At 46.3% G+C, this 107,655-nt stretch overlaps 1 protein-coding gene across 1 annotated transcript; it reads right to left on the bottom strand.

Annotated features, from left to right (window-relative positions):
- Positions 1-26,388: 26,388 nt before the first annotated feature.
- CFI (complement factor I) lies at positions 26,389-99,860 on the bottom strand. Its single transcript, XM_075340398.1, has 13 exons — positions 99,843-99,860; positions 88,653-88,905; positions 83,237-83,399; positions 81,620-81,795; positions 79,056-79,166; positions 78,831-78,938; positions 63,950-64,006; positions 61,561-61,596; positions 56,584-56,687; positions 55,558-55,661; positions 32,363-32,646; positions 28,412-28,513; positions 26,389-26,674 (listed from the first exon to the last, which is right to left on the bottom strand). The coding sequence occupies exons 1-13, from the start codon at positions 99,858-99,860 to the stop codon at positions 26,460-26,462; spliced, it is 1,731 nt and encodes a 576-aa protein (XP_075196513.1). The 3' UTR covers positions 26,389-26,459.
- Positions 99,861-107,655: the final 7,795 nt, after the last annotated feature.

Raw genomic sequence — 107,655 nt, 5'->3', positions numbered from 1 at the left:
TGGTGGTACTCCTTCCGCACTGACCACATGACCTAGGTATTGGACCTTCGGCTTCACCAAATGTCACTTAGATGGCTTCAGCTTCATCCCATATCGGGATAGTGCTTCAAAGACTTCAGCCAGGTGTTTCAGGTGGTCCTCATAGGTCATGGAGTACACGATGATGTCATCCAGGTAGAGCAGGACGGTTTCAAAGATGAGGTGCCCCGGGCAGCACTCCATCAAGCTCTGGAAGGTCCCGGGGCGTTGCAAAGTCCAAATGGCATGCTGTTGAACTCACAGAGGCCCTTGGGGATGGTGAAGGCCGTCTTCTTCCGATCTTCCTCTGCTACAGATACTTGCCAGTAGCCACTAGTGAGATCTAGGGTAGAAAAGTAGTTAGAAGCTTTTAAGACAGCGAGGAATTCCTCTATCCAATGCAACGGGTAGGCATCCTTGTGTGTTATCTGATTTATCCGTCTGTAGTCTACACACATCCTTATTGTGCCATCCTTCTTTTTCACCAGAACCAGGGGAGCTGCCCAAGGGCTGCAACTGTCCCTAATGACTCCTGCCTCTTTCATGTCCTTTGTGCGCTGGTAATAGGCCTATACCACCAGCCCATGTCTTTCCTTAATGGGAGGATGACTGCCTGTGGGTATGTGATGTTGCACCCCTTTGATCCTACCAAAGTCCAGTGGGTTCTTACTAAAAACCTGCTCGTATTCCTGCACGACCCGGTGAACCCCGTGTTTCTGGTAGGTGGGTGTAGAGTCAGTCCCCACATGGAGTTTTTGGCACCAGTCCTCCAACTGCTTTTGGGAGTTCTCGTCCCCTTTTGAGTCAGCTTGTGTCAGGGGACCTACAGGTGTTAGGCTATGTGCGCACGTAGCGTTCTGTCCCTGCAGAAATTTCTGCAGCGATTTGAACAGCACACGTGCGCTTCAAATCACTGCAGAAAGAGTCCGTACTGAAAAAAAAAAAAGCCGATTTCATGCGCTCTGAGTGCAGCCCCTCCCATAGACAGAGCGGGGGCTGCAGGCAGAGCGCACGGAATAAGTGACATGTCACTTCTTAGAACGCGCACTTCGGGCAGCAGCCGAAGCGCTGCACTCCAATACGCCACGTGCGCACGTCTCCTGCATAATCTTCATAGATTATGTTGGGGACGCAGGACGCATGCAGTTACGCTGTGGTGCAGATCGCAGCGTAACTGCATGCAAATACGCAACGTGCGCACATAGCCTTATAGCGTCATTTGGGCAAGTAAACAGTTTGGCTATGGTAGCGTATCTTGGTAGTCTGGCTTCCTCCTCCCCACAGTTCAGCACTCGTACAGGTACTTGTCCCTTGTGTACGTCAACTACCCCTCTGGTTGTCAGAATCATGGGCTAGTGTTCTGAATGAGTGGGCTCTACTACAGCCTGGTAATCCTGTCCTCTGAGACCTACCGCTGCTCTACACCACATCATCATTTCACTCCGTGGGGGTATCACAATGGGGTTAGCATCCATCACCCGTACATTACCAATTTCACCGCCAATCTAGTTTACCTGTTGCTTCCTCAGATTGACTTGGATCTCTTTTTCCAAGGCTCTCCGTTGTCCGCCCTCAACACCTTCAGCAATCTGGTGAAGCAACAACAACACTTCCCCTTGGCAATTTTCTATGACATTAGTGCCTAAAATCATTTGTGGATTCCTTTCCCTTGCATCATTTTCTACAACAATCAGTCCTTGCCCCTTCATTTCCTGCCTTCCCACCTTTATGGTTACCTCTTTGACCCCAATCTGGTCTATAGGTTGTCTATTGGCTGCATAGATGTTGAGGTCAGGGTCCGGTTGTCCGATCAAAACCTGCGATAAAAGACATACGGGATTGTCGTTACCTGGGAACTGGTGTTCAATAATGCCGGGGTTGGGATCCCATCCAGGATGATGGACAGGACTGGTCGTCCGCCCACATACTAATCACGGCAGTCAGCTGGACCTGGTTTCCTTAATCCTGGTGACTGGCCCTTGGCCCCAGGTTTGACCCGTTTAAAGGACAGGCCCTTGCATAGTGGCCTGCCTCCTGGCAATGGCGGCAGATGGGTTGTCCAGACGAGTCATAGCGATCACTGCTCTTCCCTCGGGATGTGGGACTTCTTCTCCCTCGCATCCAGGGGACGTCCTGATCACCGACAGGGTCCACAAGCTTGAGAGCCCGCAGTGCGGCTTGCAACCTGAGGGCATAGTCTCTTATGCTATCTTGGGGCTTCTGGCGGCAGTTATAGAAGCCCATTCTCAGCTTTGCCTCGGTGCAGTTTTCAAAAGCAGCATTTAGTTTGGCAAAAATGGTAGCTATAGAGCCCCGGTCATCACTGGTAATTCTGCTGCTCCAGTCAATTGCCCCAGCACCACTTCGGCCCTCTACTTACCGGTCATGGCGTACATGTCCAGCAGGGTGCTGATCTTCTTCTTGAACCCGGTCAGGGTGACTGCTTTGCCAGCGTATTGGGGCAGTCAGGTCGCCCCGGGGACGTACGGCAAGGAGATCAGCATAATCGAGGAGACTTCGGCCGGCGCAGCTGCGACCGCCGCACCGGAACTAGGTGCTGCTGCGTTGACTGCAGTTGCCCTGGCCGGGGGCATTAGCTCTCACGGCGTCCGTCATCCTCAGAGTCCCGCTTGTTTTCTTGAATCAGGGCGCTTCCTGTCTTCTTTTCCAGGTTACTTCCTCCTCTTTCGGGGTCAGAGCGCTCCGGGGATATTGGGACAACCCCACCCCTTCGTGGGCGGTTACTTCTTTTTGCGCGGGCTGCTGTTGTTTCTTTGGCGCGCTTTCTGCGGTGGCAATATGGTGTCGTTTCAAACTTTTCAATCGGACCTCCAAAGGCGCACGGTCACCTATCTTAACAGGTCTAGTCCTTATCCTGTTCGTGACGCCAGAAATGAGTCGCCCACCACAGCGCTGCAGCGGTCGCCTGCAGGACACTGCAGGGACTTCTCTGTGGGGACCCTTCTGGCCACAGGTATGTCAGGTTCACTTGTATAGGAGTCGTGACGCCACTCTCGGTTTTGCGGTCAGGGCGATGGGGGACCGCCACTGCAGTTTAACGAGCGTCTGGGGCTGATGGTGTCTGCAGTCTGGTGTTATGGCCTCCCGAGAGTGAGGCTGGCCCCAGGGGCTTGGGTATATGTGTGTGGAACCACAGGTCGCAGAATAAATCAGTCGCAGTCCAGAAAAGTCTTTTAACTTAGTTACTCACTTTTAGTTGGTTGGTGAGATACCCGGGCGATGCTGAGATTATACCAGGTGGAACCAGGAATTCCTACCGGCCGTTCTGAGGGTAGCTATTAACTCGCCTTCCTTGCACTTCTTTTGTTTCGGATAACCCCTGACTTGCAGTATCGTGGGATTCATCCAGGGAAAATTGCTACTGCCTCTCCTTCCCTTTCTGGCCCGTCTGCCGGCAACGTGGACCAGGTGACATGGCTTATGGCCCTATCTCCTTATGGGTCCCCCTGTTCTTGCTGAGGCTCAAGCTCTGTATCTTTGGTGAGGAACCTCTAGTCACCTCACTGGCAGGTTTAGCAGATCAGTAAATCGATGTCTGGCTGTAGGGACCTGTTCCCTGTGCGTGTTCAATCACCAGTAATCCCCGTACTCGACTGCCTCTCTTCAGGTGGCTTTCAGGCTGACTTTCTGGTCACTGTACTCCCCCCGCTAACAGCTAGCACACCTGCAGGGTCTGGATAGCGTGGCTGTACCTCTGCTTCCTTCAGCAACCTCTGTACACTCTGCTGCAGACTGGCTTGCTCCTCCTCCTTTTCTGACTGCCACTGCATCTAGCTTCCAGCCCCTGCCCTCACCCCTTGCTGAGAATTGAAAGTTAACCTCTTCAGAGGCTTCCCAAGGGTCCCCTCTAAAGGTATGGGAGACCTGGTAGCTATGTGTCTGTGTGTACACACCTCATTCTGGCCTTTTGGAATTACCTGGAAGCACTGTCCTAGCATGGGTGCAGTACTCTGTGGTGCCTGACCAGGTCAGAGGTGCCACATATATACCCCCAGCTCTTCCTTTGATATATATACCCCCCAACCCTTGCTATGATATGTATGCTCTGTAGCCTCTCCTGTGACGTATATACCCCCATCCCCTCCAATAATGTTTATACCCTAGCTTCTCCTGTGATGTATATTCCCCCATACACTGCTGTGATGTATATGCCCCAAGCCCCTGCTGTGATTTACATGCCCCCAGCATCTCCTGTTATGTCTATGCCCTCAGCGTCTCCTTTGTGATTTATATACAGCAGTCCCAGCCAACACAAACCTGGAAAAGCAGTTGTGGGAAGCAACAAGATCAATAAGGCATAATATCACGGTCGCAGAAAAAAGAAAAAGCTCCAGCCGCCACAGTGAGTTAATTGTTTGAAGAAATATAGTAGGGTAATTTTCAAGTTGATAATTTTGTGCGGCCCCCGAATAATGGTAGAAATTTCAAAATGGCCCTCCGACAGGAAAAAGATTCCCCACCTCTGATCTATACAATTATATGCAAATACAAACAATATGGGAATGTCCAGCCATCATACAGCTTTGGTCAGACATGTGCATATCAATCAAAGAACAAAAGCAAAAGACCTTGTGAAGGTGCTGGTGGAAGCTGGTAAGATTGTGTCATTACCCACAGTGAAACAAGTACTGTATCAACATGGGCTGAAAGGCCACTCTGCCAGGAAGAAGCCGTTACTCTAAAAGAAACATAAAAAAGCCAGATTAATGTTTGCAAATGCACACAGGAACAAAGACCTTAATTTTTGGAGACGTGTCCTGTGGTCTAAAATTGAACTGTTTGGCCATAATGACCATTATTACGTTTGGAGGAAAAAGGGAGAAGCTTTGAAGCTTAAGAACACAATTCCAACTATGAAACACAGTGGTGACAGCATAATGTAGTGGGGTTGTTTTGCTGCAGGAGGGATTGGTGCACTTCACAAAATAGTGATGAGGAAAGAAGTTTATGTGGCAATACTAAAGCAATATCTCAAGACACTATTGTGAGGAGCTTGTGGAAGGGTATCCAAAACGTTTGATCCAAGTCTTAGGGGTACTTTACACGTTGTGACATCGCTAGCATTTGATAGCGATGTCCAGCGCGATAGTATCCGCCCCCGTCATTCATGCGATATGTAGTGATTGCTGCCGTAGCGAACATTATCGCTACGGCAGCTTCACACGCACATACCTGGTCGGCGACGTCGCTGTGACTGCCGAACAATCCCTCCTTCAAAGGGGAGGTGCGTTCAGCGTCTTAGCGATGTCACCGCAAAATCACTAAGCGGCCGGCCAATAGAAGCGGAGGGGCGGAGATGAGCGGGACGTAACATCCCGCCCACCTCCTTCCTTCCGCATAGCTGGTGGACACAGGTAAGGAGATGCTTGTCGTTCCTGCGGCTTCACACACAGCGATGTGTGACGCCGCAGCAGCGAAAAACAACATCGTAGCTCCTGATGGAGCGACATTATGAAAATTAACGACGTTACACAGATCAGCGATTTTTAACGCTTCTGTGCTCGTTCATCTTCGCACCTAGGATTTACACGCTGCGATGTCGCTACTGGCGCCGGATGTGCGTCACTAACAACGTGACCGCGACGATATATCGGTAGCGATGTCGCAACGTGTAAAGCCCCCCTTACAGTTTAAGGGCAGTGGTACCAAATGCTAATTAAATGTATGTAAACTTTGACTTTGCAGAAAGTAATAATAATGCCTTAAAACATTCTATCATTTATTCTAGCATTTTGCAAATATAAATATTTTATTTATATTATTTTTATATCAGATAGTGAGAAAAACATGCAGATGTGTCTTTTTAGATAGTGGATGTAAGCTTTCTGGTTTCAGCTGTAGCTGGCTGGGATAATACAGCTAGTGGTTGATAGATGCTGCCCACGGTTTGGGCAGCATGTATTAGCTGTCAGTTTACTTTTAAAGTGTATGGGTGGTCTAAAACTGGTTGAATATATCTCTTAGGCTATGTGCGCACGTTGCGTAAATTCATGCAGTTACGCTGCGCTTTGCAGCGCAGCGTAACTGCATGCGTCCTGCGTCCCCTGCACAGTCTATGGAGATTGTGCAGGGGCCGTGCGCACGTGGCGTCTCAGAGCGCAGCGCTTCGGCTACTGCCGAAGCGCTGCGCAAAAAGAAGTGACATGTCACTTCTTTCCTGCGCTTTGCCGGCAGCTCCTGCTCTGTCTATGGCAGGAGCTGCAGGCAGAGCGCATGGAATCGGCGCTCACTACGGACATTTCTGCAGCGATCTAAAGCGCACATGTGCTCTTCAGATCGCTGCAGAAATTTCTGCAGGGCTAGTACGCAACGTGCGCACATAGCCTTAATCCTGAAGAGCCTGGTGTACTTACATTGCAAATCCATGCCAGATTGTGTTCTGTGTGAGTGGGCAGTCATGTAACTGCATCTATTCCATTTACATCCTTGCGATCATGTGCTGATTAGTCTTATCCAACTTTTTTGAATGTAATTTTGAGAGAAACCGAATGAGTCTAGTCAGCACATGGCCACAAGTATGTAAATCACACAAGGAATTGTGGCTCTGCGCAGTCATATACTGTAGTTTGACTACAACATTTTCTTTGACCCAAAAAAACCCCTGTTGATGTTCACAGTTTGTAAACAGATCCTCATTAGCCACCTTACGCTGTGACAATTTAATTTTTTATTTTCTTTTGCATCTTCACAAAAATTATAACCTTTTTTTTAATTTTTCCATAGATGTAATAGTGCTACTTTGTTGTAGTTTCTATGTAACTATTTTATTTATGATATAATGTACTGAAAACAGCAAAAAAACCTCCTTAGGAGGTGGTTTAGAAGAAAACTGCAATTCCTTAATTGTTGTTAAGGTTTTGCTTATTCTGTCTGTAAAAGAATGTCATATGATTTGGATTGCCACTGCTGAAAATAATCTTTAAAAAAATAATCCTACGGTGGTGATAAAATAAATTAAAAAAATATATATACTGCTCAAAAAAATAAAGGGAACACTAAAATACCATTGTGTTGTTTAAGTGTTCTCTTTATTTTTTTGAGCAGTATATATTGACTGACTACACTGGTCTTCTGACTTCATAGGAATACACTCCCTGACAGAAGTTGTAAATAAAAGCTTATAACCTGACTTTAAATTCATCCATTGGTTTTATAAATTACTCTTTTGAAAGCTGAAACCCTCCCAAATTTGGTTTAGGTTATGAAAATAAAGTTGCTTCAAAGCTGAAATATTGATCATTTAATTAACACAGAAAGGTCAGATTTTGCCAAGACAAAAGTTTTGTCGCCCACAGAAAGTAATGTGAAATTCAAACAAATAATTAACTTCTAATACAAAGATATGTTGCATAACATTGGTGAATGAAGTTGTGGTGCTATTAGAGCCATATTTAATATTTTGTGTGACTTCCATGAGCTTGAAGGACTGCATCCATGCGGTTCAACAATGATTCATACAATTTATTGGTGACGTCATCAGGAATAACAAACAATGCAGTCTTACATGCCTCCCAGAGTTCATCTAGATTCTTTTGTTTTGTCTTCCAAGCTTCCTCTTTCATCCTACCCCAAACATGCTCAATGATGTTCTTGTCTGGTGACTGGGCTGGCCAGTCCTTGAGCACCTTGATCTTCTTTGCCAGGAGGAATTTTGTTGTAGAGATGGATGTATGAGATGGAGCACCATTCTGCTGCAGAATTTGACCCCTTTTATGATTGGGAATGTAAGAGGCAGCTAATACTTCTTGATATTTTAGGCTATTGATATCTCCTTCCACCTTGCAAATGTTTCGCACACCCCCATACTGAATGTAACCCCAGACCATGATCTTTCCACCAACAAACTTTACTGTTTTCTGGGTGTATTTTGGATCCATACGGACTCCAGTAGGTCTCCTGCAGTATTTGCGGTGACTGTGGTGTAATTTAACTGAAGATTCATCAGAGAAATCCACCTTCTGACATTTTTCCAGCATCCATCTGTTTAGCAGGCTGCGGGACTTGCCAAATGCCACATGGTTTTTTAATTGCCATTTGTTTAGTGCTGGCTTCTGGGCACTGGTTCGACCATGGAGGCCATTTCGAGACAGAATGCTACAAACTGTGCTAGTTGACACAGGCACTTGAGGTGACCAGGCCTGTTGGAGCTCTGCTGCAGTGGAAGAGGGGCTGGCTTTGGATTTTGTAACCAACAAACGTTCCTCCTGAGCAGTTGTCTTGTGGGGTCTGGGCTTGTCAAAAACATCTCCAGTTTCTTCAAATTTTTTTTAACTCTTTGCACTTGACGCTGAGACACATTGAAGGTGCCAGCCCCTTTGCAGTGGATCTGGTCTTCAGCCTGTTGTAATCAAGGCTTTGGTCGCAGGGTGGATTTTTGGCATGTTGTCAGAGGGCAAGTTGCTGTTCAAGTGAAGGTCTGGGGTTCTGAGTTTCTTTTTATACACACCCACTAATTAACCAATCATTTAGTGAGCACAGGTGAGGATGTAAACTAGGATTGGGTGCATTATATGACAAGGCGACAATACTTTTGTCTTGCCAAAATCTGACCTTTCTGTGTTAATTAAATGATCAATATTTCAGATTTGCAGCAACTTTCTTTTCATAACCTAAACCAAATTTGGGAGGGTTTCAGCTGTCAAAAGAGTAATTTATAAAACCAATGGATGAATTTAAAGTCAGGTTATAAGTTTTTATTTACATAACAGAGATATTATGGACAGAAATTCTGTCAGGGAGTGTACAAAGATGGCAGACGAGGCCACTAGCAGTTGTTGCATTGGGTGTCAGAGGGTGCCCCAATCTCTCTGACCACTTATTGGAATGTAGAGGATGGTCTTAGCCGAATAATATAGCAGACCCAGGATTGGAGGGGGGGGATGGGGACTCAATGCTGTATATAGGGAGCCATTATAATTCATGTATTGCGCTGTGTGGATATCATACTGTATATAGGGAGCTGTGGGGACATCATACTGTATATAGGAAGCTGTGGAGACATCATACTGTATATATGGAGTAAGGGAGCTGTGGGGACATCATACTATCTATAGCAGGGGTGGGGAACCTTTTTAATGCCGAGGGCCATTTGGAATTTTCTACCAACCTTCGGGGGCCGCACAAAACTATCAACTTAAAATTACCCTGCTATACTTAGTCAAACAATTAACTCATCGTGGCGGCTGAAGCTTCTTGTTTTTGGTGCGGCTATATTATTCAATATTGATCTTATTGCTTCTCACAACTGTTTTTCCACGTTTGTGTCAGCTGGGACTGCTGTAAATACATCACAGGAGATGCTGAGGGCATATACAACACAGGAGATGCTGAGGGCATATACATCACAGGAGATGCTGAGGGCATATACATCACTGGAGATGCTGAGGGCATATACATCACAGGAGATGCTGAGGGCATATACATCACAGGAGATGCTGAGGGCATATACATCACAGGAGATGCTGAGGGCATATACATCACAGGAGATGCTGAGGGCATATACATCACTGGGGAGGGCTGGAAGGAATATACATTGCTGGGAGAACTAGACATCACTGGGGAGGGCTGGGAGGACTAGACATCACTGGGGAGGGCTGGGAGGACTAGACATCACTGGGGAGGGCTGGGAGGACTAGACATCACTGGGGAGGGCTGGGAGGACTAGACATCACTGGGGAGGGCTGGGAGGACTAGACATCACTGGGGAGGGCTGGGAGGACTAGACATCACTGGGGAGGGCTGGGAGGACTAGACATCACTGGGGAGGGCTGGGAGGACTAGACATCACTGGGGAGGGCTGGGAGGACTAGACATCACTGGGGAGGGCTGGGAGAAATTTAAGGACATTGCTAGGGGTTCTGACATACCAGGGGGGCATAGGCAGCAGTGGGGAGGCCACAGGGGCACAGGCTGCCGTGGGGAGGCCACAGGGGCACAGGCTGCCGTGGGGAGGCCACAGGGGCACAGGCTGCCGTGGGGAGGCCACAGGGGCACAGGCTGCCGTGGGGAGGCCACAGGGGCACAGGCTGCCGTGGGGAGGCCACAGGGGCACAGGCTGCCGTGGGGAGGCCACAGGGGCACAGGCTGCCATGGGGAGGCCACAGGGGCACAGGCTGCCGTGGGGAGGCCACAGGGGCACAGGCTGCCGTGGGGAGGCCACAGGGGCACAGGCTGCCGTGGGGAGGCCACAGGGGCACAGGCTGCCGTGGGGGAGAGTGAGGAGCACAGGCTGCCGTGGGGGAGAGTGAGGAGCACAGGCTGCCGTGGGGGAGAGTGAGGAGCACAGGCTGCCGTGGGGGAGAGTGAGGAGCACAGGCTGCCGTGGGGGAGAGTGAGGAGCACAGGCTGCCGTGGGGGAGAGTGAGGAGCACAGGCTGCCGTGGGGGAGAGTGAGGAGCACAGGCTGCCGTGGGGGAGAGTGAGGAGCACAGGCTGCCGTGGGGGAGAGTGAGGAGCACAGGCTGCCGTGGGGGAGAGTGAGGAGCACAGGCTGCCGTGGGGGAGAGTGAGGAGCACAGGCTGCCGTGGGGGAGAGTGAGGAGCACAGGCTGCCGTGGGGGAGAGTGAGGAGCACAGGCTGCCGTGGGAATGCACGAGGAGGACGGGACACTGCACGGAGAACAGGCTGCAGTGGGAATGCGCAAGGTGGATGGGACGCTGCACGGAGCACAGGCTGCAGTGGGGATGTGCAGGGGCACACACAGGCATGGGAGCACAAACACACCTGTCGGACGCTGAGGTAGTAGCTTCTCTTCTGTGGAAAAAGAGCGAGTTGAGCGCTAACTCCACCCACAAAGTACGTCCTCACGCTAGCATGAGGACGTAAGCCATACAGGGTTTAAAGGGCCAGCAGCAAGCAAGACGCTGCTGCCTCCCGAGCTCTGTGGACTGTGCAATGTGCCCGGGGGCCGCAGAAAAGGTCATGGCGGGCCGCATACGGCCCGCGGGCCGGAGGTTCCCCACCCCTGATCTATAGGGAGGAGCTGTGGGGATGTACTGCACAGGAGGAGCGAGCGGGATTTACTCTGTTACATCCATATGGAAGACCGTCTCCCCTAAATCAGGAGTCTCAGACTCAGCCGGGTAAATGGACATATAGGAAAATATTGAATAAGACGGGCCGCATTCCTTTGCAGGACAAGATGACATTTTCAGTGACACCATTATTTTCCTATGTGACTTTTTGATTATTATTTTTTGGAGTCATGTTTTGTATTCTATTGAAGACTTCATTCATACGTCAGTATTGTGGGGAGTTTTTGCCTCAGTATTTGTAGCCGAAATCAGGAGTGGAACAATCAGAAGAAAAGTATAATGGAGACACGGGCACCACTTCTGTATTTATCACCCACTCCTGGTTTATCTACAAATACTGAGGTAAAAAACTCACTGAATACGGAATGTGAACGTGATCTAATGGTGTTTATCATATTGAATACGGACAGGTTTTCTTTTTTACTTCTTACTTATAAAACAGCATTTCTACTACTTTTTTATACTTTGATTATTTTATTGGTTTTTTTTTGTCCCCCAATCAGTCCCACAATGTTACAGTTACTCATATAGTAATTCTGGCCCTAATCCTGTAATAATGCCCCTCTGATGGGCCGGGGCTGGGATTGATATTGTGCTGCAGAGAGCTCTTCTCTGTGTTTCAGTACATTAGCATTGTATGTGCGTCCGAGGAAAGGAGATGAAAGGAAGCGCTGGTACTGGCAGCCCCCGGACTCCTTGGGCACAATGGTTTCAGGGGCCACATGTGACTCGTGGGCTGTATTTGAAACCCCTACCCTAAACAGACTTCTTTTTTAGGGGGGTATATCTAGCAGAAGTCAGCAATATCTGATCAGTGTTGGTCTGGCACTCGGTATCTCCCCAACTTTCTCTTTGTACCTCCCACTGCAGCCAAATATACACAGAGCACAGCGCAGCTCCATACACTGTATAGCATCCGTCCTTGGTTACTGCAGCTCAGATCCCATTTACTTCAGTAGGAGCTGAGCTGCAGTAGCTGATAACGGCTACCTGACACTGTGGTGCTGTGCTGTCCCAGACCTGTACGCTGTTTACCTCCTGCCACAGAGATTCAAATACAGTAGCTGATGGGTGGGGCGGTGGTAAGTCATCACTATATACTGGATGGCCCAGACAGCCCCTTAATGTTACGCAGAACAGAATGGAGCTCACTGAGGGTCATTTTTCTCCCTTTTCCTTATTCTTGTGTTTGAGGACTTCCTAGGATTTTACTCTTGGTCTGAGAAAATAAAAAAGCAAATCATTAACCTCAATTTAAAAAAAGTTTAGATGCTCTGTAAAATGTATAGAAAATAACAATACAATGATTTGGAAATCTCTTACAGACAGATTTTATACAAAAAAAAATAACATTTAAAAATTGATGGCAGCAATATCTCAAAAAGTTGGGACGCAGTTAACAAAAGGCTGTAAAAGTAAGTGCTGCTAATGAGAACAAGAGGAGGGTCAATTTTCACATGTCACATAACTGTATAAAAGGAGCCAATTATGGAGGCAGAGTCTCTCAGAAGCAAAGATGGTCAGAGGTCACCGGTCACCCTTCCGCTGTCTCACCAGCAAATAGAATGTCCGTGCCTCAGTGCTTCCAGGGCTACTTACTCCAAACCAGCAGCACCCCGCTTTCGGCGGGCACCCACCAAGAATGGAATAACGCCAGATTTAGGAAGCTGGCTGAGGACCGCAAAACCTGTAGTCAGCTAACTGGATTGTCCCAAGCTGGATTCCTTCCTTAGGTAGTCTTTGATATCTCAGCTGAATCCTTGCATTTGATGCTGAAGTCCATATAGTATTATAATCCAGGTTCGGTTATGGCTTGCCAATCGGATCCGCAGTTCCTAGATTGCTAGCATGTAGCAAGAGTCTAGCTGGGCAATGGACAGACCTCCTTCTTATACCCCTGAGCTCTCCATTCAGACCATTGGGGTCTTCACGATTGGTGGATAAGACTGGGCTCTTATTGGCTAGATTACAAGCCGTATACAAAATATCCCTAATAGTAATGGTCTCTGGCAGAGACAAGGGAGAGACAGCTAAGTTACATTGCATCAAGAAATACACATAGTAATACAATGGGAGGTTTGCATAATTGATGTGTCTGGGTATCTGACCTTCACTGGCCAAGGCAATTACATGAGTCAACAAGAACTTTAACACTATACTCCTAAGAGTCTTGTAGAAACAATGAGGGGCTTATCCCCCGTTTATAAACAAACTATCATCATGTCTGGCTGAATTTTAAGAAACTTAACCCATGCTAGGCACCGACAGAATCCATGTCATCACACTGGGCTCCATCACATTGTATGTAGCAGCAGTGTCAGAGCTGGTGGGCAGCAGCGGTACAACTAACAGTGGCAGAACCGACTGTTCTTCAGCATCGAATGCAAGGATTCAGCTGAGATATCAAAGACTACCTAAGGAAGGAATCCAGCTTGGGACAATCCAGTTACCTGACTACAGGTTTTGCAGTCCTCAGCAGTACTCTGACAGGTGTCCGCTAACTGCTTCCTCTCCTTCTGACTATCCACCTAGATGCAGAGTTTGGCATATGAGGGGTTAAGCTTCCAGGATCTCTACATAGATACTTTATTTTCTATACAAATACATGTGAGGTTCTTGGCGCACAATGTGATCAAATTGTGCGAGCCCATCTGCTAACATCAAGACAACCTCTTCAGATGGGTTCCTACACTAACTTATCACTAATATACTAACTGGGACAAATATGAGATTACTATCATTTGTATTATTACTGCACTATTACTTTTTTATATGGTCACCTATTTTCATTTTATTTTTCACAATTTTTCCTACCCTTGTTGTTCTAATTGTTGTATTAAATACTCCTAATAAATAATGCCTAATGTTTTTGCTCCAGAAGAAGGCAAAAACCCCTGGACACCTTCAGTCAATTTGTGTCACAGGGGAAAAATTCCTTCTTGACCCCGAGAAAAGGCGATCAGTCCTAGAACCCTGGATCAAAACTAATGATGCTATTACTAGTGAAGTAATTAATATTACAGAGCTAATTATACTATTCCTATAGTGTGTATAGAGTGTAGCTATTATACTATTCTTATCCTGCTCTCTTATTACAGTGTTGTTCTAAATTATGTTTTTTCTAAGTTAGTGTCTACTATAACTATTTGTACTAAACTATCCCCACACTGTTGATCCAGAAAAAGCAAAAACCACAGGACATATAAAGCCAATTTGTGTCACAGGGAAAAATTCCTTCTTGACCCCCTGAGTATAGGCGATCAGTCCTAGAACCCTGGATCAAACGTCAGTTTTACCTACTACTATCACTACCACTATTTTATTAATAATTTTACTACTTTCTTATTATTACTCATATTATTGCTATTATTATTATTATTTCTAGTTTTTTTTCAATACTCACCTCCACCATTCATTCAAGAGGTCCCAGCAGGACGGTCCATATGATGTTTCTCCTTCCTCTCATGAACAGTTCACATATCGGCGGTTGTTGTCCTGCTGGATTCTTCTTTCTGGTGTTGTCCTCCTTTCAGGGATCTGTTTGTTCAAATTCAGTTTCTTTACTGACTTCTTTTTCCCTTGTTCTTCTTCATCCAGGTCTTTGCAGACGTCTTTCATGGTGTTTTCTTCTTCTCTTTTCCTCTTCTCTCTGGTCTGGACGGTGTTGGATTGTTCTGGCTTTTCTTCTCGCGCACTTCATATCCCCTTTGAGGCTTTGGATCGGTTGGCATCAGGAGCTGGGAAGACAAGAAATTAAGTTAGAAAGATGAATATGAATATCCAAATACACAACCACCTCATAAAAGAAACAGTAATGTTGTCCTTAGTTTTCTCACTGATCTCCTTCTTGAAGAGGGGAAAAGGCAGCAGCTTGACACAATGGGCCAGTCTTTTCAGCTGCTTCTCCAGTGAAACGTAAACAGAAGGAAGCACAACCAGGTATTAGGATCAGTCCTAACCGTATACTAAAGATTGCGATATGGATGAAAAAAAAACCAATGTCAAATGTTATTATTAAAAAATACATTGAACACAAAAACCTGATATAAATAATCAGCCAATTTCTGATGACATTTTCTTTTATAGCTTTTTGTTATTTTTGGAAGTAACTGTAGCATCAAAAAAGTACCGAAGAAGTTTTGGTTGGAGAGGAGATAAGGATAATGATTTGCAAATCCCTGACCTGTCCTCCCCGTCAGTAGTGCGTGTAGGCAGGACCAGCCCCTGACCTGTCCTCCCCGTCAGTAGTACGTGTAGGCAGGACCAGCCCCTTACTTGTCCTTCCCATCAGTAGTCCGTGTAGGCAGGACCAGCCCCTGACCCATCCTCCCCGTCAGTAGTCCGTGTAGGCAGGACCAGCCCCTGACCCATCCTCCCCGTAAGTAGTCCGTGTAGGCAGGACCAGCCCCTGACCCATCCTCCTCGTCAGTAGTTCGTGTAGGCAGGACCTGTGTACTGCAAACTGTTTGGGTCAGTACTGGAATATCGTCATCCTGGGCATCTTTGCCATTTACTAGGCCTATGCAATTAATATTGATGGATCCCATTAAAGTTACACTAAATTAAAGCAGCTATCTGGGACTATTTTAGTTTTTTTACTGTGGGCCTAAGAAGTAACAGGCAGGAAGTCAGCATCTACAGGCCTGACAGGTTCTAGGCTTAAATATAACAATGAAATATTCCTGGAAATCCTAAATCTAGGGAGCAGTCGGCCCTCACAGACTGATGATACTACCTGATCCACCACTGGCAGAATATCCAGTCCACATGGCGTCCGCTGACATCGTTGCTTCTCGTAATATAATGAAATCTTGCGCTGATCGCTGGTGTCTATCTTCACACTCAGATGAGATGTAAGAAACTAAGACTAAACTGTTTTTTTGGGGGGTTTTCAATTCATTCTGAGCAATTCTATTGGCTGTTTATAAATACAGTTACCATGGTGACAGAGATATCTGCAGATTTAAATGGACAGGATGCAGTTATTGCGCTATACCGTAGTACATGTTATCATAAATGTCATATAACCCTGTATATTACATGGAGCTGCTCAGATAATGTGTGGCCATACACTGCTGTATTTCTCATATATTACATACATTTACATAGAGGAGTTGTAGAGATATCTGGGGTGAAATTACTTGTGTTGTCAATAGTTCATGTATAAAGAAGGCCTGGTAGTGTCTGAAAGGGCTGAGAATTGTGGTTTTATGTTCAGAACAAATCTTAGTATTAATCAGACATCACCAGCTGATATTGAAGGATTTTTTGCAATGTTCTTATCAACTTTCTGGTGTATTTCCATCACAGAACGCTGTTACATATAGGAGACGCCATAGCACTCAGATCATTGGGGTCCAATCAGGGGGCAATGCAGCAAGGCCACACTGTGGCGGCTTCTCTTTTGAAAATGCCGGACGCTCATTAATCCATCTTGTATTCCCTGTTTCCCCCCCCCACTGGCACCTATGACTGGTTGCAGTCAGACACGCCCCCACGCTGAGTGACAGCTGTCTCACTGCAACCAATCACAGCCACCGGTGGGCATGTCTATATCGAGCAGTAAAAAGTAAAATAAATAAATAAATAATTAAAAAAAAAACCGTGCATTCCCCCCCCCAATTTGGATACCAGCCAAGGTAAAGCCACACAGCTGAAGGCTGGTATTCTTAAGATGGGGAGCTCCACGTTATGGAGAGCCCCGCAGCCTAACAATATCAGCCAGCAGCCGCCCGGAATTGCCGCATCCATTAGATGCGAAAGTCTACCCAGCTCATCCCGAGTTGCCCTGGTGCGGTGGAAAACAGGGTAATAAGGAGTTAATGGCAGCAGCCCATAGCTGCCACTAAGTCCTAGGTTAATCATAGCAGGTGTCTCCCCAAGATACCTTCCATGATTAACCTGTAAGTTAAAGAAAATAAACACACACGTCCAAAAAATCCTTTATTTGGAATGAAATACAAAAAAACACACTCTTTCACCACTTTATTAACCCCTAAAAACACCTCCAGGTCCGATGTAATCCACGCAAGGTCCCACGACGCTTTCAGCTCTCCTACATTGGAAGCTGACAGGAGCGGCAGTAGAACATCGCCGCTCTTGTGAGCTCCATGTAGCAACTGAAGTGAGTTGCGCGATCAGCTGTGCTGTCACTGAGGTTACTCACGGCCACCGCTCTCAGGTGGAGGACTGCAGCTGTGGCCGCGAGTAACCTGAGTGAAAGCACAGCTGATTGTGCGGCTCACTGCAGTCACTCAGGTAATTTGCGATCACAGGTGAGTCCTTCACGTGTGACCGCAAATCAGACTGCGACACAGAGAGAGAGAGACGCTCGATGTCAGTGAACTCGGGTGAAGCTCTGACATCACTGCTGCGGACTCCTGTGTCCTGGCACTGATCTCGGAGGTTCATCTGAGTTCATGACAGCAAACAGAGACAGAGCCGCGGAATGACAATGAAGTCGAGTGAAATTCATCCAAGTTCATTGTCATTGTCCGGCTCTGTCTGTGTCTGCTGTCAGCGGGCATGTAGCAGAGCTGAATTGCTGGGGGACCGCACTGACAAAAGTGCATCTAAAACGCATGTAAAATGCATGCAAAATGCATCCAAAATACATGCGTTTTGGATGCATTCTTTTTGTCAACACGCAGCGTCAAGTCTGCCAGAGGGTGCATTTATTTCTGCACTGGCCAGGACGCAACGTGCGCATGAGCCCTTACACTATTGAGTTACATGACACTGAGGAGGGAAAATGGCTAATTGGGGTGTAGTCACTTTTGATGACAGTGGTTTAGACATTAATGGCTGTGTGTGGAGTTATTTAGCGGGTATAATATATAAAGGAGATGAACAGCAATACATTTCTACAAGAACGGGGTCCTCAATGCTGGTGAAGCGACCATATAGAAACCATGAGAAAAAGAATCCAGCATAAGCAAAGCACACAACAACCAATTTTGAAATGCAAAAAATCATATATTTTTTACACACACTCATATTCACTTTACACTATTTACACTACGGTTCAAAAGTTTGGGGTCACCGAGCCAATATTGTCTTTTCCATGAAAAATCGTACTTTTATTTATCAAATGAGTTGCATAATGAGTAGAAAATATAGTCCAGACATTGATGAGGTTAGAAGTAATGATTTTTACTTGAAATCATAATTTTCTCCTTCAAACTTTGCTTTCGTCACAGAATGCGCCTTTGCAGCAATTCCAGCTTTGCAGACCTTTGGCATTCTAGCTGTTAATTTGCTGAGGTAATCTGGAGATATTGCACCCCATGCTTCCAGAAGCCCCTTCCTCAAGTTGGATTGGCTTGATGGGCACTTTTTGCGTACCATACGGTCAAGCTGTTCCCACATCAGCTCTATAGGGTTGAGATCTGGTGACTGGGCTGGCCACTCCATTACAGATAGAATACCAGCTGCCTGCTTCTTCCCTAAATAGTTTATGCATAATTTGGAGGTGTGCTTTGGGTCATTGTCCTGTTGTAGAATGAAATTGTCTTCAATCAAGCGCTGTCTACAGGGTATGGCATGGCATTGCAAAATGGAGTGATAGCCTTCCTTATTCAAAATCCTTTTTACATTGTACAAATATCCCACTTTACCAGCACCAAAGCAACCCCAGACCATCACATTACCTCCACCATGCTTGACAGATGGCGTCAGGCACTCTTCCAGCATCTTTTCAGTAGTTCTATGTCTCACAATTGTTCTTCTGTGTGATCCAAACACCTCAAACTCCGATTTGTCTGTCCATAACACTTTTTTTACAATCTTCTGACCAATGACTATGTTCTTTTGCCCATATTAATCTTTTCCTTTTATTAGCTGCTCTGTCTCTGTGTGCTGTTATGAACTCAGGTGAACCTCTGAGGTCAGTGCCAGGACACAGACAGTAGTGCAGCGCCCATAGCTGTGACGTCAGAGCTTCACTCAAGTTTACTGTCATCTCGCAGCTTTATTTCTGTGTCACGAACTGAAATCACCTGAGTGTGGGCACCGCTGATTGCGTGGCTCACTTCAGTTGCTGCATGGAGCTCACAGGGAACGGTCATGCTCTATGGCCGCTCACTGTGAGCTTCCAATGTAGTAGAGCTGAAAGCGTCGTGGGACCTCATGTGGATTACGTCAGATCTGGAAGGGTGTTTGGGGATTAATAAAGTGGTGAAAGAGGGTGTTTTTTTTTTATTCCAAATAAAAGATTTTTTGGGTGTATGTGTTTATTTACTTTCACTTACAGATTAATCATGGGGGGTGTCTGATAGACGCCTACCATGATTAATCTAGGACTTAGTGGCAGCTATGTTCTTCCATTAACTCCTTATTAGCCTGATTGCCACCGCACCAGGGCTTTCGGGATGAGCCGGGTAAGGTCCCAGGATTGTTGCATCTAATTCCGGGAGCAGCCAAAAAACGATAGGCCTCCCCAGTCTGAGAACACCAGCCAGACGCTGTGAGGCTTTATCTTGGCTGTTCATCAATTGGGGGGACCGCACGTTGTTTTTTAAAATTATTTATTTATTTTACTGCATGATATGAACCCGCTCAACGGGGGCTGTGATTGGTTGCAGTCAGACAGCTGTCACTCAGCATGGGGGATCGTCAACCAATCATAGGCGCCGGTGGGCGGGAAAGCAGTGGATATGAGATGAGTGTAATGAGCGGCCGGCACTTTCAGAAGCAGGAGAGGCCGCGGGAGCAGTGTGACAGCTGTGTAGCGCCGCTCTGGTGATCGGTGAGTATGAAGGGGGAGAGAGGGAGAGACCAACCGACCGACAGAGAGACCGAGACCGACAGAGAGAGAGAGACGGACACCGACAGAGAGATATGGACACCGACAGAGAGAGGCCGACACTGACAGAGAGAGGGACCAAAAAAACCTGTGTTTTTGTTGACAAGAACGCATCCAAAATGCAACCAAAATGCAGTGCAAATGCACAGCTAAACATTTTGGTTGCGTTTTGACACACCTCATTCATTTCAATGGGTGGAAAATTCAACCAGAACGCAAGGAAGAAGTAACATGCTACTTTTTTTTAGGCAATGATTTTGACAAATATTTGACAAACAAAACGTTGCCTAAAAAAAAGCAACGTGCACATGGAATTTTCTGACTTCTCATAGACTTTGCTAGGGAAGAAAAACGCTTGCATTTTGTCAGTGACACAGCACACTTTTAGGCTATGTGCGCACTAGGCATTTTTCACGGCGTTTTTGCACGTTTTTCTGGTGCGTTTTTGTTCAGAAAACTGCATGACTTTGTTTCACCAGCAAAGTCTATGAATTTTCATTTTTGCTGTCTGAACACAGCAGTTTTTTTTTATCTGCGTTTTTGTGGTGCCCACAAAAATGCAGCATGTAAATTATTCCTGCGTTTTTCACACATTTGAGTTCAATGAGATGTTCAAAAACACAAAGAAAAATGCAAATTACAAATATAGCTGCGTTTCTATGACTAAAAACGCAGCTATAAACACAAGGGATGGGTAGTACAGTCACGTGTACAGGAAGAGGATTCCTTGTGTTGGTCAACACAGAAGAGTGAATCCTTCCGGTACCGCCACCACTGGTTCCACCTCCCGTCCGGCGCCATGTCCGGACGGGAGGTGGAAGCAGCTGCGAAATCAAAAGTGAACAGTAGAAAAAAAAATATCATACTCACCTGTCTGCAGACTCCCGGGGCACGTCCAATCGCTCCAGGACCTGCCGGTGATCAGCTGATGCAGTCTCCTGATGGCATCAGCTGACAGTATAAGTCCAGCGGTGAGGCCTGCTTTTTACCGCCTGGCCGGCTTAAGCTATCAGCTGGTGCCGTCAGGTGACCGCATCAGCTGATTACCGGCAGCTCCTGCAGACGGGAGTCTGCACAGAAGTGTGTAGTTTGTTTTTTTCTACTGATGCATCAGCTGATTGTATAAACGGCTTTTATACAATCAGCTGATGTGTCATGTGAATCACGTCCTTGAACCTGACACATCATCTGATCACTTTGCCTTCCAGTAAACCGATCAGATGATATTTGATCCAGATTGGCGGGGCGCGGGACTCTTGACCCAGGATTACTGCAGGGGCTGGGGTTGTTTAGTTCAATAAAGATGGAGTCACAAATTGTGTTGTGTTTTATTTCTAATAAAAATATTTTTCTGTGTTGTGTTTTTTTTTATCTTTACTAGAAATTCATGGTGGCCAGGTCTAATATTGCCATGGCACCATGAATTTCGGGCTTAGGGCCAGCTGATAATACACAGCTAGCCCTAACCCCATTATTACCCAGCGCGCCACCTGGCACCAGGTCAGCTGAGAGAGTTGGATACAGCGCCAGAAGATGGAGCTTATATGAAAGCGCCATTCTCTGGGGCGGCTGCAGACTGCAATTGTCAGCGGGGGTGACCAGAAAGCTTGGCACGCTGCGCTGCGGATTCCAATCCCCAGCTGCCTAGTTGTACCTTGGCTGGACACAAAAATTGGGCAAAACTCCTGTAATTTTTTTTTTAATTATTTCATGAAATTTATGAAATAATTAAAAAAAGGGCTTCCCTATATTTCTGGTTCCCAGCCGGTACAAATAGGCAGCTGGGGGTTGGGGGTAGCCCGTACCTGCCTGCTGTACCTTCCTAGCATACAAAAATATGGTGAAGCCCACGTCATTTTTTTTTGGGCAAAAAACTCCTGCATACATTCCTGGATGGAGGATGCTGAGCCTTGTAGTTCTGAAGCTGCTGTATGCTTTCCTGCATACACTAGTGGATGGAGTATGCTGAGCCTTGTAGTTATGCTCCCCCTGCCTCTCCCTCCAGCATACAGTCCTGGATGGAGGATGCTGAGCCTTGTAGTTCTGCAGCTGCTGTATGCTCTCCTGCATACACTAGTGAATGGAGTATGCTGAGCCTTGTAGTTCTGCTCCCCCTGCCTCTCCCTCCAGCATACAGTCCTGGATGGAGCATGCTGAGCCTTGTAGTTCTGCAGCTGGTGTATGCTTTCCTGCATACACTAGTGGATGGAGTATGCTGAGCCTTGTAGTTATGCTCCCCCTGCCTCTCCCTCCAGCATACAGTCCTGGATGGAGCATGCTGAGCCTTGTAGTTCTGCAGCTGTCTGCTCTCCTGCATACATTAGTGGAGAATTAAGAACATATTGAAGAAGAAAATGACATTAGACCTTTTTTTTTTCAACAATCTTTAATGGCATTATTCACTGATTAAAAAAAAAAGCGCATAAAAACGCAGTAAACAAACACGCAGCAAAACGCACCAAAACACGGTAAAATCGCATGCGTTTTTTGATGCGGTTTTTGCCGTGGGTGCGTTTTTGTGCATTTTTTGTGGCAAAAAATGCACAAAAATGCAGCGTCAAAAAAACGGAGCATGCGCACATAACCTTACTCTTCCCTCAGGTCAGCATATACAGGGAGACTCCCTTCAAAACAGGTTATGAGCTCCCCCTGCTGGCCTGGAGTAGGAGATGTTGTATGTTATGTTCCTGACAAGAAGAGGTCCCTACGCTGCCTCCAAGCATAGCATTGATCCCGGTGAGGAGAACAACGCCACTGTGACTCCCATGACCACTGGGGTGCCACAGGTGTAGTGAGGTGGGTGCTGGGTTGGGAAGCAGCAGAGGAGCACAGAACTTCCCATCTGCTGCTGCAGCCATGTTGAGGTCTTTGTGAAGGGGTGGGAGAGAGGGTAGGAGAGAACAGACGCGCAGAGTGTAGAGCAGAGAGCCGGAGGATTGTGGCAGACATCAATAGACCAGAACAAAACCTTCAGTCCTCACCGGGAGCAGACACCTGCAGCATCAGCATCCTCCTTCTCCTCCTCTGCAGCACTCACTGGACCATGAGCCCCATGAGCCCCTGCTCAGTGTCTGATTCCTACTGTGGGGATCATCAGGTATATATTTGCACCAGCCTAGAAACGTTTCATCATTGGGCATATTGGCAACAGGAGGGGCGCTATACCCACTATCTGATCCTTAGCTATGCACTGAGGAGTATTATATACAGTCATATGAAAAAGTTTGGGCACCCCTATTAATGTTAACCTTTTTTCTTTATAACAATTTGGGTTTTTGCAACAGCTATTTCAGTTTCATATATCTAATAACTGATGGACTCAGTAATATTTCTGGATTGAAATGAGGTGTATTGTACTAACAGAAAATGTGCAATCCGCATTTAAACAAAATTTGACCGCTGCAAAAGTATGGGCACCTCAACATAAATGTGACATTAACAATTTTGTAGATCCTCCTTTTGCAAAAATAACAGCCTCTAGTCGCTTCCTGTAGCTTTTAATGAGTTCCTGGATCCTGGATGAAGGTATATTTGACCATTCTTGTTTACAAAACAATTTTAGTTGAAGTAAGTTTGATGGTCGTCGAGCATGGACAGCCCGCTTCAAATCATTCCACAGATTTTCAATGATATTCAGGTCTGGGGACTGGGATGGCCATTCCAGAACATTGTAATTGTTCCTTTGCATGAATGCCTGAGTAGATTTGGAGCGGTGTTTTGGATCATTGTCTTGCTGAAATATCCATCCCCTGCGTAACTTCAACTTCGTCACTGATTCTTGCACATTATTGTCAAGAATCTGCTGATACTGAGTTGAATCCATGCGACCCTCAACTTTAACAAGATTCCCGGTGCCGGCATTAGCCACACAGCCCCAAGAAATTTTACTGTGGGTAGCAAGTGCTTTCTTGGAATGCTGTGTTTTTTTGCCTCCATGCATAGCGCCTTTTTGTATGACCAAACAACTCAATCTTTGTTTCATCAGTCCACAGGACCGTCTTCCAAAATGTAACTGGCTTGTCCAAATGTGCATTTGCATACCTCAGGCGACTCTGTTTGTGGCGTGCTTGCAGAAACGGCTTCTTTCGCATCACTCTCCCATACAGCTTCTCCTTGTGCAACGTGCGCTGTATTGTTGACCGATGCACATTGACACCATCTGCAGCAAGATGATGCTGCAGGTCTTTGGAGGTGGTCTGTGGATTGTCCTTGACTGTTCTCACCATTCTTCTTCTCTGCCTTTCTGATATTTTTCTTGGCCTGCCACTTCTGGGCTTAACAAGAACTGTACCTGTGTTCTTCCATTTCCTTACTATGTTCCTCACAGTGGAAACTGACAGTTTAAGTCTCTGAGACAACTTTTTGTATCCTTCCCCTGAACAACTATATTGAATAATCTTTGTTTTCAGATGATTTGAGAGTTGTTTTGAGGAGCCCATGATGCCACTCTTCATAGGAGATTCAAATAGGAGAACAACTTGCAAGTGGCCACCTTAAATACCTTTTCTCATGATTGGATACACCTGCCTATGAAGTTCAAAGCTCAATGAGGTTATAAAACCAATTTAGTGCTTTAATAAGTCAGTAAAAAGTAGTTAGGAGTGATCAAATCAAGAAATTGATAAGGGTGCCCATACTTTTGCACCAGTCATATTTTGTTTAAATGCGGATTGCACATTTTCTGTTAGTAAAATAAACCTCATTTCAATCCAGAAATATTACTCAGTCCATCAGTTATTAGATATATGAAACTGAAATAGCTGTTGCAAAAACCCAATTTGTTATAAAGAAAAAAGGTTAACATTAATAGGGGTGCCCAAACTTTTTCATATGACTGTATACTGCTCTGGCAATATGCTGCCTGCAGCTACTCAATTCCAGTCAACACTTAATAATTGCACGCTGTAATCAATCCCTGTCACTTTGATTGACAACCTGCTCACTCACACAATGCACATGTGACGCCCCTGAACTAATCATGGTGTCACAGTAAACTGCACTCCTTTCTCTTATGGTGCAGAATGCACCCTCCATGGTTCTGGGATCCTAACCTTTGGTATTGCTCCATCAGCATTAAAATCCTAACCACACCTCACACCACACCCTGTCAGGCACACAAGTAGGTGGTCTAGCTGGAAAAGGGCCACCTGCCAAGGGGTCTGGCAGACTGGTGGGAGGGACATAGTCAGTTGAGTGGTAGCACTCAGAGAGTGAGGAGCTGAAGGGAGTTGGAGCTCCCTGGGAGACTTTGGATAGGTCGCAGATGGTGGTCTGGTACCGGAGGAGTCGGAGACCCGGTCGCAGGGTATTGGAGAAGGGTTCCTGGACTTAGTTTTGGAGAACGGTCGGCATCGGAAAATCTAGTAACCGGACTGGTACCGAGCACGGCGGCGTACTGGACCCTAGATCAGGCAGTAGCTTCATACAACCTGATAATTAACCTGTGGAGGATAGTCTCTTTATGAACTTTCCCCAAGAGCTCAGAGATCGAAGGCACCAACACAACAAGGGGGATAGGGCTTTCCAGCTTATGCGGCCCACTGAAATCCCAAGTGTCAGCTCCTCTATTTAATCATAGGGAGCGGGACCCCAGCAGCTTCAGGCCAAGGGGTCACTCAGAAAAGTGTAAACACAGTGCATGGAGGCAGGTCCAGAACCATCACCAATACCAACGAGGACGGATTCCCGGATGAGCTCCCCTGAGTGGCAGTGGCACCCAGAGACTTGGTTTACTCCTGTGTCAAAGTCTGCTTAATGGTCGCACCAACATCCACACGGCCTGAGTGAGTACGCTGCTCTCCCCTGAGTCTGCCCGTCTGGCCTGCACCATGCTCCTCTACGCCTCCACCATCCAGAGTCCCAGGGCCTCCCCTACCCGTGGAGGGAACGTCATCTGGCTTCCCCACTTCATCTCCCCCGGGTACTCCCATCGGCAGCGGCTGTACTCCCCTTCCCACGAATCACGGGTAGCGTCACGAACACTAATCCCCTGTAAATAAATCCCCCTTTTTTATTTTTGAGTGGCCGCAAGCCCCCGGGTCTGAAGACCCTCGAGCCACAGCAACTCCGGATCCGAGCAGTTCGACTGCTGCAGGGGCGGTACACACACACTCCAGAGTGGGATGTCAATCAAAGTAGCAGGAACTAGTTACAGCCTCACTCCCTGCATAGTGACTGGCAACTGTAACTGCTCTTGCACTTGCACTGCTTAGGTGACTGGAAATGAGCGGCTACATGAAGGGATTAATCTAATTCTCTCCTTGTAGCCATTGCTCTATTAAGCCAGACAGATATGATTTTCTCAGTATCTACATGCAGATGAACCCTATTTCTGCATGTAAATCACGTTTCTGGATGTTACAGGTTCTCTTTAAGTCCTGTCATCTGATAGTATATCAATAAGCTATACTCCAATTCTGATAGAAATTTTTCTACATGTTTCTTAAAACAAACTGAAAAGATTTTAATGACTCAAATAATAGACATATTGATGAAAATTTAGAGTATGCTTTTATTACTGTTGATCATGTGTATTTCGTTAGTAAAAGACATAATTAACTTGTGGATGGTGTTGTAAAATGTATCATATATCAAGTTTTGCAATCAGTTGTCTTCCAACATGACGACTTATCCATTCAAAGTAGTGCGCAACTTTTGTGTATACTCCGGGGTAACCAGGTTCACCACAGTTCTCCCCCCAGCTTACTATCCCCCATACATATGCCACCTTCCCAGCATAACATATCAGGGGTCCTCCTGAGTCGCCTTTGCAGGAATCTATTGATCCATCATAAGTCCCTGAAAAGATAAAGCAATGACGACAGTGAATAATAAAGCTTCCTATTGTTTGGATGATTGAAAATTTCATACATAACCATTCTCGTCTATCTTCACAACCTAATTATTCGCCTACTTTTTGCCAAAAATGTATCACTTTACTTTTACTTTGTAAACTCGCCTCCCTCGACTGAATTAGGGTGGCGCAAATAGAGTCTAAAACACATAACTGTGGTGTGAGATATGTAAGGATATGTGCGCACACTGCGGATTTGTTTCTCCAGCGAAAAATGCACCTTCTCGCAGAAAAGTGTACCTACCTGCGGAAAAACCGCATGTGGTTTTGTCCCTGCGGGTTTTTTTTTAACATTGACAATGGCAAAACACAGGGAAAAATGCAGAAAAACACAGAAAAGAAGGGACATGCTAGTTCTTTTTGCTGCAGAAATTCTGCAGCAAAACCTGTAAGGAAAGATGCAACGTGCTCACAGCATTTTGGATTTCTCATAGACTTTGCTGGGGAAGGACTGCAAGAAGCTTATGAACAAAAACTGCACCAATTCTGTAGCAAAAACAGCAGCAAATCTGTGGCAAAAAACGCAGTGTGTGCACTGGGCTAAGGTTTCTTTTTGCTGCAGAATTTCTGCAGCAAAAAAGTAGCACCACCAGTAATTAACTCCTTCATCACCCGAGTTCAAGCATTGCACATTAGATGAAATGCAATGCCCTGTGGCGACTGAGCCTCAGGGGCGCCACAATTGCCAAACTAATCTGGAACGCAATCTGAATACCGGGCACTATCAAATCTTGATTGAAGCGAGTGATGTCTGAACTCACATGGTGTCATTGCTGGCTGTCATCAGTGGCTCCTGTCTGTGAACGGCGCTCAGTATTATATTGCAGACAGGACCCACCGATGAGAGCCGGCAGTGACACTAAGAGAACAAATGCTGAGTATAGGCGGTGCTTAGTTGAGCTCTCTCAATCAAAATGGGACAGTGCTCAGTATGCAAATTGAAGGGTGCACTGAGTTCTTTGTAATGGTGCACTGAGCTCTTGGCCATACCATGCATTGAACCCCTCATTCATATACAATATTGTTTTTTATGCCAACTAAACCTCTAAAATCTTGTCAAGGAGTATGTACAGATGGAACAGGGGCACTTAGACTGACCCTAAGGCTGGGGCCCTTACGCTGTCCTTTATCTCAAAGGTAGGCTTGATGGTAGCCAGGTTCGAGCCCCAAGTGTGACCCTGTCACCTGTCCAAGCCCTGATACTACTCTCCCCCACCATGGGAGCGGGCCGGAAACCAAGTAACCAATATCCCACAAAAAGGCACAGACAAGGGGAAATGAAAACTCACACACTGAACTTAAACACGAAGGGGGGACAGTATGTGAACAGGGGAGTGAAGCAAAAGGGGTAGGTAATAAATGCACAACTGGAGGCCTCACACATCACGTGAAACCGCAACTTGTAAATCACCATATCACAGGAATCATGAAGCAAAGCTATATCTGGCAAACAGCCCTAGGATCCAGAACTTCATAAAGGTTGGAAATGGTGATCAGCAGCCTGAGTTCCCTACAGCCATGACACCCAGCTAGTGCAACGCAGAACACAGCATGACAAATCTATACTTTAGGTATGATTTTTATAGGGTGTAAGACCCTTACATACCAGAATAAGAGGTTTAAATTTTGGGATTGATACACTTTCTATAAGTAAGAAGAGTAGTACAACATTCGAGTCTTACCCGCACATTCCATTTTGTCAAAAAAACGTCCCTCGTAAACAGTTGAACAGTTATTCATCAAATGAATGTTTCCCCACTTCAAATGGAACACTTTGCTGAATCCTAGGGAAATCAAACATGAAAATCAAGTCACCAATTACTATACTATAGTATATAGATGATCTAATCAATTCTTAGCTCATGGACCAACGGCCACATCAGTATTCCGTGACTGTGGGATTACAGCCCTGGGAATTGCCTCCTACATCTCTGGCGCTGCATCGGAAAGTAGGCATGGCTCGATGTCATAGTTGTGGTCTGATGTTGCCTAAGGCCTACTAATCAGATATAGAATCATAGATGCCTGTGTGAAGTAGGGAGCTCACAGAACTCCCTTTTGGTGGCCACAGACTACTGCGAACCAATTCAATTATCTTTATTTTACTGATAAAACAGTAAGTCTGTCACTGTAACTGTGTGAGTTCTTTGCTTTAGTATGAATAATATAATGTACCAGTGACCGCTAAGAAAGTTCAATTAATGCTAAGTCGCTGCTATGCAGTCCTCCAAATTGATCAGCTTTTGCTATCTTCGTCCTAAACCATTGATTAGTAGCTTACTGCCTATGCAGATTGCAGGCAGAAAGCTGTCAATCAATAGCTGAGGACTAGCAGAGGTGCAGCAGATAAAACAATGATTTTCTAAAAACTACAGGAAGAAGCCCAGTAAGGCTCCTCTCCCATCAGTGGTATTTTGCTGCAAAACCGGGTCCATCACAAATGCGTTTCAGTTCAATTAATTTCCTATGGAATCAAGGCAAGATGAGGTCACATGCGGTTGTGTATGACCGCACGCAACCGCATGTGACATCTTGCCGCGATTCCATAGGAAATTAATTGAACTGAAACGCATTTGTGAAGGATCAGGTTTTGCGGCAAAATACCGCTGATATGAGAGGAGCCGAAGGGTACCGTCACACTTAAGCAACGCTCCAGCGATCGCACCAGCGATATGGCCTGGTCAGGATCGCTGTTGCGTCACTACATGGTCGCTAGTGAGCTGTCAATCAGGCAGATCTCACCAGCGACCAGTGACCAGCCACCAGCGACTCGTGGAAACGATGCTTTGCTTGGTTACCCGATATTTCCCCTGGTTACCAGCGCACACTGCTTTGCGCTGGCTCCCAGCACTCGTAGCCAGGGTACACATCGGGTTACTAAGCGAAGTGCTTCGCTTAGTTACCCGATGTGTACTCTGGCTACGTGTGCAGGGAACCAGCGCTGGTGGACGCTAGTAACCAAGGTAAATATCGGGTAACCAAGCAAAGTGCTTCGCTTAGTTACCCGATGTGTACCTTGGTTACCAGCGTCCGCAGCTTCAAGACGCCGGCTCCCTGCTCCCTGTATATTCAGATTGTTGCTCCCTGCATATTCAGATTGTTGCTCTCTCGCTGTCAAACACAGCGATGTGTGCTTCACAACGGGAAAGCAATGAGCAAAAAATGAACCAGCACTGTGGGTAACGATCAGCGATTTCACAGCAGGGGCCAGGTCGCTGCTTAGTGTCACACACAGCGAGATCGCTGATGAGGTCACTGGTACGTCACAAAACCTGTGACTCCGCAGCGATCTCGCTAGCGATCTCGCTATGTGAGAAGTACTCCTAAGTGATACATCGCTAGAATCAGAGTGTCTCTCCATATTTTATGCTGCTTTCTTGTCAAGCATAAACTTGAAGATAGATCTTAAAGGGGCATTGCCACAACAGAACGTTGGCCCCTATCCTTTAAATAGCGGATAACTTGCAGATTGCGGGTATCACCAACAATGACACCAGTAATCTCAAGAATGTGGGCTTTACAGAGCCTCTGAATAGAGTGGAGGTGGGAAAACTCAACCTCTGCTTCATTCATTGCTTATGGGCATGCTGGAGAAAGACGGACACAACGCTCAGCTATTTCCGACAGTGCCTAAGACAATTAATGGAGCAGAGGTTGAGTACGTCCACCTCCACTCCAATCAGACAGGGGTCTGCTGACCCAGGTCTCAAATCCAGAGCCTTTGTTCTTACTACCACTAGGGAATATGAATAGGGGATAACTTTCAATTGTGGGAATACCCTTTAATGGTAGAATCCCTCCTGTGACATATTAAAGTAACATAATTTCAGTATAACATATGAGTGAATCACATTTTGTTCTCCACAGGTACAAGGAAACTCAACTTTTGTTAAGTGCTATATATAGTAGTTATCTGGTGAAAACGGGAAAGAGGAGTCACCAAAGGACTAAGGAACCGAGTGAAATAAGCTCCAAAGAGAGGAAGCCTAGTAGTGTGGCCCGGAGGAGTTTATAACTCTAAAGCGAGCTTTACACTCTACGATATCGCTCAAGCGATCTCGTTGGGGTCACGAAACTTGTGACCCACATCCGGTCGCTTTAGCGATGCCGTTGCGTGTGACACCTATGGGCGATTTTGCATCGTCACAAAAACGTGCAAAATCGCTCATCGGTGACATGGGGGTCCATTCTCAAATATCGTTACTGCAGCAGTAACGAAGTTGTTCCTCGTTCCTGCGGCAGCACACATCACTCCGTGTTACACCGCAGGAATGAGGAAGCTCTCCTTACCTGCCTCCCGGCCACAATGCGGAAGGAAGGAGGTGGGCGGGTTGTTCGTCCCGCTCATCTCCGCCCCTCCGCTTCTATTGGGCGGCGGTTCAGTGACACTGCTGTGATGATGCTGTGACGCTGAACGAACCGCCCCCTTAGAAAGGAGGCGGTTCGCCGGTCACAGCGACGTCGCAGGGCAGGTAAGTAGTGTGACGGTCCGGGCGATGTTGTGCGACACGGGCAGCGATTTGCCAGTGTCGCACAACCGATAGGGGCGGGTACACACGCTGGCGATATCGGTCACGATATTGCAGCGTGTAAAGCGGCCTTTAGACATAACGGATCAGGACAGAGCAGAATGTGAGATGAAGCAAGTGCTCTATGCAGGTGTTCCATAAGGGGTCAGCAAGCTGCAAGCTAGGTTCAAACATATTGGCAAGTTTTATATAAGAAGACGTAGAACCGCAGAAGGAAAATATGACTTTCATGTACTGTACTATGGTGCTAGGCTGGGTTGTGGTGGAACAGACAGGATTAGTGGAAGTTTTACTAGGTGAAATGAAGAGAGTGTGTATCGAGATGCTCTGCGTTAATGAAACGTATGACAAGACATGTGCTCACTATCTTATGCACACAGTTGTTACCAAATTGTTGTTAAGTAAATCACTTTTTTTTAAAGAATTGGTGGTCTCTCTCGATGAACTGGTTAACAACTGGTCCTGGCCAGCCAAAACAATCGGCGTCATGCGGCCTGCAAAGGCATACTGCTTCCTTAGCCAAAGTCCACACATCCAGCTGGGACCCCTTCTTTCATGTAGCGTTCTGGGGCACAGAAGATGCAGACCTTGCCATGACTACTGCCCCATGCCATTAGTAGCATTATAACTAAGTAGCAAACATCTAAAACAAGAGTCCCCAAACAGTGTCTCGGGAGCTACATGTGGGTCGCGGAGCAATGATGTTTGGCTCGCGACCATCTGCTATCTTGATGCATTAGCACAAAGACTTGCAAACAGCTATGAAGAGGTCTCTAGGTGGTGGTTTCCGAATGTGCATATGGCAGGTACAGTATATATAGTAAGCTGGAGATAAGATAATACTATTAGATGTTAAACCTGGATGCGATAGTTTGCTGGGATTATTTAATGTGAAAATTATGAATGGGGTTGAATTTTGGCTTTCTTTAAACCTGCTCTGTGGAGCTCTAGGTGACACTGTGGTAGGGGAAGGTGGCATGGCTGGATTTTGCTCACAACTAAAACTGAATTAGGCTTTCAAGTTAAGAAAGATTGGGGACCACTGATCTAAAAGAACAAATGCAAATAACTAACCCAGGTTTCCCATTAATTGTATGCATTTACCTTCTGCACGTCCCCATCCAGATACTGTACAAGATTCCCCTGGCATGAACTGATATGGTGACCAAGGCACACAAGCAGCTACAAGGTTATTGTCAACTTGCATACATGATGGTTCATTGTATATATTTACAACCTCCAGAAGAGCAATATCATTTTCATATGTGTTAGGATTGTAGAGTTCATGGACTTTTACACTTTTCACTGGGAAGGAATCGAGGTCTTGGTCATAAACCAGACGATCCAGGAGCTCAACCATTATACGGTATCTTTGGGCCTGGTCTGCCCTGTAAACATAAAAGATCACTGTTATCATAAATAATCACATATATTTATGAAAAACTAAACTTTTATGAGCAACTAAAAATAAATGTACTGTAGGTCATTGAATTATTCTCTTTAAAGGGTAACCCGATCAGAATCTGGCTGGATGATTTCAGCCAGACATGTTTGACTCAAACGCTGTGTATGCAAGCCGCTGGGGACGGAGTTGTATGGGAGACTAGCCAGACAGGAGGGTCCCCGATGGATTCTCCAAATGCGCTCCCTTGACAGGTTTCTACCAATAAATGATGCATTAGCCAGATCAGACACCCCCATACTTTGCACTGACGAGGGGCAAGCACCCCGAAACACCGTGTCTGCAAATTGGGATTCTGATCTGGCTTATATATCCTGAGTCATATTGCAAAGGATTGTTGAAAATCCACTTGTGACTTTTAGGATCGCTACTTCCAATAGGTGGCGCTGTGCTAGAGTTTGTCTCCTTTACTGGAGAGACAATTTGAATATTTCCCAGAGGGGCATTGCAGCTATAAGTCCCCTTACCTGGCAGCCAGACTGGCTTGCAAAGTCTCCTTAAGGAGAATAGTGTTCCCCCGTGGTCCCCACATAGCTTTCTCATGAGCCAGATCAGACACCCCCATACTTTGCACTGACGAGGGGCAAGCACCCCGAAACACCGTGTCTGCAAATTGGGATTCTGATCTGGCTTATATATCCTGAGTCATATTGCAAAGGATTGTTGAAAATCCACTTGTGACTTTTAGGATCGCTACTTCCAATAGGTGGCGCTGTGCTAGAGTTTGTCTCCTTTACTGGAGAGACAATTTGAATATTTCCCAGAGGGGCATTGCAGCTATAAGTCCCCTTACCTGGCAGCCAGACTGGCTTGCAAAGTCTCCTTAAGGAGAATAGTGTTCCCCCGTGGTCCCCACATAGCTTTCTCATGAGCCAGATCAGACACCCCCCATACTTTGCACTGACGAGGGGCAAGCACCCCGAAACACCGTGTCTGCAAATTGGGATTCTGATCTGGCTTATATATCCTGAGTCATATTGCAAAGGATTGTTGAAAATCCACTTGTGACTTTTAGGATCGCTACTTCCAATAGGTGGCGCTGTGCTAGAGTTTGTCTCCTTTACTGGAGAGACAATTTGAATATTTCCCAGAGGGGCATTGCAGCTATAAGTCCCCTTACCTGGCAGCCAGACTGGCTTGCAAAGTCTCCTTAAGGAGAATAGTGTTCCCCCGTGGTCCCCACATAGCTTTCTCATGAGCCAGATCAGACACCCCCATACTTTGCACTGACGAGGGGCAAGCACCCCGAAACACCGTGTCTGCAAATTGGGATTCTGATCTGGCTTATATATCCTGAGTCATATTGCAAAGGATTGTTGAAAATCCACTTGTGACTTTTAGGATCGCTACTTCCAATAGGTGGCGCTGTGCTAGAGTTTGTCTCCTTTACTGGAGAGACAATTTGAATATTTCCCAGAGGGGCATTGCAGCTATAAGTCCCCTTACCTGGCAGCCAGACTGGCTTGCAAAGTCTCCTTAAGGAGAATAGTGTTCCCCCGTGGTCCCCACATAGCTTTCTCATGAGCCAGATCAGACACCCCCATACTTTGCACTGACGAGGGGCAAGCACCCCGAAACACCGTGTCTGCAAATTGGGATTCTGATCTGGCTTATATATCCTGAGTCATATTGCAAAGGATTGTTGAAAATCCACTTGTGACTTTTAGGATCGCTACTTCCAATAGGTGGCGCTGTGCTAGAGTTTGTCTCCTTTACTGGAGAGACAATTTGAATATTTCCCAGAGGGGCATTGCAGCTATAAGTCCCCTTACCTGGCAGCCAGACTGGCTTGCAAAGTCTCCTTAAGGAGAATAGTGTTCCCCCGTGGTCCCCACATAGCTTTCTCATGAGCCAGATCAGACACCCCCATACTTTGCACTGACGAGGGGCAAGCACCCCGAAACACCGTGTCTGCAAATTGGGATTCTGATCTGGCTTATATATCCTGAGTCATATTGCAAAGGATTGTTGAAAATCCACTTGTGACTTTTAGGATCGCTACTTCCAATAGGTGGCGCTGTGCTAGAGTTTGTCTCCTTTACTGGAGAGACAATTTGAATATTTCCCAGAGGGGCATTGCAGCTATAAGTCCCCTTACCTGGCAGCCAGACTGGCTTGCAAAGTCTCCTTAAGGAGAATAGTGTTCCCCCGTGGTCCCCACATAGCTTTCTCATGAGCCAGATCAGACACCCCCATACTTTGCACTGACGAGGGGCAAGCACCCCGAAACACCGTGTCTGCAAATTGGGATTCTGATCTGGCTTATATATCCTGAGTCATATTGCAAAGGATTGTTGAAAATCCACTTGTGACTTTTAGGATCGCTACTTCCAATAGGTGGCGCTGTGCTAGAGTTTGTCTCCTTTACTGGAGAGACAATTTGAATATTTCCCAGAGGGGCATTGCAGCTATAAGTCCCCTTACCTGGCAGCCAGACTGGCTTGCAAAGTCTCCTTAAGGAGAATAGTGGTCCCCACATAGCTTTCTCATGAGCCAGATCAGACACCCCCATACTTTGCACTGACGAGGGGCAAGCACCCCGAAACACCGTGTCTGCAAATTGGGATTCTGATCTGGCTTATATATCCTGAGTCATATTGCAAAGGATTGTTGAAAATCCACTTGTGACTTTTAGGATCGCTACTTCCAATAGGTGGCGCTGTGCTAGAGTTTGTCTCCTTTACTGGAGAGACAATTTGAATATTTCCCAGAGGGGCATTGCAGCTATAAGTCCCCTTACCTGGCAGCCAGACTGGCTTGCAAAGTCTCCTTAAGGAGAATAGTGTTCCCCCGTGGTCCCCACATAGCTTTCTCATGAGCCAGATCAGACACCCCCATACTTTGCACTGACGAGGGGCAAGCACCCCGAAACACCGTGTCTGCAAATTGGGATTCTGATCTGGCTTATATATCCTGAGTCATATTGCAAAGGATTGTTGAAAATCCACTTGTGACTTTTAGGATCGCTACTTCCAATAGGTGGCGCTGTGCTAGAGTTTGTCTCCTTTACTGGAGAGACAATTTGAATATTTCCCAGAGGGGCATTGCAGCTATAAGTCCCCTTACCTGGCAGCCAGACTGGCTTGCAAAGTCTCCTTAAGGAGAATAGTGTTCCCCCGTGGTCCCCACATAGCTTTCTCATGAGCCAGATCAGACACCCCCATACTTTGCACTGACGAGGGGCAAGCACCCCGAAACACCGTGTCTGCAAATTGGGATTCTGATCTGGCTTATATATCCTGAGTCATATTGCAAAGGATTGGTTGAAAATCCACTTGTGACTTTTAGGATCGCTACTTCCAATAGGTGGCGCTGTGCTAGAGTTTGTCTCCTTTACTGGGAGACAATTTGAATATTTCCCCAGAGGGGCATTGCAGCTATAAGTCCCCTTACCTGGCAGCCAGACTGGCTTGCAAAGTCTCCTTAAGGAGAATAGTGTTCCCCCCGTGGTCCCCACATAGCTTTCTCATGAGCCAGATCAGACACCCCCATACTTTGCACTGACGAGGGGCAAGCAACCCCGAAACACCGTGTCTGCAAATTGGGATTCTGATCTGGCTTATATATCCTGAGTCATATTGCAAAGGATTGTTGAAAATCCACTTGTGACTTTTAGGATCGCTACTTCCAATAGGTGGCGCTGTGCTAGAGTTTGTCTCCTTTACTGGAGAGACAATTTGAATATTTCCCAGAGGGGCATTGCAGCTATAAGTCCCCTTACCTGGCAGCCAGACTGGGCTTGCAAAGTCTCCTTAAGGAGAATAGTGTTCCCCCGTGGTCCCCACATAGCTTTCTCATGAGCCAGATCAGACACCCCCATACTTTGCACTGACGAGGGGCAAGCACCCCGAAACACCGTGTCTGCAAATTGGGATTCTGATCTGGCTTATATATCCTGAGTCATATTGCAAAGGATTGTTGAAAATCCACTTGTGACTTTTAGGATCGCTACTTCCAATAGGTGGCGCTGTGCTAGAGTTTGTCTCCTTTACTGGAGAGACAATTTGAATATTTCCCAGAGGGGCATTGCAGCTATAAGTCCCCTTACCTGGCAGCCAGACTGGCTTGCAAAGTCTCCTTAAGGAGAATAGTGTTCCCCCGTGGTCCCCACATAGCTTTCTCATGAGCCAGATCAGACACCCCCCATACTTTGCACTGACGAGGGGCAAGCACCCCGAAACACCGTGTCTCAAATTGGGATTCTGATCTGGCTTATATATCCTGAGTCATATTGCAAAGGATTGTTGAAAATCCACTTGTGACTTTTAGGATCGCTACTTCCAATAGGTGGCGCTGTGCTAGAGTTTGTCTCCTTTACTGGAGAGACAATTTGAATATTTCCCAGAGGGGCATTGCAGCTATAAGTCCCCTTACCTGGCAGCCAGACTGGCTTGCAAAGTCTCCTTAAGGAGAATAGTGTTCCCCCGTGGTCCCCACATAGCTTTCTCATGAGCCAGATCAGACACCCCCATACTTTGCACTGACGAGGGGCAAGCACCCCGAAACACCGTTGTCTGCAAATTGGGATTCTGATCTGGCTTATATATCCTGAGTCATATTGCAAAGGATTGTTGAAAATCCACTTGTGACTTTTAGGATCGCTACTTCCAATAGGTGGCGCTGTGCTAGAGTTTGTCTCCTTTACTGGAGAGACAATTTGAATATTTCCCAGAGGGGCATTGCAGCTATAAGTCCCCTTACCTGGCAGCCAGACTGGCTTGCAAAGTCTCCTTAAGGAGAATAGTGTTCCCCCGTGGTCCCCACATAGCTTTCTCATGAGCCAGATCAGACACCCCATACTTTGCACTGACGAGGGGCAAGCACCCCGAAACACCGTGTCTGCAAATTGGGATTCTGATCTGGCTTATATATCCTGAGTCATATTGCAAAGGATTGTTGAAAATCCACTTGTGACTTTTAGGATCGCTACTTCCAATAGGTGGCGCTGTGCTAGAGTTTGTCTCCTTTACTGGAGAGACAATTTGAATATTTCCCAGAGGGGCATTGCAGCTATAAGTCCCCTTACCTGGCAGCCAGACTGGCTTGCAAAGTCTCCTTAAGGAGAATAGTGTTCCCCCGTGGTCCCCACATAGCTTTCTCATGAGCCAGATCAGACACCCCCATACTTTGCACTGACGAGGGGCAAGCACCCCGAAACACCGTGTCTGCAAATTGGGATTCTGATCTGGCTTATATATCCTGAGTCATATTGCAAAGGATTGTTGAAAATCCACTTGTGACTTTTAGGATCGCTTACTTCCAATAGGTGGCGCTGTGCTAGAGTTTGTCTCCTTTACTGGAGAGACAATTTGAATATTTCCCAGAGGGGCATTGCAGCTATAAGTCCCCTTACCTGGCAGCCAGACTGGCTTGCAAAGTCTCCTTAAGGAGAATAGTGTTCCCCCGTGGTCCCCACATAGCTTTCTCATGAGCCAGATCAGACACCCCCATACTTTGCACTGACGAGGGGCAAGCACCCCGAAACACCGTGTCTGCAAATTGGGATTCTGATCTGGCTTATATATCCTGAGTCATATTGCAAAGGATTGTTGAAATCCACTTGTGACTTTTAGGATCGCTACTTCCAATAGGTGGCGCTGTGCTAGAGTTTGTCTCCTTTACTGGAGAGACAATTTGAATATTTCCCAGAGGGGCATTGCAGCTATAAGTCCCCTTACCTGGCAGCCAGACTGGCTTGCAAAGTCTCCTTAAGGAGAATAGTGTTCCCCCGTGGTCCCCACATAGCTTTCTCATGAGCCAGATCAGACACCCCCATACTTTTGCACTGACGAGGGGCAAGCACCCCGAAACACCGTGTCTGCAAATTGGGATTCTGATCTGGCTTATATATCCTGAGTCATATTGCAAAGGATTGTTGAAAATCCACTTGTGACTTTTAGGATCGCTACTTCCAATAGGTGGCGCTGTGCTAGAGTTTTGTCTCCTTTACTGGAGAGACAATTTGAATATTTCCCAGAGGGCATTGCAGCTATAAGTCCCCTTACCTGGCAGCCAGACTGGCTTGCAAAGTCTCCTTAAGGAGAATAGTGTTCCCCCGTGGTCCCCACATAGCTTTCTCATGAGCCAGATCAGACACCCCCATACTTTGCATTGACGAGGGGCAAGCACCCCGAAACACCGTGTCTGCAAATTGGGATTCTGATCTGGCTTATATATCCTGAGTCATATTGCAAAGGATTGTTGAAAATCCACTTGTGACTTTTAGGATCGCTACTTCCAATAGGTGGCGCTGTGCTAGAGTTTGTCTCCTTTACTGGAGAGACAATTTGAATATTTCCCAGAGGGGCATTGCAGCTATAAGTCCCCTTACCTGGCAGCCAGACTGGCTTGCAAAGTCTCCTTAAGGAGAATAGTGTTCCCCCGTGGTCCCCACATAGCTTTCTCATGAGCCAGATCAGACACCCCCCATACTTTGCACTGACGAGGGGCAAGCACCCCGAAACACCGTGTCTGCAAATTGGGATTCTGATCTGGCTTATATATCCTGAGTCATATTGCAAAGGATTGTTGAAAATCCACTTGTGACTTTTAGGATCGCTACTTCCAATAGGTGGCGCTGTGCTAGAGTTTGTCTCCTTTACTGGAGAGACAATTTGAATATTTCCCAGAGGGGCATTGCAGCTATAAGTCCCCTTACCTGGCAGCCAGACTGCTTGCAAAGTCTCCTTAAGGAGAATAGTGTTCCCCCGTGGTCCCCACATAGCTTTCTCATGAGCCAGATCAGACACCCCCCATACTTTGCACTGACGAGGGGCAAGCACCCCGAAACACCGTGTCTGCAAATTGGGATTCTGATCTGGCTTATATATCCTGAGTCAAATTGCAAAGGATTGTTGAAAATCCACTTGTGACTTTTAGGATCGCTACTTCCAATAGGTGGCGCTGTGCTAGAGTTTGTCTCCTTTACTGGAGAGACAATTTGAATATTTCCCAGAGGGGCATTGCAGCTATAAGTCCCCTTACCTGGCAGCCAGACTGGCTTGCAAAGTCTCCTTAAGGAGAATAGTGTTCCCCCGTGGTCCCCACATAGCTTTCTCATGAGCCAGATCAGACACCCCCATACTTTGCACTGACGAGGGGCAAGCACCCCGAAACACCGTGTCTGCAAATTGGGATTCTGATCTGGCTTATATATCCTGAGTCATATTGCAAAGGATTGTTGAAAATCCACTTGTGACTTTTAGGATCGCTACTTCCAATAGGTGGCGCTGTGCTAGAGTTTGTCTCCTTTACTGGAGAGACCAATTTGAATATTTCCCAGAGGGGCATTGCAGCTATAAGTCCCCTTACCTGGCAGCCAGACTGGCTTGCAAAGTCTCCTTAAGGAGAATAGTGTTCCCCCGTGGTCCCCACATAGCTTTCTCATGAGCCAGATCAGACACCCCCATACTTTGCACTGACGAGGGGCAAGCACCCCGAAACACCGTGTCTGCAAATTGGGATTCTGATCTGGCTTATATATCCTGAGTCATATTGCAAAGGATTGTTGAAAATCCACTTGTGACTTTTAGGATCGCTACTTCCAATAGGTGGCCGCTGTGCTAGAGTTTGTCTCCTTTACTGGAGAGACAATTTGAATATTTCCCAGAGGGGCATTGCAGCTATAAGTCCCCTTACCTGGCAGCCAGACTGGCTTGCAAAGTCTCCTTAAGGAGAATAGTGTTCCCCCGTGGTCCCCACATAGCTTTCTCATGAGCCAGATCAGACACCCCCATACTTTGCACTGACGAGGGGCAAGCACCCCGAAACACGTGTCTGCAAATTGGGATTCTGATCTGGCTTATATATCCTGAGTCATATTGCAAAGGATTGTTGAAAATCCACTTGTGACTTTTAGGATCGCTACTTCCAATAGGTGGCGCTGTGCTAGAGTTTGTCTCCTTTACTGGAGAGACAATTTGAATATTTCCAGAGGGGCATTGCAGCTATAAGTCCCCTTACCTGGCAGCCAGACTGGCTTGCAAAGTCTCCTTAAGGAGAATAGTGTTCCCCCCGTGGTCCCCACATAGCTTTCTCATGAGCCAGATCAGACACCCCCATACTTTGCACTGACGAGGGGCAAGCACCCCGAAACACCGTGTCTGCAAATTGGGATTCTGATCTGGCTTATATATCCTGAGTCATATTGCAAAGGATTGTTGAAAATCCACTTGTGACTTTTAGGATCGCTACTTCCAATAGGTGGCGCTGTGCTAGAGTTTGTCTCCTTTACTGGAGAGACAATTTGAATATTTCCCAGAGGGGCATTGCAGCTATAAGTCCCCTTACCTGGCAGCCAGACTGGCTTGCAAAGTCTCCTTAAGGAGAATAGTGTTCCCCCGTGGTCCCCACATAGCTTTCTCATGAGCCAGATCAGACACCCCCATACTTTGCACTGACGAGGGGCAAGCACCCCGAAAACACCGTGTCTGCAAATTGGGATTCTGATCTGGCTTATATATCCTGAGTCATATTGCAAAGGATTGTTGAAAATCCACTTGTGACTTTTAGGATCGCTACTTCCAATAGGTGGCGCTGTGCTAGAGTTTGTCTCCTTTACTGGAGAGACAATTTGAATATTTCCCAGAGGGGCATTGCAGCTATAAGTCCCCTTACCTGGCAGCCAGACTGGCTTGCAAAGTCTCCTTAAGGAGAATAGTGTTCCCCCGTGGTCCCCACATAGCTTTCTCATGAGCCAGATCAGACACCCCCATACTTTGCACTGACGAGGGGCAAGCACCCCGAAACACCGTGTCTGCAAATTGGGATTCTGATCTGGCTTATATATCCTGAGTCATATTGCAAAGGATTGTTGAAAATCCACTTGTGACTTTTAGGATCGCTACTTCCAATAGGTGGCGCTGTGCTAGAGTTTGTCTCCTTTACTGGAGAGACAATTTGAATATTTCCCAGAGGGGCATTGCAGCTATAAGTCCCCTTACCTGGCAGCCAGACTGGCTTGCAAAGTCTCCTTAAGGAGAATAGTGTTCCCCCGTGGTCCCCACATAGCTTTCTCATGAGCCAGATCAGACACCCCCATACTTTGCACTGACGAGGGGCAAGCACCCCGAAACACCGTGTCTGCAAATTGGGATTCTGATCTGGCTTATATATCCTGAGTCATATTGCAAAGGATTGTTGAAAATCCACTTGTGACTTTTAGGATCGCTACTTCCAATAGGTGGCGCTGTGCTAGAGTTTGTCTCCTTTACTGGAGAGACAATTTGAATATTTCCCAGAGGGGCATTGCAGCTATAAGTCCCCTTACCTGGCAGCCAGACTGGCTTGCAAAGTCCTCCTTAAGGAGAATAGTGTTCCCCCGTGGTCCCCACATAGCTTTCTCATGAGCCAGATCAGACACCCCCATACTTTGCACTGACGAGGGGCAAGCACCCCGAAACACCGTGTCTGCAAATTGGGATTCTGATCTGGCTTATATATCCTGAGTCATATTGCAAAGGATTGTTGAAAAATCCACTTGTGACCTTTTAGGATCGCTACTTCCAATAGGTGGCGCTGTGCTAGAGTTTGTCTCCTTTACTGAGAGACAATTTGAATATTTCCCAGAGGGGCATTGCAGCTATAAGTCCCCTTACCTGGCAGCCAGACTGGCTTGCAAAGTCTCCTTAAGGAGAATAGTGTTCCCCCGTGGTCCCCACATAGCTTTCTCATGAGCCAGATCAGACACCCCCATACTTTGCACTGACGAGGGGCAAGCACCCCGAAACACCGTGTCTGCAAATTGGGATTCTGATCTGGCTTATATATCCTGAGTCATATTGCAAAGGATTGTTGAAAATCCACTTGTGACTTTTAGGATCGCTACTTCAATAGGTGGCGCTGTGCTAGAGTTTGTCTCCTTTACTGGAGAGACAATTTGAATATTTCCCAGAGGGGCATTGCAGCTATAAGTCCCCTTACCTGGCAGCCAGACTGGCTTGCAAAGTCTCCTTAAGGAGAATAGTCGGTCCCCACATAGCTTTCTCATGAGCCAGATCAGACACCCCCATACTTTTGCACTGACGAGGGGCAAGCACCCCGAAACACCGTGTCTGCAAATTGGGATTCTGATCTGGCTTATATATCCTGAGTCATATTGCAAAGGATTGTTGAAAATCCACTTGTGACTTTTAGGATCGCTACTTCCAATAGGTGGCGCTGTGCTAGAGTTTGTCTCCTTTACTGGAGAGACAATTTGAATATTTCCCAGAGGGGCATTGCAGCTATAAGTCCCCTTACCTGGCAGCCAGACTGGCTTGCAAAGTCTCCTTAAGGAGAATAGTGTTCCCCCGTGGTCCCCACATAGCTTTCTCATGAGCCAGATCAGACACCCCCATACTTTGCACTGACGAGGGGCAAGCACCCCGAAACACCGTGTCTGCAAATTGGGATTCTGATCTGGCTTATATATCCTGAGTCATATTGCAAAGGATTGTTGAAAATCCACTTGTGACTTTTAGGATCGCTACTTCCAATAGGTGGCGCTGTGCTAGAGTTTGTCTCCTTTACTGGAGAGACAATTTGAATATTTCCCAGAGGGGCATTGCAGCTATAAGTCCCCTTACCTGGCAGCCAGACTGGCTTGCAAAGTCTCCTTAAGGAGAATAGTGTTCCCCCCGTGGTCCCCACATAGCTTTCTCATGAGCCAGATCAGACACCCCCATACTTTGCACTGACGAGGGGCAAGCACCCCGAAACACCGTGTCTGCAAATTGGGATTCTGATCTGGCTTATATATCCTGAGTCATATTGCAAAGGATTGTTGAAAATCACTTGTGACTTTTAGGATCGCTACTTCCAATAGGTGGCGCTGTGCTAGAGTTTGTCTCCTTTACTGGAGAGACAATTTGAATATTTCCCAGAGGGGCATTGCAGCTATAAGTCCCCTTACCTGGCAGCCAGACTGGCTTGCAAAGTCTCCTTAAGGAGAATAGTGTTCCCCCGTGGTCCCCACATAGCTTTCTCATGAGCCAGATCAGACACCCCCATACTTTGCACTGACGAGGGGCAAGCACCCCAAAACACCGTGTCTGCAAATTGGGATTCTGATCTGGCTTATATATCCTGAGTCATATTGCAAAGGATTGTTGAAAATCCACTTGTGACTTTTAGGATCGCTACTTCAATAGGTGGCGCTGTGCTAGAGTTTGTCTCCTTTACTGGAGAGACAATTTGAATATTTCCCAGAGGGCATTGCAGCTATAAGTCCCCTTACCTGGCAGCCAGACTGGCTTGCAAAGTCTCCTTAAGGAGAATAGTGTTCCCCCGTGGTCCCCCACATAGCTTTCTCATGAGCCAGATCAGACACCCCCATACTTTGCACTGACGAGGGGCAAGCACCCCGAAACACCGTGTCTGCAAATTGGGATTCTGATCTGGCTTATATATCCTGAGTCATATTGCAAAGGATTGTTGAAAATCCACTTGTGACTTTTAGGATCGCTACTTCCAATAGGTGGCGCTGTGCTAGAGTTTGTCTCCTTTACTGGAGAGACAATTTGAATATTTCCCAGAGGGGCATTGCAGCTATAAGTCCCTTACCTGGCAGCCAGACTGGCTTGCAAAGTCTCCTTAAGGAGAAATAGTGTTCCCCCGTGGTCCCCCACATAGCTTTCTCATGAGCCAGATCAGACACCCCCATACTTTGCACTGACGAGGGGCAAGCACCCCGAAACACCGTGTCTGCAAATTGGGATTCTGATCTGGCTTATATATCCTGAGTCATATTGCAAAGGATTGTTGAAAATCCACTTGTGACTTTTAGGATCGCTACTTCCAATAGGTGGCGCTGGTGCTAGAGTTTGTCTCCTTTACTGGAGAGACAATTTGAATATTTCCCAGAGGGGCATTGCAGCTATAAGTCCCCTTACCTGGCAGCCAGACTGGCTTGCACCTTAAGGAGAATAGTGTTCCCCCGTGGTCCCCACATAGCTTTCTCATGAGCCAGATCAGACACCCCCATACTTTGCACTGACGAGGGGCAAGCACCCCGAAACACCGTGTCTGCAAATTGGGATTCTGATCTGGCTTATATATCCTGAGTCATATTGCAAAGGATTGTTGAAAATCCACTTGTGACTTTTAGGATCGCTACTTCCAATAGGTGGCGCTGTGCTAGAGTTTGTCTCCTTTACTGGAGAGACAATTTGAATATTTCCCAGAGGGGCATTGCAGCTATAAGTCCCCTTACCTGGCAGCCAGACTGGCTTGCAAAGTCTCCTTAAGGAGAATAGTGTTCCCCCGTGGTCCCCACATAGCTTTCTCATGAGCCAGATCAGACACCCCCATACTTTGCACTGACGAGGGGCAAGCACCCCGAAACACCGTGTCTGCAAATTGGGATTCTGATCTGGCTTATATATCCTGAGTCATATTGCAAAGGATTGTTGAAAATCCACTTGTGACTTTTAGGATCGCTACTTCCAATAGGTGGCGCTGTGCTAGAGTTTGTCTCCTTTACTGGAGAGACAATTTGAATATTTCCCAGAGGGGCATTGCAGCTATAAGTCCCCTTACCTGGCAGCCAGACTGGCTTGCAAAGTCTCCTTAAGGAGAATAGTGTTCCCCCGTGGTCCCCACATAGCTTTCTCATGAGCCAGATCAGACACCCCCATACTTTGCACTGACGAGGGGCAAGCACCCCGAAACACCGTGTCTGCAAATTGGGATTCTGATCTGGCTTATATATCCTGAGTCATATTGCAAAGGATTGTTGAAAATCCACTTGTGACTTTTAGGATCGCTACTTCCAATAGGTGGCGCTGTGCTAGAGTTTGTCTCCTTTACTGGAGAGACAATTTGAATATTTCCCAGAGGGGCATTGCAGCTATAAGTCCCCTTACCTGGCAGCCAGACTGGCTTGCAAAGTCTCCTTAAGGAGAATAGTGTTCCCCCGTGGTCCCCACATAGCTTTCTCATGAGCCAGATCAGACACCCCCATACTTTGCACTGACGAGGGGCAAGCACCCCGAAACACCGTGTCTGCAAATTGGGATTCTGATCTGGCTTATATATCCTGAGTCATATTGCAAAGGATTGTTGAAAATCCACTTGTGACTTTTAGGATCGCTACTTCCAATAGGTGGCGCTGTGCTAGAGTTTGTCTCCTTTACTGGAGAGACAATTTGAATATTTCCCAGAGGGGCATTGCAGCTATAAGTCCCCTTACCTGGCAGCCAGACTGGCTTGCAAAGTCTCCTTAAGGAGAATAGTGTTCCCCCGTGGTCCCCACATAGCTTTCTCATGAGCCAGATCAGACACCCCCATACTTTGCACTGACGAGGGGCAAGCACCCCGAAACACCGTGTCTGCAAATTGGGATTCTGATCTGGCTTATATATCCTGAGTCATATTGCAAAGGATTGTTGAAAATCCACTTGTGACTTTTAGGATCGCTACTTCCAATAGGTGGCGCTGTGCTAGAGTTTGTCTCCTTTACTGGAGAGACAATTTGAATATTTCCCAGAGGGGCATTGCAGCTATAAGTCCCCTTACCTGGCAGCCAGACTGGCTTGCAAAGTCTCCTTAAGGAGAATAGTGTTCCCCCGTGGTCCCCACATAGCTTTCTCATGAGCCAGATCAGACACCCCCATACTTTGCACTGACGAGGGGCAAGCACCCCGAAACACCGTGTCTGCAAATTGGGATTCTGATCTGGCTTATATATCCTGAGTCATATTGCAAAGGATTGTTGAAAATCCACTTGTGACTTTTAGGATCGCTACTTCCAATAGGTGGCGCTGTGCTAGAGTTTGTCTCCTTTACTGGAGAGACAATTTGAATATTTCCCAGAGGGGCATTGCAGCTATAAGTCCCCTTACCTGGCAGCCAGACTGGCTTGCAAAGTCTCCTTAAGGAGAATAGTGTTCCCCCGTGGTCCCCACATAGCTTTCTCATGAGCCAGATCAGACACCCCCATACTTTGCACTGACGAGGGGCAAGCACCCCGAAACACCGTGTCTGCAAATTGGGATTCTGATCTGGCTTATATATCCTGAGTCATATTGCAAAGGATTGTTGAAAATCCACTTGTGACTTTTAGGATCGCTACTTCCAATAGGTGGCGCTGTGCTAGAGTTTGTCTCCTTTACTGGAGAGACAATTTGAATATTTCCCAGAGGGGCATTGCAGCTATAAGTCCCCTTACCTGGCAGCCAGACTGGCTTGCAAAGTCTCCTTAAGGAGAATAGTGTTCCCCCGTGGTCCCCACATAGCTTTCTCATGAGCCAGATCAGACACCCCCATACTTTGCACTGACGAGGGGCAAGCACCCCGAAACACCGTGTCTGCAAATTGGGATTCTGATCTGGCTTATATATCCTGAGTCATATTGCAAAGGATTGTTGAAAATCCACTTGTGACTTTTAGGATCGCTACTTCCAATAGGTGGCGCTGTGCTAGAGTTTGTCTCCTTTACTGGAGAGACAATTTGAATATTTCCCAGAGGGGCATTGCAGCTATAAGTCCCCTTACCTGGCAGCCAGACTGGCTTGCAAAGTCTCCTTAAGGAGAATAGTGTTCCCCCGTGGTCCCCACATAGCTTTCTCATGAGCCAGATCAGACACCCCCATACTTTGCACTGACGAGGGGCAAGCACCCCGAAACACCGTGTCTGCAAATTGGGATTCTGATCTGGCTTATATATCCTGAGTCATATTGCAAAGGATTGTTGAAAATCCACTTGTGACTTTTAGGATCGCTACTTCCAATAGGTGGCGCTGTGCTAGAGTTTGTCTCCTTTACTGGAGAGACAATTTGAATATTTCCCAGAGGGGCATTGCAGCTATAAGTCCCCTTACCTGGCAGCCAGACTGGCTTGCAAAGTCTCCTTAAGGAGAATAGTGTTCCCCCGTGGTCCCCACATAGCTTTCTCATGAGCCAGATCAGACACCCCCATACTTTGCACTGACGAGGGGCAAGCACCCCGAAACACCGTGTCTGCAAATTGGGATTCTGATCTGGCTTATATATCCTGAGTCATATTGCAAAGGATTGTTGAAAATCCACTTGTGACTTTTAGGATCGCTACTTCCAATAGGTGGCGCTGTGCTAGAGTTTGTCTCCTTTACTGGAGAGACAATTTGAATATTTCCCAGAGGGGCATTGCAGCTATAAGTCCCCTTACCTGGCAGCCAGACTGGCTTGCAAAGTCTCCTTAAGGAGAATAGTGTTCCCCCGTGGTCCCCACATAGCTTTCTCATGAGCCAGATCAGACACCCCCATACTTTGCACTGACGAGGGGCAAGCACCCCGAAACACCGTGTCTGCAAATTGGGATTCTGATCTGGCTTATATATCCTGAGTCATATTGCAAAGGATTGTTGAAAATCCACTTGTGACTTTTAGGATCGCTACTTCCAATAGGTGGCGCTGTGCTAGAGTTTGTCTCCTTTACTGGAGAGACAATTTGAATATTTCCCAGAGGGGCATTGCAGCTATAAGTCCCCTTACCTGGCAGCCAGACTGGCTTGCAAAGTCTCCTTAAGGAGAATAGTGTTCCCCCGTGGTCCCCACATAGCTTTCTCATGAGCCAGATCAGACACCCCCATACTTTGCACTGACGAGGGGCAAGCACCCCGAAACACCGTGTCTGCAAATTGGGATTCTGATCTGGCTTATATATCCTGAGTCATATTGCAAAGGATTGTTGAAAATCCACTTGTGACTTTTAGGATCGCTACTTCCAATAGGTGGCGCTGTGCTAGAGTTTGTCTCCTTTACTGGAGAGACAATTTGAATACCAATAAATGAAGCATGTACAGGCCTGTCAGTCACTGGCAGTGGGTGAGAAGCAGCTGCCGCCCGTCCGAGTAGTATTCTGAGCGTCTCTGTCCCTGGCAGCTTTTAAAATAAGGTTTTCTCTGAAATGCCGCAGCTTTACAGATTAGGAAACATACCAGTCTGAAATCATACAGCCTTTGTCTGATACTGCCCATAGATCGGGCTGCGTGTATTAGCTATCGAGTGCCCTTAAGTCTTTCAATAGCTTTTAAGTTATGTTATTAATTTATCATTAATCATATTTATTCCAAATTGTAATTAGGCTGAAAAATCAAACAACAATTTTGCCTATATTAACCCCCTTTTGGCACAGCCAATTTTGGCGATCCTAATTAAGCCCCATTTTTCTCACCTGTCGTGTCACTTTATACAATAATTATTTTGGAATGCTTGTCCATCACAGTGATTCTGAGAAAGTCTTGTGGTCACTTAATGTATGGCCTCCTGAACATGTTGTAGGAAGCCCATGCGATAAAACAGGGAGCCCCCTCCTTCTTTCAATCACCTAGATGCCACAGTCGCTATTAACCACTAATTGTAACAGGGAGCCCCCTCCTTCTTTCAATCACCTAGATGCCACAGTGGCTATTAACCACTAATTGTAGGGAGTTAAGCAGCTTGTATTGACATTTGCTGTAGCCTCAGGAGCTCTGTGAGTGACTGGGCTGTGGCCAGAGTTTCGCCGCTCATCACAGCCCAGCATTGCTTCTGCTTGCAGCGCTCTGCAGTGAAGGAGGAGGGAGCAGGTAGATGCTACGTTATGACGCTGGGCTGTGATGAGCGGCGAAACTCTGGCCACAGCCCAGTCACTGAGGAAATGCACAGCAGTTGACGTGATATCACCGGACATCAGAGGTCACGGAGCCCGGGGGTCAGGTGATGGGGATGAGCGGACCGCAATAGGGCCGCTCACAGGCACTATTGGCAACACAAGGTATTTGAGTGAAACCTTGTTTTTCAAAATAATATCGATGTGGCCAGTAATGAAAAGGAACCACCTCATTAAGGTTTCCAGTGATTATGCTGGACACAGCTACTGCTTGATCGCCATAATGTACATATACATCATTTCTCTTTCGAGATCATGATGCATGTTAAATGTCAGGAAGGAGTTAATAAAACATTTTTTATTCTCATCTCTGTTAAGGAGATGAAGATCTGTTTTTTTCACAGAGCCCCATATTCTATGTACATTATATAAGAACCGTCTGCCTGCCTGCAACAACGTCTATGGTAGATTACTTTACAGGTGAGCTTCTAATCTCAGCCTAGTGGTGCCTACAGGTAGCCAGAATTGTATCTTTACGATATGCACTTCAGCAAAGGTTTCTTAATAAGACTATGTTCCCACGTTGAGTTTTCGATGGTGTAGAATGTTGGCACCGTTTCTGCACCTACCATGTAAATTAAGTTACTAGCGTTTTTTTGTGTGCATTTTTTTTCTACATGCGTTTTTACCACATTTTTTATGCTGCATTTTTTGTCTTTCGTGGGCATGTCATATATTAAATAAAGCTGTTTTATTTTTGATACTTCCTGGCAGTTGGGTTTGATAGAACTTTATTGATATACTCAAGAGCAGATTACATGCATTTTTTATGCGTTTCCGCAGTGAAAACACACTAAAAACACATGAGTTTTTTACCTGCAGATTTTCCGCATCTCATGCAAGTCTATGAGGAAAATGTGCACATAAAACTCAGGGTACCCACAGGCAGGGACTGGCTGGCATATTTTAGACTGGAGGTAATCATAAGGCAGTGGCCCTCAAGTTGCAACGGCCCACCTTTGGCCTGTTTATCTCTGGCGCTGCATTAAAGCTGCAGAGGTAGCAGGCTTTATGAATAGACTGGGACATATATATGGGAACAGAACCGCACTTACTGCAACAGAACCAAGATGACTACATAGATATCGGAACTGCAAGGCGCTTACTACAGAGATACAAGATCAGAACCGAGCTTACTACAGAGATACTAGAGCAGAACCGAGCTTACTACAGAGATATGAGAGCAGAACCAAGCTTACTACAGAGATAAGGGAGCAGAACTGAGCTTACTACAGAGATAAGGCAAGAGAACAGAGCTTACTACAAAGATATGGGAGCAGAACCAAGCTCACTTCAGAATACAAGATCAGAACCGAGCTTACTACAGAGATAAGGGTGCAGAACAGAGCTTGCTACAGAAATATAGGATCAGAACTAAGCTTACTACAGAGATAAGGGAGTAGAACCAAGCTTACTACAGAGATTTGAGAGCAGAACCAAGCTTTCTACAGAGATATGGGAGCAGAACTAAGCTTACTACAGAGATAGGGGAGCACAATCGATCTTACTACAGAGATAAAAGTGGCATAACTGAGCTTACTATAGAGATAAGGGAACAGAACAGAGCTTACTATAGAGGTAAGGGTGGAGAACAAAGCTTATTACAGAGACATGGGAGCAGAACAGAGCTTACTACAGAGATAAGGGTGGAGAACTGAGCTTACTACAGAGATATGGGATCACAATCGATCTTACTATAGAAATAAGGGAGCAGATCCAATCTTACTACAGAGATAAAAGGGCATAACTGAGCTTACTATAGAGATAAGGGAACAGAACAGAGCTTACTATAGAGGTAAGGGTGGAGAACAAAGCTTATTACAGAGACATGGGAGCAGAACAGAGCTTACTACAGAGATAAGGGTGGAGAACTGAGCTTACTACAGAGATATGGGATCACAATCAATCTTACTATAGAAATAAGGGAGCAGATCCAATCTTACTACAGAGATACAAGATCAGAACTTAAGCTGGGTTCACACTAAGCGACAGCGACAACGACGTTGCTGTTACGTCACCATTTTCTGTGACGTAGCAGCGACCTTGTAAGTCGCTGTTATGATCGCTGCTTAGCTGTCAAACACAGCAGCCGAAGCAGCGATCATAATGACACGCGTCGCTGTGCTGTAACATGTGCAGAGAGCAGGGAGCCGCGCACACTGAGTGCTGGCTCCCTGCTCTCCTAGCTACAGTACACATCAAGTTAATTACCCGATGTGTACTGCAGCTACATGTACAGAGAGCAGGGAGCCGCGCACACTGCTTAGCGCTGGCTCCCTGCACTCCTAGCTACAGTACACATCGGGTTAATTACCCGATGTGTACTGCAGCCACATGTGCAGAGAGCTGGGAGCCGGCACTGGCAGCCTGAGAGCGGCGGAGGCTGGTAACGAAGATAAATATCGGGTAACCACCTTGGTTACCCGATGTTTACCTTGGTTACAGCTTACCGCAGGCTGTCAGACGCTGGCTCCTGCTCCATTCACATTCAGGATTGTTGCTCTCTCGCTGTCACACACAGCGATGTGTGCTTATCAGCGGGAGAGCAACAATAAAAAAATGAACCAGGGCTGTGTGTAACGAGCAGCGATCTCACAGCAGGGGCCAGATCGCTGCTCAGTGTCACACACAGCAAGATCGCTAATGAGGTCACTGCTGCGTCACAAAAACCGTGACTCAGCAGCGATCTCGCTGTGTGTGAAGCACCCCTTAGCTTACTGCAGAGATATGGGATCATAACTGAGTATACTACAGAGATACGGGAACAGAACTGAGCTTACTACATAGCTATGGAAACAGAACAAGCTTACTGCATACACATAGTACCAGAACTAAGCTTACTGCTTAAATATGGTACTACAACTGAGCTTACTATATAGATATGGATGCAAAACCACGCTTACTACATAGGACAGTACCATAATCCAGTTAACTACATATACAACAATTAGAGAGCTTCTCCTATATTTTCAATGTTAAACACGTACAGCACACAGATGGCACATGTACTGTATACTGTGTGTGCTGTACGTGTTTTTCCCGGCCCCATAGACTTCTATTGGCCTTTGTAATCTGTGCTGCTGGAAAAAAAACAGACGTCTCCATGTGGACCACATGGACACACGGTCCTAATAAACACCCGGACATGCGAGCAGCACCATAGATTATAATGGGTACATGTGCTACCCATGAAAAAAACAGATACAACATGTACATGTGAAGGAGGCCTTATGGTGACATAGCTACGTCACAGTGCAGGAAGGGGTTAATTTCACTTTTCTTTTCATAAACATGGAAAGACAAATGAAATTCCCTAACACATGTAAACATAAACACATGTAAACTAGCCCTTAGGGCCCGTGCCAATGATCACTGTCAGCAGCGTTTTGGATGCAAAATGTTTTCAGTCTGAGTCCAAAATACTGTGTTGTACAGTACAGGCACAGTGGATGGATTTATAAAAATTTCCAGCCTCTGTGCTTCTTTTAGACACTCCATAAACTGACCTGTGGCACGGGTTTCCGAGCTGCAGCTTGTCAATTTATTCTAACAGAGATGCTAGTGCTCTGAGCGGGAGAATACAGAGAAAATTTGCTGTGTCAGTCACTCTGATCGCGTGCACAAACAGCGTGTTCTCCCACCCAGGAGACTAGTGACTCCGCCAGAGGAAATGCGCTGCATCTTGACTGTGAGGAAGCTTGATGGTAGGCACAGACAGCGCGATCTCCCACCCAGGAGAAACTAGCTTCTCCGCCAGAGAAAGTATGATGCATCCACACGATGAGGAAGCCTGATGGTGTGGGAGACATGGGGCAGGCAATGGTAGCTGTGTGCTCAGGGGTCACCAAGTCGCAGCGCGACTGCTCGTTAACCCCTTGCCTCCCTGTCACCACACCACTTAAAGGACGACTTCCAGCCTGTTCTTTCATTCTACGTTCACCCGGAAACATTTCACAAAGTCCTTTTTTAACAACTATATTTTACTTTTTGTCTTCACCCCAATTACGGGCACCGTCACTGGTCCCACTGAGCTTCCTTCCATCCTTCGACACAATATATAATTTCACGGCCAACAGCTTTCCTGGCACCTGGGCTCCATAGGACACCACTAGGCCCCTCACCCCTCTGTCTCACGCGCACGGGCAGAATCAAAAAGTCTATTAGGCTGCTCCATCCCACCCACAGGGACTGCTTTCACACCGGTTAAACCATGCATGACAGCGCTCCTCCGTTTATGCTTAGGCCAGGAACAAGCCTGAGGGCGCAACTGACCATCAGTCTTGCAGAGGGATTCGTTGGGATTTCACTTCTAGGGAAATGGATGCCTCACTGACCGACTGAATAAACCCACTTCTGGGATGCAGTTAAACAGTCCTCTACATGCAGGACTCTGGGGGTCAGTGATCCAGGGGTGACCCGTAAGATCCAAATTCAATAGTCTTTAACTAGGCTTCTTCACTCTACTCCTTTTACTGGGGGGCTCTTCTGCTCCTTCTCCTCACACTATCCTATTTATAGAGTCCTATCATCCTCCTCTTTCAACACTACACTACCTACCCAGGTGCCAGGACTGCAATCCTAGAGCCAGCCTGCCACGGTGGCGTATTACACCATACACATAGACTACACCTCAAATGCCCATGTGCTGGCTACCAATGCAGGGGTGGGCTAATCCCTGACCCCCATTACAATAGTGTGCATGGACAGCGCGTTCTCCCGCCCAGGAGAGTAGCGTCTTTACCAGAGAAAGTATGCTGCATCCACACCATGAGGAAGCCTGATGGTGGACATGGACGACATGTTCTCCCGCCCAGAAGACTAACATCTCCACCAGAGAAAGTATGCTGCATCCACACCATGAGGAAGCCTGATGGTGGGCACTCACCCTGATAGATTTAGTGTTGTGCCCTAAAAATACAAATGTTTTACACATACACCACAATACACTATAAGGGTATGTGCCCATGGTCCGAACAAGCTGCATCCTGGACACAGCATATCCTCTCCTGCAGGGCCGTGAGTGTTATTCACAGGGACCGCAGCTGCCGCATGTGCTATCCGCAGGGACCGCAGCTGCTGTGAGTACTATCTGCAGGGACCGCACGCAGCTGCTGCGAGTGCTATCCACAGGGACCGCAGCTGCCTATGCCCACGACCAGGGTTCAGGCCGTGCCATTTCTCTGTTTTCTTTGCAGAGAACACTCGCGTCTCCGCAACAATAAAGTGACATGCTGCAGCTTGGAAAGGTAAGACCCCTAGATGCAAAGGTGTGGGGGCGCAAAGCCCCCCTTTCATGATTGTAGTGGACAGGAGGAAAAATGGCCACGCCCACCAACCAAGCCTACCACCAACCATGCCTACTAACCAGGAAGGTCCTTCTAGCCACTGGGATTTAGCCTTGTCTGATGCTTCTCTTAGGCAGAACAGAGGCAGTGTGCGCTGCATGATGCCATTATAACACACATGGCCACGCACTGTGAACTGTGCGCGGTCGTGTTTCCTGTAGTATAATGCAGCCGGCCAGCACTGTCTGCACCTGTAAATGTGTCAGTGTATTGGCCCCCCAACATCACAGTACTACACAGCCAAGATAAGCGCAGGACTGGGGGCTGCAGCCTGTAGCCGTGGCCTTTATCTGTGCTGGGTATCATAATATAGGGAAACCCTACACCAATTTTTTTATTTATTTTTTTATTTTTATACCATGATAGACGCACGTAGTGTCTATGATTGGAAGCAGTCAGCCGACATGCTGACACTCAGGGTGGGGGCGCGTCTGAGTGCAACCAATTACAGACGCTGGTGAGTGGGGGAAGCAGTGCATATGCATGAAGGTTAATGAGTGGTCCCGGCAAGGAATGAGCGGCCACGGGAGCAGTTACAGCTGTGCCGGAGACTCAGTAAGTATGAAGCGCCTTCTCCTATCCTTTCTACCACAATTGTTAATCTCCAGATTCTGGTCCCCATAGACTTATGTGGGGACCAGCATTCGGCCAGATAACTGAGATCAATTCCGGGCCAGGACCAGATTTTTTTTTTAAATCTGGTTAAGTCCACCGATCCCTGTTCTCTGCGAGTCTGCCTATCACTAAATATAATGTAAGTATGGCGGATTGAAAGGAAATATCCCATTTCCTTTCAATCCGTCCCCAATAGAGATATAAAAAAAACAAGCTTTTATATAACAATTTGAGCACACTTTCATGAAATGAAAGGGAAATCCTGTACCTGACGCAGTGAGCAGCTGTCAATACCCAACAGCCACCAATATAAATTCCTCCACAGTTGATTTTTGTGCCATCTTTTATGGCCACTTGCCATGGAAACTGATTCTGAAATAGAAAAATAAAAATTAACGCCACATTTCAGTTGTGGGTTTGGACAACCCCTTTAAACCCCAAAGTCTGTAGACATGCTATGTGTCACTCTGTGACTGCAGACTTGTAAATCCTTACATTGCACCCACTGGTGTCAGAGCCACGAACAGCGGCCACGTGGCTGCGAATATGTGATAGATGGGCGCAGCCTGGCTCAGTTCACTTGTATTAAGACTGGTGAGAAATGTCGTTCATAGGATAGCCCTTTTAGTGACGCACTTGATGGCTATATAATAAAAGGCATGCAACTCATATACTTTGTAAGCCAATTCCTCACCATGTTTAATCTATGATTATTGATAAGTGTATTATTTGTACATGGATGAAATAATGTCTTGTACATACCCAATACTTCTCCCAGCTCAAATATGTCTACATTTTTTAGTCTAGGCAATGCCCTATGAATAAAATAAGCCTGTACTCCAGCCCGAGTGAATTTTAGACTATATTTGATTAGCCATTCAGCTTCAGCAGAAATATAGGGTCATCAACAGGGTCTGCAGATCTATCAGTTCTATGAATGCTGAGTATGTATAACCCCCACCTACATAAATCTTTAACAGCACTGTACACTGTGCATAGGCAGAAGGCTGTCAATCATTAGTGGGGGCAGGGTTATACAGAGCTCATGAATATGGAGGACTACATGGTAGCAAGGTTACTAGTCCATTAAAGATAAAATCAGTTTTATCATGAGGAAATTATCAAAATTACAGCAAGCAGCCCAGGAAGTTCTATATTGCTGGAAACAGGGTCTCTGTCTCAACATTATGTATTTCTCAGATTACTTAGTAAAAACATATGCCATATTTCCTCTTTTAAGGGGCTTTTGTAAGTATATTGGTTAGTTATGCAGTGAAATATTAAGCAGTTCTACCTTCTCTGCTTTTTCACCTCCGATGATTCTTTTCACTCTTATGTGCTCTGTCTTAGGAAGTCCACATTGGAGTTTTGGAATACTATCCCTTATAAGTCTTCTCTCTTTTTGGATATAAGGGAAATATTAACAATTGTAATGAATCATGTCACAGACAAGTCAGAAATCACATTCACAAACAATTGTTTGCTAATTGCTAATTGCTAAGACCCCACTTTGCGTTCTCCTACTTGCAGTTCTAAACGCACGTTTTGGGCTTAATTGATGTGACCAAAGTTGCCTTTTTCAGAAATTTAGCGCTGAAAACGCATGCGTATTTGCCGCGTTTTAGATGCGTTTTCAGCGCTTTTTACATGCTTTTTCATCTGCGTTTTGACAGATGCGTTTTGAACATCAAGACACTGCTAAATAAAGTTTAATCTGTCAAACACAATGAAAATAGAGAAAAAAAAGGAACACAGAATTTTTGAAATAATAAAGAAAATAGAAATATTGATTAAAATTATAGCGGTAATATACTATTTATTGCGAAAATAGCAATAAATTATTTTTTTTTTTAATATTATTGTCGGACTATGTGTGTGTGTAAAGGGACATATAAAATCATTATTTTAATGTCCAAAAAGCATGCGTTTTGGTTGTCCAAAACGCATGTTTTCTGCACAAAAAAAGCAGGTAAAACGCAGGAATTTGAAGGAATCTTGGTTTTTGCCATTTCTCATTGACTTCAATGATAGCAAAACGCACCCAAAATGGCAAAAAAAATTTGACATGCTGCTTCTTTGAACGCATGGTTTTTGCCACAAAATATGCAAATTAAACGCAGCGTTTAGAAACGCAAAGTGCGGTTTAGAAATCCCCATTTTCCATAGACTTTGCTGTAAAATCAAAACGAATGCCCTTTGGCATGAAAAAGTTGCTTCTCAAAACGGACCTAAAAAGCACCTAAAACGCAGGTGGAAACGCAAAGTGGGGTCTTAGCCTAAGCAATGCACCTCGATAGTATTCACCCTCCCCCAGTCCAGCACCTGCACTCCACTGCTGCTTCAGTCTCTGTTTACTAGCTGTAGCGGTGATCTCATGACTAGAGTGCTCATCCCCACTGCAACCAATGACCAAAGTAGGGGGTTTGTGCCATACACATTGGCAGAGCTGCTGAACTCAGTGATTGGCTGAAGTGGCGATGCAATCTGTAGTCGTACTGCAACCAATATATAGATACAGAAGAAGCTGGAGAGAGCAAGAGCTGGACCAGGGGAGGGTGAGTAGTGTATGTATATGTTGTTTTAGAAGTGTACAATCGTTTGAGCACAAGTTTTTTGATACTGTAAAACCCCCTTCGGCTACGTTGCCACGATTAGTGTTTTAAGTTTTTGATGCTGCAGAATTTCTGCACCTGAGTTTGCTTGCTTGTTTTTACTACGTTTTTAAGACAGGAAAGCTGCACAATAATAAGAAGTGCACCCCATGTGAGAGAAAAACATGGTTTTATTGATTTAAAAAAAAAAAAAAAAAGGTAAAACTGACAATTAAATTGAAAATAATTAAAAGAAATACCATACAGGTGAAAAGAAAAAGTGGGGAAGGATATAATAATCCTACATAGGTCCCCAATCACAGGCACACAAAATAATAGTGTTAAGTAATGAGTATTGTCCCTTAGAAGAAAAAAGCTAACATAAAATTATAAGTAACAGATTAATATAAAACATACAGCGATATGTTCAAATAGAAGAATAATATGCAATATACAGCACTATGTGCAAAAAATTGCAAAATATGTAAAAACACACCAGATGGTATATGTATGTGAAAAATTAAGCAAATAAGCACATGTTGCTACCCAGTATGTATGTAAAGGCAGCCAAGCTACAGTTAATCAGTAGGTATACCCTGAATATAAAAATCTTTAAGTATCTGGCTTTCTAGAAAGAGAAGGAACATACAAGTATAATGCACATAAGAAGTGCCTGGCGAGAAAAAACCTTTACCCAACGTGTTTCGCTACCTGATGTAACTTCACAATGAAGCTGCTGGCAAAGAAGACTGCGCATGTGCAGGAACTATGATCTGGAAGGATCCCGCATTCCACCAATATGAAGTCAAGAAGCGTTAAATATACAGGAACTGTAGCGCATTGTAGTCATGAGAACATGAAACGTTTCACTATAAAAATTAAGTATGTTTGAAAACCTTGTTTTATCTCACATTAGGGTGTCCACTTGTTATTACTGTGGAGCTCTCCTCTCCTTACAATTCAAACTTTCTGTCCCGCCCACAGCCATGACTCAGTCATGGGTACGGGATTGAAATAGACCAGGTGAGTGCTGCTAAGAGCAGTTCTACTATTTCATATGTGAGGCCGTCTGGCACATTTTATAAAAATATTTTAGCGTAGGACTGCCCCAAAGAGATTTGCCGTGACGTGGTGGGGTAGCTCAAGAAATTGCAATTTTTTGCCAAAAATCTCAAATATATAATGAGTACAGTTGGAATTTTTAGTGCTGAAGAGACATTTAGTGCTGGCTTTTTGTTTTTTCTTTTTTTAATTCAAAATTTCTGCATTGTATTTTTAGCGGCACTCATTTATTTTGTATTATTATTGTAATGCCCACTACACATTTCTCGTTTTTGACCTGCGCATTTTCCGCATCTAATGCATGTCTATGGGGATATTCTAGACAGAAAACTCTGGGTACCCACAGGAGAAACTGACATGCTGTGGATTGTAAAAACGCACCACAGAGTTTACTCAGTGTAAAAAAGAAGCACTGCGTTTTTGATGCAGCGAAAATTTGCAACGTCAAAAATGCTCGTAAAACTCATCATGGGCACATACCCTAAATGCATAAAACTGGAGCAAACATTTATTTCTCGAAAACCTGTTACAATACAAATATATAATTTATAGCAAATTACAGTATGTTATAATACTCTAAACACTTTGTGTTCAGAAATGAAAATTTACTACGGTAGCTATTTGCCAATGGGTTCTTGTTTAGAAAAGAGTTTATCCACAAGGGACAAACCCGTTGAAGAGCCTCATTAGCTATGGGGTCTTATCAAAGGTAAAAATATTTCCTGCAAATGAGATTGATATTCCAATGTTTAATAGAGGTTTGTGGGGGGACGAGGAATGCAGAGGTAGTCGTGTGAGCAGGGGTCAACAGGCCGCAGCATGACCGCTCATTAATCCCATGCCTCCCCGTCACCACACCACACAGGACGGCTTCCAAACAGTCCATGCACTTCATGTTCACTCTGAGACAATAAATGGCGTGACACGGTTCTCTCATTAAACAACAGGACTTTACTTCGTTTCTTCTCCATATTTACAACATCTCTCTTCATCACTTTTCTTCCTGTCCTCACTACACCGGCACCGTTTGTGGTCCCGTAGGGATTCCCTCCATACTCTCTCTTGTAATACAATTTAGCTGCCGACCGCTTTCCTGGCACCTGGGCTCTGTAGGACACCGCTAGGCCCCTCATCCCTCTGTCTGACGTCACGCTCACACGGGCAGAAACAAAAAGTCTTTTAGCCCGCTCTCTCTCACGCACAGGGACTGCTAACGCACTGGAAGAGCCACGCATGACAACACTCCTCCGCTCGTGCTTAGGCCAGGACCATGACATACCGTACTCCTGAGGGCGCAACTGACCTTCGGTCTCGCAGAGGGGTTCTTAGAGTATTTTGCTTCCAGGAGACGAACGCCTTCCCGACCGACCAACTAGACCCGCTTCTGTGACCAGTTCCACAGCCCTCTACATGCAGGACCCCGCGTGTCGGTGATCAAGGGGTGACCCTTAGGATCTGTAATTCAGTCTCCATGTTTGGGCTTTCTCTGTCTCTGCTTCTCCTTTTGGGGACTCTCCTACTCCTCTTCCCACACATTGACCCTTTGATAAGGTCCTCTCCTCCTCTTCCTTAACCCCTAAATGGCCAACCCAGGTGCCAGGACTGCTATCACTGAGCCAGACTGCCACCTGGTGGTGGCAACTTAACCAATACTCATATGTATTTAAAGGGAACCTGTCAGCAGAATTTTCGCAATTAAACTAAAAGATTCCCCTTCTGTAGCTCCTGGGCTGCATTCTAGAAGGGTTCCTCTTGCTACTGTGCCCCCTTTGAGACCTAAATAAACACTTTATAAATTCTTACCTTTTTGTATGCTAATGTGGTTTTATGGTCACGGGGGCAGGCTGTATTTCGTCCGTTATTCGCACCCCTGCCGCTGTACGCCGTCACCCATTGCTCAGTTACATACATGAGGACGCAGCCCTCATGTAACTGTGTCCTCCTGAGGTCTCGCACATGCCCAGTGGCACTTTCGCGGGACTGAGCACTGTGCAAAGCGTGAACGCTGGTGAAGTGATTGCGCAGGCGCGAGATTATGGGCGGCGCTGTGATTGTCATCAGCAGCGTCATCCAAGTACCCGCCCATAATCTCGTGCCCGCGCTTTTCCCTCTGCCTCCGCCGTTATGCGCAAGCGCGTCTCCTCTATTGATCGGTGGTGTGCTGCTCCTCCCATCTATTTCCTGCTCCAGGGAAAAATGGGTAATAGGTAACGTGGTTCATATGGCCAGCGCCTTTATAGAATACAGCCCAGGAGCTGCAGAAGGCGAATCTTTAGTTTAATTGCGAAAATTCTGCTGACAGGTTCCCTTTAACATTTGACATCAACCACCCGTGTGCCGGCTACTTCTGCAGGGGTAGGCATAGCCCTGACCCCCCTAAAGTTTGATAAATTCATCTAGTAACATCATCCATGTAAAGCTATTTTATTGTGAATGTAAGGGCTGATGATGACACCTCCAAATGTTTTATCGTTTTCTAAAAAGATTCCCAGTTATTTAAAAAGGCATCTGAATCTCCAGAATATTACAATCACAAGGTCAAGTTACTGCTAAACATACTTTACTATATATTAATAAATTTATACTGAAATGTCTAAGAATTCTATGTGTTTGCATACCTGCTTCAATGTCGTAGTCCACTGCATTGCTTCCTTCTGCATAATAAAAGAGATGACTTAGCGTATAAGAAGGTTGTTATATCATGATTACTGTAGCTAGCATTAGACTAAGTGACTGTACAGAAATACAAGAATGTAATCATTTATGTTCATTAACTAAATTTCCGTTTTTGCCCTTTCATTTTTTTCCTCGCCTTCTCCCCAGAGCCACAACTTTTTAATTTTTGTGCCCACATATACATATGAGAGCTTCTTTTTGCTGGACGAGATATACTTTTGAATGACACCATTCATTTTACTACATCTCCATACACTCACTTACATGAGCCGCGGATGTAGTGAAGGAGTTAAAAGGGAATCTGTCAGCAAGATTTCACCCCCCAAACTATTTATATGTACATGCAGCTCTTTCAAAGACAAGTCCAGCAATACCTTTACGTGGCGAGTCCTTTTCTCAGTTATTGAGAAATCAGCATTTAAACTGATATGCAAATGAGGCTGTAAATCTGAAGTCTGTGTCACTCCAGCTCTATTCACTGCCCAGTTCTGCCTCATTCTGCTCAACTGACTGCTCCTTTGCAATAAAGGGATGATGTTGTCCAAAAAAAAAATTACAATAACTGAAAAAATGTAAAGTATTAATGTTTTAGTGTTTCGTTTAAATAATATTATTTGTTTTTAATTGAGCAAAATATAAAAAAAAAAAGTTTGATATTTTCCACTCTTAAACAGTAGGGGAAGCAGCTGCTGAAATCCTGCTGTAGAGCTACTGTAGAACTAGCTCACATTACAACTGCAGTAAAAGTAGGTGGAATCTGCTCTCCTGTGTGTGATAGCACACCTCCTCCTCCCAATCTGGGTGTTTCCAAAAGGAAAAGGGAAGATGAAGTTTAAGATCACAGTGCAGAGCCATTTTGTTGGTGTCCGCAAAGTGATCCTAATGTCTAAAGTTTCATCGAGGACCACTGCATAGTGCTCCCCACATAGCGCTCTTCATGCACCGCACCAGCAATGCTCTGCCGTCTGCATGCATGCCCGCAATGCTCTGCATGCCCGCACGCAATGCTCAGCACGCCCGCACGCAATGCTCTGCACGCCCGCACGCAATGCTCTGCATGCACGCAATGCTCTGCACGCCTGCACACAATGCTCTGCCACATGCATGCACGCAATGCTCTGCCACATGCATGCAATGCTCTGCCACATACACGCTTGCCTGCAACACTCTGCATGCACGCCTGCATGCAATGCTCTGCATACATGCACACACACACATACACACCATGCTCTGCTGCATGCACACACACACACAATGCTCTGCTGCATGCACGCCCGCAGTGCCAGCGGCGGGAAGGGTAGCGGCAGCGGGGGAAGAGCAGGGCGGGGTAGAACAGAGGAAGGGGTGCGGTGGTGGGGGAGGGAGGGTGCCGATACTCACACATCCCGGCGGGTGACAGGGGGAAAGTGGAGCACACAGCATACGCTGTGTGCTCCAGAAAGATGGCACTGATCTCCTCCCTCTACTGTGATCTGGATAGCCCATGGGGCGCGTCCAGGTCACAGCAGGGAGCTGTCCTGTATTAAGTATAGGGTAGCAGTCCGACAACAGTCTTCTATGCCCTGGGTGCCTCCATAAAGGAGATGAGTAACTGTCGTTACTCACAGCAAATCCAAGATGGCAGTGCCCAGTGTTTCAATAAAACTAGAATTAAATAAAAACTAAATAAACAGTGAGTACTTGATTTCATAATCACTATTATTAATCACTATCACTATTATTAATGCAAAATAAAATGCAAAATGCAAAATAAAAAAATGCGACACCTTCCATTTAAATCACACAACATGGAGGCTGTTAGTCAAGAAAGATGAGGTGGCGCTTGGTGGGGAATAAAGCTGGAGTGACACAGGCTTCAGATCTACAATAGTCTTACTGTCTCATTTGCATATAAATTAAAACATTGATTTCTTAGAGAAATAGACTATCCATGTAAAGGTATTGTTGGATTTTGAAAGAGCTACACATGCATATACAGATTTTGGGGTGTGAAACTGCTGACAGATTCCCCTTAAGTTTGAGAATAATCTGTTTTAAACATTTTCTTTGCCCGCGTAGACTATATAGTCTTCATGGGTAGACTATATGTGTAAAACTAAAGAAGCCAAAAGATTGAATGAAATCAGACTATTGGAACCTTTTCTGATATCAGAAATTAAATACTGCAGGAGCTTCAGAATCCATTAATTGTAATGTTATAGTATGGGAAAGAAAAGCATGAACTATAACGATATATAATAAAGCTTAGGACATATAACTTCCCCTCTCTCACTGAACGTGGAAGTGCACACATGCCGACATTTTCACAACATAAACTGAATGTATAGTTACCATCAACAACACTGATTTCAGAATTTTCTGATTTTCCTTTTGGAACTTGTGGAATATCTAAAGGCAAATAATAGACATTAGTTTTTGTTGAACGTTAACATAGTTAAAAGTCATAATCAATATACTGAAGACAGGCGGATTATAAGGAGGGCAACCTGGGCTACCGCTTGGAGCCTGAGTCTCTGGGGGGGCCTATGGCCAGATTGCCCTAATGATAATATTTTTTGCAACACCATGGGCAGCACTTATCACCAGCAGGGAGCGTTCCTCTTACCAACAATAGAGAGACGGAGTGCAGCGCCTGTCCACTGCCTTGTCTATGAGTCAGCTGACACATCACTAAATGTATGGACATCTGTGGTTTGAATTTTTTGCCTGTGTAAATTGGAAGTGAGTACACCCCTCACATTTTTGTACATTTTTATTATACCCTTTCATGGGAGAACACTGAAGTTATGACACTTTGATCGAATGTACAGTAGTCAGTCTACAGCTTGTATAACAGGGTAAATTTTGGTGTGTCTCCTAAATAACGCAACACACAGCCATTAATGTCTAAACCGCTGGCAGCAAAAGTAACTTCACTCCTATGAGAAAATGACTAAATTGTGCCCAAAGTGTCAATATTTTGTGTGACCACCATTATTTTCAAGAACTGTCTTACATATCTTGGGCATGGAGTTCATTAGAGCTTCACAGGAGTCCCTGGAATCCTCTTCCACTAAAACATGACGACATCATGGAACTGGTGCATGTTAGAGACCTTGTGCTCCTCCACCTTCCATTTGAGGATGCCCAACAGGTGCTCAATAGGGTTTAGGGCTGGAGAAATGCTTGGCCAGTCCAGCACCTTTACCCTTAGTTTCTTTTCAAAGGCAGTGGTCATTTTGCAGATTGTTCATTGCACATAGGCTGCCATTGTTCTTCGCTGGGTGAGGCTTGTCTAAACAGGACGATGCATCAGAGAGAACTATGATCTTATGTGCTGCACACATACCTGATGAACAAGCGTTTTGCTCATCATCAGGTGATCAGCAGCTTGTTTACACTGAAAGAATATATCTTAAAGGGGTGGTTCACCCATATTTTTTATTGTCTAGATCGATATTATATTGAGAAACAATGTTTCTCTCAAATACCTTCTGTTGACAATAGTGCCTGTGAGAGACGCTATTGCGGACCGCTGTTCACCGCTGCCTGACCCCCGGCCTCCGTGACCTCAGGGATCCGGTGACGTCACATCAAGTTTCTGACACCACGGCCGGCCGCAGTGTCCGTGAGTGAAGGGCTGTGGCCAGTGTTTCACTGCTCGTCACAGCCCATCAACTCCCTTCTCCCTCCTCCCTCACAGCAAAGTGCTGCAAGTAAGAGACACGCTGAGCTGTGACAAGCGGTGAAACACCGCCCACAGCTCAGTGAGTCAGGAAGACTGGGGCCGGCCACAGGGATTTGATGTGTCCGGAACTTGACGTGACGTCACTGGAGCGGAGAACAGCGGTCTGCAATAGCGCCTCTCACAGTCACTATTGCCAACATAAGGTATTTGAGAGAAACATTGTTTCTCAATATAATATCGATCTAAAAAATAAAAAATATGGGTGAACCACCCTTTTAAGAATGCTTTTTCAGTGATTATCTTTCAGTGAAAATGTATCTTTATTTGAAAAGTGATGGTGGAAGTAATACTCTTGTTTCCAAAAGTCACTCTGTGCCGTCCCTTAGGGTGTTCTCTTATTACGGTATGTTAAATGCCATCTGCATCTGTTAGTATATAGGGTCTTCTGCTGTTATGCTCAGCACTGTACATAAGGAATATTTTTCCCCTTATTCTATAGCATCCCCCTTATTACATAGTATCCTCTATTGTTATGTTTAGCGCTGTACGCAAGGGTAAAAATATGGTGTGGCGCGATACGTGACATAATGCATCGGGTGCTTGGGTACCTACGCACCCTTAACTGCCCGGGGCCCTAGCTACTCTTAATCAGCCCCTGGCCACAGGTCCACTGATCTGAATTTGAAAGACTCATAGACATATATTGGGGCAGACCCGCGGTCAGTCCATGTTTTGCGGTCCATTTTAAGACCATGATACACGGATGTCTGAATTTGACCTTAGTGGTATAATTCGTAGTGTTTTTTTTTAATAAAGTAAAGTACATCAAAAATGGAATTTTCAGTGTCTAGCACTCAGATGGCAGTTTTTCTTCAACTTCTAGATGGTAGAAGGTAGAGAAACTTTATTTTTCACATCCAAGAAAGTCTGATGAAACGCAGACCAAACTTTGATGAAACTCGAATGACATGCTGATGAAAATCTGATGAAATTCTTAACAAAGTGACTAAGAAAACTAGGACCATTTTTCTCCTACATGAAAAAATGGACGTCTGAAGGAGCCCTAATTTTTATATTACTAGACTCCTAATGCAACGCTTGGCTTGAACACAGTGTACTTTCTGTCCCACAGTGAGCAATACAAGATAAAATTAACTTTTTCGGGAATCTTTTATTTTGATGTGTTGCAGTAACAAGAAGCTTTAAGCTCATTACTTTAATGGCATTGTGTTACTGAAGGAGTGGTATCATGTAGGCCACAGAAATTAAACACTGATTTGTTGAAATGCTAGCCTGATGATTGGAATTGCATTATTTCTTTGTACTTTAAACCATGTTATTGTTCACTCTTGTTAGTAATTATCATCTGGCCCAATATTATGTACGTGACGAAGACAATATCTTATACACTACTTGCATTTGGCAGCACTATGTGTTGATGTATTGAGTAATCTAGTGGTATGCCATGCTTCACATTTTAAACATAATAGTGAAAATGAATAAGCTATTTAAATTTTTTTCCACTTCCTTCCATTCTGATTTGCCTTGAAGAAAGTTTTTCCTGTATTACAATCTAATATATAAAGCTGAGTGTATGTATGTGTCGCGGGCAGAGGAGGGGACGCTGCGCTCTCCCACTGCTCGGGTCCGGCCGCTGCTGCGGCTGCGGCTGCCGCTGCTGCTCGGTGGTGGCTCGAGCGGTGGGCCGGATCCTGGGGACTCGAGCGGCGCTCCTCGCCCGTGAGTGAAAAGGGGGATTTTGATTGTGGGGGTTTTGATTATTGTCCGTGACGCCACCCACGGTTGTGGTGATTTTGGTGACACCACCGCTGCTCTGGACGGGGATCCCGGGAGAGGTGACAGGGAGCAGCTTTGATGTTAGTTCTCCCCTCCGTGGGTAGGGGGGTTGGTTGTCCCAGGGCCCGGTGATGGGGTAGGGATGGACGGCAGGCGGGTTACGGGGCCTGGCGAGGTGCAGGGTCGCAGGGGCAGCGCTGTGCCGCACGGCACGGTGGTACTCACTCAGCCCAATGATGCACACAGAGTCTCTGCTGATACAAACGGTTGGATGGACGGGTCCCACAGGCGGCTGCGGTGTTTTTCCCCTGACCCCAGGTTGGTAATGTAAGTCCTTTCCTGCACCTTCCGTACGCTCCTCCTGCGCTTCGGTTTCCAGGTGGCTCCCCGATTCAGTACCGGTGGGCCACCGCCCAGCCCCGGCTACCTACGGTTCCACCAACTGTCTGTCCGGCTCCCTGCAGACGGCCACTACTGTCTGCCTGACTCTCTACTCGAGGGCCCTAGGCTCCAAACTAGGCCCCAGTCTGTGTCTGCCTTTCTCCAGACCTCCTCTCTCTTCCTCTCCTGGACTTGTCTGGACCTGCTTCCTGCCTCAGGCCAGCTAGACTCTTTGGTGGGCGTGTCTATCTGCTCGACTCCGCCCACCTAGTGTGTCTGTCTGAACCCAAGGGAAGGAATCAGGTTTCACTGGGGATGTTTGCTGTGAACTGCTGGGGGTGGGGGTGGGGGTGTGTTGTTACCTGTGGCCCCTGGCTTGTCCAGGGCGACACATTCCCCCTTAGTTAAATGCAGACCGTCCACGGGCTGCCTGTCCATCACCGGTTTTATTTTCCTCTTTTAACTGTAAAAGATTAAAACATTAAATACAAGCATTACTTTGCAAACTTCCCACAACGGGAGGCATATCAAACATTAAAACACTTTTAATAATAACAATGGAACATGTCCTTCAGTCACCCACCCAAACAAACCTAGCCTTGGTGCTGCCCCTAAGAAACGGGCAGCACCCCTTGACCCCAGTCCAGGAACGGGCCCAAATTGGTTAACGGGACCGGTACTTCGCTGCCGTTGCGGCCGGGCGGACTGCCGGAGCCGTCGTCATCTCCGTTGCGGCCGGGCGGACCGCCGGGGCCGGTGGCAGGGTGGTGACAAAGGTGAGGCCTGGGGACCCCAGGTCTGGGCCCTCCCCCACAGACGCTGCGGGCTCCGCTACCGGTAACAGGGGTAACGGGTCGGTGCATCGCTGCGGCGGCCTCTTCCAGGAACCACAAGATGGCCGCAGGGTCCTGGCGTCCCTGCTTCCACAGCCGCGGTTCACATGCGGCCGGACGCCATCCCGTCCCCCTTAGTCTCTTTTTAGCACTTCCTTCTTCAGGGGCGGGGCTCTACTTTCGCGCCTTTCCTGCTCGGGGAAGACGCTCGAGCGGGAATTCTTTGCGCCCAAAAATGGTGTCTTCTGCAAATTTTCGGCCGGACACCTCCGGCGGTAACAAGGTGCACCTCTACCAAACGGCAGAGCGGTAAGATCCTGTTTGTGACGCCAAGTTGTCGTGGGCGGAGGAGGGGACGCTGCGCTCTCCCACTGCTCGGGTCCGGCCGCTGCTACTGCTGCGGCTGCCGCTGCTGCTCGGTGGTGGCTCGAGCGGTGGGCCGGATCCCGGGGACTCGAGCGGCGCTCCTCGCCCGTGAGTGAAAAGGGGGATTTTGATTGTGGGGGTTTTGATTATTGTCCGTGACGCCACCCACGGTTGTGGTGATTTTAGTGACACCACCGCTGCTCTGGACGGGGATCCCGGGAGCGGTGACAGGGAGCAGCTTTGATGTTAGTTCTCCCCTCCGTGGGTAGGGGGGTTGGTTGTCCCGGGGCCCGGTGATGGGGTAGGGATGGACGGCAGGCGGGTTACGGGGCCTGGCGAGGTGCAGGGTCGCAGGGGCAGCGCTGTGCCGCACGGCACGGTGGTACTCACTCAGCCCAATGATGCACACAGAGTCTCTGCTGAAACAAACGGCTGGATGGACGGGTCCCACAGGCGGCTGCGGTGTTTTTCCCCTGACCCCAGGTTGGCAATGTAAGTCCTTTCCTGCACCTTCCGTAGCTCCTCCTGCACTCCGGTTTCCAGCTGGCTCCCCGATTAGTACTGGTGGGCCACCGCCCAGCCCCGGCTACCTACGGTTCCACCAACTGTCTGCCCGGCTCCCTGCAGATGGCCACTACCGTCTGCCTGACTCTCTACTCGAGGGCCCTAGGCTCCAAACTAGGCCCCAATCTGTGTCTGCCTTTCTCCAGACCTCCTCTCTCTTCCTCTCCTGGACTTGTCTGGACCTGCTTCCTGCCTCAGGCCAGCTAGACTCTTCGGTGGGCGTGCCTATCTGCTCGACTCCGCCCACCTAGTGTGTCTGTCTGAACCCAAGGGAAGGAATCAGGTTTCACTGGGGATGTTTGCTGTGAACTGCTGGGGGTGGGGGGGTGTGTGTGTTGTTACCTGTGGCCCCTGGCTTGTCCAGGGCAACACATTTGTATATGTGTATGTATGTATGTGTGTATATATGTATGTGTGTATGTCAGGTAAAGGAATCCGCACCGTCACATTTACAATCACGAAATTTTGAACAGACACTCCATGTGACCCAGGGAATGTTGTAGACTATGTTTTGACGGGAAAATGTAAACCCGCGCTTTACAGTTACTCTTCAAAAAACCTGCCTACATTAAAGTGAATGGAGCCTGGAACTACTGGTTATTAATAGGAGCTGTGATTGGTTGCTATAGGAACAAAGGACAGTCACAGTATAAGAAACTTATGTGTGAGGTAATATGATGTCGGTGGGGAGACGGATAGAGACAGAGACAGACTGAGAGACAGAATGACAGAGAGAGAGAGACAGACAGGTGAGAGAGAGACAGGGAAAGAGACAGACAGGGAAATAGACAGACAGAGACAGATGGTAAAAGAGACAGATAGACTGGGAAAGAGACAGACAGAGACAGACGGGGAAAGAGACAGATGGGAAAAGAGATAGATGGGAAAAGAGACAGATGGGGAAAGAGACAGATGGGGAAAGAGACAGATGGGGAAAGAGACAGATGGGGAAAGAGACAGACGGGGAAAGAGACAGACGGGGAAAGAGACAGATGGGGAAAGAGACAGATGCGGAAAGAGACAGACGGGAAAAGAGACAGACAGGGAAAGAGACAGACAGAGACAGATGGGGAAAAAGACAGACAAAGACAGATGGGGAAAGAGACAGACCTGGATAGAGACAGATGGGGAAAGAGACAGACCTGGATAGAGACAGACAAACAAAGAGACAGACAGAGACAGAACGACAGGGAAAGAGACATACAGCAAAAGACAAAGACAAAGAGATGGACAAAGACAGACAGGGAAAGAGACAGGAAAAGAAATGGGGAGACAGACGGGGAAGGAGACAGACCTGGAAAGAAATAGAGAGATAAAGACAGACGGGGAAAGAGTCAGACGGGGAAAGAGTCAGACGGGGAAAGAGTCATACAGGGAAAGAGAAAGATGGGGAAAGAGACAGATGGGGAAAGACAGACAGACACAGAGATAGAGAGACAGACATACACAGAGATAGAGACAGATAGACTGATACAGAGACAGACAGAGAGATAGAAACAGACAGACAGAAACATAGACAGACAGACAAGGAAAGAGACAGACAGAGAGACAGACAGACAGACACACAGATAGAGACTGGGAGAGAAACAGTGACAGTTACTATCCTGGGCAACACCCGGGTACTACAGCTAGTAAAATCTATAATTTTCTATTGCAATTTCTCATGGTACTCCAGGTATGTCTGAATTACAACCCCAATTCAAAAAAATGTTGTGAGGCTGTGTGAAGTGTAAAAAAAATAAATCAACAATCAAGAATACAATGATTTGTAAATCTTATAGCCATATTTCATCCATAACAAAACATAGATCATTTATCAAAAGTTGAAGATTAGCCATTTTTTCATTTAAATTGAAAAAAGTTAACTTTGTTTAAAAATTGATGACTGCAACACATATCAAAAAGACTGGAAAAGTAAGTGGTACTATTGAAAAACAGCTGGAGGATCTCACGACTGTATTAAAAGAGTATGTTAGAGAGGCAGAGTCTCTCAGAAGCAAAGATGGTCAGAGGTTCAATAATCTGTGAACAACTGCATCTAAAAATAGTGGAACAATTTCAGAAAAATATTCCTCAACTTAAAATTGCATAGACTTTAAATATTTAATCATTTACAATACATAATAAACCAAAGATTAAGAGATTCTGTGGAAATCCATATGCACTGGGGACAACACAGAAAAACAGTATTAGAAGCTTATGATCTCCAGGCTCTGAGGCAATACTACATGAATAACAAGCTGCTGTTGTCTGTGAACACAGGTCACCAAGCAATCCACAAAAGCGAGTTAAAGCTCTTTCATGCAAAGAAAAGCCATATATCAACACAATCCAGAGACGCTGCTGTCTTCACTGGGGCAAAGCTTGTTAAAATGGACTGACATAAAATGGAAAACTGTTCTGTGGTCAGATGAATCAAAATGTAAAATTCTTTATGGAAACCATGGATGTCATATCTTGTGGACTGGAGGAGAGGGACCATCCAGTTGGTTATCAGTACACAGTTCAAAAGCTTGAATCTGTGATTGGGAGGTGCACTAATGTCTATTCCATGCGCAGCTTAAACATCTTGAAAGGCATTATCAAAGCCTAGCATTATATATAGGTTTTAGACCAATATATGCTCCCATTCCAGACTATGTCTATTTCATGAAAGGCCTTGTATATTTCAGCAATACTATGTTAAACCCCATACTGCATCCATCTTTGCAGAAGAACAGTTCGAGTTATGAACTTTCCTTTATCTAATAGAAAACATTTTTCACATTATGAAATTAATAATCTAGCAAAGAAGACCAAGGACTGTTGAGTAGCTATAATCCTACATCAAACAAGAATGGGATAATATTTCCTAAAACTCCAGCAATATATTGTATCTCCTCATTCCCGGACTTTTACAGACTGTTGTAAAAAGAAGAGGCGATTTTACAAAATAGTTGACATAGCTCTGTCCCTGCTTTGCTTTGCTGCTGCCATTCATTTCTAAATACGTTATTTTTTTCAAATGAATTGGAAAACTGTCTAATGCTCACCTTCTGATCTGTGCTCTGTTGTGAACAAAATATGGCTGTAAGAGATTTCCAAATTATTGCATTCTTGTTTTCCTTATGTGTTAGAACCGCAGTTCCCAAAAAGTTGGGATGCTGTGTAAGGGTTCACTTGACTTGTTGGAAAATTGTTATGATATGTACAGTTGCCTCTTTAGTATTGTGGTGATGTATGTTCTATGGCTTCATACTGTATACATATTTATGTCATATATATATATATATATTTTGTTTGTAGGCATAGTACAATTTACTGTTTTTATAGCAGTGCTATGTATCAATTATAATGAATAAGAACACAACACTTTTGATGACCCAAGATTTAAAGCACCACATTTTAAACGTGTTCCTTTATTTCTTGCTACTCACAACACAAGGTCTCATAGCTGTAGAAAAAGACATGGATCGCACATTCAAAAAATATACATTGATCTGTTGTGGCTAAGCAAAAATATACAAATCTGATCATGAGGTTCTGAGTTTTAAGATTCTGTTCAGACAGTATAAAGCTCACTACCACGACACGGCAAACCTCCCATAGGGTCCCTGATCATAACAGTGCAGTGGCATGCGCAAACCATGGCAGCAGTGATTGGGCACCAGCAGGGTGTCACGCTCTCCGGGTCCCCTGCTCTGCTCCCCGGCTCACCTGCCACGCTCCCCGGCTTCCCTGCTTCTCTCCCCGGTCTCCAGCCTCCATTGCCTGCGGTCTCCAGGCGGCCCGGTCCCCGCTCCCGGCGCCCGTCGGCTACTCAGCCCCAGCCCGGCTCTCCTGCTTCCTGCTCACCGCTCCCTGCCCTGGCTTCTGGCACCCGGGCCTCGCGCATGCGCATTAGGTCGCGCGCGCGGTCATTGACCCTTTCTTAAAGGGCCAGCGTCCACTGACAGGAAATTGGACACACAGGTACAGGTTATAAAGGGGTTTAGTGTCCAAGTGAGCGGGGCCTGTTCTTCGTGTTTCCTAAGCTAGGAGTCAGGTCTCCTTGTGTCTCTGTGCCATACTTACCTATCTCTCTTCTAGAGCCGCTCCTGCCTCGCCATCCGGTCCTGCCGATTCCCGAACGCTGACTATCTGCCATCCCGTCAGTCCGTTCCATCTCTGATCCCTGTGGTGACCCGTCCTCTCGCTCCATCGGTTCCGGACTCTGCCTGACAACATCTCGGCCTCCGAACCTGAGCTCCGTCACCCGGACTACCATCAGTGACTCCGTGATCCCAGGGACTTCTCCATTCCACTCTTGTGCACGGACTGTCCTGCTACCCGTAGTGCTCCGGCTACCGGACCCCTTGCCTTCATCAAGGAGTTCAGCCCAGTGGATCCACCTCCTGGGTCTGCCCGTCCACCTGGCCCTAACAGTAAGAACAGGCCATGGATCCCGCCCAAGCACTAGCGGCCTTGCAGGAGGAACTCACACGCCAGCGTGAGACCCAGACCCGCATGCTGAACTTCATGTCTTCTGTGGACGCCCGCCTGAACACGCTGCAAGCGTCGGTCACATCTTCGGCATCTCGAGCTTCCACTGGACAATCCACGGCCACAGCTCCCGTGGCAGCCTCCTCGGATGCTTCCAGACTTCGTTTGGCCTCACCACCCCGGTACGCCGGAGATCCCAAGACCTGCAGGGGATTCATAAACCAATGCTCCCTCCATTTCAAGCAGCTGCCGCACTTGTTTGCCTCCGACCAAGCCAAGGTCGCGTTCATGATGTCCCATCTAGAGGGTGAGGCGCTGGCCTGGATGAACCCCTTGTGGGAGAAGGAGGATCCGGTGACCACCAACATCCAGGAGTTCCTGCAGGCATTTCGTGGCACCTTTGACGAGCCCGGACGCGCCTCCGCGTCTGCCTCATCTCTCCTCCGGCTATGTCAGGGGACTCTGACGGTGGGTCAATATGCCATCCGTTTTCGCACCTTGGTTTCGGAACTCGGGTGGAACAATGAGGCTCTAACCGCCGCCTTCTGGGAAGGCCTCTCGGGTCGAATTAAAGATGAGCTGGCTGGTCGTGACGTGCCGTCCACCCTGGATGCCCTGATTGCCCTAGCGAATCGAGTGGATCTTCGTTTTCAGGAACGATCCAAAGAGGTGTCCCGTGAGAGACGTCCGATACGGCATTCCTCTCCTCCGCAGAAGCCCGCCGTACTTCAGTCAACGGCATCTGGTGTCTCCGTCCACGAGCCCATGCAGATCGACCGTTTGCGGCAGTCTGAACAACGCCGAGCAGAACGGCTCGCCAAGGGCCTCTGCTTCTACTGCGGAGAGGGCACACACCTTCTACGCTCCTGTCCAGAGAGGCCGGGAAACTCCAAAGCCTAGGGTTGGTAGGAGAGGCCACCCTAGGTGCTGGGACTCTCTCAGACCCGGTTACATGGACAGTTCAAGTGACAACGGGAGAGACGCAGTTCACGGCAGAGGCATAACTCGATTCCGGGGCAGCAGGCAATTTCATCCAGCAGGCCACGGTGGACAAGTACCAGGTGCCTGTTACTCCACTCGACAAACCCCTCGTGATTGCCTCTGTGGATGGGAGACCCCTCTCTGACACCATCTCGTGGATCACCAAGCCGGTGGAACTGCGTATCGGTGCCCTGCACACCGAGAACATCGCTCTCTATGTCCTCCCACACATGTCCCATCAAATCCTGCTGGGACTCCCCTGGTTACGGACACACGAACCCTCAGTCAGCTGGGGTACTGGTGAAATCACCCGATGGGGCTCCTCTTGCCACGAGAACTGTCTGAAGACTATTCAACCCATCCGACGACCTCCGGTTCCAGAGTCCCTACCGGGACTGCCCTCGGCCTATTGGTCCTTCGCGGACGTCTTTGATAAAAAGGAGTCAGAGGTACTGCCGCCACATCGTCCTTACGATTGTGCCATCGACCTGCTCCCGGGAACTACACCACCTCGAGGACGGATATATCCGCTGTCTCCTGCCGAAACAAGGGCCATGTCTACCTACATCACAGAGAACCTGGCAAGGGGATTCATTCGGAGATCCTCCTCTCCTGCTGGAGCAGGCTTCTTCTTCGTTAAGAAGAAAGAGGGCGACCTACGCCCATGCATTGACTACCGGGGATTGAACCAAATCACCATGAAAAATAAATACCCCCTGCCGCTCATCCCCGAATTGTTTGATCGGCTTAGAGGAGCTCATGTGTTTACCAAGTTGGATCTTCGGGGTGCCTACAACTTGGTCCGCATCCGCTCTGGGGACGAATGGAAGACCGCGTTCAATACCCGTGATGGGCACTATGAATACTGTGTGATGCCCTTCGGCCTGTGTAACGCACCAGCAGTCTTTCAGGAATTGGTGAACGATGTGTTCCGGGACCTTCTCTACATCTGTGTGGTGGTGTATCTTGATGACATCCTGGTCTTTTCTCCGGACCTCCAGACCCACAGAGAGAACGTGCAGCTGGTACTACAACGACTGAGGGAAAATCGTCTGTACGCCAAGTACGAGAAGTGTGTCTTCGAGCAATCTTCTCTTCCCTTCCTGGGTTACGTAATCTCCGATACCGGACTGCAGATGGATCCGGAGAAGGTCTCTTCCAGTCTCAACTGGCCCCCTCCTTCTGGACTGAAGGCAATCCAACGCTTTCTGGGATTCGCAAACTATTACCGCCAGTTCATCCCTCACTTCTCGGCTCTGACTGCTCCTCTCTCCGCCTTGACCAAGAAGGGGGCTAATCCAAAGGACTGGTCACCTGCGGCCGACGTCACGTTTGGCTCTCTGAAGCGGGCATTTGCCTCCTCCCCTGTGCTCCACCGTCCGGAGTTAAACCGACAGTTCACCTTGGAGGTGGATGCCTCCTCCTCGGGAGCCGGAGCAGTGCTCATGCAGAAGTCCTCCTCCGGGAAGATGGTGACTTGCGGTTTCTTCTCCAAGAGCTTCTCAGCGCCTGAACGCAACTACACCATCGGTGACCGAGAGCTATTGGCAGTCAAACTGGCTCTGGAGGAATGGCGCTACCTTCTAGAGGGAGCAGTGTACCCCGTGATCATTTACACGGACCACAAGAACCTGGAATACCTGCGGTTCGCTCAGCGACTGAACCCACGGCAAGCCAGGTGGTCCTTGTTCTTTGCCAGGTTCGATTTCCAGATCCATTTCCGACCTGCGGACAAGAATGTACGCGCAGATGCCTTGTCCAGGTCATTCCTGCCCATGGAACAGGAGGAGGAGACATCCCAGCCCATCATCTGCCCTAGTAAAATCATTCCGGTGGCCCCTGTCACCCTGGCCCAGATACCGCCCGGGAAGACCTATGTCTCTGAGACTGACAGGCAAAAAGTGTTGCACTGGGGCCATGCCTCGAAAACAGCCGGCCATGCTGGTCAGAAGAGAACATGGAGTACGATTGTACGTCATTACTGGTGGCCATCTCTTCGCACGGACGTCGCTTCTTTTGTCTCAGCCTGCTCCTCTTGTGCCAGGAACAAGACGCCCAAACACCTGCCATATGGCCGTCTTCTGCCTCTGCCTATACCCTCAGTTCCGTAGCAACACATTGCGATGGACTTTATTACGGACTTGCCACTGTCCTCCGGACACACAGTCATATGGGTCGTGGTGGATCGGTTCTCCAAAATGGCTCATTTCGTCCCTATGGCTGGACTGCCCTCTGCCCAGGAACTCGCTGACGCCTATATACAACACATCTTCCGCTTGCATGGCTTTCCATCACACATTGTGTCCGACAGAGGAACTCAGTTCACCTCCCGCTTCTGGAGGGCCCTCTGCAAACATCTGGGAGTGACTCTGGACTTTTCTTCAGCCTACCATCCTCAGTCGAATGGCCAAGTGGAACGAGTCAATCAGATCTTGACCTCCTTCTTACGTCACTACGTCAACGCCCATCATGACGACTGGTCCACGCTTCTTCCTTGGGCTGAATTCTCCCATAACCACCACGTCAGTGAGTCCTCCTCCAGCTCTCCCTTCCATGTCGTTTACGGACTTCAGCCTTCCGTCCCATTACCTGTATCCTCTTCCTCGGATGTCCCTGCTGCTGATGCTGTAGCCCGTGACTTTGCAACAATTTGGGACTCTGTCAAGGCGTCCCTTGGACGTGCTTCCCTGCAGATGAAGAGACACGCAGACAAGAGGCGTCTGGACCCTCCGTGTTTCTCTCCAGGAGATCTCGTCTGGCTTGCTTCCAAGTACGTCCGATTGAAGCTGCCATCCTACAAGCTGGGTCCTCGCTACATCGGGCCGTTTAAAGTCCTCAGCAAGATCAATGAGGTCTCCTACAAACTGCAGCTCCCGGCCACGATGAGGATACCCAACTCCTTCCACATCTCCCTGCTCAAGCCGGTTGTCCTTGGTCCCTTCTCCGCTGCTGCCAGTTCGGCTCCTCCTCCTATTGCCGATGATGACATCTATGCAGTAAGGGATATCGTGGCCATGAAAAACGTACGGGGCCGACAGTTCTTCCTGGTAGACTGGGCAGGGTATGGCCCTGAGGATAGGTCCTGGGAGCCCCGGGAGAATGTGGGTACTCCCCTGATCCGTGCATTCCTGTCCCGGTTGCGGGGAGGGGGGCTTGGGGGGGGTACTGTCACGCTCTCCGGGTCCCCTGCTCTGCTCCCCGGCTCACCTGCCACGCTCCCCGGCTTCCCTGCTTCTCTCCCCGGTCTCCAGCCTCCATTGCCTGCGGTCTCCAGGCGGCCCGGTCCCCGCTCCCGGCGCCCGTCGGCTACTCAGCCCCAGCCCGGCTCTCCTGCTTCCTGCTCACCGCTCCCTGCCCTGGCTTCTGGCACCCGGGCCTCGCGCATGCGCATTAGGGCGCGCGCGCGCGGTCATTGACCCTTTCTTAAAGGGCCAGCGTCCACTGACAGGAAATTGGACACACAGGTACAGGGTATAAAGGGGTTTAGTGTCCAAGTGGGCGGGGCCTGTTCTTCGTGTTTCCTAAGCTAGGAGTCAGGTCTCCTTGTGTCTCTGTGCCATACTTACCTATCTCTCTTCTAGAGCCGCTCCTGCCTCGCCATCCGGTCATGCCGATTCCCGAACGCTGACTATCTGCCATCCCGTCAGTCCGTTCCATCTCTGATCCCTGTGGTGACCCGTCCTCTCGCTCCATCGGTTCCGGACTCTGCCTGACAACATCTCGGCCTCCGAACCTGAGCTCCGTCACCCGGACTACCATCAGTGACTCCGTGGTCTCAGGGACTTCTCCATTCCACTCTTGTGCACGGACTGTCCTGATACCCGTAGTGCTCCGGCTACCGGACCCCTTGCCTTCATCAAGGAGTTCGGCCCAGTGGATCCACCTCCTGGGTCTGCCCGTCCACCTGGCCCTAACACAGGGTGAGCGACCTGGTGCTCCACAGCACCCATGCTGCAAGCCTCAAACTCCATGACTACAGACCACCAACCCCAAATGCACAAAACCACAGCAACAATGGCCGCCATACACCACCTACACCAAGTGAAGGAGCTAAAAACTCACCTTCCACATGTTCTCAGCCACAAATAAGCCACACGTATGATGACACAAGACATTTTAAACCTGTTGCGTTATTTTTTGCACAATACAATGTTAATTTTACCTTCACACTTTTCCTCGTCTTCTCCACTGATACAGTCCACCTCTCCATTGCATTTATACTCCTTTGGGATGCACACATCTGCCTTACAGTGGAAACTATTTTTACATTCTGAAATGACATGAAAATAAATAATATACTAATTTAAATGTATGCCCTGACAATAGGAAAGATATGTTATTAAAGCATTCTGATATATTGTGTCAGTGATTAGTACGTCATAGTTACCTGAACAGCACAGTTCATCACTGAGGTCTCCACAATCATTTTGTCCATTACAAGTATGATTAAAATCAATGCATTTTCCATTGACACAAGTGAACAGACCCGTTTCACATTCTGCAATAAAACAAAAGATTATTTACTTATTTTTTGTGAGGGTTTTTGAAAAACAATTTTACGCTGGAGGATATATACAAAAATGCATATTCTACAAGCCTGCATCCTCTGGACCACAAGGGCAGGAGCCTCACTGATAACAGCTACAAAAGTGTGTGGGATCCCCCATTTATTCAATGTCATCAAAAGCATGGGAATAATAAAATCACTATAGCAAATCACTTACACACATGGGACACATGTTTCTCCAAATTAGTTTCATTTTAAATATTTTATTTTATGGCCTTCCCTTTACGCAGGAAACATTTAGCAGAATGATTTAAAAAAAAACAAAACATTTTGATACTACCTCACAGACTCTTCAACTCTGCGTGATGTCAAATTCACATGAAAACAGTAGCTCAGGACATCTACTGTGCAGACTAAAGGGTACTTTACACGCTGCGATATCGGTACCGATATCGCTAGTGAGCGTACCCGCCCCCGTCGGTTGTGCGACACGGACAAATCGCTGTCCGTGGCGCACAACATCGCTTACACCCGTCACACTACTTACCTGCCTAGCGACGTCGCTGTGACCGGCAAACCGCCTCCTTTCTAAGAGGCGGTTCGTTCGGCGTCATAGCGACATCACTAAGTGGCCGCCCAATAGCAGAGGAGGGGCTGAGATGAGCGGGCCAAACATCCTGCCCACCTCCTTCCTCATTGCCGGCGGGACGGAGGTTCGGTGAGTTTCCTCGTTCCTGCGGTGTCACACATAGCGATTGGTGCTGCCGCAGGAACGACAAACAACCTCGCTACTCACCTGTCAACGATTTTTGGTGCTGGCGCGACCTCTCCAATACCAACGATTTTTACCTTTTTTCGATCGTTTTAGGTCGCTCAGAGGTGTTACATGCTGCGATGTCGCTAACGACGTCGGATGTGCGTCACAAACACCGTGACCCAGACGATATATCGTTAGCGATGTTGCAGCGTATAAAGCACCCTTAAGTCGAGCAGCAGGACTACGGTATACTATGACTAACAGTCCTGTGAGGTTATCTGTGTTTTCTAACCAGTATTACAGTTACAATAGTGCCTTATGTGCTGCTGATCTCAGAGTGTGCTTTATCTGTACCATAATCATGGAGAAAATTGATACAAAAGCAATGTTCTGTCACGCTCCCCGGGTCCTCTGCTCCGCTCCCCGGGTCCCCTGCTCCGTTCCCCGGCTCACCTGCCACGCTCCCCGCTCTCCAGCCTCCGGTGCTCGTACTTCCCAGGCCCCCTGGTCTCCGCTCCCGGCGCCCGACGGCTTCCCAGTCCCTGGCCGGCTCCCCTGCATCCTCCTCTCAGCTTCCTGCCCTGGCTTCTGGCACCCGGGCCGCGCGCATGCGCATTAGGGCGCGCGCGCGGTCACTGACCCTTTCTTAAAGGGCCAGTGTCAATTAACAGGAAATGATGCACACAGGTACAGGGTATATAGAGGGTTAATGTCCAAGGGAGCGGGGCCTGTTCTTCGTGTTTTCCCAAGCTAGGAGTCAGGTCTCCTTGTGTTTTGTGAGATACTTACCTCTCTGTCTTCTAGAGCCGATCCTGCATCGCCATCCGGTCCTGCTGTACCTCGAACCCCGAACGCTGCCCATCTGCCATCCTGACAGTCCGTACCATCTCGGATCCCTGCGGTGACCCGTCATCTCGCTCCAACGGTTCCGGACCCCGCCTGACACCATCACGGCTTCCGAACCTGAGCTCCGTCACCCGGACCACCATCAGTGACCTCGTGGTCCCAGGGACTTCTCCATTTTCTCCCAGTGCACGGACTGTCCTGCTACCTAAAGTGCTCCGGCCACCGGACTCCTTTCCCTCATCCGGGAGTTCGGCCCAGTGGATCCACCTCCAGGGTCTACCCGTCCATCTGGCCCTAACATGTTCACACCTGAATAATGAGTGATTTTTTTAAATTATACAAAAGACACCCAAAGCCATTAAAAACACATAAAATAATCACTGACATCCATAACACAGAATGAGGTTGCTGATTTGTTGATTATAATAAACCGTACCACTGCAATACAAATATTAATTAAATACCGATGTACAGTATGGCTGAAGCATCACCTAATGAAAGCATCAAAAAATGAAATGATGCTAGAGAGAATATACATAATGTATCTTACCAGACCTAGAATGTCAATAGAAAATGAGTAAGAAATAATGATGAAGACAAAACTAGGCTGTAGAAAATAAGATGGAGCCCAAAACCAGAAAGACACAAGGATCCCCGCTTGGAATAATAATATATATAAGGAAGTGCAAGCAGAGTCCTAGTTCAATGCAAGCATAGTGGTACAGAAATGTGAAGCCTGGATGTCAGGATAACAGACCCATCAGCCCTAGCATATCACTGTATCTTTACAGCTTTATCAGGGGAAATATCATGTCAGAGAGTTCTGGACCATAATACACACCATTTTTCTTGTCATAACATGAAACACCAGCTCGCTCATTCTTAGTACTTTTTGCCTTTTTAATACTACATTCAGCCAGAGTAGTCTCAGATCCCCGACACGTCACTTGAAGACAATCATGATTGCTTTCTTCTTGCTTTAAGATATTGTACCGTAATGTTTCAATAGAAGCACCTCTGAAATAAGAAAAAAGAGTGCTTAGAGATGTTATATAAAAATATATAATAAAGCTGTTTGCACAGGAACGTCCTCGCTAGAGTTGAGTGAATATTTTGAAATTCAAATTTGCTGCTTATAATTGCTTGGAAAATACACATAGCAGAGAGAAGAGAAGAGAAAGAACCCCGCTGACCATAAGAGCTTACACTTTACAAGAGAGAGATAGAGAGAATAGAACCTGCTGGCCAAAAATAGCTTACACCCTTCGCTAGAGAGAGACACAAAGAGGACCTCACTGACCAAAAGAGCTACACTTTAAAGGAGAGAGAGGCAATGAGGGCCCATCTGACTAAAAGAGTTTACATGCTACAGGAGAGAGTGATAGAGGACCCTGCTGACCATAAGAGCTTACTCTCTTCAGGAGTGAAAGAGGACCCCTCTGACCATAAGCGCTTGCACTCTATAGGAAAAAGAGAGAGAGGACCCCATTAAGGATAAGAGCTTACAGTCTACAGTAGAGAAAGAGGAGACTGCTGACCATGAGAGATTACATTCTACAAGTGAGAGAGAGGACTCTGCTTACCATAAGAGCTTACACTCTACAGGAGAGAGACAAACAGGACCCCTCTGACCAAAAGAGCTCACATTCTACAAAAGAGAGAGGACCCTGCTGCCCATAAGAGCTTAAACTCTACAGAAGAGAGAGAGGACCCTGCTGACCAAAAGAGCTTACACTCTACAGGAGAGCTGACCATAAGAGCTTACACTGTATAGGAGACAGACTTACCCAGTGAATCTATATGGCAGAGTAATTTTTCATCTCCAGACTGTGCTCCACTGAGAGCCTGTGATCTGTGATGGACCAGATACTGACTACCACAGTACAGAGTAATCAAAAAGATGTCATAACTAGAGCGAATTATAGGGATGCTCACGGAGCAACACAAGATTACATTAGCACACTCTCCGATGTTTCAGCAATGTGAGAAATAGTGTTGGCCAACGATTTTACATGCAAACCGAAAATCAAATGTCAAAATGTTTGAATTAGAGTGAAACTGCAAATTTCAGGAACTTCGACTAGAACTCAGTCCTAGACAGATCTATCCTCTCATCTCTACGCCTGACCAATGTTTGGAAAATGCCATCACTTTTGCTAGAAGTCAGACTGACATGACCCCCACCAATCATGAATGCATAGGACAAAGCTAAGCTCTTATCGAGCACTGTGCCCTCCTCTTCACTGCAGAACTCCTGTTAACTGATCATGCAGGGAATTGCAGTACTGCACTACTTAATGGAGCGGTGTAGCAGTATTTGCACATCAGGAAGCCTAAGATCACAGTAAAAACAGTCTTGCATCAAATCAATCAGTATACATTAATGTTGAGCAGCATCATTTTCAGAATATGATTCTCAAGCTAGGAAAACAACACTGACAATTGTATCATAACTTACTGGGGAAATGCAAGTTGTCGGCAGGCTACATTGGATTCTGTAATTGTCCATTTTTCAGGACACACAAAGGATTCAATAGTGTTCTTGGGTAATTTTATTTTTACAATACCATTCTTGGTTGTTGCCGCTCCATTGCTGTCTTTCAAGGATATTTCAAATTTACCTAAAACATGAAAATTAATGTTATCATTATATGTTATGTAAAATACTTGATTCAGCTTTAATTTGTGAATGATTAATAGTATACTGTTCATAATATGGTACCAGCTGTGATTTTGATTTTAAAATTAATTACATGGTTTGCATTTGACCAACTAAATAAAAAAAAAGAGAGTAAAATAATTTATATTGTCAATTTGTTAAGGAATGGAAGAATGATCAGCACCCCCTGAAGATCATATAATTGTAATGTGTTATTTTGATGCATTTCTCAGTTTGTGTATTGGTTTATAAAGTGCATTTTTAAAACTACTGCTAGCTGCAGAAGTTTTGGGTAACAAAAGGTTAGTAGTCACTTGGAAAATCAAGTAAAGCTCCTGATCCTAGTATATATCTACCCTATCCTAGTATATATGTTCCCCATCATGGTATGTACTGTCCCCATCCTCGTATATATGTCCATCATCCTGGTCCCACTCTGGTATATATCTCCTTATCCTGGGCCCACCCTAGTATATATGTCCTCATCCTTTGCCCATCCTGGTTTATAAGTCCCCCATCCTAGTATATATGGCCTCATCCTGGTCCCATCCTGGTATCTATGTTCTCATCCTGGGCCCATCCTAGTGTATATGTCTCTAATCCTGGTATATATGTTCTCATCCTCAGCCCATCCTGGTATATATGTGGCCCATACTGGTATATATTATCTCTATCCTAAAATGTATATTGTCATCCTGGGCCCACCCTGGTATATATGTCCTCTTCCTGGGCCAATCCTGGTACATATGATCCTGATTTATACGGCCACCATCCTGGGCCCACCTAGTATGTATGTCCTCATTCTTGGCACATCCTTGTATGTATTTCACCATCCTGGTATATATGTCCTCATCCTGGGAGCATCCTGGTGTGTATGTCCCCATCCTGAGCCCATCCTGATATATATGTCCCCATCCTGGGCCCTTTCCTGTTATGCACAGTCCTGTTTTGTTTCTAATGTATAAAAAAAAATCTACTCACCTTCCTCCACTACCACTCTGCATGGTGTCCTCTGTAGCCAGTGGGCAGCAATTGCCATCGGCATGTGCGCCATGACGTACAACGTCACTATCATACACCCCAAGTCACATGCACGCTGGCGTAAGTTGTCGTTCACTGTTTGGCAGTAGCTTGTATTGCAGTGCAGTGACCCAATGGGTCTCTGTATTGCAATGCATTTCAGCTGGATGTGCGTCCTTGAACACACCGAGCTCCTGTACCTCTTGCCCGGTCATGACCTCTCCAAACGGGAGCATTATACCCCAGGTGATGGGCAATCCAGTTCTGTTTTGGTAATCTGGATCACATGGCTCTGGTCACCAAAAAGAGTTGACTCTTTTGCATCCTAAATAGATTCCTATTAAATATATGTTAACCACAGGTGAACAAACACTTAAGATAAAATTAACTAAATTAATTAAATATTAGACAAATGAAAATTTTGACTATATCATCATATTTATGAATATTTTCTATACTCCAAAAAGTTAATTCAAACCGATGTATTTCATCTTATCACTTTGTGGTCTGTAAGTGCTGCATATACAGGTGGGTAATGTGCTATTACAACAGAGTGATGTATTTTTACTCAGAATGAACAGGCGCTGGACACAGCTCATGTGTATGAACGGGCACATAGTATGAAAAGCAATTAGCCGTTACAATTACATGTGGCCTGCTACATGCATGATCTGTGCACAGCAGCTGACATACTGGATTAACTGGTGTGTGGCAGTGTACATATTTTTGTGGCATATTTAGTTATTGACGGCTAATAGTGATATAATTGGAAGCATTCTATCTGCCAATACCTCTGTATTTATGGTTATATTTACAAATAATTATTGCCAATTAATCCCTTTTTATCACCATGCCAAAGAGGTTTAAACTCTATTACCCCAAAAACTTACTCTTTGTTATGCACTTAAAAAGAAGCAAAGATTTCCCTATATAAAGTAAAGCCATTACTAACACTCGGGAGGTTGAATGTAAGCAAAGCTTTTGTTCTGAATTTCAATGTTTTATTTAAAAAAAATATTTGTAAGTAATGTTTCAGCAATGCACTGCTATTTGACTGACAGGTGCAGCAGGAAGGGAATTTGTGGGTTGCATCTTGCTATCTATTCCCACCCCTGTCTGCCTCAGTGGTCTTCCTCCCCCTGTCGCCATCATACATGTTAATTCCAGCGACTGAGCACTATCATTTGGAAGTATTGCACAAAAGTCTTCACTAAGATGGTGCCACCGTGGGCAGGGGCGGAGATGTATTCTGCGCCTTGCCGCGCTGATTTCAGGGGACTGCAGTACTCAGGCCGGTAACAGCACTTTCTTAGCTGCCGACCCTTTAAACCTGCACTTGCATGGAGCATTCACTGCTGAACGCTGCATGCAAGTGCACTGAAGTTCATGTGTGGGCAGAGCTACTTTGGCTTGTGCTCCCATCCAAGAGATGAAGGGAGGAGCCGCAGCGCTGTCAGCATCCCCCTAACCTGTATGCCGCCCAGCCAGAGCTGTATGGTCCCTGCACTAGAGCTGTATGCCCCCCACCACCAGAGCTGTATGGCCCCCACTAGAGCTGTATGAGCCCCTGTATAACCCTAGTAATGTGTATGTGTCCCAGTAGCGATTATGCTCCCCCAGTATTGTGTATGCACCCTAGTAACATGTATTCCTCCCAGTAATGAGTATGGGAGTAGCTGGAGGTGAGTGAGACTCACTGCCGGCTTCCACAAATTAAAAATATCTCTAATGTGTCTGTGTGTGTGTGTGTGTGTGTGTGTGTGTGTGTGTGTGTGCATGTATGATATGGTTATCTATGTCAGTGTATATGACTGTGTATATATTTATATTTATTTGTATTTTTGTGAAATTGTCTTCAAATATGTATATGTATGTATGCCTGTGTGTGTATGTACCTGTGTATGTGCATGTCAGCGTATGCATGGGGCCCACTGAGACTCTTTCGCCCAGTGCTCACAAAAACCTGGAGCCGGCCCTGGATAAAAGTATGCACTTGTGAGTAGTTCAAATTCTAGTAGGAGAAACCTATTCCTTAAAGGGTTTATCCGGGACTATTTTATTTTTTTCTTATGAGCCTAAGAACTTACAGGTAGGTAGCTGCTAACTACCTGCCTTTTCTGCCCAGCGCTGATCTCTGCTGGCTCAGCATGGTCATGGACCGTAATTCTGTGGCTTCTGGAGTCATCTCGTTGTCAGAGCAACATCATCTCTACTGCTCTGCTCTTTCGACGACAAGGAGGCATCTATGCCGATGTCATGCTGATTGGCAGCCAGCTCTCTGCTACCTAACTGCCTAGTTGCATCACATCTTGTAACAGACCTGCCCAGAAGTGGAAGAGCTGCTCTGTTGACATAAAGTAGTAGAATCTCTGGTAGGAGCGGTCTGTTACCACTATGAGCCCGTGCCAGGGACAACAGGCAGGTTGTTACCTGCCTGTCAGTTTTTAGTGGAAAAAAAATGCAAAAAATAAAAAAGTCCTAGATAACCCTTATACGGAGAGGAAGGCATGAAGAGTCCTCATGGGGATTAGCTTCTTGGACTAGTCATCCATACTGCATGGTCCACCTGGCATAGTTTGCCTGATAGATTCAGTGTCATACATGAAGATTCTGGTTCTGGCAGCATATCAGCTTTTAAATTCCCTTTAACATATATGCTCCACTGGATGGGGAAAATAGACTCAGGGGCCAGTGGACCAGTCCGAGCCTTGCTTCATCAGAGAACTAATGACTGAAGCCAATTGCCCAGAGATTACAAATAATGATTTACTGACTGTGTGTTTGGAGCCCCAATACGGTACTTACTGATCGGTGCTGTGTGTGGATGAGAAACCTGCACCAGCAAGACAGCACAGAGCTCCTGGGATCACACACACAAAATCACACAATCTAGATTTTGACAGCGTTGCTATTGTTCATTACTGCACATGATAAGCAGCTGATAAAGTTCCTGGCACTTCCTCACCTGCTTTTGCAGAAGAATTAGTGGGATCCTAATTAGAGATGAGTGAACCTTAGGGTACCTTCACACTTTAGCGATGCAGCAGCGATCTGACCTGGTCAGGATCGCTGCTGCATCGCTACATGGTCGCTGGTGAGCTGTCAAACAGGCAGATCTCACCAGCGACCAGTGACCAGCCCCCAGGCAGCAGCGACGTGCAAGCGACGCTGCGCTTGCACGGAGCTGGCGTCTGGAAGCTGCGGACACTGGTAACTAAGGTAAACATCGGGTATGGTTACCCGATGTTTACCTTAGTTACCAGCTCACACCGCTTAACTTAGCGTGTGCAGGGAGCAGGAGCCGGCACTGGCAGCGTGAGAGCTGCGGAGGCTGGTAACGAAGGTAAATATCGGGTAACCACCTTGGTTACCCGATGTTTACCTTGGTTACAGCTTACCGCAGGCTGTCAGACGCCGGCTCCTGCTCCTTGCACATTCAGGATTGTTGCTCTCTCGCTGTCACACACAGCGATGTGTGCTTATCAGCGGGAGAGCAACAATAAAAAAACGAACCAGGGCTGTGTGTAACGAGCAGCGATCTCACAGCAGGGGCCAGATCGCTGCTCAGTGTCACACACAGCGAGTGTAGATATATACTAGGATCAGTAGCGATCTTGCTGTGTGTGAAGTACCCCTTAGGCTCGGGGTTCGAGCTCGTAAAATGATGTGAAAATCCTCGTGGTGAGCATCTCGCTGTGCTTGTGTCTAGGTGATTACTTGCATTGTCTGCGCTGCTGGAAGTATTTGTTCATCTCAAATTAGGCTTTCATTCAGCGTATTGAAATGTTTTGTTTAAGGAGAATTAATAAAAAAAAATAAACACTGCCCACCCACCTCCGGAAGTATTTTGCTTTAAGCACATAGCAAAACACTTCCAGAGCTAGGTGGGCGGTAATTTTCTGGCCATCAGTGTACAGACCGTCTGCTGTCCATGATTAACATAAACCACAGTGAAGAAGAGAAGCTTTTCAACTTATTCATTTATTTTTTCACCAGTGAAAATCACTGATAGTAAAAAGTGACACACTGAGCAACCACTGATGAAACTCAGATGCAAAACGTTGATGAACAACGGTCTGTGTTTTCATGTATGAGAAAAATCATGGCTGTCTGAGTGAGGCCTTTATCACATAATCACTAGAATATATATATATAACCAACATAAATAGTATATAGCAGAGATTCTTATGCTCACCAGCGCATGGAGACTCGGAGTTAAACCTGTATTTTGGGTTGGTGCATTCTGCACTCTTCAACTGACAGTAGGTCAGAAATGATTTGTTGCTGTCACTGCAAGCCCCTATGGTCTTATTTCGAGGACATTGGTAAGGGAGCTTACAAATACACCTCCCATCCACACATCTCTGCCAGGGAGCACAAAACACTTTATGGCATGAATCTACAGTGTACTTCTCATCCCAACATGTTTTCTTCACTGATATGGTGCCCTATAAAAGACAACAAGATGTTAAATGCAGTATATTATCTTATTATGGTCTTTAAATTCTGTCTTCAAATGTTTATTGAAGAGTTGCACTATGTATAGTCAGATATTCTACATAAAGGGGATGTTCAGTACAAGAAAAAAATCTATAATTACAGAATTGCTCTAACAATAATTATTAACGTAGAGCTGCCACTGCAGTAATGTCTTGTAAGCCATGGACACGATTGCTGCAACCAATCATTGGCTTCAGCAATAATGTGCGATACATGCAATATTACTGTCAGTGATTGACTGCAGTGGTCACATGAGCATGTGTCGCATGTCATCATAGTAGAACACATTTACAAGAATGGTGACTCTGCAGAGGTGGGGAATTTACTAGATTAGTTACTTTAAATATTTTCATAATTTTTAATTATTCCTTTTTTAGTAGATTCCCAGTATTTAAATGACAAGTCCTCTACAGAGGTTATCCAGGGCTATTTTATTTATTTTTTTTAAACTAGGGGCCTAAAAACTAACAGGCAGATAATTTCTAAATATTGCCAGGGGGGAGAGAAGGGGGAAGGGGAGATGGGATCCAGCACCAGCAAAAAATAGAGTTGTTTATATAAAAATCAAAAATTTATTAGAACATTAAAATTAAAAAGGAAAACCGCAAATGGGCAAGGGAAAAAACATCAGTTGCATCCTTACACGTTTCGGACAGGAAATTAAAAACATGTCCTTAATCATAGACATGTTTTTAATTCCCTGTCCAAAACGCGTAAGGATGTAACTGTTGTTTTTTCCCTTGCCCATTTGCGGTTTTCCTTTTTAATTTTAATGTTCTAATAACTTTTTGATTTTTATATAAAAAACTCTATTATTTGCTGGTGCTGGATCCCATCTCCCCTTCCCCCTTCTCTCCCCCTGGCAATTTTTGGATTCCAGAACTGGCTGATCTGGAGGGTCCGTGCACCGCTTATCCACCATGGGACATTTATCTTGGTAAGCAGAAAACACTTTATTTTTGTTATCCAGATAATTTCTAATTCCCTGCCTGTTCTACCCATCGGTGGCTCAGAGTCACTCCTGCCAGCAATTCAGCTACTCCATGTCATCAGAGCCGCTCTCCCTGTTCTAAACTGTTCTGTTCACGGGGTGTGACTGCCAATGTCATGCTGATTGACAACCGTCCCCCCGGGGAGCCGGCGGGGAGATAGCTGTCAATCAGTATGATATCCTCAATCACACCAATAAACAGAGCAAACATGATGTCAGTGGAAGCTGCTGAATTGACGGCATGAAAGGTCTTTGACTGTCGCCGGGACAACAGGTAGGTAGTTAGCAACTACCATGTTTTCTCCGAAAATGAGACAGTATCTTATATTATTTTTTGCTCCGAAAGATGTGCTAGGGTTTATTTTCAGGGGATGTCTTATATTTTCTCCTGAACAACAATCCTTCTTGAACAAAAAAAAATAAATCCACATTTATTCAAATATAGTCATGTAATCTTATTCTGGAACAACAACATTTTGTGTTAATCCTTTTACTGGTTCAAATGCACATTTTCTTATCTGATCTGCTATTCACATAGTGTAGAACCAGTCCAATAGTGGAGGGTACATACAAAGCAGACACCCCTAGAATAATCAAACTTACCAGACCCCAAACAATTAGTGTTGGCAAGTGAGTGGGCTCTCACATAAAAATGTGCATCACTGTCAGAGCGCCCTGCGTTCTACAGAGGTTGGCTAGCGATGCCAAGCGCGATAGCACCCGCCCCCATCATACGGCCGATATGTGGTGATCGCTGCCGTAGTGAACATTATCGCTATGGCAGCGTAACATGCACATACCTGCTCTGCGACGTTGCTGTGACCGGCGAACCGCCTCCTTTCTAACGGGGTGGTTCATTTAGCGTCACAGCGACATCATAGCAGCGTCACTGAACCGCCGCCCAATAGAAAAGGAGGGGAGGAGATGAGCGGCCGGAACATCCCGCCCACCTCCTTCCTTCCTCCTTTTCTGGTGGAGGCAGATAAGGAGATCTTTGTCGTTCCAGCGGCGTCACACACAGTGATGTGTGCTGCCGCAGGAACGACAAACAACATTGTTACTGCAGCAGCAATGATATTTGGGAAGGGACCCCCATGTCACCGATGAGCGATTTTGAACGTGTTTGCGACGATTCAAAATCGCTCATAGGTGTCACACGCAACGACATTGCTAAAGCGGCCGGATGTGCGTCACAAATTCTGTGACCCCAACGACATCGCTTTAGCGATCTCGTAGCATGTAAAGCCACCTTAAGGCTTATTTTTGGAGTAGGGCTTATATTTTAAGCATACTCAAAAAAGTCCTAATAATCCTACTAGGGCTTATTTTCAGGGTAGGTCTTATTTTGGAGGGAAACAGGGCACCTGTCTGTTTGTTCTTAGGCTCGGAGTAAAAATGTTTTAATGTTTTAATCATCCTGGAAAATGCCTTTAAGCATCGTTTACAGGGAATAGAAATGTTTCGCTGGCAGTGCAGTAAGATATTTCACAACTCTTCCTGATAAATGTGTATTTAACTATCCAAATATTTGCTTTGGCCTAAGAGCTATATATATATTACGCAAGCTTATTGAATAAGCGTTAGAAAACAAACTATTGTATACATGGACACTTGAAATACAAGTAGAAAATACGCAGGCTTAAGCTGGGTTCACACATAGCGACAGCGACAATGACGTCGCTGTTACGTCACCATTTTCTGTGACGCAACAGCGACCTTGTAAGTCGCTGTTATGATCGCTGCTTAGCTGTCAAACACAGCAGTGATCATAACGACACGCGTCGCTGTACTACATGTGCAGAGAGCAGGGAGCCGCGCACACTGCTTAGCGCTGGCTCCCTGCTCTCCTAGCTACAGTACACATCGGGTTAATTACCCGATGTGTACTGCAGCTACATGTGCAGAGAGCCGCGCACACTGCTTAGCTTTTGCGCTCGTTAATTGTATCATCTAGGCTTTACACACTACGATGTCGAGAGCGACGCCGGAAGTGCGTCACTTTCAATTTGACCCACCAACATTGCAGCTGCGATGTTGTAGTGTGCAAAGTACCCCTTAAGCGGGCTTTACACGCTACGATTTCGCTACAGCGATCTCGTTGGGGTCACAGATTTTGTGACGCACATCCGGCCGCTGTAGCGATGTCGTAGCGTGTGACTCCTAGGAGCGATTTTGGATCGTTGCAAAAACATCCAAAATCGCTCCTCGTTGACATGGGGGTCCGCTTCCAGTTATCACTGCTGCCGTAGGGGCGAAGTTGTTCCTCGTTCCTGCGGCAGTGCACATTGCTGTGTGTGACGCCGCAGGAACGAGGATCATCTCCTTACCTGCCTCCGGCCACAATGTGGAAGGAAGGAGGTGGGCGGGATGTTACGTCCCGCTCATCTCCGCCCCTCCGCTTTCATTGGGCGGTCGCTTAGTGACGTTGCTGTGACGCCGAACGGACCGCCCCCTTCGAAAGGAGGCGGTACGCCGGTCACAGCGACGTCGCTATGCAGGTAAGTATGTGTGACGGGGGTGCCAGATTTTGTGCGCGACGGGCAGCGATATGCCCGTTTCGCACAAACGATGGGGGTGGGTCGCATGCTAGCGATATCGGGTCGGATATCGCAGCATGTAAAGCCACCCTTACTCTAAAAACTGATTGCAAAGACCATGGCTGATGAGGCAACTGTATTAGAATACAAGAACACACATATACATTGACCTCTATGTACCCAACTTGTTCTTTAAGCCAAATAAACCGGCACAGCGATGTAACAAAAACACAGCTGCGTTCACACGCTAGGTCACTGCCTGGAAATGTTAGGGTTTACGATGAGAAATCGGATAAATAAAATCTATAGCCATTGAAGATGCTTGAGCCGATAGGCACTACATATTAAAAGTAGGATGAGAGTGATGGAAACATTTCCGATTCCTTTGTAGGGTGCATCCTCAGCACCAATGTCAGTATGTCACCATATCCAGTTTTGATTGGCTGCATCTGAAGGAAATAGTGAGTTTCAAACATTATACTCCCCTCACATTACTGCCCCTTTATGGTATCTCCTCTTCTATTATCACATCAGTATAGATCATGAGAAATATATTGTGTTGCAGTCCCATTATTTTCTACAAAATGTTATATATGTTCTGTTCTATATTGTATGTGGTTCCGTACGACTGTTGCATTTAGGCAGTTATGTGATTGACCTAGCGCCATGTTGCCAGATGCTAAATATCACAGGGTATGTGCTCTGCAGGACTAAGTGGATAGTGTTTGATGTCTTATGGATTTAGGTATTTTTTCCTTTAGCGCTTTTATGTCTTACTGTTTTAAGAGCAATAACTTTTTCTTTTTTTCATCAACATAGTCCCAAGATGGCTTGTTAATTGCCGGATGTTTTGTAGTTTTGAATGATACCATTCATTTTACCATACAATGTATTTGAAACTGGGAAAAACATCCCAATTTTTTTGTGGTTTTATTTTTACACATTCATTGTGGGTTGAACTGATCAGGCAACATGATCCTCAAGATCGGAACGATTATGACGATATCAAACATGTCCGGTTTTATTTTATTATTTTAGTGGTAAAAAAAAATGTCTGAAATTTTTCTAGACATCCCATGCCCACTGTGCGTGTACAGCCCGCAGCGTAAACTGACCTGTGGTGCCGCTTTCCGAGCTGCAAGCATATCAATTTATTGCTGCGGAGCTGCAAGCGTTCTCTGCAGGTTGGACAGGAGAGAGACCGAAACTGCCCGAACACTGATCGTTGGCACAAGCAGCTGCTGTCTCCCGCGGTTAAGTCTCGCAGGTCCTGATCGTGTGCACACACCCTTAGGCGGGCTTTGCACGTTGCGACATTGGTAACAATGTGTTACCGATGCTGCAGCGATAGTCCCGCCCCCGTCGCACGTGCGATATCTAGTGAAAGCTGCCGTAGCGATTATTATCGCTACGGCAGCTTCACACGCACTTACCTGCCGTGCGACGTCCCTCTGGCCGGTGACCCGCCTCCTTCCTTAGGGGGGCGGGTCGTGCGGCGTCACAGCGACGTCACACGGCAGGCGGCCAATTGAAGCGGAGGGGCGGAGATGAGCAGGATGTAAACATCCCGCCCACCTCCGTCCTTCTCATTGCAGCCGGCGGCAGGTAAGGTGATGATCCTCGCTCCTGCGGCTTCACACACAGCGATGTGTGCTGCCGCAGGAGCGAGGAACAACATCATACCTGTCGCACCATCGGCATTATGGAAATGTCGGAGGCTGCAGCGATGATATGATAACGACGCTTTTGCGCTCGTTCATCGTATCAAAAAGGTTTTACACGTTGCGATATCGACTGCGACGCCGGATGTGCGTCACTTTCAATTTGACCCCATCGACATCGCACGTGCAATGTCGCAACGTGCAAAGCCGCCCTTAGAGTAAGGTCAAGGAACTTAGATTAGAAGCACCACTGCAGTGGTAAAATAAAAAAAACAAACGCTGGAATGGTGCTTTAAAAACTACCCTTGATCTGATAGATATGTCACGGGCGGGGGCGCAGCCAAGGCCAGTGGGGAGCTACTCGAGACGCTCGGATCCGGGCAGTTGCTGTGGCTCGAGTGGCAACCGGATCCGGGACTCTTGCAGCAGCCCATCGCCCACAACAATAATAAAAGGGTTATTTAAAGGGGAAGAGTTTGTCAGTGACGCCACCCGTGGGTTGTGGTGATGGTTGGTAACACCGCCGATGCCTTTGTATGTGACGCCCGGGGCTGATGGAGCAGGGTAGCTGGATGGTATCCCCTCCACGGGTAGGGGAGGTGTTGTCCCGGGCCCAGGTGTAGGTAAAGTGCAGTGCTGGGGCGCCGTCTGCAGGCTGGACCAGATGACACTGGTGTACTCACTGTTGTTGAATAAACCACACAAAGTCCAAGTAGTAAACCAAGTGCTGGATACCGGTAGCCTCCGGAGGGGTGTGCTCGGGTCCCATGGTTGACAGGACAGGGGCCCTTCCTTCACTTTTGTGTTTTTGTCTTGTGTGTTGACTAGTCCGCATGAAACGGGAAAAGTGTGCTCCTGGTGTCTTTGCTGTGGGAGCTGTTGCCCGCGAGATCTGACCCTTGGGATTTTTGCAGGCACTTGCAGACGCCCTAACCCCGCGTTGGGCTTCTGTCTCGCTCTATCTGGGTTCACTGGTGGGACAAGACGTGGAATCTTGTCCCATGCTGGCTGATTGACAAGGGGTTTGAAGCTGTCCTCGCCCTAGGGTCCAGGCACACCGACTGTGCACGGCCTCCGGACCAGATTCCGGCTGTCGGCACTGGCGGGCTACAACCCTTCCCTGGTCCACTTAAGGTCTCCTGCGACCGGATCTTCGTTGCCTGTGGCCCTGCTCTGCAGTCTGCAACCCAGTCAGCTCAGGTAGTCCGGTAGTCCGGGAGCTAAAACCCCCGACTACCACTTCACTCCTCTCACTTCCACTGTCCAGACTAATCTGCTGTGTTCCCTCCCCTGACACCCCAGGACCCCTAGTTGGGCATCACCATCTGCCTGGCCCAGTCCACTGGTGTGTCCCTATTGTCCTGGGGGGGTGACTAGGCTTTGTGGCTGGTGTTTGTACCTGTGTGTGGGGTTGTGTTGGTATGCCAAGGAGGATGGGGTCCTGCACCAGGAAGATTTGTGCAGTCTCTGTGACAACCTGGTTTTGCCAGGGCGTCACAGATACATTTCCATCGGCCAATCTAACCTTTCTTATGCGGTGATCAAAATGCTAAAAGTATTATTACAGCTACAAGTGTAAAATGCCTAGAGACTTCAACACCCTTCAGATAGGGATTATAGTTTCTACTCTCATTCTCAGGATTCGAATAGCTAAATGGACTATAGTCCATACAAGATATATCTTTCTTCAACACAATGACGACACAGCCCCTACTATCAAATGGAAAACCCTCAAATGTTTCCCTAGGGTGGTGTTTTTCAAACATGGCTCAAGAATTAAGAAAGATAGTACTCAGGCCATTAAAAAGCTCTCCAGAAAATCATCAGCTTAGAACTGATCCATAAAAAGCACTTTCTACTGGGAGCCTCAGGAACTTTTGTAAAGCTAGATTGGGAGCTAAATAGTTGCTAGTTGTTTTCGCTAAACATCTTCTTCAAATAGGACATAGCATGTTCTGAGTTTGGGAATGAACATGGGAGGATGCTCGTTAAAGCCGCAGACTCTTATTGTTTGCCTCAAGAACGCACACAATAAACTGGTACACACCACCCCATAGATTGTAGACACGTTCTAATCATAGTGCTCTAAACTATATAATTTACCCTTCACATCTCCAGGAGCAGCAATGTCCAATAGCATGGCTCCCCCTTTTAAGAAGTTGAAATTGGCAGCAATTAAGAATCTGGAAGAACCCTTCTTCCCGAAGAGCATCTAGTTATAATTGAAGACCTATCAGGAAATAAAAGCACTGGACCAGATGGTCTCAAGTCTGCATTCTAGACATCTTATCCCTTTGAAGTCTCAGGCATTTAATTCTATCTCAGATTCCATCTCATTCCCCTGTCATTCCACAACCACACACGTTGCAGTCATCCCCAAATCAGGAAAGGACCCAAATTCCTGTAGTAGTCATCACCAATCTCTCTTCTAAATGTTGACCTGAAATTATTAGCAAATACACTGAAACCCAACCTTCCTGATCTAATTCATCTAGATCAAGTGGGCATTGTGCCCGGCAAAGAAAGTTGCGATAATAGCCTTAAAACGTTGGACATTATTAGTTACGCTCATACCCACAAAACCCCACTGATGATCCTGTTTTTAGATGCCGAAAAGGCTGTTGATAGAATTTTAAGGTCATCCTAGTTTCAAACATTAGACCATAGTGGTTTAGGCCAAATTTTTACATCTAAAATACTTGCCCTTTATCACTCTCTCTGCTCAGTTGAAAATTAATGGTACATTATTGTCCCCTTGCTCCATGGTACCCGACAAGGCTCTTTTCCCGTTTCATGTCTTGATCATGGAACATCTTATGGAAGTTATATGCGCCAACCCAGACATACACGGAATCAAGATTGTGGGACAAGAATATTAATGCTCTGCTTTTGCCTATAATCTCTTGATCTATCTTAAGCCTGCTTTACACGCTACAAGATATCTTACGATGTGTCGACGGGGTCACGTCGTAAGTGACGCACATCCGGCATCGTAAGGTATGTTGTAGCGTGTGACAGCGACGTGCAATTGCGATTGAAACCGTTCATCGCATGCACGCCGTTCATTCCTGACGCATTGAACGTCAGATTGTTCATCGTACCCGGGGTAGCACATATCGCAGTGTGTGACACCCCGGGAACGATGAACAGATCTCACCTGCCTCTTGCGGCTCCCGGCCCACAATGCGGAAGGAAGGAGGTGGGCGGGATGTTTACGTTCCGCTCAGCTCCGCCCCTCCACTTCTATTGGTCGGCTGCCGCGTGACGTCGATGTGACGACAAACGTCCCTCCCACTCCGTTCGCCGCCCACATTGAGGTCGTATGGTAGGTAAGTATATGTGACGGGGGTTAATCGTATGTGCGGCACGTTCAACATATTGAACGTGCTGCACATACGATGGGGGCGTTGCAAATCGCATACGATATCGTATGCGAAATTGCAACGTGTAAAGCAGGTTTTACTAGCCCACATGTATCTTTTCCTTCCCTAATGTGCGAGTTGTCATGCTTTGGTAGAAGGTCCAAGTTTAAGACAAATATAGATAGATCTGAGGCTTTAAATATATCTTTACCCCAACAAATGATAAAAACTCTGAAAATCAACTTCCCATTTAAATGGTTCCCGAATAACAACATTAAATATCCTGGCACTTATATCCCCTCCGATCTCTCAAAATTGTTTCCTCTTAACTACCAACTATTTTTGTGCAGACTTGAGGGGGATCTTTATTCCTTGAACAGTGGAGAATTCTCTTGGTTCGGCAGAGTCAATATACTCAAAATGACAGTTTTACCCAGACTATAATATCTTCTGAAAACCATTCTGGTATATATACCCTCTTCTTTCTGGACCAAAATCCAACACACTTTTAGTTGATTTGTTTAGTTGACTGCTTGTCCAAGGATTTGGCATACCACTCTTGTTTACCCAAAAGATGCTGGGGAGTTGGTCTACCTAACTGCCAACCTATAATATCTAGTGTCCATCTATGTGAGAATACCTGACTAATAAGTAATAATATGGTGCTAAGGGTGTCTTTACATGCTACGATATCAGTACCGATATCGCTAGCATGCGACCCGCCCCCATTGTTTGTGCGAAACGGGCATATCGCTGCCCGTCGCGCACAAAATCGCGCACAAAATCGCGCACCCGCGTCACACATACTTACCTGCATAGCGATGTCGCTGTGACTGGCGTACCGCCTCCTTTCTAAGGGGGCGGTCCGCTCGGCGTCACTGAGCGGCCGCCCAATGAAAGCAGAGGGGCGGAGATGAGCGGGACGAACATCCCGCCCACCTCCTTCCTTCCGCATTATGGCCGGCGGCAGGTAGGAGATGTTCCTCGTTCCTACGGGAGTCACACACAGCGATGTGCACTGCCGCAGGAATGAGGAACAACAACGGGAAAGCGATAGTATCGATAATTGGGAGCGGACCCCCATGTCAACGAGGAGCGATTTTGGACGTTTTTGTAACGATCCAAAATCGCTCCTTGGATTCACACACTACGAGATCGCTACAGCGACCGGATGTGCATCACAAATTCCGTGACCCCAACGAGATCGCTGTAGCAAAATTGTAGCGTGTAAAGCCCGCTTAAGTCTAAAATATGGGTCCATATCACGCAAGCTACCTACTCCATATCAATCTCTACCTTGCCCTGGACCCGGCACTCCTTAGTTCGAAATAATGTTTCAGTATCTTAAAGTGTCAGTAAAATGCTCAAAAGACTATAAATTCCAAGTGTGAGATGCATTCTGATTCACCCTCAGAGGCCAATGATGCCAATAACCGACTATCCATGAGATTACATGACCTGATTGAAGCCACATGCAGAAGCAACAGTGGAATGGGCGCTGCAACAGGCAACTCAGTAGGGAGGCTTGATATGGGGAGATGCTGCCCGGCGACCATGATGAGTGGCATGGTGCCGAGGAAGTATGTGAGTAGTCCCAGTGACAGTATCTTCCTGGAGCTAAAGTCTGGCTGTCATCACAGAATATTCGGCTGAAGGCGACGTCATGCAAATTAGCTCCCAGTACCTCGATCTGTATAAGATCCTCAGGCAACTCTATCCGGTGACTTACAGTCTTCAACTCTCCGCAAATCTATATATCCCAAATACCTTTCATGTCCCACTCCTGAAGCCAGTGGTCTTGAATTGCTTCTCTGAGTCCCATGTTTCTTTCACTACTGCTGTTCCTGAGGGTATCTTGGACATTTTTGAGGTTAAGAAAAACATGGATACTAAAAAGGTTTGGGGGAGGACCCTTTATCTGGTGGACAGAAAGAGTTTTCAACTTGAGGAGAGATCTTTGGAACCTGCAGAGAATATATCTGCCTGTCATCCTGGAGTGATTCCTCAGTCGAACTGGCTAAAAGAAGGGGGGCTGTAAGGCGGGCTACTGTCACGGTGACTACTCGCATGCCTCTTCAGTGCCATCACACTCACCATGGTTGTTGCGTGATGTCTCCCCTTATGAGGTTTCCCTGCTGAGTTGCCTCTTGTAGCACTACTTCCCCTGTTGCCTCTGCATGTGGCTTTCACATTTTAAGGCATGTGGCCATGTCCTGCAGAGATTACGTTCCCTGTCCAATCCTGGGCAAGCAAGGCCTATATTAGGCAGCCTCTCCCAACACTCCCTGGCCGCACGTGGTTCCTAGTCTCCTAGTCTCCAGTTCATGCATTTACCTGTTTTGATTCTCCCATTAACGACTCGGCTTGCTCAGTGTGACATCGTACATTGTGCCTATCTTGTGATTCTGGAGACAGACACCCCGTAAATTAAGAGGGCTTTCCTCACTACAACATCGCCAAACATGTGGACATTAACTCTGGTTTAGGCACATTTTGGTGCTCAGAGGGGAAGGTGGCATTTGAATTTGAGAGTGCAGATTTTGCTGGATATCTTTTTTTGGGGAGAGCCATAGCGCTTTTCCAGAGCCTTTGTGCTAACAGTTAAGAGGAAGCCCACTATATTTCCATTAACTGATTACGGACCTGAGTAGGGATCTGTTTTTTTGTGGGTTGAGTTGAATGCTATGATGGCAATTTTGAAAAAGAAAAATTAACAGGGAGCGCAATGAGAAGCACCTACAGGTTATATGATATAATAAAACAACTGTCAGCAGCTCATCTTATGAAGTTGTGGGCCCCCGCACAACCCCAGTTAAAAGCCGAACTTTTCCAGTGGAAGGAAAATAGCTGTCCTCTTTCACCGCTGTGATTGCAGTACGCTCCGCCCAGACCATGTGATAACACACAGCTGCTCAGTCACCGCAAATCCAGTGGTCTCCATGCTGATTCCTCCCGGTCTTTAACTAACCCTGTTAGGCTTCACAATCTCCTCTCCATACAGCAGCTCCAGTCGATCTTCCCACAGGGGAATGTGTATAAGGGAACAAAAAAGGAACAGGAAAAAGAAGGGGAGAATTCCAAAAAAGGATATTAAAAATTCAAACCTTTTATTAATAGCCCCTTATAAGTCACAACGCGTTTTGACAACAAGTGTGTTGTGTGTTATCACCTGAGGAAGACAGCACATTTGTTGTCGAAACGCGTTGTGGCTTATAAGGGGCTATTAATAAAAGGTTTTTAATATCCTTGGAATCCTCCCTTCTTTCTCCTATAGATCGTTCTTTTTTTGTTCCCTTATGATGTCAATTTTGGGTACAGAACATTTTGGATCAGTTCACATTTATCCTGTGCTCAATGCTGAACATTTACATTACAGTTTTCAGTTACATCTCCGAAATATGTGATTTAGGTGAATCCTCGATGGATTTATTCCCTAATAAGGCAGCAGAAATACTCTGGTCTTTGTTTGGCCTGTGTTCAGTGGTGTCCTTTTTTTCAAATGTGCAGAAAACTGCTTTTGAACGCATTTATGTGAACGCCTAAAAAACACATAAAAAGATAGACAACGCCAGACCACAGGCCAGATGGGAGATCAAGGTGACTCCATCTGCCTCATTACAGTGAATTTTCCATTGGACGTTTTGTCTGAATCACATTTTTCAGAAATTTACATTTAAACCCTGATGTACATGCTCAGCCTAGAGTGCAGGATAAGTGTGAGCTGTGCCTTACTGCGATCTGTGGTAGGCAGAATAAACAAATCAACAGCAGTTGAAGAATTGACTTAATTTATTTTTTACGCTATTCACTGTGCAGTATAAGTGAAAAGGCGGCTTTATTCTTCAAGTCAGCACAATACCAGATTTACAGTACAGTTAGGTCCAGAAATATTTGGACAGTGACACAATTTTCGCGAGTTGGGCTCTGCATGCCACCACATTGGATTTGAAATGAAACCTCTACAACAGAATTCAAGTGCAGATTGTAACGTTTAATTTGAAGGTTTGAACAAAAAAATCTGATAGAAATTGTAGGAATTGTACACATTTCTTTACAAACACTCCACATTTTAGGAGGTCAAAAGTAATTGGACAAATAAACCAAACCCAAACAAAATATTTTTATTTTCAATATTTTGTTGCGAATCCTTTGGAGGCAATCACTGCCTTAAGTCTGGAACCCATGGACATCACCAAACGCTGGGTTTCCTCCTTCTTAATGCTTTGCCAGGCCCTTACAGCCGCAGCCTTCAGGTCTTGCTTGTTTGTGGGTCTTTCCGTCTTAAGTCTGGATTTGAGCAAGTGAAATGCATGCTCAATTGGGTTAAGATCTGGTGATTGACTTGGCCATTGCAGAATGTTCCACTTTTTTGCACTCATGAACTCCTGGGTAGCTTTGGCTGTATGCTTGGGGTCATTGTCCATCTGTACTATGAAGCGCCGTCCGATCAACTTTGCGGCATTTGGCTGAATCTGGGCTGAAAGTATATCCCGGTACACTTCAGAATTCATCCAGCTACTCTTGTCTGCTGTTATGTCATCAATAAACACAAGTGACCCAGTGCCATTGAAAGCCATGCATGCCCATGCCATCACGTTGCCTCCACCATGTTTTACAGAGGATGTGGTGTGCCTTGGATCATGTGCCACTCCCTTTCTTCTCCAAACTTTTTTCTTCCCATCATTCTGGTACAGGTTGATCTTTGTCTCATCTGTCCATAGAATACTTTTCCAGAACTGAGCTGGCTTCATGAGGTGTTTTTCAGCAAATTTAACTCTGGCCTGTCTATTTTTGGAATTGATGAATGGTTTGCATCTAGATGTGAACCCTTTGTATTTACTTTCATGGAGTCTTCTCTTTACTGTTGACTTAGAGACAGATACACCTACTTCACTGAGAGTGTTCTGGACTTCAGTTGATGTTGTGAACGGGTTCTTCTTCACCAAAGAAAGTATGCGGCGATCATCCACCACTGTTGTCATCCGTGGATGCCCAGGCCTTTTTGAGTTCCCAAGCTCACCAGTCAATTCCTTTTTTCTCAGAATGTACCCGACTGTTGATTTTGCTACTCCAAGCATGTCTGCTATCTCTCTGATGAATTTTTTCTTTTTTTTCAGCCTCAGGATGTTCTGCTTCACCTCAATTGAGAGTTCCTTAGACCGCATGTTGTCTGGTCACAGCAACAGCTTCCAAATGCAAAACCACACACCTGTAATCAACCCCAGACCTTTTAACTACTTCATTGATTACAGGTTAACGAGGGAGACGCCTTCAGAGTTAATTGCAGCCCTTAGAGTCCCTTGTCCAATTACTTTTGGTCCCTTTAAAAAGAGGAGGCTATGCATTACAGAGCTATGATTCCTAAACCCTTTCTCCGATTTGGATGTGAAAACTCTCATATTGCAGCTGGGAGTGTGCACTTTCAGCCCATATTATATAAATAATTGTATTTCTGAACATGTTTTTGTAAACAGCTAAAATAACAAAACTTGTGTCACTGTCCAAATATTTCTGGACCTAACTGTATATCACAAAAGTGAGTATACCACTTACCGTACATTTTTCTATGTATTTCATTACAACTTTTAATGGGACAACACTGAAAATATAACACTATGACACAATGTAAAGTAGTCAGTGTCCAGCTTGTATAACAGTGTAAATTTAGTGTGCCTCTAAATTACGCAACACACAGCACAGCCATTAATGTAATGACCAATTGCAACAAAAGTGAGTACACCCCTATGTGAAAATGGCCAAATTATGCCCAATAAGTAATTTTTCCTCCCCATTGTCATGTAATTCATTAGTGTTACAAGGTCTCAGGTGTGAATGGGGAGCAGAAGTTTTAATTTTGGTGTTATCGCTCGCACACTCTCTCATACTGGTCGTTGGAAGTTCAATTGGCCATTTTCACTTAGGGGTGTACTCACTTTTGTTGCAAGCAGATTAGACATTAATGGCTATCTGTTGAGTTAATTTACAATGTTAGGCCCCCTACACAGATTCGAACAAAAATTTAACGTTTTGCACGGTCTGTGGTGTAGGTACGCTTATACGCTTGTCCATCCGTGTGTTGTTTGTGTGCTATCCATGTGACATCCAGATAGCACAAGGACAGCATGAACTTGAATACTTACCTGTCTCCGGCACAGCTGACACACTTGCTTCCAGGTCCGCAGGCAGTGCAGTGAATATTTTCATGAGTGAGCATAATGAGTGGACCCGGAAGCACGTGTAACAGCAGCGCTGGAGACAGGTAAGTATAAAAATACATTTATTTCTCAGTGACATATATTTCCTCTAGTATGTGTCACACTGATGTCACATGGATCACATCAGTGTGTGGTCCGAGTGACATCCATACTGCCGGCAGAAAAACGACATGTTCCTGTGTGGAGCCCATGGTCATACGTGGGCTCCATACGGAGAAATGGTGCATTTCAAAACATGGACATGTGCACAAGCTAATAGATTTTAATGGGTTTACGTGTTCCGTGTCTCTGGTACGTGTGAAAACAGACGCCACACGTACCGGAGACGCGGATGTGTGAAGGAGGCCTTTTACAAACTGTACACTGAGTACTTTGCATTGTATCAGGGTTACATATCTTCAGTGTTGTCCCATGAAGAAATATAATAAAATATTTACAAATATGTGAGGGTGTACACACTTTTGTGATATGCTGTATGTAGTTTGTTTTTTTAGGTTTGACAACTATCATACAAAAAAGCTTTTTTACAAAATAGAGGTTTTTTTGCATTACTGCATTTTTAATACTATATTCTTTTATTTTTCTGACATAAGTCATGTGAGGCCTTGTGTGTTGCTGGATGAATTGGAATTTTTATTGGTACCGTTTTGGGACACAACATTTTTGGATCATTTTCTATTCTGCTTTTTGTGAGGCAAAATAAAGAAGAAACAGCAATTCAGGTATTGTTTTTGTTTTTTTATACGTCATTCATTGTGTTGTAAAAGTGGGAAGATAGCTTTATTCTTCAGGTCAGTATGATTACAGCGATACCACATTTACACGTGGTCAAAATTGTTGATATCCCTCGTTTCATGAAAGAAAAACCCACAATGGTCACAGAAATAACTTGAATCTGACAAAAGAAAGGCTACTTTCACACTTGCGTTCGTCGCAATCCGTCGCTATGGAAAATAGCCCAAGCCGTTAATGGCTTGCGCTGCTTCCCATAGACTTGTATTGACGACGCACTGCGACGCAAGTGTCTGCGTTGCATCCGCCGGCCGACGCTGAGTCATTATTTTGTCTTAGCACCGGGCGGATGGAACGCAGCATGTAGCGTTTTTTGTTGCAGTAAAAAACCGCACTCCGCAGGATTCTGTTGGGATCCGTTAAGAGGCATAATGAATGTCTGTGGTGCTAGATTCCATGCAGGATTCTGTCACGTTCTACTGAGCATGCTCAGCATCTCTAGCAGAATGTTCTAAATCGTTTAAAAGCACTCCTGGTCTCTCTCTCGGTCTGTCTGTCGGTCTCTCTCTCTCTGTCGATCCGTCTCTTTCTCTCTTTCTCTCTCTGTTGGTCTATCTCTCCCTCTCCCCCCCTCTCTCATACTCACCGATCACCGGTGTGGCGCTGCACAGCTGTCACACTGCTCTGGCGGCTTCTCCTGGTTTTGAAAATGCCGGCCGCTCATTATTCCATCTCGTATTCCCTGTTTCCACCGCCCACCGGCGCTTATGATTGGTTGCAGTCAGACCCGCCCCCACGCTGAATTACAGCTGTCTCACTGCAACCAATCACAGCCGTCGGTGGGCGGGTCTATATCGTGCAGTACAATAAATAAATAATTAAGAAAAAATGGCGTGCGGTGCCCCCCAATTTTGATACCAGCCAAGATAAAGCCACACGGCTGAAGACTGGTATTTTCAGGATGGGGAACCTAAAAATATCAGCCAGCAGCCGCCCGGAATTGCCGCATCCATTAGATGCAACAGTCCCGGGACTCTACCTGGCTCATCCCGAATTGTCCTGGTGCAGTGGCAATCGGAGTAATAAGGAGTTAATGGCAGCCCATAGCTGCCACTAAGTCCCAGGTTAATCATGGCAGGCATCTATGAGACACCCCCAATGATTAACCTGTAAGTGAAAGTAAATAAACACATACACCCGAAAAAAATCCTTTATTTGGAATAAAAGACAAAAAAACACCCTCTTTCACCCCTTTTTTAAAATCCCCAATTACCCCTCCAGGTCCGACGTAATTTACAGAGGTCCTACGATGTTTTCAGCTCTGCTACATGAAGCTGACAGGAGCAGCCATAGAACACAGCTACTCTCTGTCAGCTCCATGCAGCAACTGAAGTGAGCCGCGCTATCAGCGGTGACATCACTGAGGTAGTGCGGGTGCATGTGCGGTGATGATGGATGAGGTAGTGCCTGCGTGTGTGCGGTGATGATGAGGGCTGTAGTGCCTGAGTGTATGCGGTGATGATGAGGGCGGTAGTGCTGGGGTGTGTGCAGTGATGATGGGGGCTGTAGTGCCTGCGTGTGTGCCGTGATGATAGGGGCGGTAGTGCCGGTGTGTGCGGTGATGATGGTGGCGGTAGTACCTGCGTGTATGCGGTGATGGTGACGGTGAGGGCTCTGTCTCCCTCTCGGCTAAAAAAAACTAAAAGAACACAACACGTTATTTCACAGGAATCCGTGGCCTTTATTATCACACTATTTACAATGCATCCGTCACATGCGTCACACAACGCATTGTGACGGATGCCGCACAACGCAAGTGTGAAAGTAGCCTCATTATAAATAAAAAATCTATGAAAATGAACAAATGAAAGTCAGACATTGCTTTTCTGCTCCCACAGAATTTTTAAAAAACTAAAACTCATGAAATATGTCTGGACAGAAATGTTGATACTCTTAACTTGATATTTGGTTGCACAACCTTTTGAGGCAATCACTGCAATCAAACCATTCCTGTAACTGTCAATGAGACTTCTACACTTCTCGACAGGTATTTTGGCCCACTCCTCAAGAGCAAATTGCCCCAGTTGTCTTGTGTTTGAAGGCTGCCTTTTCCTGACGGCATTTCAGCTCTTTCCAAAGATGCTCAATAGAATTTAGGCCAGGGCTCATAGAAGGCCACTTCAGAATAGTCCAATGTTTTCCTCTTAGCCATTCTTGGGTGTTTTTAGCTGTGTGTTTTGGGTCATTATCCTGTTGCAAGAACCATGACCTGCGACTGAGACCAAGCTTTTATTTTTCTGACATAAGTCATGTGAGGCCTTGTGTGTTGCTGGATGAATTGGAATTTTTATTGGTACCGTTTTGGGACACAACATTTTTGGATCATTTTCTATTCTGCTTTTTGTGAGGCAAAATAAAGAAGAAACAGCAATTCAGGTATTGTTTTTGTTTTTTTTTACGTCGTTCATTGTGTTGTAAAAGTGGGAAGATAGCTTTATTCTTCAGGTCAGTATGATTACAGCAATACCACATTTACATGTGGTCAAAATTGTTGATATCCCTCGTTTCATGAAAGAAAAACCCACAATGGTCACAGAAATAACTTGAATCTGACAAAAGAAAGGCTACTTTCACACTTGCGTTCGTCGCAATCCGTCGCTATGGAAAATAGCCCAAGCCGTTAATGGCTTGCGCTGTTTCCCATAGACTTGTATTGACGACGCACTGCGACGCAAGTGTCTGCGTTGCATCCGCCGGCCGACGCTGAGTCATTACTTTGTCTTAGCACTGGGCGGATGGAACGCAGCATGTAGCGTTTTTTGTTGCTGTAAAAAACCGCACTCCGCAGGATTCTGTTGGATCCGTTAAGAGGCATAATGAATGTCTATGGTGCTAGATTCCATGCAGGATTCCGTCACGTTCTACTGAGCATGCTCAGCATCTCTAGCAGAATGTTCTAAATCGTTTAAAAGCACTCCTGGTCTCTCTGTCTGTCTGTCCGGTCTCTCTCTCTGTCGATCCGTCTCTCTCTCTCTTTCTCTCTCTGTTGGTCTATGTCTCCCTCTCTCCCCCTCTCTTATACTCACCGATCACCGGTGTGGCGCTGCACAGCTGTCACACTGCTCTGGCGGCTTCTCCTGGTTTTGAAAATGCCGGCCGCTCATTATTCCATCTCGTATTCCCTGCTTCCACCGCCCACC

The sequence above is a fragment of the Anomaloglossus baeobatrachus genome, chromosome 1 (genome assembly GCF_048569485.1).
Source record: "Anomaloglossus baeobatrachus isolate aAnoBae1 chromosome 1, aAnoBae1.hap1, whole genome shotgun sequence".
In the NCBI taxonomy this organism is placed as follows: Eukaryota; Metazoa; Chordata; class Amphibia; order Anura; family Aromobatidae; genus Anomaloglossus; species Anomaloglossus baeobatrachus.
This window is presented reverse-complemented; position numbering and strand designations above follow the sequence as displayed.

Bases quoted from the DNA above. Each gene is read 5' to 3' on its own strand.
- CFI (XM_075340398.1), bottom strand. The intron at 78,939-79,055 runs GTAACTATGACG...ATGTCATTTCAG, and splicing joins TGATGAACTGTGCTGTTCAG to AATGTAAAAATAGTTTCCAC. The intron at 32,647-55,557 runs GTACAGGATTTC...TTATGTTTACAG, and splicing joins ACAGCTGCTCACTGCGTCAG to GGCAGACCAGGCCCAAAGAT.